Source organism: Gambusia affinis, linkage group LG10, assembly GCF_019740435.1.
Source record: "Gambusia affinis linkage group LG10, SWU_Gaff_1.0, whole genome shotgun sequence".
Classification (NCBI taxonomy): Eukaryota; Metazoa; Chordata; class Actinopteri; order Cyprinodontiformes; family Poeciliidae; genus Gambusia; species Gambusia affinis.
Window position 1 is genome coordinate 10,817,418 of NC_057877.1, and position 144,179 is coordinate 10,961,596.

The window sequence follows — 144,179 nt, forward strand, 5'->3', positions numbered from 1 at the left end:
TGTGGGGAAATGCATCGAGATTGCATGACTTGCGCTTTGTTTATGTATTTTGCTTCAGCAACGGTACAACCCAAATGTCTTCTTGCATGCTGTTGGCTCCGTAATTACAGAAAAGAGCATGAACGTTTTATTCTGTGGAAATAGCTCAACTTGGAAGGTTTCATCATGAACATCCATGTGCTGTAACCGCAGATAAAACAATCCTGCTCCCAAAATATAGATTTATGCAAACTAAATTTGCTGTCCACAAAATGAATTATTCTATTCCTCTTCAGCCTTGTTTTAAAACTATTTTTTCCCTGCAAGAGGCCATAAGGATTTTTTAACAACCTCGTCCCTCCCTCCCTCCTCCTCTTTTCTTTCAGCCAGAGTACAAGCTGCTGCTGTAGCCTGAGAAGTCCCCGCTCCCTTTGTCTTTTGTAGTTCAGCATCTCTCGCCCAAAATACTGTAACTTCTGGGAAACGGGGAGGTCTCAGTTCTCCGCTTGGAGAGAAACCGCAAGCAGAGACCCGTTCTCTAAGTCTTCACGACGATTCCTCCCTCCCTCCCTCTGTCTTTGTCTCTCTTTTTTTCCAAATAGACTATTTGTCATCTCTGAAATAGAGCGTTTTTAAAAATTCAACCTGGAGCCAACCCCCCACCCTGACTCTCCTCTATTCTCACTCTCAATTCCCCAGACTCTGGCCGGCTACGATCAATAGCCTATTGATCAACTCTCTCCATTCCCATTACACACCAGTGCCAAAAGAGCCAACCATTTTCCCTGAAAAGCTGAACTGGAGCATATTTGCAATGGTAGGGTTTCTCTAATTTCAGCAGGTTATAATTAAATGCCTACAGTGTGTAAACGTCTTGCTGCTCTGAGATGCTGAGAGGTAAAGATGTGTTAGAAAGGACCACACTGACCGCAGTTACCTTTTAATTGAAAGGTACTGCACTGAGGTAAAGTAGGGTATAGCTTCCCACTTAAAGTAAAATAGGAAAGGTGAGAGCATTACCACATACGTAGAAAGCAATTCTTTTCCCAGTTGTTTCTACTTCATTTCTCTCCCCCGCCTTCTGTCTCTCTCCTCTCTTGCTCTCCATAGACAATGCTATGGGCAAAATCAATACTGGAAAGGGAAAAAAAAAACACACACACACAGAAGGCATATTTTTAGCCCGTTATTATATGAGCTGTATGAGGAAAACGGTGTTTGTGGGAATGACAGAAATGCCAAGGTTCTGGTTAGACAAAGATAGGGTGGGAGAGAAACAAAAAGAAGCGAGAGGGCTGAGAACGATGGTGGTGCTGGGCTGTGTGAGGGAGGTGGAGGGCGGGGAGGGGTCTAATGGAGATGGATCAAACGAAGGTGGAGATAAGATGGGAGAAAATGGCTGATGTCTCGGCCAGTGATAGAGCTTGAAGTAGCCTGCAGGAGAACAGCTACAGAGAGGATTTTTGTTTTATGAGGATATGTGATCGCTAACATCAAGAGAAAAATCCTCTCAGTTTAATATTTGCTTTTGTTTCCAGTTAAGTGACGCTTTAGTTGGTTTGGCACACCTGAGAACAAGCGCTTTCTCTTCAAATCGCTCAGCAATCACAGTGATGCTCTACCTGCTTTCTGCTTCGCTCCACCTCTGTGCATGTTCATGCTCTCTGCGGATTGCTTCCCCACATCCTCACTCCTGTTGCCAATGGCTTTCTGATGGACTCCTTCTCCCTTACCTTCTTTTCGGGCTCTCTCCGGTATCGCTGTCAGTCAAGCTCTGGGCTCCTGCCATTGGCTGAATGTGGCGCGTGGATCAAAAGGCGGGGAGTCCAATTGGCCGGAGAGCTCACTGGGGGGAAGGAAGGGATTGATTTATCTGTGGTATTAGAAGATCAATTAATCCCTATTGTGTGTGCCAGCACAGATAGCCCGATGTGTCTTATTTGGTACGGCTTGTTTCTGCTCAGCCAAGATAAGAGTGTCTCCCGTCACTTTGCTCTATGAGCTACAAATCAAATCAAATCGAAAAGGGGGTGATGGCACGCACAGGGTTCCTCCCCAGGCTGTGGCTGGCTGATCACAATAAGGGAAGTCCATCAATATGAAAAGTTGTGTGTGCAGAATAAACACAGCTCATTTCAGGGCCAGGACGTCTGCCCCGTTGCCATGACAGTGCATGATGTGAGAATGTAAGCCTTTTAACTAACTCCACTCAGCTGATGAAACCCACTTATGACTGATGACAATGGAGTCAAAGGATACAGACACAAATGTGTGCATAAAGTGGAAGCTGTATGTATGCAGAAGTTGACCAGATTTTGCCCTAAAACTTGGTTTGGGGAACAACTGAAGAGTGACTTCTCCATCACAACTAAACCCTTCTGGAGCAGAGCGGAGGTTTATACTCTGCAGCTTGACCTCACTAGGGCCTCCTGCTCCACCCTGGATCTGACTGTGCTTGGCAAAAGAGGCAAACTGCTGCATTAAAGTGTAGACTAAAACTCACGTAATATAAAAAGCTGACATAAAAAAAAAAAAAAGAAGTTATGGTTGGCTTGATTATATTCTGAGGTTTACTGAGGATACATTTTTTATGCTAAAGAAAAAAAGGTAATCGGTAGAGAGCTGTGGAGCGTTTTCAGTGGCTGAAAGCTGAGAGGCTTCAGTTCACAGCTGTGAGAGCGCTTTGCTTTTTACCACAGGCATGTTGTTCTTGTTCTATTTTTCTTCATAATTGAGTTTGTTTTACCAACATGTAAAAAACTTATAACACCCCATAAAAGCTTGGGTGTTTCTCTAACATATGTGACTGTATAGATAGTCAATATGAATTTCGACATTATTGAAAAGTTCCAGTAGTACAATTAAACAATAAAAACTGAGCAAAAGATTTTTTGTTAATAAAAAAATTTAGCTTCTAGTGAGGAACAAATTAGAACAACACAACACTTATTCACTTGTAATATTGCTAAAATCACACACAGACTGGGTGGAGATGCAGATAAAGTCATCACTCAGAATTTTGACAGATTTGCCCTGTTTAATCCTCAGACATTTAGTTTGATGTTCTGACGGATGAAGCGAGAGTGACTGACATGGTAAAACCTAAAGAGCTGTCTGAAGCCTTCGGAAAGAAGACTGTAGCATCTTATGAGGACTGAAAGAAGTTTGAAACATATCTGAATTCATCTATGTGTGAGAAACAAATGTCCACACTTTTAAGGATATTGAAAATCCCTGCCAACACGCCCAGGTCTGGCTGTTCAAGTTTAAGTTCCTAAAAGCAGACTGCAAAGTTGTTAAAAGATGTCTCCAAAAACCTTAAAGTGTCATCACAGGAGTAATGGCAGACTCCTGTTATCAAAGTGTCTGATGGTACAATCAGGAAAAGACTGCAGAGAGAAGAGAGCTTTAGAGAGACCATAGACAAAGATCAAAACGTTTGGAGTAATGCACTTTGGACAGACGAGTCCAAAACTGAATGATTTAGTACCACAATAGAGGACATGCTTTGGCAAATATAGCATGTCAAGAAAACAACTTCAAATCAGAGATTAAGCATGGAGGTAGATGTGTAAACCAACTTATGCACCTACTACTATACTGCTCTTCTTCTCATTCAATCTGCTTGCAAGCAAAGTGAGAGAAATTGTTGACGAACACAATTAGCTTCCTCTGCTCTGTTAGTTCAACTCTGTGAGAAGAGTTTGTCTCCTGACGATGAGAACATTCAGTTTTCTTCCTTAGGCATGACCTTAACTCCAAGTCGCAAACCTACTGGCGGTTCAGTGTATGAATGTGTGAAAATGTTTTGATGGCTGAAAGAGAGAATTGATCCAGAGATATCATGCATGCTTTCAGGCATGATCTATATCTCATGACCATAGGTGAGGCATGAGAATCAGTAAATTGGTTCTTTATTCACCACAACAATCCGGAGAAATACCCGCATTACTGCAGTTGAAGACTACTTCATAATCAGCTGCAAACTGCTACAGAGCTCGTAATTCGTCAATCGCTTGGGTCATCTTCTTTTCTGTGTACTTTCAAGAGGAGCGGACTTACCACCTGCAGTATCACAACAGGTTAAGAGCTACAAATTTACATCAATTTATGCAGCATATGTCGGTTAACACTTTTCTTTATGTATTTTGCATCTTGTTCTAATGCACCAATTTTACCTGTATATTTATCTTTTATTGTTGTTGTGTTTAATTAAGTTTTTCAAAGTTTAGTTGGATTTGGTGTCTTGTGTAAGTCCTAAAAAAGCTGTCACAGCTCAGATTTCATAAACTTGAAATGATTTGGAAAAGAAAAACACCATTATGATCACATGAAAACATGTTTTATACTATGACGTTATTGAAGTTGCTTTTCAATAAAAACTAACTTGAAAACGTCCGACTTAAGGCCTCAACGATCATCTTTTGTAATTTCTATGGTGACATTTTTAGTTTAAAGACCAAACTCACAGTGAAACAACAAAGCATAGGGTGGGTCTATCAATACAAGAAGAAAACATAAGTTGCAGCTCTGCATGCTGCACTGTATCTATATATGAGGCATATAAGGAACAGTGGGAACCCAGGAGAAATGGAAATAAAATGCTGTCCAGCACATTTCCATGTGGGGAAGGCATTCGTAGCTGGGGGAAAGAAGGGGTCAATGGACCGATACTCACCGATTCAAACTCCAGGACTATGCTGAAAAGAAAAGGGTAAGAGAGACCAGGATAGAAGTGGGTGCTAATTCCTACTTTTCAGTTTAAATAAAGATTGGAGCTGGATAAAAGCCATTAAGGGAGAAATCAGACAGGGCATGCTATGTAGGACAAGAGCTGACTGCAGGGAGGTGAGTGGTGGGATCGATACTCAGTCGATGCGCTCAACACCCAGCTTCACACACACACATAGACACGGAGGGGCATGTGGTATTGCTGGGCATCTGCATGTTTGTGTGTACGCATGTGTGTGCGTGTGTGTGAGAGTGTGTGCAGCAGTGACTAATGGAGAAAGAGAGGAAGCCCGAGGAGAAAGAGCGTTTGCAATATACAATTAACTCTCTTTTGAGTGAGGGAATATTAAACACAGGCTGCTTGTGCAGACTGTAATTTGTGGTGATAAAAGTATTAAAGGAAAGCACTTGGACAAAGATGGAAGGGTGGACAGCTGCAGAGATGGATTTATTTTCAGAGGCACGATACAGTTAACAAAGATAGATGTTTGGAAGGAGCATCTTTAGCCTCAACTGGAGCCTTAATACGACTACAATCACTCTGCATTCTGTCCTCCTCTCCTCTCTTTCTCTTCTCTGTTTCTCCCTCTTTCTTTACCCTCCTCCCCCCTCCTCCATTTCTTTCTCACCCTCTGTAGAATTGATTGACTATGTCTCCTCAATCCATCTCTCTCCCTCTGTCGCTTAGCAACGGGTGCTCTATGGGGTGTGGAGGGTGGAAGTTTCACCAGGGGAGGGGTTGGTTGAAGAGAGGAGTGTCGGGGGCACGCATGGGTAGGTGGACTCAGATTGGGGGGGTGAGAAGCAGGAGTCAGTTGTAGTTCCACAGTTGTGATGCACAGACACTTATAGTTTGCAACAGAGGTTTGTCAACTCCTCTGATGAATGTAAGGAACAAATCGCAAGACGGTAAAAAGATACTAGAAGGAAAAATTCTAGCTCGCAAAGAAAGTGCTGCAGCAGAAGCAAAATAGGGGGGAAAAAAGTCTTTGATGCCTGAGCCAGGATGACTAGTATAGTAGTAGGTCATCACTTGTGTTTTTTTTTTGTTTGTTTTTGTTTGTGTGTGTGCACATCTGAATGTTACTGATGCAGCCAAGCAGTCCATCATCTTCCCTCAAGCTGTGTCACTGTTTCATACAGTGAGCCGTGTCTGTGAAAACCACAAAAGCACAGCAGAGTGAGCGTGCATTTTAAAACGTAGCCCTACAGTACGCCTCCGCTTTACTGTCTCCAAAAAAAGAAGAAAGAAAACACTTCCAGCATGTTTTGGTTTGGAATCATCATATTTGAAACTGTTACCTGGAATTCTTGAGATAACTTCTTTGTCGTGTTTTGTGAGCAACAAAATGGCGAGTTCGATAACCCTGTTAGGTCTGTTGCAAGAGAATTCTTGCAGTGCATGAATGCCTGAAATTAATTTGAAACTTAAAGCGGTCTGATGCACAATCCCCGCATTAACATGCTTGAGGGAATAAGAGCAAAAATGTTGTGCAAAGAGGTATTGTTCTGTTTTTAAGACCTTATCCTTTTGATCTACGCTTAATGTCTGATCCCCTTTGAGGAAGATGTGTCTGCAATGCTTTAAGCCTAATAAATCCAGCGTTAGGAGTACTTAAGAGCCAAGAAAAAAGCTGTGTGGTTTAAAAAGCAGGCAGGCAGTGGAAGGAGAACAATGAGCGATGCTCTTAACTAGCTCGGGAGATAATACACACACATAATCATTTCATAATCTATGCTCATTTTAATCAGCAGCCTGTGAAATACAATAAATGTGTGTATTTCAGGCCTTACAGGCTTTGCAGAGACAGACCTAGAGGGTGTAAAAATAACTATTTACATGTGCGGCATAGATTTAAAAAACCCCCCAAAAAACAGCACACTATCTTGGCTTGTTTGGAATATGGGAGTTATTTTGCCTGCACTATAGCTCTTTTTGAAAATATTCTGTTATTGCACACCACTTAAAGCTTGACTACGTGCTGTCAATCTAATACAGACAGCATTTCTTTGTAAAAGAAATGTAAAAAAAAAAATCATCCAGGGACAATATAGACAACTGAAAGACATATATATATTTTTATTTAATTTTGTTCTATTTTATTCCTCTTTGTTGCTTTTTTACCCTGTCAATACCACATGTCTGCTGTGCCGACTTAGCTGCTTTATAAAAAAATAGTGACAGCAAAGTTCTGCCTTTCTATTCTGAATCTGTCCAGAAACAAGTCAGGAAAGTTTCATCCATTCGTCTGAAGACGAATGGATGAAATGTCTTTGTTTTGTAATGGTTTTATTATCTGATTAATTGAACAGATGTATTGATTAACAGAAGAAATATTGAAGTTGCTGAAATTTAAAATGACATGAAACCACCAAAAGCATAAAGATAACACCTACTCTCTCACACACACTTATAAACACACTTAATCACAGACTAATTATTTTGTCTGTTTGTAGACCTATTAAATATATAGATAAGTAAAAGAGGTTAGTGATATTTAATTGTCTTTGTAATGTTTGTAATTTCAAAACTATACAATTTGTGCACTTGCTTATTTTCTTCATACATTTATATATTTGCTCTTCAAAAGACGTGTCTGCAGAAAAATGTTAGAATTCCGCTGCATAGCAACACTTTAATAGGCTTTATCTGATCCTAATGCACTCCTCTTACAAATCTACATTAAACCAGGCACCGACCGCTTCAGCAGCGCTTCTTCATAGCCTCACAGTGAAGTAAAAAAAAAAAGAAAAAAAAAAAAGGAAAATAAAAAAGCAACCGAAAGTGCCCCCAAAAGACAAAGAAGTTAATCCGGGCATATAACATTTTGTGTAATCCATCTCCGATCAGATCGATGGTGTATTGATCGTGTTTGTGATTAGTAGCTGTATTGATCGCAGTGACATCACATGAGGCGCACCTGAGTGATGGTTCGGTCGCTAACAGCTTGTCACATTCAAAATAAATCCGCAGGGCCTCCGCGACCTTTATGACAAAATATATGTAGACATTTTTCACGGCGTTATTGTTTCCAGTTGCGTTTTCCTATCCGATAAATTACAAGACAGGGACGGACGGGCGGCGATTGTTTGAGCGCATTTGTCTTTTTCCAATTTGGTCAAATGACGGATAATTGAACCCGGATAGGCTTTTGAAGGATAATTCTCACGGGAATTGCTTACGGAATTTACTAAACAAAAGCTCTAACTATCCTAGTTCAATTTTATTTAATCTGGAAACACATTCATATTGCATGCTTTTATTTTAAAAATTCATGTGAATATTTGTTTTAGTTTAAATTTATTATAATTAAAAAAATATGCAAAAGTATTTAATGACTTATAAGGATTATTGATTAGTCTTTGTGGCTGTGAGAGAGGCCTTTCTAGGTTGCACCTGTTGTCCCATTTCTTCATGCACAGAGGCCTGCTGTGTGTACACTGATAAAAACCAATTACTAAAATTGAATTAGCAGAATTACTGTTCAGATTTGTATCGGTTTAACTGTATGGATTATAATCAATATTTCTGAACAGAACATTTTTAAGCTTAAGTCATACTTCAATTGTATTATAACAAAACCTTTCATGATAAAAATCACAACAGCGTTTCAGTGAAACAATAAAATATGTCAGTTGAAAATGACATGAAATAAAAGCAAAGGAAATTTAAAATACACTCTGGCAAAATCAGATCAGATACAATGCTTACCCATTTTCAAAATGCCAACGTGAAGAAATCACTCCTCAGCTGCTTCTGGAACACAAAACAAATACAAGAAAGGACAAAGATTTCTATGGCAACAAAACGCAAATGTTCTGGCGGCCTTAGTTTTTAGCATTGATTTAGGGACAGAGCTCAGAATCCTGGTGGTGCACATACAGGCAGATATGGTGTGTCCCCAGGCAGAAGATTAAAAGTCCAAAACAGGACTTTAACCTGTGTTCTGTATTGCACAGGGAGCCAGAGGAGGGCAATCTGTACATGGACATTGGAGCTAATTCGAGGATCTTGTCAGAAGCTTACTATTGACAATTCTGATGATCCTGAGAAGTTTTACTGAGTGAAATAACAGCTTTGAACCGTGAAAAGAAAGTTTGATAACGCAGATAAATTCCTACCCATTTTTGAAATGTTCAGAGCTATATTTTGCCTAATTATCAAAATCATTTCGCTCATTGAGTTTGTTCTGCCATGTTAAAAGGAAACACAATTTATGCTTATTTTAACATTAGCCTTTTCCCACAGCTAAGATGTTCCACTCACTGGCAATGACTTACAAAGGATTAAGAAAATTAACTTTGACTAGCAAGTTTGACTTAAAATTAGCACTCTCCTTTAAATAGTCAAAGAAATGAAAGCCAGATTTCTATTTGTAACTACTGCAAAAAACATTAGTGAAAAAGTGCTAATTTAAAACTAAATCTTTTCTACTAAGTTGGCATATAAACCGTTTCCCTGACAACCCTATACCTCAGATGTGTCATTCTTTGGCAACAACTCCTACACGCCTGAGGAAATAATCTTGCATGCATGTTTAACTATAGCATCAGTGTTGATCAAACTATCTAAGGTTAACTGCAAACTTAAATTCATGCTCCCTAACAGAAACGTCCTTAACTCTTGTGACAGTTCTTAACTGAATGGCATATTAATTCATAACCAAAGCCTCAGAAGCCCCTGAGGATCAAACCTCAGGGTCCTCAGATACAATTAGTTTTATGCCTGTTTTAATTATCTAAGCAAGATATAACACCCACAATTCTAATCACTATCATATTCATCAAAGAACAGATAACTAATCAATCTAATCAGATTACAGCTACTGCAACAGAAACTGATTCCGACTTCTGATGAGAATATTTGAAATTATATTGAAAACATAGTTCACCCATACTTTTGCTTTTTTATGGATTTTTATTTAGTTTTCCACCAACTAGTGGAAAACTAGATTTTCCACTAACTTTCCATTTAAACTGTCTTTGTTTTGTAAATGATGACATGACGTATTGGTGTCTACTTAAGATCAATTTAGGAAATAAAAATGTAGAACCTGAAATGTGTACTTTCATTTTCATATGAATGTATGTTGAATCAAATAAAAATACAGCAACCGTTACTTGATTTGGCAAGAAAGCACATCATTGCCAGCCCATTTGAGTTGAAACAGCTTGTCGACTCTAAAAAAAAAAAAAAAAAAAAAAACCCACAGTATTTCCAAAGAGCTTAAGCTTCTTCAGTATAACACACTGCGGAGATAAAATTATTATTCTAACAGACCAATAAAGTAAAGCTATTGCTATAAATAAACATAAGTACATGTCATCATCAACTCATTTGAGTTCTTGGTGATATCAGCAACCATTTGGGGTATTTTGCTGCTTTAAGATAGCTCAATATCTTGTTGATAAGCTGTTTTGACACAAACATTTTAGTTGTCATGCCTTTGTAAGTAATTTTTATTAGCAGGTGTTGTATTGCCTTTCAACTGTTTTCACAGATTTCTTATTAATATATGGACTCTGATCAGACAAACAAGCATTGTTGTCCTTTAACATGTTAATTTACTAACTTATCTTGAGTCAGTGTAAATAGTTCAGCTGCTCATTCGCCTGCTGGACAATTAGGGCAGTGTATTTTGATTGTTTACTAGGCAACACTACAGTGGCTAATATATTGCATATATATTTGAAAAGTTGTGTTAAATACATTTTGATTGGTTAAAAGTTTTTTAGACTTGAAAAATTAATTGTGTAATTCAATCATAAAGGGTTTTTCGAGAAAAGTAGCCCTTTGTACTTTGTCAGTATATTATATTATATAGGCTATTTCATGATACAGTCTAATTAAATATATTTGACAACATAGCAGTGGCTGCACCAACACTATTAAATGCTAATCAAAAATGTTTATGTGGGATTGGTTATCAAAATGAAATAGATAATGAGGTCAGCTTTGAACAATTATTTAACATTACACTTACAAACTGTGTTCTTAATTATAATTTAACTAACTTAAATGACTGGCGTTTATCACGCTCCAAAATTAATTTTTATAGTGCATGGGCGTCTATTTCCGAACAAGTTCCTTTTCATTTTTGACCGAAACTCAGAGAGCAGAGGGGTGGAAATGCGCGTCCAATTCTTCCTGCCGATCGATCAGACTGCGGATGGATCGATATGGCACCAGGGCTATTGATCACCACGGTCCTCTATATTGCTGGGGCGCTTTCAAATGCAAATGCACCTAAATAGTAATCTATGGCAACACACTAATTCCTTAACAAACTGCAGCCAAACGCTTTACAAACACAGCGATTCAATGTGCAACTGATTCCTCTCTTCCCCCCCCCCCCTCCTTTCTCTTCCATTCCCTCCATTCAACATGTAAGCCCTTTTATATGTGGCCGCAGAGGCCTGGCTGTGAAACAAACTGTTTAACAGTAGGCTGCCGTTTAAAGATTTAACAGGACAAACACGGTACATTCAAAATGCGGGGTGACATTGATTTGGCCTGTGGGCTATTGAAACTTTGGAGAAAATCTTAGGTAAGTTAAAGGTCTAAGCGAAAATTGAAAATATATATAGTTGCTTATAGTCTGTATGTGGTAAGGAATGTTTTACAATAAAAACAGCGAGTGTAGCTGCAGAAATAGTTCCTGGAGTTCGACTTTATGGCGAGATGTTACACATTAAGTCATACAAAACTCTCCAGCCCCCGCTTACTTAGAGCAAAGCCACGGGCAAACAAGGCAGATGATGCGAGTTTTATCTCCAGGAGGGCCACGCTGTGTAGTGTGTGTGGACTGGGGATGAGAGCAGCAGCTTCCCCCGTCCCGCTGACTTGCTCAGAGGCCTGATCAATGCGACATTACTAAACACTGCTACTTAACTTTTGCCAATAGCCAGATTCAAGTAAATATACTTTAGAATACATTAGGCGTGATGCATCAGCCGCGGAGTCATTCAAGAAGTCATGAAAAGATTAGTCTGTCTCTATCGAGTGATTCCTGGGAAAATAGACAAGCTTAGCGGGGGAGCTCGTCTAACGGAGGACACACTCGCTCAGATACAGTGTGGAGATATTAAATTATTGAACTTTAAGAAAAAAAGTTTTAAAGGAAAAAAAATTGACTCAGGGACTAAATCTACAATCATCGGACATCAAAAACATGTTTCACAGTCCTTTCTTCTACTTAACTTTGAAAATGTCCTTTTTTGGGCCAATTTTGGCCTAAACACAGAGGATTCATCTTGACGACTTTTCAACCACATTTTGACACCACTAACTGACTTTTCATGTTTTTTGGACAGTTTCTGAACTTCTAGGACAATCAGAAAGGACGAATGATATGAACAATGGATGAAAAAATAAGTGCACAACTTGCACTTATGTGTGGGTGTGTGTGTGTGCAGTATTTAGACAAAACACTGCACACACACACACACACACACACACACACACACACACACACACACACACACACACACACACACACACATATATATAGTACCGTAGGTTGTTGTTTATATTACAATTGTTATTATGATTTAGTTGGGAAGACACTTGTTTCTATTTGAAAAATAATTAATTGTCACAAACCTATTCTAAAAATTTCTGCAAGAATTCAAATTAAAATATATAGAGAAATTTCTGCGCAGTAGATATTTTTGGCACAATCGAGCCATCAGAAAACCCTCGAGCAGAGCTATCGGTGCGGCATTGATTACTTGATCGACACTGCTTTGAGAAAAAGCGAAAACAAAATAATAATAATAATAATAATAATAATAATAATAATAATAATAATAATAATAATAATAATAATAATAATAATAATAATAATAATAATAAAAGATTTTTGAATCTTCTTATTTGAAGGGATTAATCTGTTGTTAATTGTCTACGTACTTCCAGAAAAATCTATTATAACTTTTGAGACAGAACCTGGAGTTATAAACAGGGCCGCTAAAGCGCGCACACAGTCTGCTGCGCAATCACTGCAAAGTCGATGCCAAAATGGTGCTCGTTCGCATTTATTAATATGAAATTAATCACCATTCTGTGCAGCATCGCCCCACTCACAACGGCAATATTGACAAAGTTAATATTTTATATTGTATTTGCCATAGGATATATTATTTTGGATCTGAAAGCAGCGCATTGAAATACAAATTAAAACTGAGCTCTAGGCGTATGCATATAAAGTTTAAGGAAATGTGTGTGTGTGTGTGTGTGTGTGTGTGTGTGGGTGCGTGGGGGTGTGTGGGTTCGTGTGTGTGTGTGTGTGTTTGTTTGATGGGGGTGGGGAGATATTTTGCATTTAAATTTAATTTTCGTTTTAATAGATTCGAATCAACAGTGATTGATTTAAAATTGACACGGGATCCTGATCAGTTCCCCGTGCCCTTTTGACCCTGATCGTACAATGTCCCCGTGTGTGTTTGCGTGCGTGTGTGCGTGTGTGTGAGTGTGTGTGACATGATTCCTCAAATAAGACAGAAATTACAAAAAGACGCAGGTGGCGTGGGTGGCGCAGGAAGTGTCCGTGTTTTCGGCGAAAGTCCGAAACTTTCCAGCACGTCGTTTTGGGGATTGTAAGTCCGATGAATTAGGAGGAAAGAGGCGGCAGTGAAAGTTAACATCCATCACCACCACGACCAATACGGTGCTGTGGCCGGCTGGCTGAGCACAGATGACGGATTCGCTGCTGCTCGGGCTTCGGTAATTCATTTTCGATAGCGGTGGTTGCCGGGATCAATACGGGGACATTAACCCAAGCGGACACTGCTGTTCTCCCGATGCCACAACCAGAGAGCCACCTTTTCCCCGGTTGGCAATCTGCGAACACTTTTAGTGTCATCCACAGTGCGAGAGGAGCTGCGTGCCAAGACCAGCGACATCATAATTCATCAGTGAGGTTATGGATGGCCGTGACCTAACAGTGGGTAAACACTGATCAGGATTGTTTTATATAATTTGCAGATGATAAGTGATGCACTTCCTGGATTGTTTGGGTAGTTCTTTTTAACCCAGCTTCACGTCGAAATCCTAATGGGTTCATTTTACATAACACCGGTTTAAATGCCAAAGTGTTTCAAGTTAGCAGAGCAACTGGGACGCATCCGGAAAATATTTCAAAGAAATGGTCTCGTGGGAGCGGACTACTTATAAAGTTGGGGTGTCACACCGACTATATAAGTGGCCATAAAGTAGTTTCAGAAGTTTTATTTTGTTTCATATTTGACGACAGATCTGGCTCAATGCGTCAGCCACCAATTAGATGCTGCTGGAAATCTCACGAAACATTTAATCTCAAATAGTCAAATTTTAGCTATATTTACCAAAAATCAAATACTTTTAAATCTAATTTGAACCTCTTTTTTAAAAAATTCTCTTAAAATATAAAATGTACTGACAGAGGAAAAAAAAGTTCGTAGTTTGACAGTCATCTAAAAGTCAGAATTTAATCCAGCCATTTTAATAATTTATTCTGCTTTTGTCAGTGCCAAGTTTAATAGTTCAGCCATACTCTGCAAATTAATAGAAAGTCTAGCATAAATATGATCTGGGATTTCTTGTTTGCACAGCTATTTGAACTTTGCACCTTCTTCCGGACTTTAATAAGTCTCAATTCAAAAGTGGCTCATCAGGCACACACCTGACAGATTAAGTCATTCGGTGTAAGGAATAAACTTGTTTCCAAGACTAATTTACAGCCACATAATGAAGTTTGTAAGCGTTGTTTTAAATAAATGGGCCCACAAATCTAAATCTGCTCAAAGCCCAGTGGAACCTGGTGCCAACTGTCGAGTGGCAGCACATAGGAGAGAGTGATGTACATTCAAAATGTGCGTGCTATGGACAAAGAGAACTATATGCATGAACAAATAAACAAAGAAGAAATAGACAAAAAAATGCATGACTGTTGTGACTACTTCCTTTTGTAATTTCATATTAAAAACACACATATCTACATATTATGCCTTCACATCTGTCTAGTGTGGCTGTTCCTTCCCAGGTCAGACCTCCACCATACCTCCTAACCGCACATTTGTGGTCCCACTCCCTGGTAACATGTGAATTGGGCTGCACAGTATTAGAAATGACGTGATGGTTGTCGTATTGTTCAATACTGCCACAATCACATCAGTTTGTGTAAATCCAGACTTTTCATATGATGTTTTTACTGTTACCACGCTACTGGCAAAATCTGTTATTGGCATACACAGCATTAATTCCTGACTCATGGATTGTAATAGCCAATAAACATCAGATTCTAGTCTTTTGTAAATTAATATGTTCACAAGCTGACACAGTAATGATTTATTTGATATTTATATTACAACTCCATAAACACAAACAGTTCAAAATTGCACATTTTTGTATCAAGTGTTTGCCGTTTTGTTCATCATCAACATTGTGACTGCACTGTCCTACTCCTCCCCCAATATTTTTGTTTCTTTATTTTGACCTGTTACCTGAACCTGATTCTTTTCTCTTGAAGCTCTGATTTCACACAGTCAGCTTTGCAGTGGCGGTTTTGTTATTTCCGCTTCCCTCTTTTGTGTAGAGCAAATCTGCTCCAACACGCTAAGGCAACCAAACCCACTCTACTGTTGGCCTTGACTGCTAAGAAATGACACACGAACAACTAAATAAATAAATAAATAAATAAATAATAAGTGGTTAGCCTATACCTAAAAATAAGAACTTTAGTAAATTGTGCAACAAAGCCGATGGTTGCATATTATTTTGCTTTTGGTTTAATTGTGGTCTTTTTGGGGCTTTTAAAAATCAAAATAATACTTTCAAATCTTATACGGTTATAGCCTTTAATCCTTTTCTGGGGTCTTTAATGCAAACTTCCGATTTGTTGGATTTGGTGAGAATAAAATAAATCATAGTAATGTTGGTGGTACTACCTTGAATTTAAATAAACTGGAAGCAGAAGCAATATTGAATGGGAAAAAAAACAACAAATAAATAAATCCAACTCTATAGCTAGTTCTCTAAACTCTTTGACCATCTCGATGAAGTTTACACTCTTACTTTCCACTCCAAGACGACCCACACAACCAAATCCAATCCCCTCGATCTTGGACGTGCGAGATGCTGTATTGCACCCATATACCCGGGGCTCCTGCAATAGGCACCGCACCAACCTATATCGACGCAGCTCCTGATCCATACGCACTCTGACACTGATGGATGGCTGAACTGGATTGACATGAGCGAGCGGCGGGTTTCATGCAAGAAGTTTGCAATAAGGGCGTGAGAAGTTTGTTGCGTGCACAGTTTGATTTTGGTGGTCTCAGCCAGTCCCAACACACATGAGATGCAGAAAAGGGGTCAAAGCCTAGAGGCTATGATGAAATAAAGCTCTGTAGATTTTATGCAGTGATTTTCGCCGGAGGAAAGAAAATAACTTGGAAGAGAAAAGTTATGCTCGTGCGCTAAATGGAAAGATGTAGGCTACATTTGCGGAAGAGATCGCTGGGATAAAAGATCAAATATCAGGATCTGAGGTGAAAAGTCGGATTAAGAAACAGCTTGAGCCCATTTTCTCCTCACACTTGTGTCTGGGTGTGAATCGTCAATTAATATTTAACCTTCAACAGAGCAATCACATGCGTTTCTGGCGCCTTTTATCACAGAAAACAAGGAGCGAGACCTTCTTATCCACCTGAGTGTAAATGCTGCATACTCTGCAAAAGATTGCACTTTTGTGTTTTTATCTGACAAGCCTAATGCAATCTTTTCTCGGGAATTTGTGGTTCAGTTTGCAACATGAACAACAAAACGCATGACACTGGGTTGGGGGGCGGGAGAAGACTTGGGGAAAGGAGGGGGTCAGTGACGTCAGATTGGCCCCCAGACGGAGAGCGACGAGAGCGAGGATGCACGGCCCGCGGGGGCGCGCACATGCGCACAGACTCGGTCTCGACTTAACAGGAGCGAGAGGGGCGCGTCGATATACACACAGCCGAGCCGAGCAGAGCAGCGCTTTGGGTATAGTAGAAGGTGCTGAAGAGTAAGAGTAATCCGGGGCAGGCGCAGACACACTCCACACACCGAGCTGAGGCTTTTTGGCGGCGCGGGGTTTTCTTTTTGTGTGTGTGTGTGTGTGTGTGTGTGTCTGTGTGCGTGTGTGGCGATCTTTTAAAACCATGCTGGATTGACCGCAGAGAAAGGAGCTGCAATCAATGGCGTGGCTTTGAAATCGTTGAAAATTTATTGGGAAAGGAGTGTGAGACAGAGCGACAGCGGGGAGAGGGAGAGAGCGGCGAGAGAGAGGGGTGGAAATAAAGATCCTTTCAGCGATGGAGCTTACAATGGAGAACATCGGAAATCTGCACGGCGTGTCTCACTCTCATCAGACAGGCGACTTAATGAACGCCCCGCACGCGCGCCAGTCGTCGGCGTCGCATCGGAACTTGGTGTCACACGGGCGGTCAGCCATGGTGTCCAGCATGGCCTCCATACTGGAGGGAGCCGGGGACTACCGCACGGACCACGCTCTGTCCGGGCCCCTGCACCCGGCCATGACCATGTCCTGCGACTCCGGGATGAGCCTGAGCAGCACCTACACCACGCTGACGCCGCTGCAGCACCTGCCCCCCATATCCACCGTATCGGAGAAATTTCATCACCCTCACCCGCATGCTCACCATCACCCGGCGCACCAGCGACTCGCGGCTGGGAACGTCAGCGGTAGCTTCACCCTGATGAGGGACGACCGCAGTCTCGCCTCTATGAGTAACCTCTACGGCCACTACCCCAAAGACATGTCCGGTATGGGGCAGCCCCTGTCCCCGCTCTCCAATGGTCTCGGGTCCTTGCACGGCTCGCAGCAGACCCTGAGCGCCTACGGTCCTGGAGCTCACCTGTCTAATGACAAGATGCTTTCATCTGGGGGGTTCGAGTCCCACGCAGCAATGCTGTCCCGGGGCGAGGAGCACCTGGCCCGAGGTCTCGGGGGCCACGGGGCCGGGCTCATGACATCCTTGAACGGCATCCATCATCACAGCCATCCGCACTCTCAGGCAAACGGATCCATGTTGTCGGACCGGGACAGGCAGACGGTGGTGGGAGGAGGCCAGGGAGCCGGGTCGGGACAGGTGGAGGAGATAAACACCAAGGAAGTGGCGCAGCGGATAACGGCGGAGCTCAAGCGCTACAGCATTCCGCAGGCCATCTTCGCACAGAGGATCTTGTGTCGGTCCCAGGGAACTCTGTCCGACCTGCTGCGGAACCCTAAACCGTGGAGTAAACTCAAATCCGGCCGGGAGACGTTCAGGAGGATGTGGAAGTGGCTGCAGGAGCCCGAGTTCCAGCGGATGTCAGCGCTCAGGCTTGCAGGTGAGTGAGGAGACAGCTCCCAACCTGAGTGATGTGGAGGGATCAATCTGTAGTCAATGTGGCGAGACTGCCAATAGCTGCTCAAACAGACATTACTTGAAGTTATTAGTCGATCGTATCGAGTAAAACTTCATCATGACAGTTGGGGTGTTAAATGTTGTGGGGGTGTGGGAGGGGGGGGGGGATCTATATTTTGATTGATGCCACAATCCACGACTGTATAAACACACGCTTGGTGATAAACAAAAGAATCGGATCGTGTGCGACCGCAGTCTGCAGACCAGCTTGGTTTGGCGCACATGCAGCACTTTTTCGCAGACTGGGACATATTCTACTCGCCTGTGACTTTTTCCTTCTTTCCTTTCTACACACACATTCAAATAAGTAACCTCTACGGAGAAAAAAGGGTCAAACAATGTCCATTTTAACTTGAGATACAGATTTTTGAATGCTACAAAAAGCTTTGATAAACTAAAATAAACGTGATCAAATAATTTAGCAGCCGTCAAACAAGGGTGCAGTGTGAGGCCTGGGCAGAGCCAGAGGGAGCATGACCTCTTATGGATCGATATTTCAGGTCCAGGCGTCCCCTTTCAGTGTAGTGCACTGATAAAGGATCGATTCGGATCTGAAAGGCAGAGACACAAACAGATGCGTCTTTCTTTGGCCCTGCGCTGTGTCCCCTGTGCATTTTTGGGACATCAACTCTCCAAATTTGATTTAATGGCCTGCGTGGTCACTCTGCAGCCAAATACATACATACATACATACATACATACATACATACATACATACATACATACATACATACATACATACATACATACATACATACATACATACATACATACATACATACATACATACATACATACATACATACATACATACATACATACATACATACATACATACATACATACATACATACATACATACATACATACATAGCTACATACTGTTTCTTTTTTGTGAAGCAATCGTTACTAGCTCAAACTAATGACTCGCCGTTTTGATTTCACTCCTTGATCAGTCGTTTCGATTTTTATTGCGCAAAGATTATCACATTAAGACTGTGATTTGAAACCCACACATCCCCGCCCTCGCTTTAAACCCCCCTTTAACACCTGATTAACGGGACATAAATGAAAAACGAAAAAGCCACGGAGAAGTGAGTGAAAGGTCCCCCCCTTCTCATCGATGTTTGTGTAAAGACCCCTGTTTAGACGAGCTGCGCCTCCAGACGTCAATCAGCGCTTCTCTGCCGTATTTCAGCGAACAGTTCAATTAAGCGGATATAGTGGCATATTTTAGTTCCAGTCAATGCCCTATTGAAAAGCGCTTAATGGCATGTAAATTGTTCCTTTGCGTATTTAGTGGGGGTTCTGGTAAATAAAGATTTAAACACTCCACAATTGTCTCTTTAAGTGCCACTGCTGTTAAAGCTAATTGGGCTGTGGGGTTTTATATCTTCCACTGGCGGCATCAGGATAAAACCTTTGGTTCAGCTGAAGCAACAGAGCTGTGCAAGTGCACACCTACTGCATATTTCAATGTGGTTGGAGTGAGGCCTTCTTAAAGGCGTATGAGCAATATTTTCCCCTGCTTTTGTTTGCGTAAACTATATGGAAGGCCAGACGTGCCACGATCCTGTAGTTAAATAAATAAGTACCCTTTTAGGTGTGGCGTGAATTCAATAAATATTTAAATGTGCATTTGTTTGCTTTACAGGACTTGTGCTGCAATATTCCCAGGTGTGCAACTGGGTATGCTACCTCCACTCTCCCCCAAGATAAAGTAAATGCCTGACTTCAAACTGAAATTATACCTGAACAACATGTTTAAGAAATTAGGAAATTTCAGTACTCCTTTAAATTCTTTTGTAGCAGGTGAGAAATTATGCACTAGCATATTCATTCCTTTGTTTTTGATAAGTAAACACAAAAACTGTACTTGAAAAATACTAAACAGACTAAGTGGTTTATTTTATTGCGCCCCAATTTTATGAGCTGCCAATAGCAACATAACTAAAAAATACTCCTGAAATTGTTGAAAGATTTTATGGCATTTGGTTTTGGTACCCCCCTCTCCAATTCCATCTACCTGCCCCTTGCAAAACTTTCAGGAGATGTCCCTGTGTCTTCTAAGAAGTAAATTAAATAATTTCTGCTGCTTGTCAGCAGTTTGAAACAATTGACTGATTAGCCTGCCCAACAAATCTACTTTTGGTCAATCATTTTAATTAGAAAAATGCTAATCTTGCCCATCGACTGAATGGGTAAGGCTAACAGTTCTAAAAAAGTATATGATCTGCTACAAAAGGAGTCTTTGAAATAATTAATACGGATGTTTTTTTTTTAAAGTAAATTGTAATTTAGCACATATCAAAATGTGACATATATGCCTTTGCTTCCAATTTCAACAAATGTACTATTTAATGGGTTATTTAATATAGTATTTCATTATGGGATATTTTTGTACTGAATTGTGGCACATCTGACTCTCCATACATGCGGCCTTCTCTTTAAGCTTAATGTGATCCGCTGGCCATGCTTGCAATTAATTATCTCCCCTCAAACTTCCCTCCTGCTCTGCTGCTGGTTTTAAGCGTACACCCTATTGTGCATCACCCTGCCACCAAAGCAGATCTCAGGGAAACTCCAGTTGGGCGAAATGACAAATGACTCTTATGCAAATGTCGGGAGCTACTTTTTACTTACTGCATTTAAAATCACAATTATCCTCAGAGCACATGTGGGCTGGGAGTGGGAGTTAGTGGGGGATTGGAAGGGGGAGGCGGGGTCGTGTTGCTGAAAGTGAGGCTGGGCCGTACTCGCTCAGCCACATCAATCAATAAATTCAAATTACTATTCCAAATTCATCACAGTCACACAAATCAATACAGCTGCCCTGCTTAGCTAATGTGAAAATGCCAGTGTCTGCGCACACACACTCAAATGACAATCCACTCCTGAAAGGAAAACAGAACAGAGATATGGGCTCTGTTTGGGGGGCTTATCTCGCGTCCTTCACATTGAATCAGTGAGGGGAGAGACGTGCCTCGCAGTTTTGGAAAACATACCAACCGTGTGACTGTTTCCATAATATTCAGAGCATTGGAGTATAAACAGTTTTAAAAACAGCTTATTTGCAAAGCCGTACGCGTAAGAGTGAGAGACACAGGAAAAGGTAAGGTTTGGGAGGCGTTTAAAGATCGCATTAACGATGAAAACAATTCGTCTTTGCATCTGTGTTGAATTCCACACTCCATCTCAATGTATTTGGTCAGGTCAATACAGCCCTGATCGATAAGGATAGCCAGTGCATCTATCAATTATCCCGCCTCAGCACTCTCACCCATTGGTTTCTCCCCTGGAGCAGAGAGAGGAGGAGGGAGGTGGGAGCTGGAAAAGGTTGTGGGAAATGGGACAGCTGTTTTTTTCTTCTTTTTTTTTAAAGCACACCTTTTTTTCCCCTTTGTTTTAATCAGGTCGTCTCTGAGTGTAGTTCACTTGTTGGGACATCTTGGCAGTTTGTTTACCTCCATCCTGCGTCAGATACACACATCAAACACGACTTGCTGTAATGCCATATCCATCTTTAAGGGCAGCAGATTTCAATATTTGAAGGGAGTATATGTTGTGGCATGTCAAGTTGACTCTTCCTGGGGATAATAGAAAGGGCTGGGTGGGGAAAAAAAGGAGCAGCATAGGTTAATTTCCATCTGAATGGCTGCAGCACGTGCTAGGGTGTGCAGGTCAAGACCCTCTGGACACAGAGGAAAAACCTGGAGGAAAATAAGGGGTGGGGAGGCCTCTATTCATGTTTCAATGGACTACTAGCAGTTTGCACAGGCTTAATCCAGGCACAATTATAATACTTTACTCAGCCCCTCCACCTGCACTCTTTCTTCCCACCACTGTGCGCACGTGTTGCATGCATACAGCAGGTTCATATTTTTGCAATAAATCAAGCAGGTACTATGCTCTCATTTTAGGCAGGTGGTCATAATTTGAGATGATTTCCACCACCATTTTGTTTCTAGCTTTCAAAGGAAACTTTTAAAATGAGACAAACATGTGTCTTAGTGTGAAACTAATAACCAAAAGTGACAAAATACAATAAAGAAATTAAATAAATGCATTATTGCCTTTTGTTTTTGCAGCACAACAATAAGTTATTAGTTGCACATTCAAATTCTGAATTATATCTTAAAGACGTGTAATTTTTTCTCGGTATTTAACAAATTTATGGATCATTTTCTGATTAGCCAATACATTTTCTTCATCAAAGCAGTGCTAACCACACACAGATTTTGATGGGTAAGGCAGCACATCAAATTAATTCATGAAATGCTGCAACAAGCAACAATAAAACAAATACCCAAAAACTTTACATTAAATACATTTTTGAAAGATTTATTTGTGCATTTGTTTCCAATTTGTTTGCAAGTTTAAGTGAATATGCAGCAATTTCTTTTTTTGTTAAATTGTGGCACTTTTGGATCTCCGTATCCTGAGGTGCAGCTGGAGGAGCGTTAAATGCAGCCAGCGCTGTCTGTGGTGCTGAAATGCAAATCACGATGTGCTTCAGCAATCACCAAATTGTTAAATACGTGGTAATATCAGTGCACTTTCTTTTTGATTTTTATTTATGAATCAGTTTCCAGATTTTGATTAATCAGTTACTCTTTTAAGTAATCACTGAGGGGGGAGTATTCAAGTTGACTCGTGGCGCTATTTTGACCTCTCTGCAAACGCTGTTGTGCAATGTAGGTGCTGTCCGTGGTTCTGAAATAATCTTTGCACCTCTGCTGAGGAGAGTTCAAGGTGCTTTGCTGGAGTTTTACCAGTATCTCCTTAATAGTATTCTGGTAGGCCCCATAAACACCATTATTTCATCCAACAGCTTCCACCCATCGATCAATATTACAATCCTCAATCGCGTCAATCACACCACACTGCATCCTGCTTTCCTGTCCAGCACTGAGCCCACCGGGGTTTCCATTTAAATCACGTCTCCAGTCTCTTCTAAGAGCCCGCCTGCAAGGTCGTCTATATTTTGCAGCACTTTCAAAAATATCCCAAATGCAACAGGCTGAAAATATTTGTTGGTCATTTATTTATTTATCTATTTTTAAAAACGCATTAAGTCGAACATGAAGTTAGCAAGTGTTTAATGCAGAATCATCCGACTCTAGATTTTCTTCATAAAGAAAACGGCTTGATGTCGGTCTGTGAAATGATCGATTGGGGGAACTTTAATAATTGATGCATGAGGGGGGGGGGGGGGCATAGGGGCGTAAACAGTGCATCTGTGGTTTCAGAGCCTCCTTGTTCGTTAAGCACACCAACGTGCTGTAAGTACCGAGACACACATGTAACAAGCATCGCCTTTGCAATCCCCTGGTGGGAGAGCAACAGCCATTTTCGTGCAGGTTATACCTCGGGGCTATTTTGGTTTAAATCCCCGGCTCATTCCAGATGAAATGACACTTCATGTCCAGCATCATTAAATCTGCAACCCACCACGGAGAGCCCGGATGGCATATTTCAAATAATTCGCGATGTTTTAGATACAAATTAACCACATACAGAGCCATGTGGAGTGGATCTCCTGCAAATGCGTTTTGTCAACGCATGCCTGCAAAAAATACAGAGAAAATCCCCAGTTCTTATAGCACAACTATGTGCTGCTGCCTGTCGCCTCTTCGTTTCTTCCCTCCTGTATGTATGTATGTATGTATGTGATCGGGATGTAAAGTGCGTATATATGCGCCACATTGTTAAGGCCCTGAATCTGTATCGATTTCCATTCCTCTGCCTCTTCTTCCCATCTCTGGAGCTGCGCCATGATGCGCGCAGCACCCCCCGCCCCCACTTTCCCCCTCCGTCCCCACCGTGCAACACCTTTCCTCCCATTAACAGCTCACCTTTCAAAACAGATTCGCGAATAAAACTCTCACGCAGCTCGCGCACCATCTCTGGCCAGAAACTGTCAAATCTGAGAGGTCTAACGGCTCCCCTCGATTTCTGCGATAGACTGGGATTAGCAGCACGAGACGATTTATGGTTCACACTCGTTTAACTTCTTTTCACTCATCGCACATCCAACACACACCGATCCGTCCTGCACACACACACGCGGACACGTTCCCACACACACATAGACACGCACACATGCTCTGACCACACTTCTTAAATAATAAAAAGTAAATAAAATAATGGAATTTAAATAGAAAACAGAAAAAGCCTGACTGGAGCATAGAGATTGGATATTGTCTTCCATCTCTCGGCCCATTTCCCCTTCAGTGCGCGCGCGCGCACGCACACACACACACACGCGCGCGCGTAGTTCCAATTCACACGAGGATACGTGGTTAGCAATTATAAATCCTGCAGAGGTCTGGACTCTGTACAGTCTCGGATCCCGTCTCTTCTATTTTAGATGATCAATCCCTACGCTGCTCCGTCGCCCCCTCGCCGAAGCGGATCGATAGGAGAGAATGACCTTTAAATCAAATTGCTGGCAGAGTCAACGCAATGCACGCGGCCCAGCATAAAGGGTTAATGGCACCGCGCGCGCACGCGCAAACATACACAAAAGCCTCCCAAAACCTGAGACAGTCAGGAATAAATCAAATTACTTCAACTTGTAGGTGTGTGTTTTGAAGCGGAAACGCTGCGCAAAATAAATAAATAAATGAATAAAAATAAATAAAAGATTTCGGAATGTGGTACAAATCGGCGGTTCTTGCATGGCTGCCGGCCTGAACCAGCCCTTCCCTCTGCGACTCCCCACATCCAACCAGGTGGGTGGAAACCCACTACATTCTCGTCTAAACCCATTTTGCAAAACAAAGCAAACAACTTCTTACAGCTTATAAGTACAGCCAGTTCATATTGTATGGCACTGTATGAGAATCTTGATTGGGTGACAAAAGACACCATAAAACTCCACAGTCCCTCTAATGTGGGCTTTTGTGCATTTATCAGCTCTAGTTTTATAATTCAGTGACACAAACGTGCTCTGTTTGACCCCCTTGGATCAATCACTTCACATTACTTGTTGAAGAAATAGCAATAGGTTCGTTTGGAGGCAAGTTTATACCCCCAACTTACTCATTAGGTCTATTCTTGGTTTTGCACTGATTTCCAATAAAGTTGAGAATGTGTTTAATTAAAGCAAGTCAGAGAACATTTTTGGGAATTATTTGCAGCTACTATATACATGAAGCGAGACTTCACAGGGAAAAGAAATGATTACATTAGCTGCATTAAATTATAATAGTAACACCATATATTATGAAAATCTTCCTTGATGAAACATAATTCATCTGACAGTCTTGTTACATTACAACTGTAGCCACATTTTAAATAAAAAAAATCTAATTTTTAGACAGACAGACAGACAGACAGACAGACAGACAGACAGACAGACAGACAGACAGACAGACAGACAGAGATAGATAGATAGATAGATAGATAGATAGATAGATAGATAGATAGATAGATAGATAGATAGATAGATAGATAGATAGATAGATAGATAGATAGATAGATAGATAGATAGATAGATAGATAGATAGATAGATAGATAGATAGATAGATAGATAGATAGATAGATAGATAGATCTTAATCGAAGATTTAAAGAATCTCATTTCAGTGTTGAAGTCTATTTTAATGTAGTCCAGATAAAACTAGAGGGCTAAATGGGAAACAATGATACATATTAGTGATGAAGCAATTAATCAAACAAGAACTGTGAATTAGCCAATAATCACTTCACCAACTCTGATCAGTGATTTGCAGGTCAAATAAAAACCATATTGACTTCTTTTTCCTTCATGTTTTTTTTTTAAATGCACAATAAAACTCCCAACACTTCAGTCCACAAATGGTGGCAGCTTGTAATTTGATTCACCATTTTTTTTTTTAGTTTATTAAACATAAAACAAGGTTGGGTAAACTTTGGTGTATGAATTGGGGACATTATTGCATTCATTTAATTTTTGGTTGGATTTAAAACTGTTTTCTTATCATTTGAAACAAAAAGGATTGAAATTTGTCATGATTGGAACCAAAAAGAAACTGATTAGCACAGGTCCAATTCAGAAGGCAACCCAAATCTGTACATTCCTATCAACTGGACATGTGAATTACTATCTGAAAACTGATTTCAGATGTTTCCAGAACTGAGCAAATTACTTTTTTTTTGTTTTCTTTGTTTTCTGTGCCTCCAGATCTATATGACCCTGAGGTGTGAGCCTTTCCCCACACCAAAAACCTCCACTGCGTGGCTCTGTGTTTGTGTAACGGTGAAGTGGAAAAAAAAAAAAAGAAAGGAAGAAACTAATCAGACTGTGAGCTTTTGACCCTTGACAATCTGTGGCAGTTTACATAAGAGTCAGTTCAAGTAGCGGTGTCAACCAGCAGACGGTTGTGCAATTAAAATGCTGATCAGTCCACATCAGCAATGTGCTGATTGAGTTTAGTCTGTCATTATGTAACACCGGGGGTACCTCTCTCTCCCAAAAAATTTAATAAAAATAAATAAATAAATAAATAAATAAATAAATAAATAAATAAATAAATAAATAAATAAATAAATAAATAAATAAATAAAAATGAATAAATAAATAAAGTAAATTAAATTATATAAATCATTTGCTTTTCTGCATGGACATCTGTCCTCATCACTGTCAAAGATTACAGTCTCGACCAAAGTCAAAACTCCATCGTTGTTTGTCCGGACAGAAATCAATTGCGATATGAAGTGTCAGAGGTTCCTGCTCGCAAGCCGAGGAAGAACTCAGTTTGTCAACGACGGCTTTTATTTAATTATTTATTTAAAAAAAAAAAACTGGTGAGATGGGAGAGTAACCCTTCGACCCCCACCATCACCACCGCCACGCCATCCCCAAAAATGTGTTAAATCAGCGTATAGCGCCGCTGAAGCTGCACTGATTCCGCACACCCGGAGCTTATCTGAAGCCCTGACAGGTCATCGCTTATTAAAGGGCCGATAATGGCTTGTTTAATGCGCGGAGTAAAGAACACAAGGCAAGGATATTGTCCGTGCAATTACACGGAGAACAGAGGCAGGGATCCATAAGTTTTCTACAAAATAAAAAAGTAATTTAATGTCATGTTGGGTGCAAAAATCGTATTTAATTGAAATAATTGCGTGTGTTCTTTTCGCTCTCTCTTCAAATGCTTTTGCATATTATAATTTAGATTAAAAATCATAAATGAGAAAACAAATACGCATATTCTGTCCTCTACATAGCGTTAAACAAAATATTGAAAGCAAATCTTTTTGTGCTATAAAGTGGTAACTCTCTGACCTTAGAGGCACCAGTTGAAAGGAGGACAATTATATCTGCGGAGAAATATCAAATTAAGCAAAAATGAAGTTTTAATTGAAATCAAAGCCTGAAAACAACAAATTTTCCTCTAAAAATATTAAAGCCTATACAGATGGTTTGTATGGAGACAGTGTAGGTCTGTCTGCAGCTTCGATCGCATCAAAACCACAAAGCACCCTCCCCAACACACACACACACACACACACACACACAAGCGCGCGCGCGCGCGCGCAGACACACACACACATGCGGCTAATCGTACCCACAGATGCAACCCGAAACTCCGGTTGGGCAACCCCACAAAGATCAACAAAGGAGCAAAACGGCTGCGAAATCAATTGATGAATGAATCGATGTGGGCCCATAAAGCATGTGTGTTACATGTTATTACAAATAACAAACTCGCTGCGGGTTATTCAGAGATTAATAATTTTGGCTCCTCTTGTGAAGTGAAAAAAAAAAGAATTGCTAACAATTGTTCTCGGGAAAAATTTGGGAGAAAACAGAAAGAAGTGTGTGTGTGTGTGTGTGTGTGTGTGTGTGTGTGTGTGTGTGCGTGTGGGTGTGTGTGTGCATAACCCAAGCTCTGGTAATTTTTAATGCTGCATATGTTTTTGAGGCAATAATAATTAAATATAATTACCATTACACGTTTTTTGTTTTATTAATTCTTTATAAAATGTGTTTTTTACTTCTTTTAATATTATTATCATTATTATTATTATTATTATTATTATTATTATTATTATTATTATTATTATTATTATTATTATTATTATTATTATTATTATTATTATTATTATCAATAAATAGACTGCTATTTTTATCAGCAAAATTAAGAAAAGTATGAAAAGAGAGAAAAGACATGGAACAAATCTGGTCGTCTATATTAATTAGAAAAAAATTATTTCTAAACTTAAAAAAAAAAAGTTAAAACAGCATCTGCAGTTTATTACAATGCAACGCCAATTCACAAGTCCACATATTTCCACTGGCTTTGTTTTGCACAGCAGAAGCAGCCTGGATATTTACGCAATCAAACCAGCGCAATAATTCTCGGCTCTCATATATATTTCTGTTGACTGTACCTGCACATGGCAGGAGGTGTGGGGATGAATTGAATTTCTAAAATTCCCGCATATTAAAAAAAAAATAATAATAATCTGCTCCCTCATTCCCGAGCGGTGTCATTTGACTGCAAATCAGCGGGAAGATTCTCCTGCGACAAAACAGGAGACTGAAGGAGGAGGCGACACCTCGAACAATCGCTGAAATTTGGAGACGTAACGTCCAAAATACATAATGCAATTTAATTACTACAAACTTCATTACAAAAATGCACGAACGACACAAAAACAAAACAAAAAAATGACCAACGTGGAGCTAATTATAAAAAAGGGAGCAGACTTCAATCTAAACGACCTCTGCATAGCCTGCCATATAATCCCGCGAGACTTTAAAGGTGTTAATGGTTAAAATACACAACGCTCGTCATTTATATAGTTTTTTCTCAGTATTTTAATGAAACAAATATGGAGAAAACCCCCCAAAAAACGTTGTAGTCACCGCAATTGCAATTTTTAAGGATACTGAGAAGCAATTCAATTCTAAGCGTATTTCCATTTACAAAAATTGAGATATGAACACGAGACTAAATTATCAATATTATCGGAAACAAAATAATAATAAAAAAATCCACAAAATAAAATAATAAATAAATAATACCTACAATTGGCAATATAGAAATTCATCTAAATAAAGAAGGAATATAAGTTTTTCACTCCTTCTTTAGAAAATCAAAGCGCCTTGAATATTAGAATTACCACGCATAACTGGTCAAAGCAATTTGACTTCAGATCAATGATGATCATCACAGTTAAGAGTGTAATCCTAACAACGGATCGGCTCATGTGCAAACACACGCAGATATTAAAGTGGCCAAATATATATATATATATATATATATATATATATATATATATATATATATATATATATATATATATATATATATATATATATATATATATATATATATATATATATATATATATATATATATATATATATATATATATATATATATATATATATATATATATATATATATAGGTTAAAATTTCCGTCAGGTTCTCTCAGTCATCAGGTGCTTAAATGGCTGAGTGCATTTAATTATCTAAAGCCTCATAAGAGCATGATCATCACAGGCAGCAGTCTCAACAGAGTATTGAATTTTCCTAACACTTTCTTGAATCACCCCCGCGTTTCTAATAACACACTACAATTTTTACAATTTTTTTTTGGACGCGCTAAATAACACTGTACTGCCCACACTGTACTAAAACGCATCTACTCTGCTTTATTATTAAATATATATATATATATATATATATATATATATATATATATATATATATATATATATATATATATATATATATATATATATATATATATATATATATATATATATATATATATATATATATATATATATATATAAAAGTATGAAAGTGAAGCTAACTTTTTCTCTGAGTTCAGGTTGAAGCGTTATTGAAGTGCTTGGGAAGAAATGCCTCGCAGCTGAGTCGCAGGGAAAGGCAAACAAACAAATTGTCCCGCTTCATCAGTATATTAACACTAATTCTCACCCATTACATTAAGGACTATTGAGCTGGAAGTGATCTGGCCACTGGTGAAAGACACAAACAGGACTTGGCACTGTCCTGCAACCAAATGCCAAACGCAACAACTTTCTGTGGGAGGAGGAGAGAAGATGGCCGTGTGGGAAAAATAGACTGAGCGCTGCTATGAATCTTCAGCAGTCCATGTTAAACAGCGGGGAAGTTAATAAAAAAAGGGGGGTTAAATAGTAAAGCCGCAGTCCTAGAATATAAGAGCTGCAGTGGTGAGAGCACAAACGCGCTGAACTGGAACCAGTAAACACGTTGCTGATAAATTAATTCAATCAGAAACCCTTGTGGATCCCCGCCGCTTCGGGGTTCTGGGACAGGAATTTTAGGACGGAGGTGGAAAAATGAGGGCGAGTTTTGTATGTAAGTGTGCAGGCTATGCTCGTTTCATATGAAAACCACTATAGGCGCAATATTAGGCGGTTTGACTTTCTCATTATGAGCAGGAAGGGCAGCGATGATCAATAGATGATTAATGCTGCAGATGGGCTCACATCTGCAGCCAGCTGTGAATATTTAGCATCACAGCCGGAACAGGTGATGATTATTTACTCCTCCTTTCTGATTCAAGCAGCAAATAAGCCGGATTATTGCACTCCCCCACCCAACGAAAACAAAAATCTGAGCATGTGCTTGTGTTTCACGAAATATTAATTTATTTTGCGCCTCAAATCCTTTCCGAATCTCCCCCACCTCCCCCTTCCTCCCCTCTCTCCGAGGTATAATTAATTGGACGAACTGAATTTCACACACAAATTATTCACGAATATATCGATCGATATTGAACACCCAGGGCCTCTCTCTTAACCTCGCTTGGTTTGTCGCGAGGCGAAGAATATTAATGTCATCAGTGAAAGAAAAAAAGAGGGATAAATCAGTTATTGAAGAATTTCAAATATATATATATATATATATATATATATATATATATATATATATATATATATATATATATATATATATATATATATATATATATATATATATATATATATAATAAATGCAAACTACGATAAATGTGGGGGAAAAACAGGTAAAGAACGGCCTGGACAAACAATAGCTGCTAATCAATCTCCCCTTCTCAAGCGCGTGTAATCCATTCATGCCGAGCTGCTGTATTCACAGATCTATACAGCGAGTTATAGAAATCACAGCCCTCTCCTATCAGCAGGATGTGCACCTCAGAAAACACCAAACCAGGATTTTTGCTCTTGTCCGGGCTGCTTTGTGCATGAGTTTATGTCGGTCTCTCTGCTCGGTGCCTACTGTAGCTCTAAAAGCTGCAATGATCGATTTCCCCCAACCCCCCTCGTCCCCCCTCCCACACTCCCTCCCCTCCATCTTTTCTACGCAGAGCTTGGTTCAGTAATCAGGGCCCCCTTCCTCACCGATCGATCGATATTGATTACTAAATCCAGCGCCTGTAGCAAAGGCAAAGCGCACTATATGGCGCTCCCAGTGCAGCCGGGCCACGACGAGAGCGCCCCCTGTCGAGCCAACCGGCGCCAAGCGGGGCGGTCGATGAAGGGATGAGGGACGTGACTATCCGGTGAAGGAGATAGGACTGTTTACAGCTGATTGTGTGGGGGAGACATTTAAAGACAGTCATTATTCCCGCTGACTTCCTGGAGAAAATAGGTGCATTTATTGTGAGCGTGTTCTTATGCTGGCTTCCTTTTTAAGGCGCCAAAGAAAAATAAATCCCGCAACAATCTAGGGGAAAAAAAGCTCCTTGTCTGTCGTCTGAATGTCTCCCAGACGCTTAAACCTGAAGCAAGCCGATCTACGCATTTGGAAAGAAATCCTATTTGTAACTACAGGTGCATGTGGCTTTAACTTTCTGCTACGGAAGTCTTGAAAGGCAAATGGCGAAAAAAACCCACTCTATGTTCTAAGAGTGACTAAAACGCATTTAATCACCAGATCTCAGAAGTCATAAACAGATTACATATTTTAGTTTTGTTTTGATTCTGCCCCTAAAAGACAAGAAAATACATGTGCAATAGCCACTCTATTTTTAACTCTCTATATTAATAAATAAATCTCCTCCTCTTCAGCCTTGAAAAGCAGACGTGGAAATTTCTGAAAGGTTCCGTTTTTGTTTTTGTAATACCTCTTTTGGCCACAAGAGAATACAATGAACTCCTGGTTGAATCTAGGTAATTTTCTCAAGTTTTAGTGGCATCAGCTTTGTGCAAAGGTGCATTGTCCCCTTTTGTAGCCCGAAGAGTAATTAAACTGAAAAATAAAATCGTCTTTCAAGGAAAGTTTATTTTTTCTCACTTGTCTGGGCTGAGTGAGAAAAAATACCCAAAACATTTTGGATGTTTATCAAATTGACGAGAAGGTCTAAAGGAGTAAAAGTACAATTGAACCGATTAATTGAAATAAGTGAAACAGAAGGATAGTGAGAATAAAATAACATCTGATATTCATTAATAACTACATTTGAGTCATGTTTTGAATGTAACTAAGACCTGCCAAATCTGATAAAAGTGCAGCGTTTTCAGAAAACAATCCCTGTGAAAAACATCTCAAGCAAGCACCATATTACATTTTACTCACAACTGTGCTCTATCAAAACGGAGAGCTGTCAGAGAAGCAGAATTAAATATCAATTTTGGAAATCTCAGTAACACAGCACACATTTTACGAAATGAAATGGAGAGATTCTGAAGTGAATGTATAAGACCTCACGTTTTTCCAATAAAAGTAGCTTACACATGCCAGTTCCTTTCTGGACTTCAAACAGACCCAGCTGGGCCGTGACGTTTGTTCAGGCTCGCCGCCCAGCTGGGAGACAAATCCCCTTCCATTCGAAGTTTGATCCAGACAGACCGGCTTTTCTCTGATGGGTGTCAAGCTGTAACTTCCCCCTGATCTGTACGATCCTACACCAAAATGTGCTAGAAAGAAAAAAATCCTCGCATCTGGTTTGAGTTTGCTCCATCAATATAAGAACAAAAATGGCACAGGAAAGAGAGATCAGGAAAATAGGTGTAATGTTTTTCTCTTTACCAAGTTAAAGTAATATCTTAACTTCAGTTTAAAAAAGCAAATATATATATATATATATATATAAACACTTCTTGGCAGTGCAGCTATAGATTATTGCCATATTGATAGCTAAAGAAAATCTATCACACAAGCTACCCTGTAGTATTTGCTTCCTGGTATTAGTGGTGGTATTGAATTTCGCCTGTGTTTGGATCTAAATGTCAAAGAAAATATGAGTCAAATATGTTAAAATCATACTGGTTAGAAAATAAAACAAAACTAATCCTGCATCATGACTGGAAAGGCCCAAAATGCTTCATTGCCATCACATCACTTTTCTCAATAGTCCCGAGTCAAAGGACTGCCTCAATACAAGTATTGTTAAGTTATATTTCAAATAGTGATGCATTAATTTTTTGCACATTGATAAGATGTGCAGTCAGCCACAATGACTGACATTTCTTGATTTCAACACCTAACATAGCTTCAAGATGCTCCAAAAAGAGAGAGACTGTAATTAATCCCAACCAATATATTCATCATAGTATAAAAATGTCATAATGTTGTGCAGCCCTAAAAATGATACATCAGAAAATATAAAATCCAGCTTTTATCTAAAGAAATGTTGTGAAATTGCTCCAATTGTAAATCCATTTTTTTATCCTGTTTTTTTTTTTTGCTCCTGAAACTTTAATAAATCAAATCACTATATGCGATGATATGTCGAATGTATAGACACAAGCAATGCTTTTGGACTAAGCCAAGTGCGGCACATTAGCACCGGCGTTGATTTGAAATATGAAGATGATAGATGTGAAAGCGTGCAGGTTAGACATCTGTAGTAAACAGATTGGACTGCAATGGCTGATCAATGGGCTCTGTTCCACTGTAATTAGACACACAGAGCCACTGGTTGGCTCCAGCCACTTCAGCATAATCACAGCCACCCTTAACACACACACACACGCACAGCAGAAAAGCATAGGAGAGAAGAAGAAGAAAAAAAAATCCATCACTAAATGCATCCAGACACACGTACCCACAGTGAGAGAGTGCGACATTTACTGAAGGAGGTATGAAAGTATGAGACAATATGGACGGCGGCAGGTGGAGGCCCCGCTGGGATGCCATCTTTCTCTCTCCGATTTGCTCTCTTTTAATTGAGACGGCGGGGAAGCTGAGTGGGACGCGCAGTCCGGTCTTGGAGGATTCGATCCTTGGTCAGCGGGGGAACATGTGGCTGCAGAGGTGGAGCTTTAACCATCCCCACACACACACACACACGCACACGCACACGCATACATACGTCCTCCTACACCATTCCCACCTTTTACTTTCCACCTGTCTGCTGCTTTCCACACGTCTCCTTCAAGTACACCGAGTTACAACACACTTACCCACATACAGCACTCTATTAACTATTAATTTCTGTGTTCGCTACACTCATCCCCTTCACCCCGTCGGACCCCCTCCCAAATGTAGCAGCGCACAGTTTTTCTTTTGAAAATTGCTCTGTGTACGGGAAGGGGGCTCATAGCAGCCAGTGCAAGCACCTCTCAAGTGTTTGTGTTTGGGGAAAGAGAGGAGATGGGGTGAAGGGGGGGTTAGGAGGGTTTATAAATACCCTCTCAGAGCTCTATAGAGTGGGCTCCAGTGGGCTCTGTTTGAAGTAACAGACTGTAGACCTGCTGGGGGGGATCTGACCTCAGTCCCTACAGAACCCCCCCCCCCCTCCAATTCCTACAGCAAGTCGGTCAATATCTTGCTTTCTCCTTCTCATGAACGCCCCTCCTTCCCCTTCTCGACTCTCCTCTTTGGTTCTTACACACACACACACACACAAATACACACACTTTGTCTCACTCGTTCATCTTTTATTTTCTTGTCTCTATTCTTTCCCCGTCTCCTCCGTCTCTCATTTACACACACACACCTACACACCGACACACAAAATGCTTACTTTTGTGCATCAGTCACTCAGTCCCCCATTGCGACTCAAACTGCATTAATATTGAATCAAACAGCAGTGTCTCCAGCTAGCAGGCAACAGTCAGTCCCGCTGCCTTGCCCTCCCCACCCAGTCCTTCCCTCACCGCAGGCTGGCTCCCTGTCTGCACTCCGCAGGATGGAAGGAATATTCCCACTGGGCAGGACGCATGGATTAGCTTTAAATCAACTTTAATATGGCAATAGAGATAGAGCTGTGGCATCGCTGCTGGTGCATGGGCTAGTTTTTATGTGTCTAAGTAGTAGTTAATACAGTCCCTTGCAATAGCATTTATGCCACTTGCACCTTTTCTCGTTGTGTCTCCTGGCAACCAGAGACTTCAACTTGTTCTGAGATTTCATGTGACACACGACCACAAACTTGTACATATTTGCGAAGCATCCGGAAAATATGCCTGTTTTACAAATCAAAATCTGAAAAGTTCATCATGCATTTGCATTTATTCCCCCTTTACTTTGATACAGTCAAATGTCACCTTGAGCCGGTTTGTTCTCAGTATGAATAAAGCTTTAGAAAGAGGAAAATTAGTGAACACCACGAAGATCAACAATAACAGTAGACGGGGTTAGGGATGGAGTTGTGAGGAAGATTAAAGCACATTTATGTTATAAAACAACCATCCTAGCTTAAATCATCTCAGAGAAGGCTATTCTATCCCTTATCTTAATATGAAGTATAGCATGAAGCAAACTTACTTAGGCATTGCTGTCCTCATAAAATGCCAGAATGTATTAGAGAAGTCAAAAAGCCTCTGAAATTTCTGCCCAGGTTTGAAATTCTGGAGACAGCACGACTGTTAAGATATAAATAAATATTGCCTCTATGACAAAGAAACAAAAATAACATCATTGTTAAAAGAAACTCTGAAGAAGTCCCATTCAAAGTTTGTCGCACACCACATAAGTGAAGCAACCTTTTGGCCAGCTTGCAAAACAATAGCTCTTGGGGAAAGCTAATTCTCAACACGAAATATGGTGGTGGCAGCATCATGCTGTGGGGATGCGTCTTTTCAGCAGGGATGGAGGAGTGGAACTGAGCTGATAGGAAAAAGAAAAAAGAAAAGATCTGAGTGTAGGGCAGAGGTTCGTCCTTCAGCAGAATAATGATGCCGAACATGCAGCCACAGCTACAACAGAATGATTTTAATGAAACATATTCATGTGTGAGGATGACCTAGTCAAAGTCAAGATTAAATCAGAGAACACCTAACAGATGACATTCCCACCTGCTCTCCATCTGGTTTGACTGACGTCGAGCTGTTGTGCAAAAAGGAAAACATTTATATCTGTAAAATTTTGTTGTAAGTTATGGTGGTAAAAAAATAAAAAATAAAAAAATCACAGATGCAACTGAACTAAAATTGGCTGGATACAAATGCTCACCACACCTTTCATTTAACTGTCAAAAAAAAATAATAGTAATGCAATTTTTCCTCCACTTTAAAATCACACATGCCTTTGTGTTGGCAATTCCCATGAAATATCAGTAAACACTGTGGTGGAAATATGATAAAATGTGAAAAAAGTGCAATAAAATACATTTGCAAGGCGGTTACTTTCATTCACCTCCACCGATTCTCTTTTTGTTTTGTCGTTGTGAAAACAGTCACTGCTGTGTATTTACCTTGTTCTTTTTCTCTGTTTGTTTCTTTTCTTTCCCTCCTCTACTTTCCCGCTCTCACCGCCATCCCTCCCACCGCTGCCACCCAAACCAAGCCTGCAAGCGCAAAGAACAGGAGCAACACAAGGACCGCAACACAGCGCCCAAGAAGCAGCGTCTAGTCTTCACGGACCTGCAGCGTCGCACGCTCATCGCCATCTTCAAGGAGAACAAACGCCCGTCCAAGGAAATGCAGATCACTATCTCCCAGCAGCTCGGCCTGGAGCTCAGCACCGTCAGCAACTTCTTCATGAACGCACGCCGCCGCTGCGTGGACCGCTGGCACGACGACCACGGGGCCAGCCCCGGGCAGCCGGGTACCTCCACCACCACCTTCTCCAAGGCCTGAGAGGAGAAGGAGGAGGAATAGGAGGCCTTCAAAGAGGGTTGGGGAACCAGGTTGGAGCAGCAGGCGTCACAAGGAGGTGGCTGTGAAACCTGTCTCTGATGACCCCACCTGACCCTGGACTACCTGGGAGAAAAACAAAAACCCCAAAAAAAAAAAAAAAAAAAAAAAAACCCTTCGTGCCATGCAATCATCATTCTTGTCAGTCAAAATCTCAAGCTCTCACCTGGAAGAAGCAGAATCTTAAGAGGTGAGGTGTGAAGTCAGGTTCACTCTGCTCTACTCACACAAGGACAATCATTGATTTAATCTTTTTTTTTTCTTCTTTTGCTTTTGAGAAATTTTTACATCTGACAAAGCAAAGAGACACCAAAGATTTGATCATTTTCTTGGACGGTTTCTACATTTTGCCAGCCTCCTCCTACAACTCGCCTCCTTTGTGTCTGCCTCCTTTTTCACGCCCTCTCTGTGGAAGCAACAAGGGCGAAAGAACGGCAATAAATCTGACGAGACAACAGCACATAGCCTTATTATCAGTGCCCCATCCTGCACATTCACATGCGGTGAGACGGAGAGAAGGCCGTCGTAAAGAAAACAGTGCAGCCTGTGGAAAAAAACAAACAACAAGGCTTTCCAATTCTCTGCCTCCACCTCCACTCTTTTTATCCCCCCCACCCCTGTAGTCTCCTTCATTCCTCAGCCAAAGGTATTCCCTGATGGCCAGCCATTTCAGAGAGCAGCTCAGGCTGATCATACAGCAAACTAATGAATTGAAAAATGAATCGATGCAGACGGAGAAAGTGGCTCCTTGACCCCCAGCCCCCCCCCTTTTCTGCCTCCTGAAGGTGAAACTCAAGACGCTCAGCAGGAGATCCTCACCTCTTCCAGGCCCAGGTTATATTTTTGCACAGATGTCAAAGGGCCTGCAGGGAGAGATGTCATTGTTACTCTGAGCCTGAGCGTATAGAGTCTGAGTTTCCCTGACCAAAAGGAGAGGCCGGCACGATGTCTGGACATGCTCTTTGTTCTGCTGGGAGCTCGAATCAATAACTGGGAACCGAACGATGACAACAACACGCTCGGGCATCCAGCCAAACTACATTACAGCTGCATATTAAAAGAAAAAAAAAAGGAAAAAAAAAAAAAGCAGAGGAGCACACAGAAGACGACACACAAAGGCCTCCAGAGCAGCAGGCAGCAAACCAACAGCACACCACTCCGTCCTAGTCCTGTCTGCACTGGCAGAACAACAGTGCCCCCTGCTGTTGACAGTAGATACCCATACTCAGCAGAGTGAAAAAGAAAAAAAAAGGTTGTGGGGTGGGGGCCTAGGTGGGAGAATACAGACCAGAGGAGAGGGAAGAAAGGGAAGAGCCACTAGATGCTGAGGAGAAGTCACGGCACAACACATTCAGGCCCTCGCAGCTCTTTGAAGGTGGATCAATAGCTAACCATTATCCTATTGTTGTTCCTCATCCAACCAGCACTGGTGGAGCTGGAGGAAGGGGGGGAGGGATGGTTGAGCCGAACACTGGGGAAAAAAGTGCAGGGATTTAGCAAAGGCAGGGAATTACTGTATGTAATTAATAAATGAGGAAAAAAATACTACTACTGAAAAAGGAGGAGAGAGAAGTGCATCAAGGGGGAACAGAAAGGCGAGACAGACTCATTGGAGGTTAAAAATGTGATTCTTTTAGTTTGGAGGTTTTATATTTTGCATTCATTTGATCTGTTTGCAAAAAAAAGAAAGAAAAAAAAAATATCTCTGAAACTGATAATTTAATGTAAACCTTATGGTTATGAATCAGTAGCTAACCCAAAGCAAACCAACGCACTCACAATGACGAAACAGTGCCAATGCTTACTGCCTTAATGTGAGAATACGGTACTGAGGTCAACACACTCTACAGTGCACCTCACTGATGATGAAGGGCAGTGTGTGCCATAGCAACAATCAGCTTTTAACTGAATTGAGATAAACTTTTTTTAGTAAAAACAAATGGGGGGAAAAAAAAGAATCTGATTGTACGGCAAAACCCAAACCTCAAATCATTAAAGCAGGAAACAAAAACAAAAAAACGTCACCAACACAAAACTGGACAAATTTTTCACTCAATCTTTGGTTCTCTACCTCCTTTTTCGTCCCTCTAATCTAATCCCATTGGCCCTCGCCCTTTCTCTCTTCCTCTCTATATTGATGCGGGTATTTAATTAGTACCATAGACACAAAGTTTCTATTTCTTGTTACTATTGTGCTCTGTTGTGCATACGTAAGGCACCTTGTTGATAAATGAAAAAAACAAAAACAAACAAAAAAACAAAAAAGGAAAGACTTTTTGAAAGGAAGAAAATGGGGACACAAGGACTTGGTCTGCTGAAGGATTTATTTTTTTTGCAGACTTAAAGGAGACATTTGCAGGAAGAAGAGGCAAAAAAAAGGAAGCTGCAGAGAAGAAGAAAAGATGGACGCTTTCTCTCTTCTGATGTTTCATGTCAGAACTGTGCTACTCTCTAGACGAACCTCAAGAACACAGGCGGGGACAAAACGTGACCTCCGAACGTCCTGGCTGACTCGGTTCGCTCTGTCGGAGGGGGACGGGTGGGGCGGGTTAATAGTCATCTGTGTGGTCTTAAGATGCAACTGTAGCATTTCCAACAATGTAGTCAGATTAGTGGTGCAGATTAGATAACAAATGGTCACTATAGAGGAGTTGATGGAGGGGGCACTGACTAAACACCACGCTGCTATAAGCAGCGAGTCAACTTCGCCTAAGGAAGATGAGCTAAAATCGACTAGTACAATTCAGTAACCATAGATAGATAGATAGACTCAGCTCTATAGTTATGAGGCTGACAAAATGACATTTGTTTGTAGTGAGAACCAGTGTGGCTACCTCACTAAGCTGAGTGGTTTGTGAAACCGCCACTAATACCAAAGATACTGCATCCTACCAGTCGCAAACTGCCTAGGGGGACACAGCCCAAAAAAAATTTTAATCAACCAAAACCCCTCCCGATGTTTTTGTCCTACAAAAAAAAAACAAAAAAGAAAAAAAAAAAAAACGCCACACACCGACAAGTATTAAAGACGCACATTACATTCGTTTCTAACAGTGCAGTCAGACTGCATCGTGCCACTTAGGAGGAGGTGGTCGCCTTGCAGACAGAGTTGAGTGCCTTTTCCCTTCAACCACGGGTGGGACTGCACTGGTCACACACACTCACACACATAAAACACATGCAGTCACGCAGATGCATGCACGCTCTCTCACAAACATGCACTCACACAGACAATGCACCCATAATTGGATGGACAGAGGCGAGGGGGTGGGGTGGGGAGTGGGGGGGGGGCGCTTGCAAAGAGAGGGACACAGAGTGGGGGCTGTGTCAGCATTTTCTCTCATATTGACTTTCCATCTTGATACACTAGAATACAAGCACTTTATCACGTAGTAAGTCTATAAAACATTTTCTCTACACCGTTTATTTGAAACAAACCTATTTGTTACTCCTCAATCTTTCAGTCTTTGTTGCTGTATTGTTAATCATCTCTCAGCTTGCCAGTCTTTCATAATTTTTCCTCGCTCTTCTGCCCGATTTGCTTACGCTCTTGGCCATTTTTAGCCCTCTCGCATCAGAGATATTTTTGTGTAACAGAGAAAGAGGGGGCCTAAAAAAAAGGCTGCTGGGTTTAAGCACTCGGACCATCTGCCTTTATTTCAAGCGACCAACAGTCCACTGCGTGCAAGCACAGAGGCTGCACTGGAAAAGTGTGGAAGACTCAAAACTCTTTCCTCCCTCCACCTTGTCCGTCCAGACAACACTTCCCCCTGGCTAGTGCCAAGACTCGGTAGGCATGTGTTTGACAATTAATTCTGAAATACCTCAAAAACCTTTCATGTAAACTTTATGTAATTTAAAGCTGAAAATAATAATGCTAATGATAACGATGATTATGAAACTATGATACTTATGATAGTTAGTTTTCGAACTTGTGACTTGAAGCTTTATACTGTTAAAAAATTCCTTTTATCCGTTTGCTTATTTTTCTTGTACGTTCTCTCGGTTTGTTTTTTGCTACGGCATGTACTTACTGTTTTCATAAAAGGAAAAGACATTGTGAATGTTTCTGTGGAGGACTAGCTGAGAAAAAGAAAAGACAAAAGCGAAGGCCAGGATAGAGAGGGAAGAAGCGTGAGAGCCTTACAGTGGCTTGCAAATGTATTTTCACGTTTTGTGACGTTACAAACAACAAACCTTAATGCTTTTTATTTGGTAGAAGTGGACCTTTGTTACAAATAATCTGAAAAGTGTGACATATGAATTCAATACCTCTGAGTGAATATTTTTTATTCTTCAAAAAGGAAGAATAATGTTTGCCCATGATTCTTTGCGAAATAGCACAAGTTCAGTCAGTTTGGATAAAGAATGTCACTGAAAAACTATCACATCTTGGCAAATTTGGCTAGGTGATCATTGTTTGGCCTAAAGTATTCCACTGTAGCTTTTGTTATGCGTTTTAATTTGTTGTTCTGCACCATGCAGTCACAAATCCTTTGCTGTCATGTCCTTTAGGATTTACACCCGTTTTTTTCCCCTTCAACTTTGACCAGCTTTCCAGTTCCTGTTGAAGGAAAACAGAATTTGTTTTCTGCTCTATGTACAATTCTGAGTGTTGGCCAGAAGGTTCAGCTGTCAGCTTGTTTTATAAATGCTTTTTGCCTTCCTACTCAGCTAAGATAGAAGACCACGTCTTGGGAGGTCTGCAGTGGTTCCATACACTTTCCATTTTCTGAATATAGATTGAAAATGTCTTGTTATCTAAACCTGATTCAGCTACATCCAGACCCGTTTGTTGATTGATCTCTAGAAAATTCCTGAGGCCTTCAAAGAATGGCTGGTTTCATACCCAATTTAAAACACACACAGGTGGACTCTATATTTAGGAGACCTAATTGTGTTGCTATTAATTTATTTTAGGGGTGTAAAAGTAAAGGGCGGCTGAATGCATTAGCACACAACACATGTTGTGTTGCAAATTTCACTTCTCAGTTGTTCGGTACATTTTATCAAATAAAATCCAGATTAAATGCATTGAAGTTGAAGTTCAGGAGGTGTGAATACTTTTGCAAGTCACTGTAGTTTCAAGTTCTCTCCCAGACAGTTACATTCAAAGAAATAAAAGAGACATTTGAACTGAATTATAAACCAAAAATTTGATGCTAAACCAAAGGAGGAATTACCTTACATTCATTGTTAGCTTTCTTCTGCCTTTTAGTTGTCTTTTCTCTGAGGAAGAAAGAAATCCAAAAAATAAAAAGGAAAAAAAAGATAAAACCGTTACTTTTAAAGGTTCCTGGGTGTGTTCAGGTGCTCCTGATGTTCTTAGATAATTAAAGACCAGCGCCTCCTGTTGAGAAGAAGGCGCACTTTTTTTTTTTCCTTTTCTTTTCTGCATGGATATTGTATAACTGTATAGAAACCAACAGGAATGACCTGTGATTTTGTGGGGAGAGGAAGAGGATAGGAAGACTTTGGAGTGGGCGGAGACGGGGTGGGGGATATTTTGGTTATCAAAATAAATGCCAGAAAAAAAAAAAAAAAAAAAAAAAGGGTGGGGAAGTATTTGGGTTTTAGGCGTTGGAGGGGTTGTTGTTTTTAGACTTTTCGTCACTGTTGGATTCACTGGTTGTGTGCATGTGTTGTTGCAACCCTTCCCTTCCCCCTTCCTCCCAATGTTTCTTTGATGTATATAAATCCAGACAGTAGGGGGCAGTGTGTGCTGGGGGAGGTCAAACTTGTCTCCTCCCTAATCAATAGCATTCAATCTTCATTCCTCAGCTCGTGGTCCACACTCGGGTCTCGGAATGTGTGTCCTGCTTTTCCAAAGACTGGCTGTTTACTTGGAGTTAATCAGAGGGACACACGCCGATCCGAGCGGCCTTTAATATGCCTGTATGTTTGTCTACATGCTTTTTTCTTCAAACTGTGTATATGTGTTCATTTGTACCTTTGTGGAAGACTGTGGTTTTTCTTTTTCTATTTTACGTTCCATTGCTATGGGTTGCAATATTTGTCATGCAAAAATCTCAAAACATTTCTTGCCGATTGACTGACCAACCAACAGCGGAACCACGTGGCAACCCGGCGTCCGGCCTGGAGCGTTTCTCGCGGTTGCTGTCAAACAGCATGTCGCGTGGGGCGACGTCTCGCGGCTGGACTTGACGGGTTGCCCTGGCGGGGCCGATGTAGAGACACCCCCAGTCACACTGTGCTCTCCCTCTTCTGTTACCTGTTAATCAATCAGAACCAAGTGTCTTTGTGATGGTAGAAGACAATCAGTTTCAAAACAAGAAAAAAGGTAGAGAGAGGGCAGGCCAGTGGGAAAGAGGAAGGGGAGGATAGAAGAGCAAAAATCACGGGAGAAGAGGCTCTCTGGATCGTGGCGAACTGCAGTGTGCGACTGCCAAACGACTGCCCCCTCTTGTCCCGACCCCCCGACTCACTCAGATATAGTCATCTTTCAAACCATTCTTGGCAGAACGCTCACATTTTCACCCTCTCTCGCTCTTTGCTCTGCCTCATCTCCTGCCTCTATGGAGGAGTACAAAAAACAGAGAGCTGCGGTGCAAAGACCATGCTTCCCATCACCCACCGCCCGACTCCCGCTGATCTAATGATGATGTAGCCAGCCGCGAGGAAATAAAAATGGCTCCGGTTGGTGGCTTTTGCACAGAGAACTATGCAAACACCTGACCCTCCCCAATCTTAATCGTTGCTGCTGGGTCAGAGTGTATAACCCTCAAACCCCGGCCACCCCCTACTCTACATTTTAGCACTCACAGTTTGACCCTTCACCTCTGTTCATCCCGCCCGTCTCATGAGCTGAACGAGGGTGAAGCAGCACCAGTCCCTCAGCTAGTTTTAGCCCTGAGCGGCCAGGGATGAAGCGGCACTGCAGCACCCCGTATTTCCACTACTAAAGCCCCAAACTGCCACTGATGCCAAAATGGAGCCCGTGCTGATGTTTGCAAGTTGACCCTCTCCTCCTTCCCTACCCCTTCTCCCTACCACTCATCATGGCTCCACTGTCCCACAATGTTTGACTGTCTTTGTCCCCAGCGCCAAGGAAGGGCCACAATCAATGCAAAGACACTTAACATTGTACCTACTCGAGTTTACAAAGTCGTCTGGAGAGACGGTGGCTTGTACTGCACTTGGACAGACTTACAGATACACAAACAGACATAGGCACATGCTGCAGAGGGTGAATCTGCCCCTTTGAGAGCGTTTTCTTTTTCTTTCATTTTCTGAAACCAAAGATAAAAATCAAAGGTGTGACAATCTGGCTGCCAAACCTGGAAGACAATACTCATCTTTCTGGGCTGCTCTACGGGTCTTGTGATTTACCCGGACATGTGGGACATTCCACATCTTGCACTTAAACGCACACATGTAGACACCCATAGTCTAACACAGACACAAACACACATCCACTCGCGTAGAAAAACGGGGAAGCAACCCACTCGCGTCTGACCAGAAAGCCTCTCTCCCATCCTCCTCCCACTGCAGAAGCCGGAGAGCCTGTGGAGAACTTTTAGTTTCACTCTAGCTGAGACTCTTGAGAAGGTAAAAAACCTGAGTAATAACTGTTACAGAAAAATAAAAAATCTTAAAAGGATAATATGGGTAAATTGCGTGTTTTGAAATAAATTAACAAATAAAACAATTGTAAAACAAAGTGGGGTTATTGATTTCTTGTGTGTGGATTGATTGAAAGACAAGTAAATATGTTTTCTGTAATAGTTTTATTAGTAAAACAGGGCCAAATGAATTATACCAAAATAGCATACTCCCTTTTAAAATACAGAAATTTTGTTGAATATGAAAGACAATATTTCCAATAAAACTTTGGAATTATTACTAACTACTCATGCAGAAACAATTGAATCATGCTAATTATTCTGACTTTAAATTGATCTTTATAACAAACAAACCAGGCAGAGGCGCTACAGCAATGGTTCCCGGTCACTTGGCCTTTTTGCCAATTTCTACTCCGGTTTTCTTTTCTATACACACAATTTAATCCATTCCTATTTCCAAACAAGCCATTTTATCTCTATATTCTTTAATCATAGCCCATCTATTTTTTTGTTGTAGTTAAGTATTATAAATAAATTATAGAGATGAACTAATAAAAATAGAGTGCAGAATTTTATTTATTATTGTATTACTAACTGAAGATGTATTGCATGCTATTCCCATTTAATTTTGGTTCTGACCCACGACCAGGTCAGTTTACTCCGCTAACATATGGCAGATTACAACTTCTAAACAAACCAGAATAGCTGTAAATGATGTCCAGCAACTTTCAGCCATCAGTTGTCGACCCCCAGCAGGTATGAATTGATGCATGGTCAGTAAATGAGGTCTGGTGATTGACAGCTCCATTTTGTTGCAGAAAAGTTCAAATATGAAAAAAAACTTGAAAGATACAAAACGTCACAGGAATGACCAGGACTCTACTCAAAGACTTATTATCCACGGCGCCGCGACGAATCGTTCATGCGTCAGTAGAGTGAATGCAGACTGAACTGATCACTAATCAATTATAAATCACCTGATTGAAAAGTTATCCAGGGTTTCACATCTGTTCACCTGCACAGCCTGCATCAGATCTTCTGTAACAGATACAAAGTTCCCAGTCCCTCTGTGGGGCACCACATTCAACTTCTTATCTCACGTTGGAGCTATTCTGACTCAGAAATAGAATGACTGAAAGCACTTTGGCACACCACCATGCAGAAGCATTGCTTAGACTTGGATCTCAAATATCTCATAGCTTTTTACTTGTAGATGCTTTCTCTTCCTTTGACACCTCTGCTCTCTGGATGCTAGTCGCTGAATTAATGAGGCGTCCAGGTCCGGCACCCTGAGAGATGGCGTACGATGACCGTCGGATAGATGACCCTCTTGCGAACCTTGACCTTAGCTCCACTGGAGGAGGGGATGAGTTGTGTATCTGCACGTATACATAGAAAAACAAGTCAGGGATTTTTATTATTATTTTTTTTTAAACAAGCACCCTCAAAAGCAGACTAGCAACTTTTACTTTCCCCAAATCAGGAAAAGTGTGTGAAATTCAAAAAATAAAACAGGCAAAGGAGGCAGATTTTCTCCCCGTTCACAAAGACAGTAGTATTGTTGTTCGAAATACTTTTTCCTTGAAGTCGAGTTGGAAACATAACGCCAAGGGAAGGAAGAGCCTGAAGGTGAAGGAAGAATACACACTTCTTGCCACAGCTTACAAGATCATTTGAACAGTGGTGAGTAAGCAGCAGGAGCATCAAGAGACCGTGGGTGTTTGTGAGCACAATTTCTCAGGTAAGAAAACGTATCTTACTGAAGTTTTGATGTTTTTCTTTGTATCACCTCAGAACAAAATGTCTGCCGACATCCGTTGCTTTATCAATAAATCAACAACCAGTCTCTCCAGATGTTGTTCCTTCATGATTTCCCACAATAATTAGCGACGGTACAAACTATTTTTTCTTAAAATCTGAGCCAAATTATCCACAGATTGATTTCTAACCACTTTTCCATTTCTAACATGATTATCTTCTAGCGATATTTGTGTTCTCTGATGAATGCCTTTATTTCATGCTTTTTCACACATTTATAAACTTTTAACATGGAAATTACATTGGACAACAAACTACAAGCCCGAACAAAAAATAAAAAATAAAAAAATCTGAATTTGCAAAATGATACATTTCTGTTGACCTTCTATTGAAAGGTCCGCTGTCTATCCTCACAAATGCCCAAAGATGTCCCACCTTGTGTTTGTTTTGCACGCTGAGAATGACACCGAAGGCGTGAGACGTAACTGAGGGCAGAACAGCAGCCCAAGCTGTGAGCAAAGCTGCGAGCCAGACCACTGGATCAATGAAGGCCTGTTCAGACACACCTGGGGGAAAACAAGCACAGCAGTCAAAACTGGCCACTGGAATACCAACAAATCAACCAATTTATCCACAAACATCAAAAATAATTACAGGAAAACATTTTCGTTTGTTAGCTTATTCTTTGCATTGCGTGCGATTTTTCTCTGGATGCACCTTAAGGGTAACACCAGGCATAATTAGAAACTGAATTAGTAATGATCATAATCTGAAAACTGAAAAGTTAATAAATAAAAGATACCAAGGAAGAAATAGTCGACGGGAGAGCTCTGAAAAAGGCGGGTGCTGTGTGTGATTCTGGTACAGATGAAGAACATAACCACCGAGACGCACAGAGCTGCAATGTTGAACTTTGTCCAGTATTTGGTCAGTATCACAATCTGACAAGAAGAAAGAAACAAAGAAGAATGAGTCTAGATTTATGTGTAGGGCAAGAGTGAAAAGTCGCTTCCTGTGAAAAAGAGATGCAACAAATTTTTAAAATTTTATTTTTATTGTGGAATATTCAAATTCGGAAAAAGATAACTTTACATTACTGCAGATATTAACAGACAGATGGGTTTAGTTGTACAGGTATTCAGAGGATGCACAAACAATGAATAAAAGGATAAAATATTTTGTCAGACAAAACCTGCCAAAAAATGTGCAAATGTTGGATCTGTCTGCACTCCATAAATAAATGAACAGCAAGTTATCAATATAGTTTTTTGCTAAAAAAAAATAGACAAAGAGGAGAGGAAGCTCTTCCCTGACTTGTGTGTGATTCTGGTACAGAAGATTAAACTGAATGCTATAGGACTCTATTTAGCAATTGTAACATTTGAAGGGGGGCTGCACAGTGGCGCAGTTGGTAGAGCTGTTGCCTTGCAGCAAGAAGGTCCCGGGTTCGATTCCCGGCCGGGGATCTTTCTGCAGGGAGTTTGCATGTTCTCCCTGTGCATGGTGGGTTCTCTCCGGGTTCTCCGGCTTCCTCCCACAGTCCAAAAACATGACTGTCAGGTTAATTGGTCTCTCTAAATTCTCCCTAGGTGTGAGTGTGTGTGTGCATGATTGTTTGTCTTGTATGTCTTTGTGTTGCCCTGCGACAGACTGGCGACCTGTCCAGGGTGAACCCCGCCTCTCGCCTGGGACACAGCTGGAGATAGGCACCAGCAACCCTCCCGACCCCATTAGGGACAAGGGTGTAAGAAAATGGATGGATGGAACATTTGAAGGGAGCTGGCTATGCAGGTGCACTTTTCAGTTTATTTTACTTTTCAAATAAAGTAAACAATAATTAAACATTTCTATCTGCTTAAAAATTATTCTTTACTTTACGGAAAGGATAGCATTCCAATAAAATAACACGTGGTTGTAACAAAGCAAAGTGTAAGAAAGTCCCTGTTACTTTTGACAAAAAGCGATCCTGACCTCAATTGTAACAGCGAAGGTCGCAGCCATCGAGACAGTGACCGCCATGGTCTGGTAATCATAGGCCGTGTTGTAGAAAACTCCACATGGGATGAAAAAGAGAACAAGTGACATGTAGACAGCATACAGAAGATACATGATCAGCTTTCTAGGGCTGGAGAGCTCCTTCTTCTGTCCACTCTTGTACAGTTCAGGCAATTTCAGGCTGCTCTCTGCACTCACATCCTATTAAACAAAAAATATACAGCACTCGCTGTAATTATTTTCATATTTATCTTATTGTGTGGTTAGTAAAAAAACAATAATCTGAATGACCTGTTCAAAAAAAGCCAGGCACATCACCGGCGTTGCAGTGTAGAAGACAGTGTAGAGAGCGATGAACCATGTCTCGTACAGCGACTGTGGGGAAATTATGGTTGGTCTCTCCATCATGAGGCATAATGTCATATGGCTTTGTGAGTGTGTTCCAAACCTGAGCACTGAAGCCATTAAGGATCCCAAACCAAATGTGCACAAGAGCAAAACCACAGGTCTTAAACAGGAAGTAGCACAGGAAAAGGGAGATGCGGCGATAGGACCAGCGGCCGTGGACCAGCAGCAGTCTTTGCAAAAATCTAAACTGGGACACTGCAAAGTCTGCGTTGTGGACGGCCTGACCTCCCTCCCTGCCAGCCAGCCCCACTCCAAGGTGAGCCGCTGGTGTTGATGGAACGATGTGGAAAACATAGTAAAATGAACACAGCAAAATGAGTGCAGTTCCCACCCAATAACAACTATCTGCTACTGATGATCAAGACTTACTCTTTATCATGTTAACATCATTGGCTCCATCACCAATAGACATGGTGATCGAGGCAGTGTGCTTCCTGACCAACTTCACGATCTCAGCTTTCTGAGCAGGCGTCACTCTGCAGCACAGCACTGACTGACACTGCTCCGCCAGGCTCATGAAGGAGGCCCCCCACTCTGGTCTCTCCTCAAACTCTGCCTGGGGAAAGACACAATCAAGCAGCTCAGAAACTGACTTTGAAATAAAAACTCGGCTAAAGCACTAAAAATGGTTTTTATAGGTATGTTCGATAGTGAAAGCAAAGGTTGGAAAATGTCTCATTTTGTATTCAGGAAAAGTCCCCAATGTTGCAGCCAATAAAAATGCTCTTTGAATATCAAATTCCAGCAGAGCTGCTGCTCAGGCTGGTGGCAATCAGGGGACAAAAAGGTTTTCTGAGTTCATCACAAACATGCAAATGTGTTTTAGATTAGTGTTTTATTAAAGTTTTAACTACAAATAGCGAGAAAGGGACATTTGGCAACTTGCAAATATTAGATTTTTTTCTTCTAAGATGCATGCAAGAGGAAAAAGCTGGAATCAAACCAGCAACCTTCAGATTGCAAAATAACCACTCCTGACCACAAATTTGACCCACTGATTCCACAATGTGCTCGATGTATTTTTTCTTGCCTTTTCTTGACAGTTTTCTATATTCTGTTCCAGATATCACATGTTTTTATCCAATGGTTTTTCTTCAATTACAATAGTTAGATCAAGACCTTAAAATCACTGTTCATTTTGGTTGTGTGTGAAACAAGTGCAAGTTCTGGCAAGTGCAAAATTATACACTTATTTTGGATTTTTAACATTTCCAAATCCCCTTTGAAATAAGTACAAGGTAAACTACGTGTATCGAATTCTGCATGCCTTTAAACCCTGCGTATCTAAAACAATGCCCATTTTCAATAGAGGATCACAGAAAAAAAACAAAAAAAAACATGATCTATGAAAATATTATATGTTTTTTATTTACTGTGTAGGCTGCAGTTTACCAGTTCAGATCCGGTGAGGACCACAGAAGTTTTTGCTCTTGCCATCTCCTTGTGTGTAGCCCACAGCTCTGTCTGCTTGGCTTTGAAGAAGCTGACCTGTGGGTCTGCAGACTGGAGAATCTCCCTGCGTGAGCAAAACAAGCAATGATCAATGGGATATCAAGAAGATGTGCGTGTGAGTGTTCCTGGGCTATTTGCTTTTATTTTATATTTCGTGTATGAACGCAGACCTGAGTTCCTGCCACTCCAGTAATCTGCTTTCAGGGTGCAGTAGCTTGCAAGAGTACCCAATGTTCACTGCAGTTTCTAAAGGCACAAGCAGTGGGAGAAGAAAAAAAAAAAAAAAAAAAAAAAAAAAGCATTATCAACTGTTAGTTCTCCTTTTCTTCATTCTTGCCATGAATTTTCCCAACACCTTTTTTGTCTCCAGTCAGCACCCATACTCTAATCCCAGCTTCTTGAAGAAGAGCGATTGTCTCAGGAACTCCCTCCTGGAGCCGGTCCTCTATTGCCGTCACCCCCAGAAGCTACAACATTGGTTTTGTTTAAGCAATTTTAAATATTATTTACGGTGGATTTCAAAATAATAAAATGAGTTTAAATGCTACAAGACAAAGTTTCTTTCTTGAAAACAATGCAGAAATTGCTTAGAATAATAATAATTAAAAAAAAAGTCAAGCTATCATTGCTGGTCAGATCAATAACATGTTTTCAACTGGAAAGAGACAAAGCAGCACCAGCAGATCTCTCTCCATCTCATCGTACAGCTTCTCCAGCAGGGTGTCACGCTCGCAGGTCGCCATGGCAGCAGACAGGGCCAGAGTCCTACTCCACTGCTCCCACAACGCCTCAGGAACAGATCGAACCGCAACACACAGCGTCCTCAGACAGGCCTCAGCAAACAGCTGACAGAAGATGAGTTAATAAGGTTTTACAACAGGCTGCACTTCAGTTGTGAAGCGACATTTAAGGCAAGAGCCGACGTGACGAAAAAGAAATACAGGCAGGAAAAACAAAATCTGACTTGTCACTAAATACTAATATTTTGTCAGTCTTTACTCTGTACAGAACCTTACCAAAGAGTTTATACCTGTTGAAGTATTCAACATAATGTACTCTTTTTTTACTGGAAACGTATGTGATGAAACATCGAGATCCATGTAATAGTGAAGCAGAAGGAACCTGATTAAGTTTTTTTTAAAAGAATGCTAATACATATTATTTAATCTCAATCTAAAAAGCCATAAGAAATTTAATTTGCAGTTTAGCACAAGTCGTGTATGGGAGACAGCAAACGTGTAGTGAAGGTACTCTGATGATCTAAGCCCATGATTGAACTTAATGGCCTACTTTCAAAATGGTATCTGTGAGGCAGCAAAAGGGGTTTCCTGCATTAAGTGCAGCTCCTACATGGCATGGAGGTAATATTAGCTCAGGGGAGTAATCTCCTTATGCTCAGGTCAAAGGTTTAAACACAACTAGTTATGATGGATTCTTGAGAAGCAAATAGGGACAGGTCGTCTCGTAAACTGCTGCAGGCCAAGCAAAAAGCAGCTGGTTAATGTGGAAGCAGATCTTTGTTGCCTTTTCCACTGTGAAACATGGTAGTGGCAGCATCATGCTGTGAGGAAGCTCTTCTTTAGCAGACTCAGAGACATTTAGATAGATTTCAATACAGAGAAGCTTACATCACATTTCTCATTTAATTTCACATTAATTGCCATTTAACCTCACAACTATAAACTGCTTCATTTGTCTCTTGAAGACTCAGGACAAGAACGGGTCAAGTTAATAACAAAATGAAACTGCTTCACCTCTAATGCCATTTCAGTGCTTTCCTTATGTGGACAGTTCTTCTGAAGTCTCTCCAGTATTACTAGATCTGCTCCTTTACAGTAAAGCTTCAACCCACCCTCTGGGTCACGTACTACAGAAAATAAGATAAAAAAATATGTTTTGTTTAGGTGAAATGAGTATTTTATTAGATTCAAAATCTCTTAAAAAAAAAAAAAATAATAATAATTCTGTTCCTACCTAGGACAGACATCCGCCTCCTTTTGCTGGTAAAGTCCAACAGCGCCAGCAGCTGATACTGGCGAGTGGCACCCAGCTCTGAAACGACAACAAAATCTCTTGTTCTGGAAAGAAAAACCCAGCCAAGCTCCCTGGCAGCCCCAACAAGAGTTTCCTCATCTGGTGATGCAGCCTGGTAAACCAGGGATCCTGGGAAAATATGGCCAACACACAAAGTAAACCCATAAGCATCGGTCTCTGCAGATCTCAAAAAAATCTGGGAATAATTTCATAGTACAGATGACTGGAATTTTTCCACAAAAAAAACCTTTAAAATTCATTATTTAAAGTGTGAGAAGTCAATACATTTATCTATCCATTCATTGTCTAAACCTGCTTATCCTTGTTGGGTGTCAGGGGAACGGACAGTCCATCACAGGACAGCACAGAGACACATGACAAGCCAACACGCACACATAACCTAAGGGCAATTTAACCCTCCTGTTATGTTCTGGGTCAAATTGACCCATTTTGAAGTTTAAAATTTTTTAAAAAACAGTTGGAAGTATTTTTTTTTTGCACAAAACTTTTTCTAATTGTCTTAATAGGTCCACTCAACATATAAATTAAAAAATTACACATTTTACACATTTGCACCACCCCCTGCGTCTAAGTTTTACATAGATACTGTGTGGGTCAATTTGACCCGGCAGTCAAGTTGAAATGCAAAAAAAGATTAAAAAAAAAGTCAAATTCTTTATGTTTCCTTGTAGCTATGAACCATATTTCACGACACACACACAAACACACGCCGCCATACGCATACATGCGCACGCCGACACACGCACAAGGCAACCTTCTCACTATTCTCTTTACTTCACTAGGAAACTGCGAGAAAGCAGGTGTTCATGCAACTTTTGACAGGAATCTTTTCTGTTCCCGTGGACAAACTCCACCCACACCGAGTGACACTCAATAGAAGTGGAGGAAAACATAAATACTCTCTGCATAACTCATTTATCTTGATTTTAATCAGCTTGTCAATTTGACCCTGAACAGTATGTGTGTCAAGTTCAATTAGAAAGACCACCCATTGACAAAAAAGAAAAAAGTGTAACATAATTAAAAAAAAAATGACCAAAGATCAATTTCAAGGAAATTGTCATTTTGTGTTTAAGTTTTTATCAGTGGACATAAAAAAACGGAAATAATTTTTTTTTTTATGTCCAAATGAGTGTGTTGTTGTCAGTGATCATTAATTTCTGAGAAATAATAAAATGTCATTGCACAAATATTGATTGAAATGGTTGCCGTAATATGGGAGTTAATAATCAGATACAACAATGTTTTGGAGGAATTTTTTGGTTTCTGGCACTATTGCATGATTAAACACTCCCCGGGTCAAATTGACCCACGAACATTTTTGCTGTACCCCAGAAACAAACATAACAGGAAGGTTAAACACATCAATTCACCAAAAAGTCCTGTTTTTGGACTGGACGCTGAAGTACCTGGAAGCAAATCCACACATACAAACAGAGAACACGCAAACTCCAATCAAAAAGAGCCCATAAACTTCTTGCTTCAAGCTATCAGTTCTGCATTACACAAGACGTCTCATGACATCTAGGAAGTAACTGAGAAGTGACAGGAAGTAAAGTCATGAATCACTAAAGTCACGTAGTTTCTAAAGAACCCACAGGAAGACAGGTGTTGCTTCAAGTCTGATGACTAACAGTATGGTTGTTTTTTTCCATGTCTACTGGAGAATGAGAGTTGATATATGTGGAAATGAATCAGCACAAGCAAGAAAGCTCACCGTCCTTCCACTCAGCCATGACGGTGTGACACAGGGCCAGCGCAGACAGAAACTGTGTGGTGACTGGACACCGCTGTCCTCTGAGCGTCTCCACTAGTGTGGGAGAGAACATGCGCAGGCCGCCGCTGGAGAACGGGTTCCAGCTCAGATCCATGGGCTGAGAAACAAAATTGGGAAAACGAGCAAGTAAAAGAACTGTGTAGATGTTACAGAATACCTTGTAATCAAGTGGATTAAATCTTACACTGTATAAAAGGACAAATTTGTCATTGACACTGAATAAGATTAAACCTTTTCAGTTCAGATCAACAAGATCATTTCTACTTGACAATTCCAGAATAACGAGAAAGATACATTTCTGTAATTTAAAAAAAAAACAAACTCAAAGTCAGAATTGTACTTACTTTTTCTTAGAGTTTGGTAAAATTGCCTTGAAAAATGCATGACTTGGATCTTTGTTATTTGTATCCTTTCCCAAGCGTCTCACAGTACTTTCCTGGTTCATTCCTCCTGACAAATCTGATGTAACTGCAGGTTTGTAATCCATGTTGCTCAGCCACATCCTTCCAGCCTAAACATTTCAATTTTGCTCTAATCAGAGAGCAGGACACCTCTACAAACTGCAGAGAGAGGGACCTTTGAGAACTCCTCTCTGGATAATCTCTATAGATCAGGAGAGTCAAACTCCACTGTTTCTCCTACTTTCACTTGTGTTTCTGCTTCAACACACCTGAATCAAACAGTTTGATCGCTAGCAGGACTCGTCAGTACTTTGCTGAAAGCTGGGAGATAACTCAGCCATTCGATTTAGGTGTGTTGGACCAGGGAGACATCTAAAAGTTGCGGGACATCAGCCCTCAAGGATTGAAGTTGGACACCTCTGCTTGATCCTCAGTTTAAATATTGGACTTACAAAACCTGAATTTTCTTTACCAGCTCATGCGGAGGCAAATGCAGAGCTTGCTTTTGATTTTTCCCACCCAACCAATGTTTTAGTCAAATGGAGACTGAAACTGTGTCTTAGTGTGTACTGTACCTTTACATCCTCTGCACTGACTGAAGCGTCACCTGTTGGAGTGGAAAACATTTTCTGTTTACCTGACTATTAAACGGCACATTAAAAATCTCATTAACTAAATATGTAATATTCTTTTTTAAATGCTGGTTAAAATGAGAGATAAAAAAAAAAAGAAATTGACAAATGGTCTTGGCCAAGAACTGATAGATAAACACACATACTAGCTTATAAGACCCTAACCAATAACAAGCAATTGGCCATTTAACAGTGACTTTAACCATATATGTACATATATGGTTAAAGTATAACCATATACTTTAACCATCTATATATATATATATATATATATATACACACATATATATATATATATATATATATATATATATATATATATATATATATATATATATATATATATATATATATATATATATATATATATATATATATATATATATATACATATATAGATGGTTAAAGTCTTCCGACCCCATTAGGGACGAAGGGTGTTCAGAAAATGGATGGATGGATGGTTAAAGTCACTGTTAAATGGCTTGAAGATGTTTTTGTTTTTGCATTTAAACATGTTACATCTCTTTACATAAATCTTGTATCTATCCAGAGTTGCTCATTAAAATCTCTAAGGAAACGGATCATTTTAAAACTTCCTTACACAAAATCTGAAACTGTCTACAATTTTTTATTTTAATTTTTTATTTTTTTATTTTTTATCTCACTTGGTGATTACTAACCCAAAACTTGACTGTCTTTGTACATTTCAAAATACAAACCAGTCTAGCAAGAACGTTTTTGAAACATCATTTTGATCTAGACATGTCACAATGCTGAGAGCCCTAAACTGAAATATAAAATAAAATTTTGATTTTGACACATAATACAGAGTAATCTGTAACCTGTGAACCAATACCAGAAAGCTCATCATATTTACCGTAGATGTCTCCAGCGATGCAGCATTGTCTGAGGAGCAGGCGGTTCTGGGTTAATGTTCCAGTTTTGTCACTCAGCAGGTAACCTACTTGGCCGAGCTCCTCACTCAGAGAGGTATTCCTGGCTTCTGCAGGTTTGCCTGTCTGTTGCCAATACATCTCCAAATCCCAGCCAATAAACTTGCTGTGAACTGTGTGTATCAACTCAAACCTGAAGACACACATACAGCGTAAATAAACTCATTAGAGATTGTTTATGTTGGCGCCTTGTGGCTCAGGGATGGAGGAGGCAAATGACATGCAGAAGATATAATTCCAGGTGTGGCTTACGCTTCGTTCTTTTGCCTATAAAGTTTCTAATAAACAGAGACTTCTAAAGCCAAAGAAATCATAAAAAATAGACAGAAGCATGTAAGTCACAGGGGCAAATTTGTTGGCCAAACAACTCTCTGGAAAAGCATTTCGGTTCAAAGCAAATATTTATTTATAAAATCTTTAAGCCTAGATAGAAAAGACAATTAAAATACCTAAAAGAAATAATAGATGTGATTTGTTGGTACCACTAAGGAGATTATTAATCAATTCATCATAGTCATGGTTCAAACCATGAGCTGCCTTCAGATTGTTCTTTCCAATGACCCTAATTCTCTTCCTTAATAGTCTTTGTTTACCCCAGGAAAATATATTAAAAACTACACTGTTCTTATTTCGACTGTATTGACATTTTATCATTATTCTTCTCTATACATTGATGCTTACAAAACTGGCGTTCCACTAAATATTCCAGTGATCCAAGTGTTACTAACGTGATGTAGAGCGCAATGGGCATGGCCGGGCTGAGAAGGATGATGTAACTCCAGTAGACGAGGAATCCATTGTAAGCTGGGTTGCCATCAATCACCAGAGCAGACAGGAACGATTTTTGGGTCATGACCTGATATGAAGACACGCCTGCACCGATGGCAAGGAGCACAGCAGCCAGCAGAACCGACAGGACAATCTAATGAGCCAGAATAAAGACAAACAACATTTATAAGAACTCCACAAGTTGCTTCTCGCTTGTCTTCCCACCTGTCCTTCATGAACTCACCCCGATTACCAGTTTGTTGAAAACTTCCTCCAGTTGAGTTCTTTTTACTCTCAGCTTCCCGCAGTTTCTCAGGATTTTTGTGTCTGCGCCTGGCGTGGAAAAGAAACAAACAAACAAAAAAAAAACAAACGAAACAAAACCACAACCGTCATCTGCTACTTCTACAGCACGATTCAGAAGATCACTCTGCAGTCACAGGGTTAGAGTTCAAGACCTTGCGCCAGCAAGACTCTGCTGATGTACCCTTGAGCAACATGCTGAATCCCCTTAGTCCTCCGGGGACGAGTGACCCCAACGCGAAGGTCGAGTGAAGAGAGAAGTTATCTCACCAGATCAATAAGGTATAGCATTATGCTTTCCAGAGATGTTCTCTCAAACTCAACTAAACTGTTTAAAGACACTGGATTTCATTTGAAAAACTGATACGACCGTTCAAGGCCAGAATACTTGTAACTAATATAACACGACGTTAGATTTCTGATCAGGCCAAACTGAGGGTACACCAATAGGCAGTTTCTGCTTGCTGGTATAATGGCCATGTTTTAAAGAAATGTGACTGATCCCTTTAACTGCAATGGATTGGCGTCAAGCAGCAGCTCTGCCTGGACAAGCAATACCTGATCAATGGTCACTTAGAGGACAGGGGAAGAGTGTAATCTCCCAGACTTTAGAACTTCATATTTTAAAGACAAAGCTGAAAGAGTTAAGCATTTAGTGTCATAATTAGAAGCACATTCTGTTCTATGTAATACTGTTATTCATTGAAGTAAGTATAAAACCACAGTACAAGTTAGTCTGAAAGAAACTGATCAGTTTGACAACAGCTGAAGTCTGTTTCATAAAAAAATTCCCCACCAAGTTTATTTTCCATAAAATTGTCAAATTTCCTGACTTGTAAAAATGTCAGCAGCAATATTAATGAATCTGGGTCTTTAAAGCTGCAGCATGTAAGGTTTAATTTTAAAATGTGTTTTACAGATAATCTGTAAAAAAAGGAGGAGGATCTTAGCACTGTCAGTCACGCTCATGCTCATCCCCTCTCCCTTGCTTTTTGCTAAACTACAACTGGTTCACTACAACATAGCCTGGCACAAATGCTAAGGCTAGTTAGCACAGCTACAGATAATGGCGGATAAACTGTTTTCCTGAAAAGTCTAAGTTGCTTCTCTCTCATTAGCACCTTAAGCACCATTGATTGACAGCACTAAAACAATCCCCCTGGCTTTGATTGGTTGTTTGTGATGAAGGGCAGTGCATTTCTGCAGAAGGCAATAGTAGCTCAGGGAGGAAGAGGGGGAGTTTGATCCTTTCACAGATTAGCTGTCTTATATCATACTGTCACGACATCATGACGGTTTTAACAAATATGGAAAAAAAACACATTTTGGATAAAGTTACATATTGCAGCAAAGTCAAATTGGTGCACCCAGTTCCTCTTTTAAAAATCATCGACGGTGTTTGTGTGACCATCACTTCACATTGAAAAGAAAGGAGAGGCTCAAGTGTGTCTTTAAAGACCCACATTTAATGTGACATTCATTCCAAGGTGAGAGAATGCACACTTTCACCAACACTGTATCTGTTCTTTTAGACTTAATACTGAACTCTACCCGTGTATATCGTCAGGCAGTAGGCAAAGTCTGTGTTGCGTAGTACTGTTCCCCTCAGGAGGATATTTTCGTTTTCCAGGAGGAAGCACTCTCCTTGCCATTGTAGCTGACCTCTGAAAGTGTACAGGCGATTGTTGGGTTCCTCGCAGAGCACAACACCTGTAGAATTAAAACGTTCACTGATTAAATTGCGCTCTTCTTTCAAAAGAGAACAACTTGGACATTTAGTCAGAAGAGAGGACATTTATTTACCATTAAAGGCTCCAAGGGCGTCCTCTGAAGGGTGAGAGGTCAGCTTGTTATGTGTTGCACCCAGCGCCTGCCGGTATTTAAGGTTGGTCTCACTTAAAGAAGAAAAAAAATAGTTATTTAAAAATAAAATTGTGCAGTCTTTTGAACAATGTCGGGGATTTATTTGTTAAATCTGTAAGCTTCAACCTTATGAGCTAAAATAAGGAAGCTGGACTTTTGCATCACTGAAAGTGAAGAGGCTTGTAAGGTGAATAAAATAAATCTCCAAAACCTAAACATTTTCAAACGTCATTAGTGGGAGTGCCAAAATTCATAAGTGCTGTCTATCTATTATTCTTTCACCTGTTTCTCACTTGCAAACATTTATGTTACACTTTTCATTTTTGACAGAGTAGTCTAGATTTATGTGTACCAAGTATCACATGTGCTGCTGTGAAAAGCTGTTATTTTGTTTACTCAAAAAAAACATACTTAAACTGTAAACATTCTAGTATGTAGTTTGAAAAGTTGATGTATAAAGTCAGAACATTTTTCATAGTCACTCAGCAGCGTTAGTAAACAGATTTATTGGTTTTTCTACGTTTTGTTACCCATCAATATCAGCAGTCTCCACATAACACAAGCTATGAGGCTCAGAACTGGAAAGCAGAAGCAGATCAGCCTGGGAGGAAAGATAGAAATGTACATATTTTTTTTTAAGTGTTTGGTAGCAGAAAACTCTGAACATAACTTAAAATGCAGTTGCATAAAATCACCACACTTGCTTGCTTTTTGTTCTATTCTGTCTTCAAAAGCAAATAAAGGTGGTAATATATTTCAGTTATTCTTTATTAATTCATTGACTCACAGGAATGATTTGGTCTCTGCGGATCCTCAACACATCTCCAACACACACATCTTTCCACTGCGCTGTCATGAAACTGTAAGAAAAAAAAATACCGTCTGTATTTAACTGTTTATATATATATATATATATATATATATATATATATATATATATATATATATATATATATATATATATATATTTATATATGACAGTGTCAGCCACAGCCTGCAGCAAAGATACATTTCTGGTTACACACACTCATCCTGTTTGCTCTTTTGGTCACAATTATTGCTCATTATCATTTGCTCGTCAAAAATGAATGTCTTAGATTCTTCCTTAAAGGCCTAAAATTAATTTGATTTTTTTTTTTTTTTTTTTTTTTTGCCTAAGGGGAGTGAAGGTAAAATCTTCACTGCAGGAGAACATGTTTGTCTCTGATTTTCTCGGAAGTTGCTTTGCATTTTTGCTCCTCTTTGATTCATGAAAGAACCATTTAGGGATTCACTCATTTACACTTCATTAGAGATTCATTAGTGGACTGTTTCAACCGCGCGATGCTACACTGACTCCTGCGAGAATAACCCACTGCCTTTCTCCTCACCTCTGGGAGATGAGTACGTCACAGGGTCGGGAGTTAATCTCCGAGTCACAGCGTCGCCTTGCCTGCACCGTGGTGGAGACACAGACACCGGCAGGTGGGAAGATTGGAAAAGAGCATTAGAGCCGAGCCGGACACTGGTGGCAAGTACAGGGGTTTAGAGTGATGGACAAGGAGCAAGTGAGAGGGGATGTGGGTGGCCATGAAAGGCTGAACCGGAGGAAGGAGAAAGGAGAGATGCCATTACGAGGCTCTACAGTGACACCAGCTGGGAGATTTACACCCTCCACTAAATGATTAGTCAATAAAGAGGGGTCAAGCAAGCGTTTCACCCAGAGCTGTTAACGACCGTAACTCAGTGATGCACTTAACTAGAGAATTCTCCATGCAAAACATCATGCCTGCATTTAAAAGAAAAAGCTTTAATGATAGGAAAGAAAATGAATGCCATGAGGATGACTGCTTTTGTCAATGAGGAGAGGACGGGGAGTCAGTGAGGACAATGAAGGAGAGAAAAGGGAGGACACACAAGCTTCAGTATCATGAGGCTAAATGTACAAGTCTGGTCATGACTACTGTAACGTGTTTTTCTCAGCCCCCAGCATTCGTTTCTTTTTTATTTCTTTTTACCAGAAACAATCAGCTTGTATGAGATTGGTCATCTCACCAGGTCACTGGCTAAATCTTTGAATCCTCTCACAGAGAGCACAACCATGAGTGGGATGATGGTGATGTACCAAGGTATGGAGGAGATGGCAGGGACACACTGGACACAGCCGTAGAGCAGAGATTTAAAAAAGTAAAAAAACAAAACAAAATATACGTACAATGCTGTAGTAACTATTAGAACACACAAAACATAAAAAAAGTACAAAGCAAATATTTACACTCCTTATTAGGCAAAACACATTACAGATGCTGCATGTAGAGAATTACAAAAGCATTGACCCCACTTTAGCGTTACCATAATTTGTGATTTTACTAACTCTAACCTCGATGTATTTTGCTTTGATTCCATGGAGGAAAAAAATCAGTCACTTCTAAGTGCAAGTGTAACAATATTTGGTTACCGAATCTCTAAAGAACCCAAAGACCTGTGAAACCTGTGTGTCAGAGAAGGCAACACCAAAACAGAACCTTATAGACATCATGGAAAACATTATGTAAAGTAAAAAATAAAATAAAATACACTGCTCTAATGACTGTTTGGAGAGCTAGAGTTGATTCATAGACTATAAGATTATTTTTCACTATACAATTTAAAATCCATGTATTAAATCACAGCTATGAACTGTTTTATGGTGATCTCACAAAATCTAAAAATAAAATACTATAAAGTTTGTATTTGTAACATGACAAAACATGCACAGCTTGAAGGCGATTAGGCACTTTTGCGAAGAACTCGGTAATACACATATTAACATCTATTCAAGTCTGAAGCCCAGCTTACAGCAGAAGGCTTCATTTAGATTCAAAATGGAGTGAGAGGGGAGAGCAGAGGTTTTCATTTGACCTGCAACACCACCATGAGGAGGAAGTAGATATTAGCAGCTCGCTGGAACTGCTCAAACAGCGTCAGGGGCAGGAAAGTCAGGAGGGAGTACTTGTGGCTGCGCACCACATTGTCCTGGCAACAACAAGGAAGAGCAACATGGGGTTAGACAGCAACAAACTTGGTTCAGAAGACCTGGGACAACATGTCTTGTGGCTTTGTGGACGGTGAGACTTACCGAGTATCGTCCCCAGGTGAAGCACAGGAAAGATTTCCTCTGTTTGTGTTTGTGATAGTGACGGCTGTTTGCCTTCACCTCCCATGTGAGGCCTGGTGGAGGGAGTTTTTTTCAGCTTAGAAACCTTTTTCCAAACAGCCCCTTAAAGCTTGATGTTGATGACCATGTATTATATATCGATAATGCATGCAAATAGTTTTGTATAATCATTTGCATGAAGATATGTTGTCAGAAACTTTTAAAGCCCACGAGCAATAAAGGTCTCAAAGAAACGCAGACTTTTGTTTTCATAAAGGAAAAGCTGATGTGCAAATATATGCTGCAGAAAGATGATCCCTCATAAGTAAACAATTCAAGTACTTTGGATAAACTCACACTGACGTTTCATGGCAAATGCACAATGCTTGAGTTTACTCTGTTCTGATTATATTATAATAAATATAGTAGAAGAAGGAAACAATCAAAGGTTAGTGTAAAATGAACAAAGTTAGGATTCAATATTAAACTACACATACCAGATTTAACGTCTTCTTTGGACATCCTGCTCTGCAGAGTCTGACCTTTACTGTGCTCTGGGTACATAGAAAACTGATTAATGAGATGATCTGAGATGCTTTTGCACTTTTGTGCCTCGTTGCATGTATTTAACAATACTATTACTTATACTCCAGCATATTAAGAAGAAGATTGATGCTACTGATTCCCCTTCCAGCAGTCACTGTAGCGCTCTAAATGACAACTGCCAAATCAAAAACAAAATGTTACTATGGGGAACTAAAGACTAACCTGTGCTTAGTCTTTATTTTGTGTCCTTTGTGCAGGACTTCAGAGAAATGCAGCAGCTTTCTCAATCAAACTGAGCTTGAAAATTGTGAAAGAAGTGTGAGACATGAACAGCTCAGATTCAGGCATTAAAATCTAACCTGCAAACTAGAGATGGGTTAGTCAGCACACAGTTTGTGAATTGTTTACATGCAAAATGTAGAATTACTACCAAAATCCATCTGTTATTCTGTAACTTTGTTGTTTCACAAGACAGATATTATCAAAAAAACCTACAAGAGTGAAAGTTACCTGGACTGTTTGTTAAATTCCTCGTTACTCTCTGGCAGCACGACGACATGACTGAACTGTGATTCACTGCGCTCCAGTGACCACGGAGAGAGATTAACACGATTGTTTTCATAAGAATCCTGAATCTCCATTTGCATAATACAAATCATTTTCTATTCACTTCTCTCAGCATCATGTTCACCGTGCCTTTGTTATGTCCTTCCTCCATGGTGCACACTTCAGGATTACACAATGTACTTTCAATTCACCTGAGGAAAGGAAGACTAAAGGAGGAGGAGCATCATGTCTGTAAACCTTTCAGAGTGCTGTTCAGATGAATTCAACTTTTACAGTTATCACCTACTGAAAGAGACACGTAAAATTGACTGGAACAACTTTCATGTTTGAAGGAATCATATTTTTAAAAGGCACAATGAGTGATTACCAACTGACCTAAATCTCTAAAAAAAATCTTAGAGAGTCTTACCGGCACTGTGATAATGGTGCTTTTGTACAGTACAAGCACTGGGAGGATTGGTTTACAGGTGTGTGGAAGCTGTGAGGCTTTGTGATCAGGCAAACCCTCATTGTAAGTATTTGTTTTCATAGATTGACCTTTGCTTTTACTTTATTTGTATTATTCTCTCCTAGGCTCTCATCAAAATTAGTACAAACTATAAAAATGACATTTAAATATAAACTTTGGTTAATTATAGTTTAGTGCCCAGTTTGTAGACTGTAAGCAGTGTGGTTTCAATGGGAAAGGCTTCTCTTGATCCTTTGTCACTTTATATTTTTCCAAAAAACGCCCCCCAAAAAAACAATACAATTGGGAAAATACAACATTTTAACCTATTTTTTGTGTTGTAGTAGCTCTCAAATATGCAATATTTCACATTTAGCAAGCTGAATTTATTTTATAAAATAAAGCAGGCCTGTCAGATACCGTGGGGGAAATGAGCATTTTGACTTCTTCAAGAATCTAATGCCACCTGGTGGAGGTGAGCAATAACTGCAGCTTCACTATTGAAGGAGAGGTCAAAGAGGGTCAGTATGTAAACAGCGGCAACGCTGAACAAAAAAGTAGTTTGCTGGATTGATGCTCACTAAATGACAGTTAAATGTACTATTTGTGGTTTCATATCTCTTTGTCTCATTTCTTTTCCCTGAGTGAGGTTGCCCCCCACAAAGGCCACACACCAACACCTGAACGTGTGTGCATCTTACGTCTTATATGTGTCTGCACGTGAATGCGCGTGCATATCTAGGGCAATCTTTTCCTATCTATTTTTACAGTTGGGTTGTGCAGCAGAGTGGTTAGGGTAACGTGCTAGTGGTACTGGTGCTCTCAGGCCTACGCAAACAAATGACAGTCGATAGGCCAAATATTTTCACCCCACAGTTTAACCGTTGCCCAACATGGCAGTCGAACCCCACAACCAATGGACAAGGTGCAAATTATACAGTGAGAACTGTGGTGGCAGGTGGGACTGGGAGGGGGACTCTTTGTCTCCAGGATGTCAAGGGCACTGGCTGCAGTAAACTGAAATCTTGTAGTCTTACCAGAAATGTGCCTATTTAAAGTAATACCTGCTGTCTGCATTGGTTACAATAGCTTATCCATTGCAATACTTAGCAGGACATAAATCATTAATCTAGAATGGATGCATTCCTTTACTAAAGCCCTCGTGTCTGAAGCAAAAATAATTCAAAACATCAAGATTTTTAACAAATAAAAATATTGCTTTCATTTATTTGAAGATTTTATTTATTTGCACTACATAAAAATTTAGCGCACCCACCTAACTGACAAACAGAGTTCACTTTGTGCAATTTATTCTCAGCATAAATAGATTAGTTCCTCAGAGGATTGGTAGTGAGCAAACAGCGTCAAGAAGATCAAGGAACACACCGGACTCATCAGGTCCAGCATTTTGGAGAGGTTTAAAGCAGGGCTAGCTTGTAAAACAATATCTTAGGCTTTGAACAACTCACATAGAAAAGTGAAATGGCACATCAGTCTAATCACAGCATGCCAATGGAAAGACGCAGAGGTGGCAGCTTCAAGCTTTGCAGTTGCTTTTTTTCAACAGGGTAAACTGTTCATGATGGAAAGATGGTTAGAGCTAAATACGAAGTAGATTCTGGAAGAAAACCCGTCAGAGGTTTAGGTTTAGAAATAGGTAAAATTTTTAACCTTTGTGCTACTATTACAGCTGTAGCATACAACTACAGCTGCAATAGTATTGCTTAAACCAAAACTTATTAAGGGGCTGTAATGACCCAATAAATAGCTGATTTTCGTGGCAGTACTTCAGATCTGATCCAAGCAGTAACTATTCAACGTATGAGCTTGAGCTATTTTTGTAAATAAGGGGTAAAAATGCTGGCAAAGGAAGGGTGTTCTTTTCTCCACTGCCACTACATGCATGTTCAGTATGAGGGAGTCAGCATAAATAGATTATTGGCAATGAACAAACAGCATCAAGAAGATCAAGGAACACACCGGACTCATCAGGTGCAGCATTGTGGAGAGTTAACAACACCATGCAATAGACTATCCACTGTCTATGTGTGTTTAGCCACTGAATGACTTGATGCAATCAGACGGGTTTCCTTGCATAGATAACTTTTTACCAATCAAATATATAATGAACCAAACGTGAATATAGTGTTTCATAACTAACATCAAATTATAATATAATAGAAATAGACTGCTAAAAATTATTTAATATAAATTGCATATATATACAGTATATATATTGTAAGAGCTTGCAAGGAAAAAAAAGGGTGAGGGGGGTTAAAAAAAAAGACCTTAGCTGCAATTATAAAAATAAAATGTATAACTCAGTGTTAAAGATCTAATCTTATGGCAGCCTTATCTCAACACTGCACTGTGAATGACAATGTATTAACATATTCGAGAAAGATTTTGATTCAAACATATTACTGCTGTCGTTTTATTTATGAAGGGCTTCAAGGCAGTGTTTATTTTGAATTTGACAAATATTAAGGATGTGAAAATTTTTTTTAAAGAGCTGTTTGTCACCATTAAGACATTATGACAGAAAACCAACCCTCATCACAAGCACAACAAGAACAGATCCCCACTTAGCCTCATGTCCAGAAGTCCCCATCAACATGATAAACAAGTTTCTTATGACAAATATCTGAAAAGAAAATGAGTAAGACTCTACTATATGATGTAAAACCAAGGCAAAAACAAAACTCGTGTGCAGGAACCTGCAGCGTTCGTGGGTCAAAGATCTTTATGCTCGATCTTCTTTTAAAATGACAACATCTTTTGCTCTAATTGAATTTGTGAGCATTGAGCAACCACAGTGAAATATTACTGTTTATTATAAATAAACATATTATATTCTAAGTTCATGTTTATAAAAAGCATGAACTAATTAAAATGTTCTGATGTAAGGCATTAATCACTCTGGAAACACACCATCAAATGACTACACTGTCTCTGAAACTCTTAAAATTTGCATATGATTCAACTGCTAATAGTCTGATTCAGAATGATGACGAGTCTCCACACAGACAGTAGATGCATCTGCTGGGCCATTGGTGTGGTTAGGACTGTCTGGAGCTTAACCCGCTCAAGACAACTGAGATGATAATGAGTTTCCATTTAAACTTCCTCCATAACCTGTCACCTCCATCCTCCTGAGAACGCTGTTTCTACTGTGGATCACTTCCCAGGAACCCATTTCTCTTTGTACACTATTTGGAAGAAGGTACAGCACAGACTATACTTCCCACGATGGCTATATTTACCATTTACCAAAGAACTGGTTATATACAGAGTATGGAGTTTGATATTCAAATTCAAATGATGAATTTGAATATCAAAATTCAAATTCAATTTTGAATTGTTCTATAATCTTAAGAAAGGCCAAGAGCACCACCTATGTTACATAAATTTCTATGTAAATATAATTGTACCAATAGATTTCTCTTTTATATTTTTATCCTATTTGTCACAATATAACAACAAACTTTATTTTATCAGGGATCTGGGTTTGTTGTGCCTTTGTGGTGTTTTTTTTCCCCACTGACCTGCATGTTCCGCAGAGGCTGGGCCTTGAGCACTGTGCTCCCACACACTCCTGCTATCCAACAAACCCAATCAGTTGAATATTAAACGCTGGTTTAAAAATTTGAGCAGCTTAAAATGCTAAACCAGCATTTAAGTATCAACTTAATGCAGTGTCTCACTTCTGAACAGTAACAAAGTACTCTGTAAGATATCTTTTGTTGCTTTCGCCCAGAATGTGAGTCTTCTCTTCTGATCTATTCCAGCAATAACACTCTGAACAACTTTGCTTCAGGAGCAGCAGCAAGTAGCAGGTCTGTTTTTTTCCTGGAAACTCCAAACTCTTACTTGGCTGCTCTCTGGTCCTTCACCAGAACCTTCCTTACTTACATGGCTCCAGGATTCAGCTCACCACACCAATCGACACTTCCTGGACTCGGCTCTTTCCTCCCTTAACCTCTGAACTGTAAAGTCGAATCATTAATTTCTATTCCGACAATTCTCTCCAAGCTAGCCGTACTGCTCACCCGTCTTCCTCACAGTGAAACACCAGCCGGAGTTAAACGCCTCGGCCCTAGAGTCACTCTGAAACATTGTGTCCAACTTGTTAAGCTTTTATTGTTGCCTCCTGAGAGTTTCACATGGGTCAGAAGTTTGCCAAAAAATGTACCAACTCATGTTTTTTAGGGAGGTATTTTAGGTGAAGGAACAACAAAAAGTAAAACTTGACAAAATCTTGCAGATTAAGAAATCTGGTCCTTGTACTGCCTTCAGATCGATACGCTATGTCCAGGTGTGGGTCAGCTAGATGGTGAACCTTCATTTCAGTCTAAGCTCCTTTGAAACCTGTAATGTTATGTCATTCCCTTGAGCTCAATCAAGACTCCTATCATCTCTGACCATTTTATTTGTACCTGCTGAGGAAAAAGCAATCCCAAGGTACGCTGCCACCCTAACACTTTACAGAGCAAATGGTATTTTCAGGGTGATTTGCAATTCCATCACTCTTACAACCTTGCATTTAAGCCAGATTAATTTCCACTGATCAATTCACCTTTTCCTGAGGTTTGAGTCCTGCCAGATGATACTCCTTTTGCATTTCTTAAGAGCCAGATTTGTGAAGTACATGCTTAAATTACTTATCTAGTATTTTGTCTTCTGGTATTCATGTTGTTTATTAACTTTTACTGAACACTCACTCTTTCCACATTTTATGCTACAGCCATTTTCCAAATTGCATTTGATTATTAATTCTACGTCTAAATACACCATTATGACGATGAAAAGAAAAAACTACTTTTGAGTGTTTTGTAAATGTATTCAAAATGGACAACCAAGAAATCACATTTATGAAAGTATTCGCAACCTTTACCATGAAGTCCAAAATTGATCTATTTCCACTGATTGTCTGTCAGATGTTTCTATAGCTGAAATTAAGTCTAAATGTAGAAAATTCAGTTGATTGGATTTTATGTGTCAGAGCTCCTGTGTTCCTCTGTGGGGGGAGGAAAAGTTTCCAGAAGGACAACCATCTCTGCAGCAACAGACTAATCGAGCCTGTATGGTATGAAAGCTACTCCTTAATAAAAAACAAATGGCCGCCCTTTTTTTTTTTTCTTCCACTTTACAATCACAAATTACTTTGTTTTGGTTGTTCAAAATATACCTATAAATACGTTAAAGTTGGAGGTTGTACCATGAGAAAAAGCTGAAGAGGGATCAGCACTTTGGAAGGCCCTCTACCTATGGGTTAAGAGATATTTGATTAGTACATTCTCTATATGGGTGTTCTTTTTTCTGCAAATTAATGAGATAACTGCACTGAGTTTCTTTAGGTTGTATTATCTTGGTCTGAACCTAAAAAAGTCTTGGTTTCATATATTGACAACTTGATAAAGCTGAACTATGGTCATGCAGCTGGAGTGGGCAACACTTTTATCAACTTGAAAGTAGGAACAGTCTGGAGTATTAAGTACGAACCCATCGTACAGTAAGTTGGCTTACCAGGCAAAGCGCTAAATTAAAAACTGTTTCCAGCTTATAGCTTTTAAATTGTTAGAGAATTAAACACCCGCTGAGGTCACTGAAGCCAGTCAATGCTGTGAACAGAAACTTTGTTTTGCAAAAGCTGAAGCCACGTCTTATTTACATCAACACGTTTCAAATTCTTAGAACTGACAAATTAGTAAGGATGTCATTTCACACATGCAGACACAATTCAAACTGTTTTAGTTGTATACAGTTATGATTCACAGTTCTGCTGTCACAGTAGCTTAAAGTGAGAAACAAGAGGAGGAGATGTAAAATTTAACTTCCCTTTTCTAATGAAAATAGCTTGTTAAAGATGATGTGACTTTAAGATTACATTTTCCTCTACAGTAACCAGGATGCTGCTTGTCTTAATATACCATAATAGACCATAATTACTTCTTGATTTAAGTCAGCCAATGTGTCATCCGCAAGTAAATTTATTTTATCATTGTTTAATCATAGTAGGTCAATTTTTAGCAAACATTTTGACAGCTTTTCTACATGTTTGTTTGTTCCAGTTTTCCTTCCGAGTATGAAAATGGCTTGGTGACCAAATATTACTAAACACCACAAAAACAGGAAATCTTACTCATTTTTCTAAACGGGAAGATGATTTGACCAGCAAACGCTGTTCTTAGTAGTGACTTCTCAAAAATGGGTCAAGATGGCTCAGATATGTGACAAATACAAACACACCTGATGTTTGTATGCTAAGTACTGTAGCCGCCCTCATCTGACTCATCTGTTGTATGTAGTCTGCGTTGTGTGTAATGGGCAAAATGAACCAGCAGACGAGGACCCTGGGTGTATTGCAGCAGGAGGGCAGGTTTATTCTGTTTAAAACTAGAATATTCTCAGTACAGCAGTTCTTGGACTCTGTCTTTCCCACACACACCCCTCCCCAGCGCAGCTCGGGGCAAACTCATATGGGAATGTATTAAAATCAACCAAAATTCTCTCAGAGGTTCACAAATAATAAAGTAAAATATCAAAACAATTAGAATAAATCCCAAACAAAAATAATCTGCCCATTAGTTACAATTTTTATAGTTCAAATTGAATTAATAACAAAAATAATTTTCCATTATAATATGAAAATATACTAAATACATTAATCTAACATCCAGATAACATTTTGAAGCAACTCACATACCTGTTTAAAACAAGAATATTTCCAGCACAGCAGTTCTTGGGCTCTGGCTTTCCCACACACACCTTTGCCAATCAAAAGAACAAAAATAACCACGTTGGCATGGTAAACTCAATAAATGTCACTAACGTGGGAATTAAATATCCAACACTAAATATAAAACAGCTAAAGAACAATATATAACAACTTGTGAGTTTAGCAAACATACTTTTTAGGACATTTTGAATATTTTGATACACAAACAAAAGACAGCTCTGTACACTAACCTCTCCCCAATGCAGCTTGGCGCGAACTGAGGACAGCGCGAAGACACGCGATATGATGCGGAAACAGGAAACAAGAAAATAAAAGCTTCACCAAAATAAAATACAATTCGAAAACCAAGAAAAACAAATACACATAGATAATGAGGATGGATTTGGGGTGAAATATTAACATTTTTACGCACTTGCTACATCCACCCCTCCTATATTTCACCAAAATCAAAATTGCTGGACTGTCCATATACAGGACGCTAAACAAATGAATTCACTCAAAACCAAGTACAAATGGACTGGGATTTTTGGCTCACAGAGTTTGCCAAATCCCTAAATTAAAAGGCCTTTGAACCATGGATTCAATGAGTCTGTTCACCCTTTTGCTGACCCTGCCCACCCAAGTCCTAACAACTTGGTCAGTATTATCTGGGGGATGACACATGTCCATGTTAGCATCTGAATTTACAGGAAGAGCCTCTGTGTCCATAGAATGAGCTTGACTCACTGTATGTAACTCTTCTTCTGCCACATGACTATCAGCATGTTCACATGAGAGTTCAATCACACTGTGAGGGGTCACAAGACTCTTGTTGGATAAGCCTGGTTCTGACGCCTCTCGATCCAGAGAAACATTGTTATCACAGTTTGTCAATTTACTCATCTCCCATGCATTATCTCTACCTTCCAAACTTCTCTCTTCCAAAGCATCAAAGGATTCAGACAGGCCTTGTGCCTCCTCTGCCCCAACAACAGCGATCTCATCCTGGGGTGTTCCCACGGGTAGAAAGCTGATGGCCAGTATCAGATTCCTGTGCACAAATATGTTGTTTGTTGGAGGACAAACGATTTGTTACCTTGTTTGTCCTCCAACTTGTATGTGTGAGTTTGGCGATTCCTGTCAACAACTGCGTAAACTTTAGCACTCCACTTGTCAGATAACTTTTTCTTCCCTCTCTCACCCTTGTTTGCCAGCAAGACTCTGGCTCCAATGTTCGAATGGGTACCTTTCACTTTTCTGTTGTACCCTTCTTCCTGTTTATCTTGTTCTTCCACAGCATGTGAGCTATCCTACCTGCCTCATTCAAATGCGACATGAGAGTTTTGGCATAGTTCTTATAATCAACAGTCACTGAATCACACAACACTTGTTTGAAGATCACATCTACAGGGAGCCTCGGAAACCGACCAAACATGAGTTGGAATGGAGCAAATCCTGTAGTCCTGTGAACTTTCATTATATGCAAAAGTCAATGTTTGTATTTGCTCTGGTCATTTGTTCTTCTCTCTGAGTGGCAATGATCTGCGCATGCTGCCAAGTGTGCGGTTGAACCTCTCGGTGTCCCCGTTTCCCATGGGATGGTACGCAGTGGTGTGCCAGCTTTGCAACTCAACGCTGCTCACAAGCATCAAGTTTTGGCTTTGTCATGATGTAGGCGAGTAGATTGTTATCAGTCCACACCGTGAATGTCTGACCTCTTAACAAATTACTGAACTTTTCATATATACTCCATTTCAAAGCCAAAAATTCAAGCTTGTGAGCCGGGTATTTCTTTTGAGAGTTACTCAGCGTCTTGCTGGCAAATGTGATGGGGCAAGCCTTCTCTTCTCCAACTGGTACTTGAGACAAGACAGCTCCAAGTCCATCCAATGAAGCATCAATAGACAAAATTAGAGGCTGTGAGAAATTTAGGTGTGCAAGAACAACACAATTCAACTGCTTTTCTTTAAGTCTCAAAAAGGCTGTTTCACATTCCTCTGTCCAGTCAGATGGTCTCAGTTTTCTGTAAGAATCTGCATTTGTTGTTGTTTTGGTTTTGCCCTTCCTCTTCTGTCCAGCAGTTAGAGCAAACAGTGGCTCGGCCACAGATGAACAGCTCGGAATGAAATGTTGGTAATAAAATGCCATACCAAGGAAGGACTTTGTCTTCTTGACTGAAAGCATGCATCTGTCATCCTTGGTCATCTTTGTAATAATTTCAACCTTTCCAGGGTAGACAGACACTCCATAGTCATCTATGATGTGCCCCAGAAATTTCACTGATGATCTCATAAAGTGACATTTCTTGGGGCTCAACTTGAGATTGTGCAGGCGAAGGCGTTGGAACACAACCTCTAACCTCTCCAGAGACTCTTTTTCACTCAAAGCAAAAACAAGGAGATCGTCCAGGTAGCACAACAAACTGCTAAAGTTCATATCTCCAAATATGCTGAGCATCATCCTCATGAAAGAGACAGGGCTGTTACACAGGCCTTGGGGCATTCTATCATATTCGTACAACCCAATTGGAGTTGTGAATGCTGTGTATTTCCTGTCCTCCTCCGCCATAGGAATGTTGTAAAATCCTGATGTCAAATCCATAGTGCTGAAGTAAGTGTTGCCTCCAAGAGTGGCTAAGCAGACGGACTGGTGTGGAAGTGGGTGTGCGTCTTTGAATGTCTTTGCATTTAACCACCTGCAGTTTGTGCATATCCTCAGACTGCCATCCTTCTTCCAGACGAGCACAAGAGGAGAGGCATATTCACTCACAGATTTCTTTATTATCTCCTGATCCTCCATGTCAGATAAAACCTGGCACAGCTTGTGATAATGTTCTGGTGGGATTCGGCGGCATGGAAGATTAAATGGTCTATCATCAACAAGCCGGATGTGATGTACAAAGCCTTCTGCCTTGCCACAATCTAGAGCATGCTTAGAAAAACATCATTATATTTCTCAAGCTGCTCGACCAGCTTTGTTTTCCCTGCATCATCAGTGTGGCATAAGTCAATAGCAAGGTCACCAAGCCCAACCTGTTGCAATCGTAGTTTCAGATCTGCCCGCCCCTCTTTGACGTGTCTCTTCTCTGGAGCAGTGGTTTCAACCTGGCTGATGCCTTGAAAAACCTCAAAATCTTCAACCGCCAGGCAAGGGGAAACATCTGCCAACTTGCTGTTTCTTTTCAGTGTGATGAGCTTGTCTGACAGGTTAGTGACTTTTAAAGGGACCCACCTATCTCCCTATAACAGAGTGACAATGTTACCAATCATGATGTTGCGTGGCATCGACTTAGATGAGGTTGGTTCAGTGATTACAGTGCTCCCTGGAGACATGGGAATGTTTTGTGGCCGGTTACCCCACACTAGATGTTCAGTCCTTGCCAGTAGAGTAACAGAATGTTGCAATTTGACTGTGCCAATCTTCTCTGGGAGTTCTTCACCTCTCCACCGAGAAGTGCTTGCCATCATATCGAGAAACTGCTCACATTCTGGGAGAAGACTAGGACTGGACACTAGACGCCAATAATCATTGGTTATTTTCAGCTGATGCATGAGAAATATTATGACATTTGTGCCAATGATTAAAATGTCCCTTTGGCCTGGCACTAACACAGGGAGAACACATGTCTGGCCATACAGTTTCATTTTCACCTCATGCATGCAGCGGGGTCTGTGTGTCCCTCCACAACCAATGAGAACAATTTCTTGAGAGAGGGGAACAGTGAGTGAGTTCTGATTCAGCATCATTTGTTCCACCTTCTCACTCAGTGTGCAGGCCATGGAACCTGAGTCAAGCATCCCCTGTAGCTGAAATTTGTTATTTAGAGTCACAGGTGTATAAAACTTGTTGTGTGTTTTGAGTTCTTTGACGTCTGGCTGTAGTACTAGCTTTGCTCCAGTCAAGTTGAGGTAAGTGGGTTCACTTTGTGATTGGCCCACACTGCCCTGAGATTGCAGACCCATAACACTCCCTTCCTCACATTCACCCTTAGGATGGTCCATTATGGACTGTCCAACTTGCTGTGCAATGCTTGTAATAAGGTCACTTAATGGTGGGTCAGTACTAACTGAATTGTCTGGGGCCACATCATCATGCACAATACTAGAAGATACATTCTCAACTACAAAAACTGGAGAGCCTGCATCACTAGTGTTTCGAACTGGGGTAAAAGGCAAAGCCTCAATTAATCTCCCTCTCCCCACTGAGGAATATTTATCCTCTGCCTTATTTTTAACATAATCATTTTCATTTTTTTTCAACAGTTCTTTACATAAAAACAAATATATGAAATATTTATTTTTTTGATGCTGGAGCAAAAATAGATGTGTTAATGTGACAAGCAACCTCAGGTGACCAGCTGACGTTGATCCACTCTTCACGAACCACGATGAACTTGTCCGAAGCAGCGTGGATCCGGGTCACGGCACCACTGTAGCCGCCCTCATCTGACCCACCTGTTGTATGTAGTCTGCGTTGTGTGTAATGGGCAAAAGGAACCAGCTGACGAGGACCCTGGGTGTATTACAGCAGGAGGGCAGAATAAATCTGCCCTCCTGCTGAATAAGGAGGAGTTCTTATTCAGCAGGAGGGCAGGTTTATTCTGTTTAAAACAAGAATATTTCCAGCACAGCAGTTCTTGGGCTCTGGCTTTCCCACACACACCTTTACCAATCAGAAGAACAAAAATAACCACGTTGGCATGGTAAACTCAATAAATGTCACTAACGTGGGAATTAAATACCCAATACAATGCTGCACTAAATTTAAAACAGTTAGAGAAGAATATATAACAGCTTGTGAGTTTAGCAAACATACTCTTTAGGACATTTTGAATATTTTAATTCACAAACAAAAGACAGATCTGTACACTAACCTCTCCCCAGCGCAGCTCGGCGCAAACTGAGGAGGGCAGCACAAACACACAGGATATGATGCAGAAACAGAAAACAAGAAAATAAATGCTTCTCCACCATAATAAAATACAATTCGAAAACCATCCATCCATCCATTTTCTCTACACCCTTGTCCCTAATGGGGTCAGGAGGTGCTGGTGCTTATCTCCAGCTACGTTCCGGGCGAGAGGCGGGGTTCACCCTGGACAGGTCGCCAGTCTGTCGCAGGGCAACACAGAAACAGACAAGACACACAACCAGGTACACACACACTCATGCTTTTAGAGAGACCAATTAATCTAACAGTCAAGTTTTTGGACTGTGGGAGGAAGCCGGAGAACCCGGAGAGAACCCATGCATGCACAGGGGGAACATTCAAACTTCAAGCAGAAAGACCTCGGGGTGGGAATCGAACCCAGGACCTTCTTGCTGCAAGGCAACAGTGCTACCAACTGCGCCACAGTGCAAAAACCAAGAAAAACAAATATACATATGTAATGAGGATGGATTTGGGGTGAAATATAAACATTTTTACACACTTGCTGCAGTGGCACAGTTCAGATCTTCAGGGTGCACATAGAGAATCGCTATTTCTTCAATATGGTGTGTGTGAGAAATCTGTGGGAAGCTACACAATACTTCAGTTCCTCAAGGTCTGCATGTATTGCTGCCATTAGCTTGTCATGTGACACCTTTCAAAACTTTCACTGCAGTCGCGAGCAAAGAAGCAACATCCTCCACCTACTCTGAGGCTGAGCTTCCTGTAAAAAGTGGTTAGCAGCTCAGCTGTAAGTTAAGGAAAAAAGAATCATTCCAGCAGATGTCAACCTCAACAATCATTCGAATGACCTTCTTCAATAGGGTCACGGACGAAAGCTGCACTAACATGGCTAACGCAGTCATGTCATGTAGGTTAAGATGAAACAAATGAAAGCAGAGAGCCGTTTGCACAAAGTAGATCATAGGTAAGGTGGGAGTTTTTATATGTGCGGGGTGGTGGTAACATAACATCAAAGTTTACAGGAACAAGGTGATCTGACTAACCGCCACTGATGAGTCACCTGCGGGTAGAGTTTTTTTAAATGAAATTTGTGGGTGAACATCAACAGGTTAGAATTAAGAAATCAGTTTCGAGGCTCTGCTGTAGGTTTGTGACTAAGTGTGGAATCTATCTGAAAATGAGAGGAATATGATTAACTAAGATATTTTGATAACAATAGATTTAGAATGGATGTTTTCCGATCATCAATCTTTCCACAGCTTTGATATACATTGATTATTGTAATTTTTTTCTTTGATGACAACAACAACATCAGATGAAATAAGAACAGCATAAACATTTTTTCCCACAGCCTTCCACTTCCAGCTTTATTGAAAACTCACAGCTGTGTGGGATGTTGCCTTCTCCACTTGGGATTCTTGAATGGGTAGAAGGAAGACAGAAACATCTACTTTGCAGGTTTTCAATGGAAACATTTTGTGACAAAAGCTTTTGAGTGTTCCTCAAAAGCCACTGAGGATGGCTTTTGCTTCTAGTAACATCCACACTGAAGAGGGTTATCTACCTCCTGGCGCTAACATATGTTGCTTTCATATATAAAATTCTAAAAACCAACCAATTCCAGATTTCTTTTCTGCATCTTTTGTTCTAATCATTTCTACTGTAGACTCGGTGAACCTGCTCTATCAAATCCTGAGTCTGACTGGACTGTGCAAAACTTGTGGCAGGAAACAATGCAAGCAAAAACAAAATAAACCACACAAATTAGTTTGTGTTTTAAAAAAAAAAAAACTAAATTCAAAAGTGTTTGGACAATTAGAAAATGTGCAAGACGTTTTTACCTTGGGCGTGCTGTGGTAGGGTAGGGGATGTCGCGACCCACATTTGGAGGCCTTCAGTCCTTGACGCAGCGGTCGCGGGTTCGATTCCTGGACCTGGCCGACGTTTGCTGCATGTCTTTCCCCTTCTCCTTCTCCCTTTCCTGTCAGCCTACTTTTGGATAAGGGACACTAGAGCCCACAAAACACCCTCTGGCGGGGAAAAAAAAAAAAAAAAAGATGTTTTTACCTTTTCTCACTAAAACAACTTTTTATTTTAATTTTCCAGGATTTTCTTTCATTTGTTAGCTTTTTTTTCTTTAAAACATTTAAAGAACAATTGTTTTCCTGGAGCGTAAAGAAGGCGCTGTTAAGTGATTGGTAAGCAAACGTAGGATAAAATTGAACAATCCTTGTAAACAAACAAAAAAATTTTCAAAACATGTTAAGGGAATAATAATGAACAGATAAATGGACTGACTGCTTGACACTTTATGTATGATAACAGGCTGCTTGTTCTTGGACAGATCTAGGTTAACTGATGACATAAGACTTGTCTTAACTGTGACAACTTACCAGAGAAAAACCACTGAAAAAGGTCAGACGATCTTACAAACAAGAGTGATCGAGCTATCGAGATGTGAGTGACTTAATCCCACCGTTTTTGCTCAAGAGAAAAACGCAATTCAGTCTGCATAACATGACAAAACTAAAAATTATTTCTCATTTTTAACCTTATGCCACACATGAGGTGTGGCATAAGTCATGTCATACTCATGACATTTATACTCGATGTCATGAGTATAAATAAATAAAAAATGCCATAAAATGGATGTCTGGAATGGGATATACGCTAATGGTTAAAGATAAATAACTGGATGAAGAGCCATACAACAACTATAGTTCTACCACATTTGGAGTTCAAATATTGGTTAATTGTATGCTAATTTTTCTTATTTCAAATGACTACTGCAGTTGTTTTACTTAATGTAAGCTTGATGTTTTAACTCAACTTCCATTGACTTCCAGTGGATGGGGAAGTCAGCAGCATGCAGAGAATTTGATTTTCATGACGGAGAACACTTGGCATTGTCTTAGACTTTAGATTTTTATTTCCTTCAGAATTAATGCTTAAATACCGAAGCAGTAAATCCAATAAAGGTTTAGTTTGGAGAGGGATCTTCCGCAGCAGAATCATGAAAAAGTCTCGCCATATGCAGACCAGGTTCTCATGCTTTTGTGAAGGAGAGAGCCTTTAAGTTCCCATTCTGTGTTTCTGGGCATTTGTTTACCCTGACTTTTGAGGGGCCCACAACAGCACGTCAACATGTTTGATCTTTTCAGCATAGCAGGACCAAAGGGGAACCACAAACGGTTTGGATGGTTTTAATGGCAGGAAATTAGTCAAAACAGAAGGAATGGTGAAAGGCAATAATTAAAAAAAAACATGTGGTCTACCTTTGAGCAAAGTGTTGAATCTGAGTAGAATGCTGGACTGCTTCAGCAAAACGTCACATTAGATTCAAAGAGGTCAACTTTAAAGGAGCTGGAGAAGTTCTTCATTGAAGAACAGGATCATTCTTATTCCAAGTTTTTTAGATACTGATTGGCTCAGAAATTCTAACTGCGTCAAATTACTCCATCCTGGAGTAATTGTACCATATTAGTAGCATTACATGCAATTGCAAACTTTAACATTCCAATGTAAAATAAGGAGCGTTGATTAAACCAGGATATGTATTGCCAAAGATTCCTCAGTTATTTTAAAGACTTTTGATGTACAAGTGTCTCTATGCTGACACCGAGCTATTGTACATTAATCTGTAGGAAATAACTGGTGATATATTCACTGTATTCTTTATATATATATATATATATATATATATATATATATATATATATATATATATATATATATATATATATATATATATATATATATATATATATATATATATATATATATATATATATATATATATATATATATATATATATATATATATATGGCTCGTGATCAGTAAATCCAGATGAAGAAATCAAGTGCAACATGCAGTCAGGATGTGGGTGTTGCATGCAGACCCACCACCACAAAAGTTTCTGAGCTTTTTTTTTCACATTGTCAATTAAACATCCTGAAATAGATCAGCTCAGTACTGAGTAACACAACAAAGTACTCCTGAATAATTGTTAAAGTGAACCTTTTTATTCTGTGTTCACTCTAGAATTACATACAGAACAGGGGTAAATTTCCATTGCTCAGTGTTGGCCTTGCTGTAATGTCGTCAAGCACTCAATGCTCTTGTTCTGTAATTTTCCACGTCTATGAGGGAACAAACTCATCACATGTAAAATTCATCAAGTCTGCTATGGGCCTGTGTCTTTAAAAATGTGAGGGATATCTTTTCTGAGCAAAAACGAAAAGAAATCAAACTGTTGGAACCAGGCTGTATGTGGCCTGTGTGGTCACAGTGAGTCAAACTGAAAAATCTGCTGGAGTTTTCTATAAACACCTGATACAACACACCAGCCAACCATCCCCAACACCCCATGCAACCTCCCCCCATGATCTGGACAGCCCCCGAGCTCGTAACACCACAAGATTCAGTGTAAACTGCACAAGACGGAGCTGGGACAATGCATTGTGGTTTTCAATTTCAGTGGCATTGTTTACTGCAGTGATGCCACTTGGAGGGGAAAGGGTGTTTTTATGCCAAAGGTGATGGAGGACCTCAGTTTAAATATTTTTTACAGCAGTCAAAATTGTTAAAACATGTAAAAAAAATAAAAAATAAAAAATACACAACCATGTCCTTTAGCTTATTTTGGCAAAGTGGAACTTTACACAAGAAATTATGAGAAGTTATGAGGGATGCAAGTGATGAAGTTATGGATCCTGTACCAGAAGATGAAAGCACCTTGAAACCAATGGGCCGAGAATCACCTCGTGGGCATCTTGTGGTAATGCAGACAGTACAGAACCGGAACATACTGCTGCAAAGCTAACTATCACTGCCAGTGTGCATATAGTTTAGTGATGAACTCCTACACTACCGAAAACACGATACTTAACACGATACAACTGCTTTACATATTGACATGGAACCATGGAAAGTTGCATGGAAAAGCATCCACTTGACACCCACAGTCTACAATACATTTGGTTTGGAGCTAAGAAACACAAAGCAAAATCTAACTGTGAAGTCTAAGAAAAGAAGGATGGGAGGTTTTCAAAAATGTCTAAACATAAACGCAAAAATTGTAGCATGCACTTACATTCGGCCCACTATGAGAGAAGATATTAGAATAACTTTTCACTGCCTTTATAACTGCAAGTCATTCTTGGCATTACTTTTCATTAAACATACTAAACAGTGATCCATGAGCCACCCAAAGCTTGGGATTTTGTTTTATTACCTAACCCTGTTTTATCCTTCACAACAGTATCTGTCTTTGTCACTGTTTTATAAAAACTCCTTGAGGAAAAATACTAAAAAAGCAGAGTATGTCTTTTGTTTCTTGTATAAAATATGCTCTATTTTATGTTGATCTATTTACTAAAGAACTTTACAAGTTGTTGTTGAATAGTGCCAAGATGTCAATCTGTTCAAACCCAACAATTTTGCAAAGGTCAGCCATTAACCTCTAGAACCCGACGGACCCACCGGTGGGTCCAGCTGCCATGTGACCTCGGCTCGCTTAGGTTAAGAATGGCTGCCTGCTTACATGCCTTAGATCACATGTGTCAAACACAAGGCCCAGGGGGCCAAATCTGGCCCACTGTAGATTTTCATGTGGCCCATCTAGACTCCAAATTGCATCAATAAATCCTTTTTGTTTTTCACAAATCTGCAAAATTCACACAAAATCAGCAAATCTCCACATTTTCTCTAACTTGACTGCAAATTGGTCAAAAACATGGAGTTTAAGTGACTGCTGCCTCAGTCTTACTTGATGTTAACTTATAGTCTGTGATTGATACGGCCAGAAATAAAAAGTCACATTTAACATCATATCATAAAAATTCCTTACAGACATTTCTAAATTGGCACCACAAAATCTATGAGTTTGATTGCAAAACCCCCCACTAAAACAATCACAAAATCCTGGAGGAACCGCTATTAATTAATATTTTAACAGTCTAATTGGTTTTATCAATATATGCTGGCACAACCAGCCCTTTAGGAACATTCACATTTTTGATATTGCCCAAAATGAAAATTAGTTTTATTTGTTACTTATTTGTTTTATTTGTTTAGCATTGCACCCCGGCTGTAGACGATGTAATGCATCGTTCCTTGTTATGCATTCCATAACAAGGAATGCAGCATATTGTTTTATGTTTTCACATAAATCAGTCAAAAATGTGCACCAATCAGAGAAGCTACTGCTTGTCTTAGTTTAATTCAAAGTGAAATTATACGGACTTATCCATCTGTCATTGCAACATAGCACCAATATTTTGATTTTTTTTTTTTTTCTAGATTTTTGTTTCATGTATATAGGATGTATAGATACTGGGACTTTTCTTTTTATTTGCTTTGAAATAATCGCATAGTATTGCATTCTGTTTTCTGAACTCCATCCATCGTCTATACTTATCCTTGCAGGGGAGCTGGGCGCTGAATTCAATCTAAAATAAAATGTAAAAAATAAAAAACCTTAAGTTTCAGTATACCAACAATCAAGAATGACTATAAAGTGCATGAGAACATTAACGATTTTCTTCAAGTGAACTATAACGTGCATTAACCACATTGTTTCATACATTTTAACACACAGAGTAAATGCAAAAAAAAAAAAGAAGAAGAAAGAAACAACGAAAAAAAAAAAACATCGGTGGCCAACAACTTCACAAGAACAATAACTAGGACAACGATCCATCCAGACTCATTTCAACATCACTTGTTGCTTTAATCGTGGCCACAGCGTAACAGTAAACCTCCTTGATCGGCTCCCACAGCAAAGTACGCAGACAGGCAGCGTGGTGACACGACGTGATTGGCTGGCCTTTCACATGGAGGCTGAATTGCGCAGCAGCAGCAGCGGAGTGTTTCGCAGCTGCGCTCGAGTCTGAAGAGTGACAGGCGCAACTCTCTCCGGAGCCTTCACGCAGCACCCATAAACATTTTTATTTTTTTTTTTAAAGTGAAGTTTCTTATCAAAGTTGACTACTGTGTATGACGGCGTGCGCGCGCGCGCGCGTGTGTGTGTGTGTGCGTGTGTGTGTTTGTGTTTGTGTGCGAAAGTTTTGCAGACTCCTTGAAACTCGATCGGTCCAAATCATCCTCCAGGTGCCATCCTCTGGTTCAGGTCAGTGTCTCTGAAAATCGTCAGATATTCAGTTTCTTAGACTCTTAATACAGCTAACCAAGCTTGATTTTGTCTGGATGCTTAAATACGACCAATATATTGTTTTAGGTATCGTTTCAAAAATATATATAGGGCTATTTGTTGTCTTTTGTTGAAAATGGTCAAGTTCACTGGGATTGTTCACGGTCCTAGTTGAAAATAAATATCTCAAGCTGGACAGTATGAGGGTCTTATAGAACACCCAGATGTAAATATATATATTATGATTTTTTAAAAAAAAATGATTATGTGTGTTTGCGGGGTTTTTTTGTTGTTTTTTTGTTTTGTTTTGTTGTTTAAATTTGAATTCTAGAGGAAAGGTTTGGAAATGCTTATTATAATCTATGAACCATTTATTCCTCTATTAGAACGTGCAGTTGTTTACAATCTATGGGAATAACTATTTTCCTTCAACTCCATCAGCACCATGTCAACCACGAAGAGCCCTGAGTCGGCTGACTCCTATCAGCCATCCTCCTCCTCCTCCTCCTCCTCGTCCTCCTCCACCTCTTCCTCCTCGGTGGAGAGAAGCCGATTCCTGGAGTCCGGTCCGGACCCGGGGCTGGTCCCCGTGGCGCGGCCCTCGCTGCTGGCACGACGCCTGGTGCGTTTACGAGCATGTCGAAGTCACCTGAGTCCCGTCAGACGCCGCAAGAGGGAGATGATCCCCGCCGATAAGAAAGATGCCACCTACTGGGATAAGAGGCGCAAGAACAACGAGGCGGCCAAGCGGTCCCGGGAGAAGCGGAGGATCAATGACCTGCTGATGGAGGGCCAGCTGCTGGCCCTGAGTGACGAGAACGCCCAGCTGCGGGCTCAGGTCCTCAACCTGCAGTACCACACTAACCTGAGATTGGAACAAGGCAAAGCTGCCCCTTCCTGTGCAGCATCCTCTACATCCGTGCTGGCTTCCACTTTGTCTATATCTCCGCACACTCCTGCTTTTCTACAGGCGGGACACTGGCGCAATGGTGGCAGCAGCTCAGCTGCTGCTTCTGGTCTGAGGCAACAAGAAACAGTAGTGCACCCCGTAGAGGGCAATATTTCTTGTTTTAGTCCCGTTTTTAATCCACTAAGTCATCATTACTTTGTCACACAAGGCCTCGTGCCTCTTCCAGGCGCCAGAGTCCTCTCCCATGGAGGAGCTGCGGGGGTCTGCAGGCCAGCAGAGAGGGACGTCGATGCCCAGCGACAGGTCTCCTCCAGCAGCAACGACATCTCCATTTCTACCGACGCTCCTCCCCAGCCACTCTCCGCCTTGGCATCGCTTCTGCCCCCTTTCGACCCTCTCCACCATGCCCCCGCTGTCCCATATCCGCCCCAGAACTGGGTAGTACCCCATCTCAATCACCCGGCGATGTGGCGCTCCTCATACCTGCAGAGACCCAGCGTCTACCCCGGCCGGCCCGCTCACATACACGGGAGACACGGCGTGGAGGAACACCTCCAGAAGGGATTCATGAGCCGACTCAACACGGAGCAATGAGAAACACTCAGGATGCTGCAGTAAGAGTGGACACCTGCAGCTCAACTTGACAAAAAACTGATTTAAAAGTGACAAAGACAATTGGCACGAATATTTCCCGGTTTCCGGTGCACAAGTTCCTGTACGGGATACTGTACTTGGTGGACATTTAAAGATTTAGTGTGTGCATGTTCAGATAAAACACATTAGCTCTGATTTTCTGAGGTTTCACCAATTTATGTCACCCGTTTCGCTCCTGTTCTGGTGCTAATCAATTTTACGCAACTGATTTATAACATTAATTAAAAATAAATATGATGTATTCTGATCTTTTTTGGTTGAATTAAAAAACAAATTCTCGCTTCCTTTGCTTGTAGAGGGGGTTATTTGATTTATTGACATTTCATTTCATTTTATTTACCCCTTTATCAGTGGTGAGAAAAAAAAAACAAAAATTTCGCTATATTGCGCCAGCGAAACAGGATGTTTGTTGGTGTTCCCCTTCATCCCCACTGCGTGTTTTCCCCCGCACGATTTGATTCACTGGAAAACCAAACCCTCAACCGTTCAGCCCAGCAATTTAACGACAAAATCTTCCACCCCTGGGTTATAACTTTCCTCATGTAAGCAGGGAAACGCAATCAAGCCATCAAAAACTGAGATATTTTAGTAACTAGTGAGAGAAAAAAAGTGACAACAATGAAAAAACAAAGACAAAATTAAAACAAAAATGAAAAGAAAAAAATTAAGTAACGTCATTTCTCCCCAATTTTAGCATGAACATGTTGAATTTTAATATGAACATCAGTCCAATTTGAAATAAACTCTCCACCCTCTAGATTAAGTTTGGATTTTGTGTTTGGATCACTGTCGTGTGGCATTGGTAAGAAGTGGTTTACTCAAGTGTTCGTACAAGTAATCTTAATTTATACCAAAAATGAGGTTGTCTACTTGAGGTTTACTTTCATAAATTATATTTTATTTACTTAAGAATACTTGGCTACTGAAAAGCATGGAAATAAGTCTAAGACTTACCTTGTACTTTAATACTAAAGTTTATATTTGTACTATTGGCAACTTTTTAATCATTTCATCCACAAATTACTGATACTTAAAATGTCTTGATCCATGATGTAATAACGTTCAGCTTGGCAGAATGTGTTTTCCACCACAAAGTTTTGAAGCGTCCCGTTATAAACTTACATGTTTAAGGTCACGTGCTGGAGATGAAAGGTTTACAGTAAACAGTATGTGTAATAATTCAATTATCTTAACATATCTAAAAAATGCACAGAAACAGGGAAACATTAGACTTGACTTAATTGATTGAGTCCTGGTCCCTCAGAACTCTTATGTTTCAACAAGAACACATTTTGTTTTAATCGTGTCCAAATGCAAATCATTGGGAAACACAAGTATACATCTCGTACACAAGATGGATGTACTTGCATGATTAAATTGGTAAACTTAAAAACAAATCTTATAGCAGTAAACTTAAAGTATAATTTTTTTTATACACTTAAAAATGTCTCAATTTAGTGGGAAGAATTATTAAATTAGTAGATTTTTTTAGTACACTTCATCCTTGCTATACTTATACTGAAGCATACTCAATAAAATGAACTTAAATTACTTTTTGCTAACATACTTTTTCGTTGTTATTTTGGAAAAATTAATCTATTTTCTGCATCAAAACATTGCATTAGTTTCTAAATTAAATATGACAAGAAAAGGAAGGTCCAAAACCAATTTATTGCCATTAATCATCGATCACTTTCAGCGGAATGCAACTTTGGTATGAAATAGCGACGCAAGTTCCAGCAGAGGGCGCTACAACACAAATAGTGACAAACTAGTCGTCCTGTTTTATTATTACTTTTTATGGAAGCGATGCATTGCTACTGATTAAACCACTTGAGTTTTCAGTACCATGGTTTTTACATTTCTAAACCAAACAACTTTGAATAATCTGAGTCAAATTCCCAAACTTGTTGAAGCAGCTTGTTCCATTTGAAATTATAAAAATATTATCTTATAAATGTAATTTTCTCAGATATCATCTATGTACAAGCCATAAAGTTTCAAACCTCTACCTATAAGTTTAAAAAGAATTGAAACTTAAAAACATGTTTTATGAAAGTATTTATATTTTTAGCTACTCTAATACGTCATTTAGATTCACTATCATGTTATTATGGTTATGCTTTGGTTTGAGTTATTTCCTAATTATTTTCACTGTGCACAGTTTACATGAAAGAGAAAAAGAGAACAGATTTTACAGATTGTTGTTCTTCCAAATCTACACGTTTCATTTCATCCTAAATCTTAAATCTGAAACAACCAAACCAATGAACCCTCTCCAAGTCAAATGATTGTTTACATTATAGGCAAGTTGAATTTCATGTGAAACCTGCAATACTATCTGTACATAGATGTAAGGTGAGAATGAGCACTGCAGGGTCAAAGTGTTAAACCTCTAACTTTAGCAGCAAGTTTTCCTCTTGTCACAACTGAGCCTCTAAAGTAAGCAAAATGTGCTGCCAAAAGCAGAAGCAAACTTGCAAACATGTTCTGTCATCTTTGAGATCTTCGCTGATAACTCCCTACGACTTCTGTATTTTCTGTGAATCTGAGGCGAACAAGATATTTAAAACTACTGTAAAAAGCGTAGCTTACGTTTTTTTCTCCTCCCCATTGTGCTTCAGTAAGTCAGTCCCGTGGTTTGTTCCCCATACTGTCTCTTCTACTGCTGCATCTGACACGACTCTAAAGGTTTTTATTTTAAAAGAAAGACGAATCAGGCCAGAATCTGAAGTGTGAAGTCGTCTGACAGAGTTTCTAAATTAACATGAACGCAGCTGCAGTTCACAGAGCGATGAGACAATCTGCTTATCTGAAGATAATATTGTAATATTGAACTCATGCAGTTTTATCTTACAATACATGAAATGCATCTGAAAATCAGCAGCAGTGTTGCAGAGGGACGACCCCCTGTGCTGGCAAGCCACTAATACCACAACACGGTTATGATCAAGGGGGGAGTCAGTCGCTTTTCAATTGACAACAGAGGTGGACAGTCAGACTTAAATACAGGAAAACAACACCAAGGCAGAGAGAAAAAGGTGAGAAGCAAGCTGCTGCGATATCCCCTCAGGTTCTCATGAGCATTTTCACCTGATACAGCCTCACAGCAGAGTTAGGGGTCTAACTTACACTTTTATGCTTAGTGACACCACGAGTTTGCTACGGGTTCACCAGCAGCTTGCGTTCACTGGAGTTTGGAGACTGAAGGTAAGGCCACTGTTCTGCTCATGTAAGGCATAGATTTGGGGAAGGAAATGGTTAAAGTGTTAGTGACTAAATATCAGGCGTTTTTATGTGTTTGTGAACATTAAATTGTGATGATTGCATCTCACTATATTGACACAAGGTAAGAAAACCCAAGTCAGCTCAGCAAATTGAAAATTCTTATTTTCATGTTCAGTCAAAAGTGGTTTTAAGTGGGTTAAGTTACTCATAACATTGGATTTTAAAAATAAGATCTATTTGCTTATGATTACATATTACATAAAAGTGACTATTCATTATTCAAGTGCTTTCAAGAAAGGAAGTGTAAAAAAAAGATTACGCATAAGCGAAGTGCTTGTTTATAAGTAAATAAAACAATAATACAGAGACGTTTTTTTAGTTCTGAATTATTTAACCTGTTTTTTTCTTTTTTTAACTAACTTTCTCGAAAGTGCATTGAAGAATTTAATAATTAAAAAAAAAAATTTTAACGGTACACAGTGGATCTTTATGGTGCATTCAGTGACAATCGTTTGAATTTGAACAAAACATAATCTCAGACTGCAAAATTTCTTTTACATTGTTTCATATGGTGATAAAAAGTAAAAGCAATCTCAATGCAGTAATTTAATTTACTATGCAGTAGTGTGTAGATAAATGATTTATTAAGGAGTTAACAAATAACTGTTGACAGTGTATTAATTACTGCATCAGTGTAGTTGATAGTGCATTTATTTCTTGATTGATTAACTCGCTGCTGTATGTAGAGCAGTCAATTTAAAAAAAAGTGACACTGTTTGAGGTATATTAAACAAGTACGGATTCCTGATCACCAAATTGAAATAGTCTGCGCGACGTTTTCAAATGCACTTCCTTATGAAGTCTAAATGTTCAACTCTGAAGTGCAGTAAAGATGAAGAGAAAGAGGTGAAAATCAGTGGCTTAGTCAAGATGGCATTTACAGTAATGCAATAAGAAGGAAGCTGCAACATTCACATGCTGTTAAAATATTTTTGTGCTTGAGTGGCACATCCGTTATGTAAGACCCTACAGAAAGGCTCGTCTCTATGTGACGGAATTATAGATAAAAAAAAAAAAAAGTTTTCAAATGGGAAATCTCAACACCTACAGTTTGTCAGTGATTCATAAAGTACTTTTACTGATATCCACATGTGTGGTCTTAATTTTCTACATATTTTGTGACAATAAAGCTGAATTTAGCTAATACTAATCTACTCTCTGTCTTCCTGATTGGTAAACATAAATATTTTGTGTTCAACCTCTTAAGTGTTCTTTATTTTGTAATGTTTCAGAATGATTTTGAATTTTACTTAGCTTTTTTCAGTGTATGAAAAATACATGTCAAAGTAAAAACAAGCTTTTGTGTTTATTTACTGATAAAAATATGGAATGCATTCAAAAGTGAACTTTGCACCTGCTTCACAACTCGCAGTAAAGTCTTTTCTGAAACAATCCAAAAGTTACCTCATGCTTTCTTTTCACGTCATGTCACTATAATCAAGCATGCCTCATAAATAATCTGCTTGACTACATGTAGCTTTGCTCTATCTAGACATGGCATAGTAAGTGTTTGATTGGTTTCAGAGTTTACATCTAGCATCAAAGTAGACAAGTTGCACTTTTTAAATATGAAATAGTTTGTATGACCTGTGGCCTTTTGGATTATTTGTATGGATTCCTGAGTATAGGCAGGTGTGCGTGTGTGTGTGTGTGGAGTAGGTATTTGTGCTAATTTGTTAAATTAAATTAAATTAAATCAGTTTGATTTAATTTATTTATTTTAAACTGGTTTTTAAAAACAAGAAAACAAGCAATCAGTAGCACAGGGAAAACATGTGCATACGTAACCAAGAATAACATAATTTGTTTACCACTATTTTTCCATTTGAAAAGGACCGGGAAGTAATGAACAATTATTTAATATCACCCCTTATCTCAATTTAATGAAATATATTACCTACCGACTCAATATTTATCAAAAAATTAGTAATCAAAACCATGTAATAATATGATTGTGCTTGTTCAATATACTGTGCTAAAGAGTCAACAAATATATCAATAAATAAAGTTTAGAAAAGCAGAGAGGAAGAAAATAATGATTATAGTGTTAGTAAGATAACAATAATAAGCTACCAATAATGGTAACAGTAATGCAAAAGAAAGTAAGGAAAAAAGTCATACTTGTATTAATTTCCTTCTTCCCCGCACAATGCGAACAATATAGCTTTGTATTTATTTTTAGACTGGTTGATGATTGGACATTGTTTTAGTTCCATATTCAGTACACTCCATTGTTTGACCCCAGCTCCAGTCATACAAAATCTTTTCATTGTTGTTTGGACGCTACATATTTTGAAATTCAATGTTTCCCTTAAGTTGTACCCACAGTCCCTGTCATAAAATGCTTTCTGAAAATAAAGATTAGAAGAGCAGTAACTGTAAGAGAGCCTAAACCCACCCAGCAGGAAATAGCTGTCCACAGCTGCCTGAAATAAAAAAGACCAAGGAGGGGGAGAGCACTGTGCCATCAGGGTTGTGCACAGTCAATTTCAACTTTCTTCACAACTTTAAAACTGAGCACTATGTCTGAATGTTAAAAAAAGTTTTTTGAAAGTTACATTTAACTTCTTAGCACCTGAGATATCAGAGATTGTTAATTTTTCCCCTGTCTCTGGAATTGTCCCTGCTGCATTTAAGATGGTCACGTCTGAAGAACAGCGCTGTTGATCCGCATGTTACCGGAAACTACGGGACCAAATCAAACTTAGACTTTTTAAGAGAAACAGCAGTTTGTAGTGAGAGATATATATTAACTATTTATATGCAGTGTTGCTGGGCATGGGTTTGAATATTTAATTTTATTTTATGTAGATTACTCAGGTTTGTTTTATCCGTTTGCCGTCATCAGGGGAGGCTGGCTTGTGTGGTCTGATGAAACGGAGCCCATTCCCCGTGGATCAGTGAAAGGCCTCATGTTTAAATGTCTTTAAAAATAGACTCAAAACTCTTCTTGTACTTTAAGCCAGTGTTAATAAACTGACTTGACTTGAATCTTCATAATTAAAGTCAAAAGTTTTATGTTTGCAGTATTTGATGCTTCTGCTTAAATAAGCGAGCCTTCCTGCCATTGTTACATAATATTTATCCCACAGCATGATGATACCCTCTCTGTGTTTCACCACAGTCATAATCACAATACTCTTCATCTGGTTTGTTTTGCACAAGCTGTACGTGTTGCTAAAAAATCGATCAAACTTTATTAAATGAATTCTTTCTCTTTGCATGGTATGTCATTCGGTTTAATTTTTCCAAATTTTGTGTCTTGCGATTTTTGAGCAGAAATTAGTTTAGCGACTAAGTCATCATTTCATCATCATTTAATAGTGATTGTGGGTTTGTGTAAGGTTGTTTGTGTCTGCTTATGAACTTTGAGTGTGTAGGCGCATGTCTGAAACTTTTCATGGTTAATACCAAGGTAGCTGCAGTATTTTAGGACTCAGAAAGCAAATTAAGAATGTGCAGTTAGCATATTAGATTATTAGTTTGTAAAATAGATTTTAAAAGCAATTAGTCATCCTGTAATAATAACAGCAAACTCTGATTGGTTTAAGAGCTGTAAAAAAAAAAATAATTAAAATGTTACTATATAGACAGCTGTTTGTTCTACGTGTACGATAACTCTGAAGGTAAAATAAGTGGGATTAAGCTTTTACACACAAAAAAAGAACTGGTTTATTGGAATATTTTGTGTAAACTAAAAAACAGGCCTGAAAAATTAAACTAAAAAACAAAGATTACATACAAGTTTCCTCAAGGCTCTGTCATCAGGACCCTTTTACCTTATTTCATAGACCGTATATTGAATCTGTTACATTTTCTCTCCTCTGTTGATTTGGAGATCTTATTAGGTCAAAAAATGCACTTAGCAGAGAAATCATACACATAATGAGATCTTAGGAGATGAACAACGCACATTTACAGAAGTGCTTAATAGATCATCAGGAAAATCTTGCCGACAGCTTTCACCCTTTACATGCTGAGTTCCAGTTTTTGCCTCTGGCTCAGACGTCTCTGCATGAAAAGCAACATATACAAGCACTCCTTTGTTCCTGTGGCAGTTTTTCTTTTTAATGCAGGACAAGTTAGATAGAGGACGTATACCTGACTGCTGGTTGATTTCTGTTTCATATATCATTGATGTTTTTGTAGCAACTGTCAGTCGACAATGATATACATTGCTCCACTCTTCCCATTATGTACTGATTTATATTTGATGTCTTTTTGGTATGGTTGATTGTTTTTTACTTGTTAACTTTTTAAACTTTATCTCTTTTTATATTCACATACTTGCTGCAACTTTAATTGTCCACTCAGGACTAGAATAACTCTTTGGTTTGAAAACTTTACAAACCAAGGAAATAATCCATAGATGTAACTTTTGTGGATAAATGCCTTTAGCCGTTGTCAGCAATCGTCAGAAAACAAAGGGAACAAACGACTCCGGTTGAGATGGGTGGATTAATTCCCACAAGTGGAAATGTATTCACTTGAATTTTACCGATGACGGTTTAAAACAAACACAAACAGGGTGTAATTAGGCGAAGAGTCGTTTCAAACAGAAGGACTAATGCTTTTCTATGAGAGGTTATTTTAGCAAGGACTGGCAGCTCGTAGAGCAACACAACAACAGATGGCAGATTGCATGAAAACGGATAGACACCAAAAGAAGAAGTTTGAAAGTTCCTTACTAAAAAGCAGGCTGGCTATAATTAGTCAATAAGAAACAGGTGCAGCAGGGGTGGTGAGCAGGCTCGACCTCAAGAGAGATTTCACTCAGGAACCCTTTTTTTATATTCTCTTCATCTGTGTCTCCCTGAGTGATTATTGTTCTCGCTTTTCCTGTTGCTGCTTTTTAAATATACAACAGTCAGTGCCCCACAGCAGTGTATATGCAGGTGTGCAGTATCTCTCACATAGGGTATGCAGTGTTGCTGGGCATAGGTTTGAATATTTTTAACCCGATGTGTTTTCTCGCCACCACACACAGGGTGCTTGACTGGGCCTCTTTTAAACTCTGGCTTTGATGCCTCTGCCACTGCGTTACACTTGCATGCAAATTCACAAGAAGAAGCTGAACAAAATTGCCAAGAAAACAAAACTAAAATAATTTGAATAAAGACGTAGTTTGAAAATAAACACTATCTTTCCATTTTGAAGTAGCACTTTGCTATACTTTGTTCCCAGAAAGCACTTATGTGTGACATCCTGAGTGACAGCTTCCATCATGAGGTGTCATATTTAGCTGCAAGCATACAATGACACTATGGTGTTAGATTGAAATGACTTTATAAGTATAAAGGTGTGAGCAAAACACATAGGCTAAAAGATACATCTGTAACGCTGTTGAATGGAGAAATTTGTTTGTGATCGCATGCAGAGGAGTGTGAACGCTGTGGTTTTAACTTGTCTACTCATCTTGCAAGGCTTCCCTTGTAGCCACACATGAATTTATGTTAATGACCAAGAATTTGCCAGAAATTGGAAATATTTTCTTCTTAAGGTCAACCTGAAACCTTTAAAATCCCATTAGTAAGCAGAAAGCAGGCTACAAAGCCTTGGGAAAGACCATGGAAATACAGAGAGATCAAGTAAGAATCAAAAAAATGTGCAGGCTTACCTAAGATATTATCTGAACTGGGTCTGCTCCTATGGTCAATTTATATTTATATGGTTCATATAAATATAAGCAATCACACCACTTCATATGCAGTTTTTTGGATTCCTCAAAAACTTTGTGGCTACTGAAAACTTTGTCTGAAACTGGATTGTATGTATCTTGTTTGGCAATCCTGCTTTGTGTCCATGATTCATAAATTTGAGCAAACGAAGATTTCATTCAGGACTCCTAAAAGCTCTGTTGTCGGGCCCCTTTTGTTCACCAGTTGATGTTGTGGAGTAATAAACATCTCTTGCAATATATTGATCCCATATAACTTTTCATAATTGTCTCACCACGTGATGCAACCTTTGCATCTCGCAAATGTTTTGTTTCAGGTTTGACGACTTGGCTTCAACAATCCTAAAATGCATAATTACTTTTTCTAGAATAACTCCAGCCATACTGTCGGTCGCTAGTGATGCAGCCCGAATTATGATAAACCTTTGACACTTGGAAAGTAGAAGTAAGGAAAGAAGTAGTTTCTGTTTCCTGTCACATTTTTTCAAGTGGTCCAGACAGGTAGGAGGTGAGAATGGGTCAAGGTAGCAGAAGAGGTTGATTTTGAGTGACAGAGCTTAGGTACAGCGACTGCACCTCCGAAGTGGTGGTAGGTCTTAGGAGCTGAAAAAACTTCAGCTCTGTTCTACTTTAAGAATAAGAATGCACCGTTTTGAAGCTTTTTATAGACTGAGACTCTGTGGAATTAATTGAATTAGAAGATAAACTGCAGTACACTTCTAATTTCATTGTGAGTTTATTTTTCTCAACCTATTAAGGTTTTGTCTATAAAAATCTGAATTTTTTTTCTTTACCAATGTCTGTTATAACATTACGAGTCACAGTGGTAGTTTTTAATATGGACATGGTGGCGCACCACTAACTGATCTTTTTGTTTTCTATTGTTTATGTGTGTGACTAGTCAGTAAGTGACAGACATTTGTGTTGTGCACGCTGTGGGAAAATATTGCTGCATATGCTGAAGTTTGAATCTGATTCATAATCTTGATTTCAGCAAAGCTGAAGAGCTTTTTCACATAATCACATCTGTAGTGTATCATGCTGTGGTTCTAAATCTAAGATATTTTGACAACTCCAACTTCAGGTAGATAATTCTGTACCTAAACGCAACGAGGTCATTCTCACACTTTGTTGCACACTTTGTTGCACATAGATTATTGTTCAAGCAGCTGGTTGCTTGCATGAGCATGTGCACTAAAGTGTGCAAAGTTAAAATGTAAAAGGGGACTGAAGGTATTTTATAATCTCTTATCAATTTCTTATCAAAACTTATTGGGAATTTTTTGTAAAATTCTTCCTAAGCACAGTTTCTTAAATGTTGATAATCTCATGATAATCGCATGATGAACAAAATACTGAATGATTTGGCCCTGCTGTCATTGTGTGAACACATGTGCGTTTCACTGAGTAGAGAATTATCACAGCTTCCAGCAGATTATAGTAGAAAACAATATTATCACACAGTGATAATATCGTTATCACATTGGTCAGATAGTTCTGTCTGCCATGGGTGGCCAGTGTTGAAATATGCCTGTCGGTTATTAATGCCAGGGAAAGTAATACCATATTCCCTTCTATATAAAATCAAATTTAGTGATATAGCACATTTAAGAACAACAAACAATAATAACCCCAACTTAACACAAAATACAAAATCAGTATAAGACAGATAAAAGAAAAACTAAAATAAAAGAAGCTCAACAAATTCTTCGCTCACTTTATTAAAAGCCAGTGAATACAAATGTGATACTTACCACAAAAGTATTGTCATATTCAGCCATATTAGTATTTCAAATTTGAGGTATATATCTTTATTTGCCATATTATGTGTTTATCACTCTATAAGTATATCTAGCTTTTAAAAAGTATTTTTTCTGACACAAGCCCATCATCGATCAGACAAATTGTTTTCAGTTCCTATTTTGTCTGATAAGTTAAAAAGTAAAGTTACGGTTTTCTGCAGAAAAGACTTTGTCAGGGGATTGGGTGTGATTTGTGGGAAGAGGGCCGATCTAGGGGCTTACCCAGAGAACAAACTGACTAGACAGCTTACTTTGACATTTCTATCATGTAGTTCTCTAGGATTCTTTGAGACAAAACTGTTCATCTCTGCAAGTAATTATTTCTTTTTTTTCTTTTATTTTAGGTCGTTTCTTTGTGTTTCTTTTACCTTAAGCATGGAGTCCCTTTCCTTTCCTTCCAAAAGAGGTGAAGACAGCACTGTTTTTCATGTAGAAAGTGATCTGGTGCGCAAAGGACCTCGACGCAAGAGGGAATTCATACCCGAGGAAAAGAAGGATGCCCTCTATTGGGAGAAGCGTCGCAAGAACAATGAGGCAGCCAAACGGTCACGGGAGAAGAGGAAGTTAAATGATTATGCACTGGAGTCTCATTTCATGGCTCTGAAAGAAGAAAACACCAGGCTTAGCGCTGAATTGATGGCCATCAAGCTACATTTTGGCCTGTCTCAGTCCACAGCATACACAGGTCGCCAAAGCAACCAGCTGCAGCACCATTCCCACAGCAGCATCCAACCCAGCACCTATAACCAATCCCTGCAAGGGAATCCCTACTGGAGCACCAGAGACTCTTCCTCTGTGGCCAATCACCAGTCTTCTTGCCCATTTTTAATCCCTGCATATGCCCTTCACACAATGAGGGGCTATTCTTATTTAAACGGATCTGGCACAAGTGGATCTGGTGTCCTAGCACCTCTTGTTCTTCCTCGAAATCTGCTGCCACCCTACTCTGCCTGTCCTGGGGCTCCTCTCCCGAAAACCTATCCCACCAGAGCCACTTCTGACGAAGAGGAGGAGCAGCAAGTACCAGGGGTTCTGTACCGATCCGTCCCACATCACAAAACGAGCACAAGGAAAGACAAAAGTTCTCCACTAAGACAATACATCTCCGACTGACAAGAACCAAGGGAGTATTTCACTTCTGTTGCACCTACTTGTCACCTGGTTTATTTAGAATTTCTGTCATTTGAAATGTTGCTAAAAAAACGGCCCAATTTCTCTAAGCTGATACCTCAACATTATTTAAAAGCAAACAGAACAGCAGCGTCTCATTCAACATATCCAGCAGTGTGTGATCCAATATGTTCTCCTGTCTCACAATATTCAAGAAAAAGTCAATTCACACTACATGATGCCTCCCAAAAGTGTGTAAATGTTAAGATATGCTCATCATGCATTTTTAACTACTTCAGCTTTGCAGTCTGTACGTGCTTTAGATTTAAAAATGTCTTTATAAATAGTTGTGGTTCGAGACAAAACATAACTGCACATCACAGCATAAAATAAGCTGTGAACCATCTAAAGGAACTATCAGCTGGCCAAATTTATCCACGTAGCTTTGGCGTTAGCTTATCTATGTGGTGTTAGCTTACCTGTCTAAAGGTTGATCAAAACTGACGACAGCGGTTGTCTTGGTTATAAACAGTAAAATGTGACGATTGACAATTTTGGTTTTCTTGTGTGGGCACATTTAGTCTTCTTTTTTAACCCCTTTACCACAGTGTGTTTGAATGTCTAAGTATTAACATACAAACATTAATGATCTTGAGCTGTAAAGATTTAAATAAATGATGTTTAAAACTATGAGGTACATGCTCTCGTCGTTTGTTAACTGTCCAAATTCTGCTGAATTTATTTACGAACACAAATTCATTTCAATAAATATCACCTGATGTAATTTATTTTAATGATTCTATTAATAAAGTGCAGCTAATATATAAGGTAGTTTTGTGATACATTTCAAAGGTTTATTCTGTTAGTTTTCATGAACACGACTTACAGCTGACAAAAAAAAAATAATAATTTTCTTGGAAAAATAGACTTTTACATCATACCGATTGTGAAATGTGGTTTAATACATAAGGATTACAATGTGGTATAATAGTCATAGCAAAAAATATCTTTGATTAATAAATAATCAGTTCCCATGGCGACGCAGATATGTGTTTGAGTGTTACAGATGTGCCTTCAAACAATAAAAAGTCTTCTTATGATTTCCTATCCCTACAATATTAGATTTTCAATGCAGAGCGTCAGATTCACTGATAAATGTGAATTATTAATAAAACATGAGCAAACGTAAATAAGTTACAACAAAGGCAAAGTGATACAATGTGGAACTTGGTTCAATGCTCTTAAACAACAGACTTTATCACTTTGTGAAAGAAAATTTATGTTACAAATGGAAAAACAATATTGATAGTAACATCAATCAATCAAGAAAATATCACATTAAGTGCATCACCCAAACACGCCTATGCTTAATATTTAAACTCTCCCAGTGACACAAACAAACGTTAAGAATGAAACTGTTGATATAATTTACTATATTGTGTAGAGCCAGATTTTTACGCATCTACTCTGAATCATTGCTATCATAGAGCAGCAGTGGGGCTGGTAAAACAGCATCTAGTCACAGATGCTTAAATATTCAATTGACAATAAAAAAATATATATTAGATTTGATTAGAGGTGAGAGTTCTGTAATGTGTTTTGCATTTATTAAAGTATTTCTTAAATATTTCACACATAATATTTTCTGTTTCAGCGATATTCTGTTCTTTAACTGCTGCCACGTATTTCATTTAGGGTGAAACAGCCAATCAGAACCAGGCTCTTAGCACTGCCAACCACCCTCGTGTATGCACTACTCACACCCTCCCATTATCTCTCTCTGTGCTAAAGCACAGAGCCTGCCCTGAATGCCCAGCCCAGTTAGCATGCCGGAAAACAGCTTTCCTGTAATGATAAGTTGTTTCTCCACCACTTGCACATTGAGCAGGGTATGTATAAGCATGATTGACAGTGCGAAGCCTTTCCCCACAGTTCTGGTTGGGTGGTTTTGACTGGAGGTGGTGGAATTTCTGAGCAGAACCATAGGGAGGATGCAGAGAAACTCGATTTTATCACAGATTATCTCTGTCATGTTATACTGTCATAACACAAGTGACAGATTTAAGAAATTGATTGTGTTTCTATAAAAGTTTCCTACTGTAGTTTTAAGAAAGAGATAGGAAAAAACAACTTGATGACATTTTTGCATTTTACAGCACATAAATGGGTCCAATTTAAATCTAATAAAGACATCCCACAACTTAGTGGCTTGTAAATTATATTTAACAATCAAAACTATTACAGCTAATGATGCATTGAATTTATGACCACATTTTAAAACAGATTTACACTACAAAGCACTTTCCTAAAGTAGGCTCGTGTCCTCCAGTTGGCTCAGAGTCTTTGTTTATAATTGAGTCAGCAGGACGGACTGCTTGCCTGGCCAGTAACAACGTTACAATCAGCAGTGTCAGGGTAAGAGCCAACAACCTGCTGCTTTCTGAGCTGCTGACGACTTAAGCATTCAGCCAAGACAAAGGATAGCTAGTGGAGAGGGCCATCGCTCCTTCTGCTGATTTAATGTTTTGGTCTTTGGTAGTTTAGACGACCAGCATTAACACTCAGGTAAGACACTTCTAAAGTTGTCTCTGCTTAAGCAGTGGCTTAACAGAGCCTTGTGTTTGAGGTATTAAAGTACTTAGTGCATCTACACTCCAGAAGTTGTGGTTCTCCCCTAAACTCTTGGATTTTGTTTCACAATCCTCTTCATGGGGTTATTCTCTCTCCTGCCTGTGCACCTATTTTCTGCCTTCCACTCAACTTTCTATTGGCATGCTTGGAAATATAACTAGCTACATAACTCTTAATCAAGCAGTATCTTCCAAAACAGTCAATTTAACTTAACCTTCTTCTGCTTTTCAAATAGCATAATTAATTCAGTTTAGCCATAATATTTAATTCAGTTTAGCCATAATAATTAATTCAGTTTAGCCATAATAATTAATTCAGTTTAGCCATACCCCACAACTTCTTGATCAGCCAAAAATGAGGTGGCACAAATGAACTCCAACACAACTTGCTAGATTTGAAAGCAAATACTTAATAAATGCACACAATGTCAAATAATGTTACCCCAAAATTTGTCTAAATGTTGCCGTCTGCAAACAACCGTTGACTAATTCAGTCACATTTACTGTAACTGGTAGAGGTGGACTCTTACTTTTATATTCACCCTATTTCTAATAACAGCAAGTAATGAAACAGGTTTCAACTGTATTAGTCACAGCACAAAATGAAACAACTCATGATTATAGTTTCATGTGTTTTGATGGTGTTATAATGTGAAAGATTAGACGTTTACTCATGTGTTAGAATAGTTCATTCAAAGTACAGTCATAGTAAACGAACACCTTAAACACACTGTGTTCAACATGGCAGTGGCACATGATGTGGGAAAACGTTTGTCCAGCAGCCATGAGAGTTGGTCAGATTTGAATTGGATAGATTGGAGGCCACAAACGATTTGATCAGGTTAACGAGCTTCAATGTTTATATCAAATCATGCATCTCTTTCTGTTGTTGTTTTGACTTCCAGGATTAAAACAGTTTAAAAGGGATAGAGGTTTAAAATATTACAACAGTAAAAAAAACAACAAAACAAAACAAAAAAAAACAGAAATTATAAGAAACGACATGGGTCGATGTCAAAGTATAGAAAATAAATATTGGCAACGTAGATCCAAACGCTATGTTGTATTGGTTGTCTTTACCCAGAATGCCTTGCATTGTAGTTCACATTCTGCTTTTGGAGCAGTCTCCAATCCACTTGGTATTCACATAATGCATTCGAACAGAGTTTACTGCAACCAAACCAAGACCTACGTTTTTAGGCAGAACAGAGTTTGATTGCAAATTCACGCCTCTTCAAGCAAAACATACTTTCTTTTCAAACGTACTACAGTCTGATAAAAGTTAACAAAACAGGGCTGGTGTGAATGCACCCTTTAAAGCATTGAGTTCTGTTATTTTCTTGCATTCAGATGGAAATGAGTTTCATAATGTTTTTTTTATAAAAACAGTAGATTGACCAAGATTTGAAAACAGACGTTCACTATGCTCTTTGTACATGACTGAGCTTCAGCTAGACTTGCAGCTGTATTTGTAGTAGTGGTGATTCTACAGAGTATTAGCTGAATCCAGATGGATGCCACACCTTTCAGATTTTCATTTGAAAAAAATATATATATATATATATAAACCAGTGTCATTTTCCCGCCGCCCCATAATTTCTTTTTGCCACACCTTTAAATGTGAATACTTTCAAAGGACAGTGTGCACGAATGAAGATCATTTTCACCTTTTAACCATTTTAACTAGGCGTGGTGAGAAAATGAAACCAAACCACCTGTCAGATAAGGTGACAAATAAGAGAGAAAAATTACATGAGACTTGAGTCATACTGACACCACTACCTTTTAATCAAAATGAAACTAAGGCAAACCTGAGCAATTGTGCCATGGGGTTTTAATTGATGCAATGCAGGACTTGAAAATGTCAACAAGAATTGAAACTAATGCATGAGGATATACTTAAAATAATAATTATTTTTGCAGGTCTTGTAATATTCAACAGTTCAATTGAATTTGTGTGCCTAAATAACATATCTGAACTTAATCCGACTAAGCGCAAGCAGACAAAATGAACCTCGCACATTCTCTGTAGATTTTTTTCTTTTTCTTCAGCAACTGCTAACCACAACAAACCCATTTAGGCCACCGCATTTCAACACCATGGTAACACAATTTGTGTAATAACTCTGCACACACACAAACATACACTCATATACGTGTGCACGCACCACGTTATATCATCTTTTTCACCCAATCAATGTTCCCAGCATTGCACCAAAAATAGCTCCGGTGAAGCAGATGTTCAGCATCTCTGTGTTAAAGTGCAATCTGACATCATATCCTCTTACAACCAAATGACAGAGGCACTCAAGAATAAGGCTGCTGCACATTTTGCCACTCTTACCCGTGTATTGTGATTAGTCCACTCATATTCAGCGGACTAATTTGATCAGTGATGTAATGTCACACGAATGCCAGTAAAGGCAGCCTGGCTGGTGACACATCTTCCCATTGCTGTGCAGACTGAGATGTTAGTGCATAAGGCGTTAATTCCTCTTCAAAGACCCCCATCTCTGCAAGTAGGCTGCAGCTAACACATACAAACGTAGGAGGGAGTTTTACATGCACCGAAGTTACTTATTAAAAGCAATTTGCTGCCTCAAAGATGTCAAATAAAAACAGAATGAACATTTTCTGTCTTGAACAAGATTGATTTCCTCTCCATGAAAGCACAAAATCTCCAATATGCAGTTGAATAGTTCACATGCTGGTTTTAGTACTACAAACAACAGCATTTTGAGGGTTTAGATGCTTAGACTTTCATGCATGGATACACATTTATTTTCTTTTTTCTTTTATACTACGACTGTTGTTCTTGGGAAATAAATGAAGACTCAACTCATGCATTGACCCTGTCTGTAAAAAAGGTGAATTGTAAGAGGGATTTCTGAGTCACCTGATGATAATTTTTCTTTCTCTTGTGATGAGTGCAGCAATCGATAAGTCACAATCTTTGCCGATGCATCTGCTGGTGTAAATCATAACAACAGAACTTGACTGGGATAACAAATGCTCCCACTTATGTGCAGGTAATGCACCATATGTAAAAACATAGAAATAGAGCCCTTTAATTTCTTTTCTCCTCTGTGTGAAATACTAATGTGAACATTTCATTACTTGTATTAAAAAGTCAGATGATATTTGTCACATCAAAGGTGCAAAAGCCCTTTACACACTCTCCTCTGAGGTGAGGACATATCACTCAATGAGTCATTCTTTGCCGTATTTGTGGACATAAGTGTGGGGAGTGTGAGAGCAATAAACACCAACAGAGTAGCCAAAGTGTCAGTGCCCCGACCCCCACAGCGCAGGCGTTTGAAGTCTGTTACACACTTGTTTTTTCCCCTCTTCAGTTGGAACTACGTGTGCCTTGAAGGGGGTAGGGTCACCTCAGGCTCAACTCAAAGTCTTTTTAGTAGGTTACGTGTCTTTATTTGGAGTGAAATAGCATCCATGTGTATTTAAAAAGATGTGATAAGCATTTTTGTCTGGGCCGTTTTCTGTTTTTGCATATGCAAAGGTAAAAAAAGAGTCTTCATTGAGCAGAGGCCAATTTTGTCATGGTTGCTGATAGGCAAGGATCTGAGAAATGAAGCCGAGACGTAAATTCAAGCTGGGAGACGCTATCCAGTTTATCGCCATCATCCAATTACCACGCCCCCGCCGCAGCACACTAGCGCCGGAACGCCGCTCCGCTCCAGCCACTCACCGTGAAAGGGTTCCTTCAAAAGGGCAAGCTACCTCGGGTCCAGCCGCTCTTCAGCCGCGCTTCGATCCGCCTCCTCCCCATCTCCACCTTCATCCCGGGGGACCCCTTCCAGGCTCCCTCCGCGCTCCTTCACCTCCCGGCTCCGCTCCACCACCAGTATCCGGACCCGGGGACTACCCTGAGCTACCCTGAACTACCCTGAGCTTCGCCCGAGTCGACCACCTTGCCCCCCGTGATCCTCAGCTCACGAGCGCCAAAGAAATTCAAACCAAATAAAATCTTTCTGATGCTTTTCTCCAGATTGAAATCAGCAATATAGGCAGAAAGGATACATGATTTTTTTTTTCAACCACATATTTCATATTATTAAAATATTTAGTATGTGGGCTGGAAGCTTTAGACATCCATCACGTTCTGCATTAAAACAGAAACCTGATAAAACTTGCTAAAATATTTATAGTGATATCTTTATTAACCGATGAGGAGATGAGGGGAAAAAAATTGCTTGTGTGGAACTACCTCAGTCTTAATCATTACCATAATATGTTTGGGCCTTTCTGACTGCATTTTCCCCCAGGTTATGATGGTTATATAAGACACAACTTCACTGACTTTCAAAAATAAGAACTGGGTGAAAACAAAATAATTTGTTGTGGACTTTCATATGCCACAAAGGTTCTAAACTATAACTACTGTCAAGTATAGAAAAACAACATCCTTGTAACATTGTGTGGGTTTTTAATATTATTATTAATAATATCAAAGTAATCCAAGTTATTTAGGCCTTATGCTTATGGACTCGCTCCAGTGTGAGAGAGTGACCATAAAAGCATGGACACTCTTATATAGAGTGGATTTTAGCATTGATAAAGATGAAGTAATGTCAGGCTTGTGGAAAGGTTGTGACCTTATCTCTGATTTATTCCACAAAATCAGCCAATGAAAATTCATAATACCAATTCTGCTAGGAGTGGTGGAATACCCATACAAAAAGCATGAGGTGAAAGTGTAATTTTTTAGGGATAATTTACCAAATATTAGTTGTGCACATATACTACACAATTTAGTAAGTATGTTAAGAAAAACACAATTACTTTAAACAGGTGTACCTAATTCTGGTATTCGAAAATTATTTAATCTGGGTCCTTCGAACCAGTTTGGGTCATTTAATAAACGCCCCAAGTTTATTACCCATTGAGGTGCATGCTATGTGTAAATAGCTCACCAGATTTGTGATCTCAAAAATCCTGCAGGTTCTTCTGTCATAGCATAGTACAAGCTGAGGTAATCAACTGCGATTCTGAAGTTGGCCTTTCAGGTTTTTGCCAGAAATGCATTTTTACATCAACTATTTTTAAAAGCTGTTTCATTTGTCCTCCTCCTGCTCAAATAGGACCTCGGAAGAGATCTTGAAATCAAAATTGAAAGTTTTGTTGATGAAATTACACCTTTGTGTATTTTTTTCTGGTTTATTTTCTATTTAGCTTAAGCAGATTGTAGATGTAACATGTAATAACAACAAGTAATGGTTTGCATCTAGAGCTAGTTATAAACAATTTAGTGGCATCAATAGTAATATACACTTCATGGATTTACTTATTTTTGCACTTTCTGTACTGCTGGCTGATTGCTGTTTAATTCGTCAATACAAATTGTTAAAACCAAGACATGCAGTCTGGACATGCTTTCACTTTTAGCTGTTCAGATCAACACGGTAGACTCTTGAATTAGAAAAGACATTAATGAAAAATTAATGAAGAAAATAAAATATGTCTACATTATTTGTCAACACACAATATATTAAACTCCCATAGTAGTTTAATAAATTCATTTCCATGTTTGCTTCAAACAGTTTTGAAGAATAGCTACAAGTAATATTTTTCTTTCACAGTTTTGAAAGTGTTTTTATGATGTAAAATGTGTTTTTGCATAACATTTTTTTGAAGGTCCACCTATTAATTTGTGCACATTTATTTATTGAGGGAGAACCATACAACAGCAGTTTTAGTTAACATAATATGCCATTTTTCTTTTAACATTTCTTGAGGTTGGAGCATACAGAGAAAGTGACCTTTCATCATTCCTCCAGAGTCCTCGCTCCTCTCTTATGGCTTGGGTCAGAATCTGTAAAAATGCCAAGTAAGGACACATTTTTAGCTGACTGGTAATCTGTCTGATTTTTTAGAAAATGTTCTGGTATTTGTAAAAATTCACAATTCAATCTACCCCAACAAGATTCATATAGGACCTTTGGATGAAAATTGTCACAGTAAACTCAGTAACCCTTATGCCCCTCATATTCAGAGATAAAGAAAAAAAAATGTGACAGGACAATACCAGGCATACTTGAAAACAGTTACTGCTTCAAAAATTGTGCTTTTTCAGGTCAACAGTGCCTGTTGCATTGCTGCCAGATGCTTTAGCTGAATTTATTAAAAGGGCAATAAATCTACTGATACTGCACTAATATATTTAAAATCTTTTCTCATATCATGGATACAATTATTATCAGTTTCAAACTTCAAAATTAATTTAAAGGCAAGCTTTTTTGAGCCAGTGAACATTATTTTTCCTTAGATTCTGGTCAGTCATCATGTAAGTTCCATTCTTTTGTTCTTGAGAAGATGGAGTAAAGTCCTCAGGTTGCTGAAGGAAAAGCCATTACCTGTTTGGTGTCAAAAGAGGGCAGCAGAGCCCTGTTTGACATTTGAAGAGTGAACAATACTGTACCCTTAAATTCTGAGTTATTTGCTCAGATTTTTATGTAATGTACTTACCTCTCCCTATATGCATTTTCTTCCCTCCCATACCTTATACATCTGATGCACAAAAGTCAGCATGCAAGTGTATAATGTCCCACAGTCTTGCTGCCTTCTAAATATATCTAAAGTTTTTTCTCACCTCAGTCTCCTAATGACCGCTGTGCAAGGTGTCTAATACATTAGCATTTTCCCTGCATGTCTCTATCGAGGTTCTTCACCCTCTGCTCAGTGAAAACTCCCCACCTCGACACTCAAATCCAAAAATAGGCAACTGAACTGAAACCTGCTGCACAGTGAATGTCCTTTATGATTGAAGACAGCGAGCAGCCACATTTACATGACGAACATGATACAGTTAGAGTTGTATTTACAGCTGCACTGAAGTTCACCGTTTACCGAATGATACTTTAGCAGTTTAATAACAGTAGAGCAGTGAAGTCAGATTAATCACTCAACAGTACTATAAACAGTCACATTAATTTCAATATCAGCAATACAAAATATATATCACATCATATTCTGTCTATACAATTTTGGTGATCAAAGAACACCGACATTTCTGTTTGTTTTAGAAATACAAATTGTTAAAGTATGAACCAAAGTCTGTACATGCATTCGCTTTCAAAGTTTTCTGTTTTAGACCAAGAGGGTAAAACTCTTGTACAGATTTACCAAAAATAATAATGAAAAATGTAACTAGAAAATGTGTCTTCGTGATTTGTCATCGTTTCTTACACGTGTTCACTTGGGTCCTTAAAAAAGTGTGTTGACTCTGATGTTCACTGTGAACAGATGTTACAGGTAGAAATAGCTTTTCTCTTCTGCACAGGTTTTACAGTAGCTCACATGTTTCTTGGCAACCCTGGCAAAGAATAAATAACCTTAAAATGATCTTTCCTTCCAGCAGTTAATTCTCACACAGAAAAATTTGAAAAAAAATTAATAATCTGAGAACACTAAATTAGCGGGGAAGGAAAAATCTTAAATAAGGAAATCATTGTTTTTAACAAAATCTTTGGTGCTACCAAAATTGTACTCCTTCTTTTACTAATTTACTACTACTAGGTATTCATATTTTACGAGTATAGGGCAGCACCTATCCATGTATAAAATTTCACAAGGTCAGAGCACACAGAGAGAAATCACTGAAGAAGGTAGATTTTATGGTAAAGCATTTCTGGGTTGATTCAGCCACATGGTTTGGATCAGTATGTTGTTAAAGATTTTTATTTAAAATGTTATGGTATTTCAAAGAGTTCATGAAGCCATGCTCTCTTTGGTGCTTTTCCACCACTTATTGCCTATTTAACGGGTAACCTGCCTGAAGTGTTTTTATGACGAAAAAGTTTGATCTTAGGCTCATATTAACAAAGCCCTTGATCCTGTTAAAGTCCCAGTAGAGTTCAACAAATGCTATAATTTTTTTTGGTGATGGCAGGCTAAAAGTTTTGCTAATATAACTCACAATCATCTAAGGTATGTTATAGAGAGTTGGTGAGATGCCCCTCTTTGCTGCAGATCTCTAACAGGGAGATTATTAATTTAAATTAAGGCTCCTCCTCATGGTTAAATAAACATGAGTCCTTGTCCGTACAGGATATCAGTGAGTAAAAAATGGGCCTCCTTTGTTAAATTTACACAATAGGAAAAGAGAACGTTATATATTAATAATTTGTAGATGATACACACAATTTCTTACCTAAAAATGTATACATTTTATTAATTTGAATAAAGGTATTTTGCTTCCCAATGCAAAAAAAAAAAAATAATTATCAGCAAAAACATTGGATTTTTCCTCAGATCTCTGTGTGTAAGGTCATGCTTCTGCAACTAAAGATCAATTAATTTTTAGGCATTTTATAATCTGTTAACCTTGGTGCCAAAAAATGTGGCCAGTGTAGTGCATGGTGCTTTGTGGTCAAATTGGCAGTGATGTAGAAACTGGTACTAAGTTAATCAATTTTCAGAAATCCATTAGTAAAATCACAATCAGCATAAGCGAAGGCGTTTTAACTGTATTGAGCTCCTATTATACACCAAATATCTAGAATTATCTAAATATATATATATTGGCAAGTCCTTGGCAATTACTGAGCACCACCATCTAATTATGTTTTCATCAGGTTGGAGTGCTTGAGTCAGTTCAAAAGGAGCAGAGATGTGGTCCTTCAAAGGTGAGGATGATGGTTTCTTTCAGGAAAGAGGTGTGTTGGCATGAACTTCATAAAGGTTAAAGACGTGTGGGACGGTGGGGTCTTTTAACAGTCTATTCAAAGTTTAAAGACTTCTTTCTCTGGAATTAAACTTATATACACAATTATTTGAACAAAGCAAAGAGCAGTAGAAATGTATCAAAGCATCATACAGTAGTTTGACATTTTGCATGCATACACAAGTTTCTTTCTGAACAAAACCTCGTCCTAATAAAATGTCCTGTGGATTACTGGTTTTAATGTTTCACACAAATTTAATTTGTTCTGTTAATTTGGGTCTTAGTTTGTTACTGAAGCAGTGGAAAACACCAGGGGTTCTGCAGAATCAAATCATTTTCATGTTGAACTTTCGTGCCCCCCCCTGTCCTCCGCTGGTTGCTGGTCCATCCACTTTTCTGAAAGAATACTCAACCGAGAAGTTGTTCTTGTGCTGTCCTCTACCCCGACTCCACACAAATAGCAGGATGAAGCAGAATAAGACCACTCCCAGAAACATGATACAGCCCATAGCTGTAGATATTAGAATGGTCTTGAGGTCAAGGGTGAACTTCAAGAACACCCTGGTGTCATTCAGATTTGTGTCGTTCAGGTCCCCGGCATAATAGGTGCGGTTGGCCATTAGTGCTGCATCCAGTGGTAGCCCACTGACTGTGAGTGTAGCAAAGTAGGTGTCATTTCCGCCAGCATTGCTAGCAATGCAGATGTAGGTTCCACTATCAGTTACCTGGGCGTAGCGTATTTCTAGAGTGCCCTCCGGTAACACAGTCAGTCGCCCACTGCTCTTTGTGGTTATGCGTCGACGCTGAGGAGAAATCCAGAATATCACGGGCGTCGGCTCGCCTTCTGCTCTGCAGATAAACGACACTACTTGCCCTTCGCGGGCTGACATTTGCTGCAGTTTTCTGTTGCGAATTTTAGGTTTCTGGCAAGTAAAGTGGTCAAAAAGAGCTGAGTCGGTGAAAGCACTAAGAGCCCGGCCTTGGACTTCAACAGGGGTCATACACACAGGGGAGGCACCATCAAAATTAAGGGTCTTCCTACGCTGAAGGATCCAGAGGAGGCGGCAGTCACAGGCAAGAGGGTTTCTATCCAAGCGCAGCGTCTCAAGAGTGTTGACAGACTGAAAAGCTCCCTCTTCCAAGGTCACTAAGCTGTTGGTTGAAAGATTAAGAAGGCGGATTTGCCTCAGACCACCTAGTGCATAAGGCTGAACTACTGCCAGGTTAGTGTTCACCAGATGCAGCTCCTTCAGTCTGATGAGATCCCGCAGACCCCAGGACTCTAACACAGTGATTGGATTATGTGAGAGGTTGAGGCTAGTGAGGTGAGCCAAACTACGAAGGGCAGAGGTGGGCACAGAGGTGATGTTGGTGTGAGTAATGGATAGCCAAGACAAATTAAGGCCTTGAAGGCTATGAGGGGAGATATATTCCAAAAAGGGCCAATGATCAATCTCCAGACCTCTAAGGTTTCCAAGTTTTCGAAAGTTCTGGTCGTCTAAGGAGGAGATGCTAAGATACCTGAGTCGCAGAGTCACCAGGTTGTGCAGATAGGATAACGATTGGCTGGACACTGACGTCAAGTTGCATCTCTCAATTGTCAGCTCCTTGAGTCCTACTAATCCCATAAAAGCCTTGTTAGAAATGTAAACCAGATCATTGTCACCAACCTCCAGGTTCTTAAGACTTTTTAGGTCTTGGAAAGTGAAGTCCAAAAGAATTACAATCTTATTTCCACTCAAATCTAAGGAGGTGAGGTTGGAGAGACGCGAGAAAGCTCCCATGGGAACCAGTTTTAGCTGGTTACCCCTCAGTGAAAGTGACTGCAAGTTCTGAAGACTTGAAAACGCATTTGGCTCCAGAACGCTGATCATGTTATCACTGAGTTCCAGCTTCTCCAGGCGTGTATATGGAAGCAGATCATCCTGTTCTATCCAGCGAAGTTTATTCCCACTTAGGTCCAAAACTTTGGTGTCAGGCGGGATTCCCTCCGGCAAGGAGGACAGACGTTTACCAAAACAGGACACAGTCTTCAGCTTCACAATGCAGTCACAACGCTGGGGACATCCTTGACTTTGGGTGGAGGACACTGTGATCATAAGCAGCAAGAAGAGGAAAGGCAGCAGCCAACACACACCCAGGCCAACCCCCATGGCCCTTCTTTCTGCTTGATCCTCTGACTCCTTTGTGAGTTTCAATCACTGGGTCTGCCACCTGAGCAAAAGGATAGAGGGAAAAGATGGAAAACAGGTAGGAAAGAGGGAAAGAAGAAGAGGAAGAGACAAAAATAAAGATGGTGAGATCAAATTCATTTAACTTAATTCCCCTTAAGCAATCAAACGTGAATAGGGCATAAGTTATGTATTTTAAACTCAAATATACCTGAAACAGAGGTAAAATTAAAGATAGAGTACAATAAACCCCAAAGGTTTTTTCTATAGGTGTTCTTGCTTTACAATGGTTACCTGTGTTCTGTTGAAAGCTGCAAGGATTTTAAACTAGAGACGACTCTTAATACCTCTAGATGGAGTTTCATCTCAGCTATGAGTTAGTTATACATGTGAATTACAACAGGTAATGCATCTTTCTATGTTTCCCTCTGGCTCTTGAATTGTATATTGAGAAAGGGAATTTCTGGATCTCTTTAATTCATAAAGCCTTGTGTGAAATATTACATAATAAACTAAGGCAACTGTTGGCTTTCAAACAGCAAACAGAGCAGCAAATGGACTCATCATATCAATATACAGAAGGGAAACCTATGAATTTATTGCTCTGCAGAAGAAAACATTGGGCTACAAAGTGGAAACACATGGAGGAAAGTGTCCATGAACAACAACACAACACACAAACATTCAATCCAGCCCATCATCTGCATGAGTCTCTGAGGACAAAAGGCTTATCATAAGACAAGCTTGCTAAGCATGGCCCACCAATGGGTTTCCTATCAGACACACAAATGTGTGAGGTTCTCCTACCCAACGCCTCAGTCTATTGATGGATGTCAACAGCAAAGTAGTAATCTCCCCATAAACCCAGCATGAAATGCCAACTAAAAGCATGGACTGTTACTCCTGGATGCACATTATAATAGGCAAACAGCCTGGTGAATCTGACAGTATCTCACAAGCCTCACAGACACGTTTGTTCTTAATTCACAGAAAATTAAAAGGCCAAGTAATACATCACAAAAGAATGTTTCAAGCTTTTCTTTTCTTTTCCCACTTACTATTACCGAGAGATTCCCATTAGAAACATCTATAACCCTTTGTAATTAAGGGCTTTGTTGTAAATATCATTCTTAGACCTTTAAAATTAGTTTCCTTAGGGGTTTATAAAAAAAAATTAAGCAGTCCACTTTTAAGTACTAAACCTTTAAGCAGAAACTGGAGTCACTTTACTATGTACACCTAGTTAATTATTCAATCACATGGTAGCAACCTCAAAGCATTTAGACTTCTACACAAAGTAAAAATGACTATCTGAAGTTCAGGCTGAGCATCAAAAATAAATAAAGGAGATTTAAGTGACTTCAAATATGGGATGCATATTTGTGTCATAGAAGCATGTTTAGATATTTCAGACGCAGGTGATCTGCTGGGATTTTCAGGCACAACCATCTCTGTTGAATCTTGAGGGCAACAATAGAAAACTTCACCAGGTGTCACTGTTGACAGATCAGAAAAAGAAACTGAGGTCGGAGTTCACACAGGCTCACCAAAGTTTGACAAGCTGGAAAACTGTTGCTGCTGAATCTCAATTTTAGCTGCAATTTTCACTTGTTGAATCTTTGTCATTAAGAATTAGGAAGTTCAGATGGGGTCCAACCTGGTACTACCAAAGAGTGACAGTGATGGTGCAAAACAAACAAACAAAAAACACTATTATATATACTACATTCTCTCTTATTTTGCACAAATATTTACCAGTGTTTTCTAAGATTCTGAAGATGTTGTGAAAATGCCTTTAAATTCTTGATACATGTTTACTGCTTTGCAAAGGATTGAATAATGCATTTCATAATGTTGTAACTTGGAACTCACCATAACCAAAGGATCCTATTTTCAGCTAATAGATGTTTACTATATTTTACAGATTCCAAAAAATTAAAACCTAAAAATATGTGAAGTGGTCAAAGCAGATTGTTCTAAAATGAGAAGTGCACTGTGGGAAGAAAACAGATCCATGTGTAATATACAAAAAAATCTTTGACCTTTTACAACATATTCGCCACTCACACACAAACGTTTATATTTTTATCCATTATAAGACTTTGTACTGATTTCCATTCATAGTAGTAACCATGTTTAGGCATAACCAATACTTTTTCCCTAACTAACAACTGCTAGTCAATTCCTAAACCTAACCTTAATGAAAACTTAATTAACACCTAAACACTGTATTAGGACTGGGCTTTGGTTCCCAACAGACCCATTGGTCTTCAGACGGTTAGTAAATATGCCAGAGTAGGATAGCTAAACAACTATACATACACAAACATTATGTCTTCCTATCTTCTTCATTCATTTATATAGCCTATTCTAACCAAAATCCCAAAAACACATTAATTTAATGGCTGTGAAGTGACGAAATTATGAAAAACTCAAGAGAACCTGCAAGTCCCTTCACACTCAGAAACATATGGCCTACATGATAAGATCAAACCGGCATTTGTTTGCATAAAAGTGTCACTTGTGACAGTTGTAGACAGTTGTAAATGCATTACCTTCTCGGCATCCGTTCCCAATGCACAGCTCAATATTTTAACTGCTACTGTTTGTAACTTCAAGGTAATGACAGAGGGATATGCGACTGGAGGAAAGGGATTCAGCTTTCATCTCGGCTGTACTGATGTAAGATACTGAATTGTAATAAAAGCTAACGGAACCTGTGGCTTAATGTAAACCACAGAAGTTCCTAAGTAAAACAAAAGATAATTTAGTAAAGAAGAATAACTATGACGGCTGTAGTGCGTGTTGATTGATGATAAAGTTGATAAAGTACAACCTACAACACTAAAAATGATTTACTTGGCATGAGATTAATGTGTGCAAAAACCCATCCAACAAGATGTGTGACTGCCAAAACCTCCATGCCAATCAAGAAGGTTTCTTCTCTGAAAAGCCAGACGTTGGATAAGGAAAAATAGGTGTTTAAAACTGTCGCATTTCCACATGTTCCATTTCCTTCCATCCCGCCTTCGTCACAATTCAAACACACCTCTTCTTAATCTTCTGTTTTTCATAACAGTCTGTGATGCAGCTGTCCAGCGTCCCTCTGCAGGGTTTCTGCGTCTGTCTGCTGACCTCTCCTGAATGTCGGGATCATCACTCATCCTCTGCACAGATGATGTTCATTTGCGCCAGGCTCCTATGTTGCCTGGTAATGGAGGTATTCAAGACTTTTCCTTTATTTCTCACTTCTGCATCTAATTTCCTGCCCGCCACTGCATCTCTGCCTGGTAGGCTTTGTGGCAACATTAACATCCTGTTCCTTTTTGCATGACGCAAAAATGTCACAATCAGACAGATGGTGACTGTCAGTCACTGAGAGAGAGAAAAAGCAAACATGAAGGGATTTTCGGTGCAATCAAGATGCACATCCAGTGAAATCTAGTGGAAAGTTAGCTTTTACCTTTTTCTATTGCCAGGCAACAACTACTAATCTTGCCCATGTTCTGTAAACAGCTTTAGTGCCTGATAGAGGTGGGCAATACTGGGAGTTTTGGTGTCTGTTCGATACCGAATAAAAGCAGGGCCAGTATCGTCGATACCAATACCGATACTTCTTCATATTTAAGCATATTTATTGTATGTAACAACAAAATACTTCAGAGGGCTGGCAAACCACGATACAGAAGAATTAACACACCACAATAAGTACAGTAAACAGTTTCAAATTTATTCTGTTTTTCAAGTTGAACAATACAACAAAATAATGCAAAGAATGAAGAATTTCTTCGCTCCAGTGCACTGGAGAAAATTAGTGCACAATGAAAATTAAATAGCATAAATAAAGAAAGAATATGTTCTCCCCTGCTTGGCTGGTGCCACATGACGGTGCAACAACAGACAATAGAGGGTGGAGGTGCACTGCTCCGTACGGCGTGACAGCTCAGCGCTGCTCTTACAGATCGAGAGCAGAACGTTGATGAATCCGGGTGTGCAGCAGTCAGTGAGTGCAGGAGAGAGAAAGAGCTTGAGTATCGATCTTTTTACATGAGCATCTTTCAACATCAATACCAGCATTGGTATCGATATTATCAATATAAAGATCAATTTGCCCACCTCTAGTGACTGAAGTGATCAGTGCTGAAGATGCTTCAAAGTTAGAAAGATGATTGAACACTTGGATTTTTTCTGATTTACTTTACGTTCTACCATTTCTTCCTGAACAAAAATTTAAATATTTAATGATGAAAATGTTTTAATTACTCTAGGTTCTTCACGCTGTGCTTCTCAATAATCAGACTTTCTGACAATGTATTGAATCAGTCTTCATCTATAGAGCTCCAAATATCTTGAAAAAGTTTTATTTCTGCCACTTACTTTTAATCTATTTCATAGTGCACTGCCTACAAAAAAGAATCAGAAGCAAGTGGATGACAAAAGAAACATAAGATAAACTTTATTTTTTTAAAGATAAAAAAATCATCATTGACATCATTATTGGTGAGTGAGTTGAGAACATCACAATCCCAACATTAATTTAATATTTATGTCTTAAGAGTTTTTGAGAAAAAATATTGTTTCTTTCTTTCATAGAAAACCTGTTGGCTTTATTGTAAAATAAACCAGATTTAACTGCAGCATAAATTGAATCCCAATAAGTTAATTAATTCAATTGCTGAATTTTTAGATATTAACATTTTAATTCAACGCTATGTTTATGGTAAAAAAAATTTTCTTATTTTCTAAAGTGTAAAAAAGAAAAATGGAAAATACTATTTTAATAAAACAAAATGGCTTCAGAAAAAGTATAGTAAAATTAGACGATGGATGACAGAATCTACAAATTGTGTTTTTCGTAACAACTTGGTCTCAGCAAAAGTTCTTTATACATTTATATGGAAAATCAAAGGATAAGTGCGACAAATTGAGCGTGATGTGTGACTTGTAAACCCTTTAAATGTGGACAATGGTTTGCTAAAGATTGCCTACTTGCAGGTCAAGGTGTTGGAGTTTCTCTGCGTGTGTTGCAGACAACCCGACTTCAGTGCATTCAAAGTAGAAGACAGACTGCAAGTGAAAATCAAAGATAATGTCCTCCTCCTGTCCTGCCCTGACTTGCAGTGCTTGAGACTGTGGATTACACTTGTCAGGTTGTTGTCAAGCTGTACAAATCTAATTCTATCTGAAGCATTGAAATACTTACAAAAGACACGTTTCTTCTGTCCAACTGAGCCACAATAGGACTATGGCTGAAATATTTATTTACCAAAATAAAGCATGAAAACACTTCATTTATACCTGACATTTAAAAGCATGAATGTCGCAAGGGCTATTAAAATTCAAGTGAATGTCTCAAATGCATATTAGCCTTTTTTCTAAATGTTAATGAGCATGAATAAACCGCCGCCTCCTAAAAGTCACATTATAATATTTAGTACACATCTGTTTGCATCGCATCAGCAGAGGACAGTTTATGTTCTGGAGCTGACAAAAACAACTGGGAATGTGATGCTGTTAAAATTTCATTAAAAAAGCTTTTGTAATGAAAATGTTGATGCCTTTTACTTTCATGATCTGTCACACAACACATGAATGCACAACATATTGGAGATATGATGCAAACACATAGCTCGTTGTTGTTTCATGTTTGATTTGTGAAGTCTTATTTTAAACAGAATTATGGGCCAATTTTTCTGCTTATGAGAACAAATCAAGTACCTAATATTTTTTTAAATAAATTATTTTGTTTTGGTGACCACCTTATTATATTGTATGTGTCTGCAGGGGTGTCTAAAATACCCAACATGTATATTTTATTTATCTTTATCACAGTATATAAAATTATTTTTAAAAAAGAGAAATCTTACACCAGCATATGCCAACTTCATGTTATAGCTTTACAAAGCCATTAGCATGTTTTCAGTTCAACACGGTTCATAGGTCAAAGGTTGTTAGCACAGTTCCCTTGCACCAAGAAGCTCTGGATTGGAGTCTTGACCAGGGACTTTATTCATCGACTTTGCATTTTGTACCTGTGGATGCTTGGATTTTCTCTAGATGCTCCACTCTCACTAAACTGCACTTTGTTTCGATCATCTGAATGCATGATTGTTTGTCTTCTGCGACATTGTTGCAGATTGATGGTCTGTGCAGGGTCTACCCCAGCTCTTTCCCAATGACTGCAGAAGATAGGCACCGACTCTCCCTTGATCCTGAGTAGATAATGGATGGACAGACAGATGGATGGATTTCCATGGACCACAGAGGAACAGAGTATTACCCCTACACCACTTGTTTCTGTGCACTGCTCCACAGATGGTCACAATGAAACAGAAACAGATAAAAACTCAAATTAAAAAAGCACCACTCATCAATGTTATAAAAGCAGCTTTGTTTTGTAAATTTTGTAAGTTATTTGGGGAAATAGCAAGACTAACTAACAAGCTAATTTTAGCTTGGCTGACTTGTTTTACTGTATAAAGATCAAAACTGCACAGTGATCTAATGTTTTGTGCAGAAGGAATACCACTTGTAGCTACTTATTTGATTCAACTTGTTTTTCCTATAAATTTGGCCCAGACGATGTGATATGTGTACCATACCATGTCATACTTTTTTGCAGCAATAGCATGTTTATCTTTCTTGTTTTGAATAATTCAACCAGATTGTTATTTACTTCATCTGCTGTTTCCAGATTGAATTCATTTACGATGTTTATCCTACATAATTAAAGGTATCTTTAAAAATTTAATACCTGTTTGAACATGTAAAGTGGTAAACAACCCTGATTTTGACTGCCGCTCTCGCTCTCTGCAGCGACAGCAAACGTGGGTCCTTTTTCAATCTCTTAAGCGCAGATGGTTAAGTAGGTGATTCGCAACTGTTGTGCTCTTTGACTGCAGCCCAATTACCATCCAAACGCCGCAGATTTTTAGCAAGAGAAGGAGGTGGAGCAGGGGGGCTAAAAAAGCTTAATGCAGGTTAGATTTAACTAGAAGAGCCAGATTTAGACTGTGGAGTGGGCTGCAACAGCAGGAGGCTCCGACACGTGTTCTGCTACTTTACTCTTACAAAAACCCCTGCATCACTTGTTTCACTGACTAGACAGCAAAATTAGCTCATGGGCATCATCTCAACACTGTCTGATATGTGAATTTAAAATAGCTGTCACCCAGACAACCTGATGCTCATGAGACATATAATGTTAATGATGTAAAAGAAAAAAAAAAAAAAAACACAATCAAAAAAGTTTCTATTAAAATAAGTCTCCATAAACACAGCATTTAAAACACTCTGTGGTGGTAAATGTAGATATACAGTCAAGTTAAAGAAAAATAAATACACTAGGGACAAATAATGGCACAAGTGCTTGTTGGCTATTACCGGAAAGAAACCATTGTGAAAATAGTTCAAAATAAATACATCCGTGATCCATCCATGTCTAAATCTACAGTACAACATGAAGTGAATATACCAGAGAGACAATCATGCTGCAGGTGTTGAAAACAACTGACAAATGAGCAGCTAGTGTGTTGTAGAGTGTGTAGGTGTTGCCAGAAAAATCACACAGGCTGAAGTGCAACATCCAAAGAGGCTCCTCAAATGGCTGCACTCACTCATTTCTACCCTGCCCACTCATTACACTTTACATAAACCAGATTCTGTTTGTGCTACAGCTTCCATGTCTCTATGTGGGCATGTGTGTTGTGTGTGTGTGTGTGTGTGTGTGTGTGTGTGTGTGTGTGTGCGTGTGTGTGCGTGTGTGTGCGCTCCACTGAAGCGTCCCTCAGTGAGAAAAAACATTAGTCATTTACACTGAGGGAAGCCATTGTCAGTGTCCACAGGGAAACCTCGAAGCTCCAGGCGGCTCAAACACACACATACACAGGGAACATTACAAACACTCAAAATCACATTGTATGAAAGAAAGAGCCCAGGGCTAAAAGTGACTGGGATGCTTGTTCCCTTTAATGTCCCTTCCACCTTGCAGTGTAGTGATGGATCGTTGTTTCTGGCAGGGTCATGCCACCCACCACAGGCAAGGACAGCCAGTCGCTGAGTGAGGAAGGAGAAGCCGTGGGTGATAGCCATCTATGTTTTATGCAGATGTGAATAAATGTGTTGCTTGGTGGCAAAGAGGAATTAGTATTTAGATCAGGGAATGTGTATGCATCGTGCCTTGTAAATGCAATCATGCCCCTTTGACTTCCCCACATTTTGTCATGTCACAACCACAAACTTTAGCTTATCTTGCTGGGATTTTCTGTGAAACACCCACAGAACACAATGAACCTTTGTCAGTCAAAGCAAAATAATTTAACAGATACAAAAATTGGCATACTGTATGCATCTTTTCAGACACATATTAGAATATATAGCTGGTCATAGCATATCCTGTTGTTTGAACATCTCTTGAAGCGCTGTTCAACTCCTATGATAAATTGAGTAAGGGAAACATTAATCAGAGAAGCACAAAAACCACTCACTGTATCTGTCAAGAGGTTCTAAAGCGTTCCTCCTATCTGACCTTGTAGAAAAGCAGCACAACAATGTATTTTGTTGAAAGAAACGTATAAGAAACCCTGCTTAGTTACCCACAAGCCATAATGCGAACACAGAAAACACAGTGAAGAGGCTGTTATGTTCAGATAAGAACAAAATTTGATGTTTAAAACTGTCTACAAAACTAATTCTGTTCCTGAACACACTGTCCCTACTGCGAAACATGGTAGAGGCAGCCCAATGCTGTGGAGATCCTGTTTTTTTTGTATGAACAGGGATACCACTTAAAATAGATTAGAGGATGGTAGAGCTAAATAAAGGGCAGTTCTAAAATACTACTAATAAAAAAGAAACATTAAGGAAATACAAAACTGGAGATGAGGTTTGTCTTCCAGCAGGATATGAAGCTAAACATAAACGCAGATCTGCAATAGGAACCACAGATCAAACCATGTTTATGTGCCAGCACGAGGCCAGGCATAAATCTAAATATGAATCTGTGTCAAAATTTGAAAATTGCTGTTTGCAGATGTTCTCCATCCAATGTGATTAAGGTAAAACTATAAGCAAATAATGTGGAAGTCTTAATGTACAAAGTTGATCAATGTAACCCAAGAGGCTTACAACTGTATCTGCACCATTTTTAAAAACAAAAAATTATATCACAATTTTGCCCTTTTTTCCATTATTTATCACATAAAAACCCATTAAATTTTGGATGACTTGCATTATATGAAAACAGTCCAATCATTTCTTAGATTCCCAACAGATATATCGGAAACTTTCAGAATAACTCATGATGACTGATATAAAACAGCGGCTGGGTTTGGATGTTCATTACAATAAGTTATAAAAAGGCAGCAGGGGAGATTCCTGAACTGCAGTTTTGTTCTTTGGAAAGCATAAACAGTGAAACCAAAGGGCATGTAGAGGTGATTAAGAATGTGCCTTGCCATGTGTAGTGAATCTTTAATGAGAGTAAACTGTTTCAGGGCTCATGGGAGAAAGGCTTCAATGAACAGAAGCTAAATAATTGACGACGTTTTGCTACATGGTCATGACCCACTGGCATGCTGGGCTGACCTCACCTGGAGCAGTAATTGCCAAAAAAAAAAAAAAAAGAAAGACAGAGCAACAAAAACAATGCATTCCACCTACAACATCATACTCAACTCAGCTGCAAACTTTATCTCTTATCTTGTTATTACGACTGATGAAGGTTTTCAGTCAGCTTATTATTCGGAAGCTGGAGATTAATGTTGACAATTCCGAACAGTGTGCAGAGGTATAATTAAAATTTATGTCCAACGATAAAATTTTAATTAGATACCGAGTTGTTTTTTCAACAAAATGTGGATGTTTTCAGGCATATCCCGTGGCTCATGTGCAATATATTTAAAAAGTCACATAGGGAGCGTCTGCAGATTTACAGCCTTATTTTTGGCATTAGTCTGACATTGGAAAAGGCTACTCCTTAAGAAAGATTTACACGTCAAAAAATACAATAAAAAGCAGTTACTTAAACAATTCATGACTGGACGACCTTTCAAAAACATCAGCAGAAACAAATACACAGGAAAACAGAAAAGGACTGCTTTGCAGATAAATACTATACAAATGTTACACACACATATTGCCCTGGTGAAAATATAAATAGTCACACTTGCCTCATTTATAAGGTTTTGGATTTCTGGACATTATAAAAATATCATCTGATCGATACCAAGATTTAAAAAGAGACCAGTGCAACATCAAAATGAACAGCGGCGCATTACTCAAAGCATGTATTGATTTAACAACTCAGAAAAAACAAAAAATAGTTGGTATTTCCAATGGAAATATAGTGTTAGTAGAACCCAAGTGCTCACTATTGTTAATTTAAAATTAACAACCCAGATAGACAAAATTTAACATTTTGTCTTCAGTTCTGCGGCAAAGAGGAAACTATTGATGCGCATTGATCTGACAAAGGGTTCAAAAAGTTTGCAATATTCAGGCTGTATTAGTAAGAAATAACTAATACTAATGTTCTCTATATACACCACAGGCTTTTTACAAGTACATGCTACTAAAGAAAAATGTAAATAAAAAAAAAAGGTCTGCAAAATAACATGAGAAATGTACACTCAACAAAAATATAAACACAACACTTTTGTTTTTTTGCTCCCATTTTTTATGAGATGGACTCAAAGATCTAAAATTTATTCCTAATAAACAATATTACCATTTCTTTCAAATGTTGTCCACAAATCTGTCTAAATGTTTGATAGTGAGCACTTCTGCTTTGCTGAGATAGTCCATCCCACCTCACAGGTGGGCCACATCAAGATGCTGATCTGACATCATGATTAGTGCACAGGTGTACCTTATACTGCCCACAATAAAAGGCCACTCTGAAATGTGCATTTTTATTTTTATTTTGTTTTATTGGGGGTTTGGGGACTCAGAATCAGTCAGTAGCTGGTGTGACCACCATTTGCCTCATGCAGTGCAACACTACTTCTTCGCATAGAGTGCAAAACAGTGCAAAATGGTTATTGACAGGCAGAATTAATATGCATGAAAATTGAAATATATCCTAAAAAATAATGATTCTAGGCAAACCTTGGGATGGCAATTCCACAATTCTATGATGACAAACGTAACTCAACATACTGGTGCAGCGCTAATAATGCGAATAAAAACACAAATATTCAAACTTTGAGGAAATCCTCTTCATGAGACTGTTATACAGCAAGAGAGTGTCTTCAGCCAGAGGCTTCTTCAGCTCCACTGCAGCACAGACCACTACAGGACAGCACTCCTGTCCACAGAAATCAGAATCTACAACTCTTGGAAAAGAATAAAACTGAGTCTGTGGGTTTTCTGATCTCATTTACACATTTCACTAAGTGGTAAATTATACATTTTTCCAAGTAAAAGTGGGCGTAATTTCTTTAACAATGTAGTCTGAAAATGACTGACTATAAATCTCCTTTATTAAATAGTCAAAGTTTATATAATTGACTGGCGTTCTTTATCAAGTTTATTATAACGCCTGTATTTATGGAGATTCAATTTGTGAAATTCAAGTACAGGCAAGCAGGAGGACCTGTTGTTCATTTTGAAGCTCAATTTTCTGACAAGGTGATTTTTGTTTTTATATATTAGCACTGAGGCATGTTCACAGCTAAAGGTAAAATAATAAAAAAAAAAGCTTCATACAAAAACACTCCCACGCAATCTGAGCCCTCCGAGCGCAGTCAGTTTGAGTTAATACAAAGAGATCTGCGGCTCCAAAGAACATCGAGTCTGATGCCACACTCTGAGGGGCCACAGGCCGTCACCGTAATGGAGGGTGAGGCGTCCTCCTACAAACACGTCCACACACTCTTTTGAGGCCTATTGAACAATCAACAGCGTTAGTGCTCCGACACACAACCTTGCACACTTTCATTAGTAATGTTCTGTAACAGTGATTCATTACCGTGCTCCATTAGTTTCGGCTGATTATACGGGTGGCAGACTTATTTATCTTTTGCTTGTTTATTTCAAGGCTTCATCCGAGTTGAAAGCTCATGCTGAATGGACTAATGATGACTGAAACTCCAGATAGTAATCGCTGATGGTGCCGGTTGTTTTACCATAAGCATCGTATTTTTCAAATTCATTTTGTGAGGATAATCCAAAATTCATCTTTTGCATTGAAATTATTGCTAAAAGACTGGAAAATGTTTAATTTTCTCCACCCTGATGAGGCTTGTACAAATTCTAGGACAGAGTTAGCAGACAATTGGTTTGACTTTAGCTTAAAGAGGGGGAAATGACTGCTTCCCTCCCAACACAAAGCCACATGACCAATCAAGACATAACATGGCAGGCAATTAGCTGAAGAAATGCTGGTTGAAAAGCTGCAGAAGAACAGTTACAGTCTGTGTCCAGCAATGGGCTAATTGGCCCTCTGGCTCTGGTCTCATATTTGTTGGACTGACATAAAAAATTTCTGACCCAACAAGCAAGAAAAATAAGCACATTTCCTAACGTGTCAAACTCTTCCTTCATTTTAAGTGCCGCTTTTCAATTTCTCAAAAAAAAAAAAAGCCAGTGTCATTCCTTTAATTGGAAGCCATGTCCTTTTGGAAATAAAAAAAGAAGGAAAAAATGAAACTGGCTGGTCCCCTGCAACCCTGGAACAAGATAGATGTCACTGAAGAACCACCACCACTGTCAGCGACCCGTCTGTGTTTTCAGCCAACTCACCATGAGGACTGATTGCCCACTAATGGCAGCTGTCCCAGTAAATGTCCAGCCGCTCACTCCGAGACCCCATACCCTGCGTTTGTCATTCACTCAGCAGTTTTCCACCTCAAATCTCCCTTTCAGGCTACACACACAACTTTAGCAGGGATGAAAGTGACATCCTACAAGGAAACTGAGAATGTAATTGGGGGCACTGGGAGAGCGGGCAACTGTTCACGCTTAGCGAAACAAAAACAAAAAAAGCTTCAAATCATCCAGAGCTGTTTGATTAAAAGAAATTAGAAACCTTGACTTTTTTTTCCTCATGCAGGGAAAGTAGTAAACCAGTTTGAATGAGCTCCATGTCCATGGGAATACTGATCAAATAAAAAATTGAGTAGATGTTTCCAGCCATTACTCTATGGCTCTGTCTTCAGAGCAAATGGCTGACAGCCATCTTTGCTGCTTTGATTGCTCAGTATGCATGGCACCTGCTCAACATATCACTGTACAACACTCTCTTCCATTCCTACTCTGCTGGTCTAATAGAAAGCTGGGACCAATATAAGTAATAACTCAATTACTGGTTTCCCACTTTATCAGTGAGCTCAGACGAAGCGGGCTGGTTGTTATTTGTGCACCGACAATTCATTATCTGGCTTTATTACTTACAGAGAAATATACAAACATTGGCTTATTTGAGCAATTATCCCACAAAGAAGTAAGTGAAGTGTGATAAATCATTCTGAAGACATCATGTGAAATTACTTCTTTGTAAATTGTGTTTTTATGCATAAAAATTTGTTTAATTTGTTTTAGGAGTGGAAGCCCTAAACTGGGAATAACATCGTAACCCACCAGAATGCATTAAGACTCCAAGTTGAAAAGACCTGTGGGATTTTCCGCTCTTCTTCGAAACTGGAGCTTCAAACTGTTAGCATTACCAGACGGAAGAACTAAAAAACCTGCTGACAAATACCTGCTGTACAGAACAAGCTTGCCACTGCATGCTAATATAATACATTCTGGACCTGCAAGTTTTTCTACATTTTATCTGCCTGGCTTGAGATGGAAAATATATTCCAAACTTATTATGACTGCACCATCAACATCTCAATGAACTGTTTGGGCTGCCATAAATATGACAAACCTGAATAATCGCCAGGCTGCCAAAATCTCCATGCTAGTAATTTATATTCGACTGCAACTAAGTTTTTTAATTGCCAAAAACAGGAAATGTGGCTAGGTGTAGTATTTGTTTTAATGTGTTACTGAGGTGAAAACAATGGTTTTTCATAGTTTATTTTGTAGTAGCTGCAGACTGCAGTGTATCTGTACACAGCCTTCATCTATTCACTAACATTCCAGCTTATCACATGCTTTCCTAGCGCTTTGCAATCCAACCTAAAAGCTTGTTGGATAAAAAAAAATTGAAGCTTTCTGGGAACCTGTGACTCTCCTGGTCTGAGCTTTACCTTCTCATGTTGTTCTTTTCTTGTAAATTAGTAGAATAAATTAACAGTGATCCTTAACTTGAACTAATTTCTCCTTTACTTTGATTACTCAATGTACACCATGGTCATATATGATCATCAGAAAGCTGGGACAAAAAGAGCTCTAAACTCAATTTCTTGTTTCCCACTTTATCACTAACTCAGATAAAGCAGCCTGTCATAATTTTTGAAGTCACAATCCATTGCTTCCAGAAACAAATTGACAAAAAAAAAGACATTTAGCAAGTTAAGTTTCAAAATCGTCCCATTGATCCAATATAGGAACTTTTTTTTTTTTCAGCTTGAATGGGAAGGTGTTAGTAGCGAGAGTCAACAGTGGCCCTCAATTTTAAGTAAATTCTTCCCTCAGTTCACAACTAGAGTTGTTTATAATTACAGTAATATATCCAATGCTGGAAGTGAGTGTGACCTGTATCTCTGAGGTCATGTATTTCCTCTCTGAATGACTTGTCTTCCTTGTCACCAGCCATCACTTCAAATCCTGGCTCTTTTCCTTACCAACAGGCTCGGCTTTTTTGTCACTCTAGCATTGCCTGCCATCACCATGGAGGAGACACGGGAAGGAAGCATATAAGGCAAGACAAGGCATCGTTGCCACTAATTTTACTCCGGATCATTTCACGCTACGGCAGGCAAACACAAATGATTTACTGTAAGGGTTTCAGTTTACAGGCATCTATACTGACACACTAACAGCAATCGGCACATGAATTTAATCCCTTTACAGCAAAAACGTGAGTTGTTGAAGAGAAGATACAGATTTGCACAACACTGTAAAATATCAAATCTATTTTGTATTTAGAGAAAAAATAATTTCTTCTTAATTTTCTTTTATATTTGGTAGATCATGTGGAAGCACGAATTTGCTTGACCCTGACTAATCCTCCTTGAAGCCCGCAGGCTTTCCATGTCTTTATTAGGGATCCTGTCTTTTCTACTTCTCTTTCACCGCCTGCTGTAAGCTCATCAAGTGGTCCAATTACAGACAGTTAGCATGAGTCAAGAAGACGGGTCTCATATACATCGCAGCTGCCCTTTTATTCAAGATACAAAGTAAGAAATCTGCTATGTTTAGCAGGGGATTAAATTAATGTTGCAGACAGAGTGCGCATGGAGGCCTCATTTCCTAAACCTTTTTACATGACTGTCCAGGTTAGAGTTTCAGGTGGAAATCTAAATCCGTCATGGAGGTCCCTTGAGAAAGATGTCTGACTAGCGGTGCAAGTCGGGAGAAAGCGAGGCAGTGTGCAAATTGAAAGTAATCTTCAGGCCTGGCCTGCGGATCCTGTAAATTCACATCTATTCATAATTCATCACTCAACAGCCAGGAGGGGGAGAACATTCTGTGTAATAAGGCAAGAAGAGACATCTTTAAAAAGGGACAGAGGAAATCAGGCAGAATCAGCCGCAACGCCACTGAGGGTCTGAGGTGAGAATGGAGCTTGTTATAAGTTGGGACAGACTTTTATGGACACGGCAGCTTTAAGTCTGAGGAGTTCACATTGTTTCACATTGAACTATTGGACACCAAGAAAGAGGATTAGCTGGCTCAGCTATGGTCAGTCGAGTTTGAACTTCCAACAGCCCAGTCAGATAACTTTTAAATTGTACCATGTGTTGGGAAATTTGTTGTTTGTTTATTTAATCTTGGGATGGTTGAGGACCAATGGCGGAGGGTTCTGTGGGTGTGGAAATCTCTGGATTGTCACACTGAACAGTGTGGAAGTTGCTAAAGAGTGTTGTAGAGTCTTTGGCAAAGAAGAAGGAGCCATCCGTGGAAACAACATTGAGAAGAGGACATGCCAATGAACATTATGCAATTTAGAGAATCCTAAATGCAACCAGACAAGATAGCTTCATTGTGTGGAAAGTCCCTGTAATTGTTGTTCCTTCCTACCTATTTTGTACACATTTCTATGAGAATTGTTTGTAAATCTGCACTGTGGGCTCTGCTCTAGGGTTGGTGGAATAATTTCTGAACATCATCCAACAGACTTAAAACTAGTGAGACTTAGTTTGACAAGATTCAGTATGCACCTTGTAAAATATTGGAGTACAAATGTCTGAGGATGGTGATTCTTGTTTGTACCTTACACCAAAAATACTATAGCTTTAACCAAAGAAAAGAGATTTTATAAATGTCAGTCAGATATGGGGAATGGACAGATGAAGGACAGACGGACAGACAGATGGATGGATGAATAGATAGATGGACAGACAGATGGATGGAACTGACCTGATTCTTCCACAAATGAGTTGCAAACAACAGCCTCTGGCTCGGAGAATTTTGAATTCGTGGGGTTTGGATTTTAACCAAATGTAGCCAGGACTAAAACATTGGAAGTGTAGTTGAATGCATCTGATAAAAAGAAACAAAGGATCTGAAGAACCAAATGAAAGGAAATCAATGCCAGTTTACATTTAAAATAAGGTTTACCTATTGTACCACTCTGCGCTGCAATCAAACAGCTCTTTCTAAAGTTAAATTGTTTTTTTAATGCCACTAAATCTCCCTTGAGAACATAAGATTTATAACACTGGTGCCTCTCACAATGGTTATTTCTTTTACTGGCTTGGTGTTCTCATAAATCAGGTCAGCTCAATAAGGTGGTAATACACCAGTAACAACTGGGTTCTGCAACGTATGTTTTCTTAAAATCTCATATTTTTAAGAGAATATTCGAATTTTGTTTTTGGTAAGTCCTAAAAAAATGTCACCTTCACCACTAAATGAAGTTTCCCCAAAAGATACTAAACAAGTCTTTCTGCTGCTTTGTGGGGGTTGATATAAAAGAAGCTTTGTCAGGCTCAGAGGGTGTTCAAAGATGTGTTACAAATCTCTTTATTTTGTTTTCTCAAACTTTGAGAGACCTTTTTCATATTCTTGAGGCTCATTTGATCCCTTCCTGTAGTGAAAACACGAGTTAAATCCACTTTGTCACTTTCATAACTTTAAATCCAGCTTGAAAAACAGTTTTTACCGCACTCCAATAAAATATCATGTCTTTTCAGAGCTACATTTGTGACAAACTGCAAAAGAAATTAATGTATTCACCATATCCAAAATGAAACCCACTGCCTCACAGTAACTGGAGCAGAAAAGCCAGCTCACACTTTGGACCTTTTTTTTCTGCAGAAGCCCCTCAGCAGCTTGAAGATGACATTGTTAGATGACGGCAACAGCAATTCAAGATGATTGACACTGACAGACCGACAGACCTGTGTTATTCTGGGTTGCTTGACAAAAACAGACAAAAAAGTGACTCTTTAAAGTAAAATGTACTTTATGGAAACGGGAAAAGAGTTACACACCAAAACCATATTCATTATTCTTCACCAGGTACATAAAGGACAGACTGTGCGGCGTCACCTTGAGCACTCAGTGAAACGCCCTAATGCAGAGGCACGCACAGCTTGTCTACTGACACCGCCTACTGTATACTGGGGAGGTGACTGTGGCTGTCAAGGACCTTGGCCAGTCATGCAAAAGCTGGTCACCTAAAGCTGGTCACCCTGGCTCTTTCTCCCTAGAGTCAAGGAGGAAACCGTAGACTGGAAGAAACATGGCAAAACAAATCCCAAACCACATCTACTATTACATGAAAAGGTTTACAAAGTCATATGAGCACTAATGCTGGAGTGTTGTTCTACACTTTACAACATTGCTGAAGTGTTATTTCCTGTTATTATCCAGTACTTCTTCACAATGAAAACAACATACATTTTACTACAACCCTTTGAATACCCAATTACATAAAATATGGAATTTGTACATGGAGTATTTTCTCTATTTATGGCCAATGAGGACCTGTATTGACATGTAGGTGGAAATAATAGGTCTAGGACTATCACAGTATTACTTATTTTACTTTTAGTCACTGATTAATAATATTTAGGAAGTAGAGCTGGATCAGACGATTTTACATCTTTCACCACTTATTTGTAATGGTAAAATTTGGTTTCCAAATAGTGATTTAGCAACAGCAACAAGTGTCAAACAACATGTTTTTCAACACGAGTTCTCTTCTTTGGTAGCTACTATTAATTGGCATATCTGGGACATTAACTGGTGAGCCAGACATTTAATTTTAATGCGTATCAGACTGAAATCAGTTACATCAAATGACATCAGGCATGAAATGCAAATGATTAATCAAGTCTGTGAAGAAACAAATTTACATCTTTAAAACAGAATAAGTGCAATATTCCGTTTTTAGAATTTGCACTGTTTCTTTTTGTAATTTCTAATTGACATCTTTCGCTTAATCCTGGCAGTGACGACAAAGTGTTGTCTGTGACTCTCCTTGAAGTTTTTGTTTTTTTGTTTTTGTTATTCATGCTACTCTAAATTAATATGAACTAAACTAGCAAAGCCACTGATATTTAATATTTAAAGCATTAAAACTACTCTAAATTACACCTGTTAGGAAACACATAAAATGTAAAGCCTCAAACATAAACAACGGGTCGGGTTATTTTGGCGTTATTTTGAAGCCAAGGTAGTTTCTGCTTGTGTTTGAGCTGAGTGAAATAAGAAAACACTGTTTCCCAACTTGGAGACAACAGTCATTGTGACTTCTTGCTTGCTTCTTAAAGTTAAGGGCTAAACTAGCCTTAAGAAAACTAAGCTAACAAAATTCAATGAAAATATTTAGGTCACATTTTCAAGTTCAAAACCTGTATGAGGAACTCTCACACACACACACACACACACACACACTTTTGCGGGGACTTTCCATCGACTTCCATTCATTTCTACAGCCTAAACCTTACCCTTATCCTAACCCTATCCACTACATACCTAACCCTAACCTTTGCCTAACCAAAACTCAATTCACACCTTAGTCCTAAATTTGACCCAAAAACAGGGTTTCCTCTTGTGGGGACCAGTGAGTCCCCACAACGTAGGAAAATGTTCTCCACAAGGTATTACGAACAAATACACACACACACACATGCACACACACAAAGAATCGAATGAAGAAAGTTAATTTGCTGTTCTAAAAATGTTTCAGATGTTTTTTGGTCACTCTCATAACATTATTCCCCTCTACTTCAACCTCTATTACAATTACATGCATAATTCATCAATTCTGCATAGTTGACGATGACTTTTCCTTAAGAAGATGGCAACACTAAGGAAGATTGACCAAATATCCCTTTTAAATCCACAGAGGATTATTAAAGTAGTATTGAAATTGTGTCCTAAAATGTTGAATCCAATAAAATATCAATTTCTGTAGGAAAGAGACAGACCATCATAGAAACCCAGCTTGCAGTAAACATGCAGATGCAGTATAATACCTCCTGAGTTCTTGTAAGCACTCGCTGCAACATGTGCTGCTTTGTCAGACCCTTGGAGCGTATCTTTGGAAAGGCTAATTGCATTCTGTGTCATCAGGCTAAAATAACTAAAGTGTAATAAGGCATTATGGAGCAGAAATGTGAAACATGAAGCAGGCTGTTTCCCCAGCTTTTTGCCCTGCAACCAAAAGCTGGAAGGAATTTTTGACCTCTTCCTCATCCTCAATTTTCTGCTCCCACGAATGACTCTGAACTGCATTGTTTCCACTAAGAGAGAAGAAATCAGTGATGATGTCTTGTTCTTTTATGCCGTGTCACTTCCTGTTCAAAGTCCCACTAGTTCCCAGGAGGAGAGACTCATCATCACAGATAAAATCAGCAAATAGCATTTAAAACGAGTCCTGTTTTTGAAAGACTAATTTATAAGCTTCAAGAAACATTGAGGGGAATCATTAGAACAATCAAATGGTAAAACCAGCAAGAGCAGAAAAACTGTATCTTCCTATCTAGAACAACCAATTAAACCTTGGTAAAGTTAGAAAGTTTGAGAAGTTCTAATGAGTTCTTCCATTTTTATATTCTATCTATTTTCTGTCACTTTGTGCCAAACAAAAAGTTAATTCTCCAGTTTTCTTCCCCAGAATTTTTATCTGACAAATGATTCTCAGAAAAAAAAAAACTCACATATGGGAATATGTTGCTCCCAGCTTTTATTTTTTTATATTTCAACAGTACGGTAGATGCACCATATGTCAGGGTCAGTGTTGGCATAGTTACTTTGAAAAAGTAACTTTAATCGGACTACTGATTACTCCTTGAAAAAGTAACTTAGTTATATTACTGACTACTTGATTTGCAAAGTAACTAAGTTACATTAAAAGTAACTTTTTAGTTACTTTCAGCAGCTGCTAACAACAACGCCCCGCCTCCTGTGAAAATCACATTGAGCTTTGCCAATACTTAATTGTAAGTTATTTTATAATGGTAACATCAACAATGTGTCTCCACTGATAAGGTTGAACTGAAGAGGAGATTGTACAAAAAAATAAAAAACGTGAGTAATTTGTGTGGTCCACTGTTGTCTGGAAAACTCTAAGAAGGATTTTAAAGCCCCCCTCTAAATCCCCCCAGCCTCCAGGTTCTGTGTTACGGCCCTGCGTTTGGTCTCAAAGCTCAGCGCCCAGATCTCCTCCTGCAGCTCCACAACTCAGATGGCTGCACAGATTTGTGACACTTATCGTAATATTAATAATTATAATGGCGTTAAGTTTCCATTATAATTATTGGCAACTACGGACACGTTTATTCGTGGCTGTTTTCACGTTTATTCCGCTGTTCATATTGGTCTCGTTGTTTGCCGTTTTCTGGAGCGCAACGCGAAGCTCGACGTCATTCAGAGGTAATACTTTAACTTGACATTAACAAAGACACAGCGGGACGGATCATCGGGGAAATGATGGACAGGGAGAGACTGAGTAAAACTACCTTAATGACGAACAAATTCTGGGATTTATTATGAATCTCTGCTTATTTCCAAGCCCAAATGAACAACTTCACGTTCAAAAACGAGCCCAAAAAGGCGCAACCCGCCGCTCATTAAATTTGCAAGCGACTTAAAAAAAAATGAAGCCCAAAGCCGCTTGTAATAATCGGACTTGGCGACAGAAACTGAAAATAGTTCCAGTTTTTCCACCAACAAAATCTTCCTCCATTGTTTACATTTCTGTCGCATAGAGACGTCGGTCACTCGACATGACGAGTAGAGGAAATACGATTATGGTAAATAACAAAAGAAGATAGTAACGCACAGTGATTTTGATAAGTAACTGTAGTCTGACTACTCGATTTGAAATAGCAACGCGTTAGATTACTCGTTACTGAAAAAAGTGGTCCGACGTCAGTAACGCGTTACAAATTAACGCGTTACTGACTTCACTGGTCAGGGTTGCCAAGATTCTCATGGTTTATCTACCCTTATGGTTTTATTGTATCATAATATTTGAAAAAATAAAAATAAAACAAAAATGTATGACATAACTTATTTAATAGAGAGAATTTTAAAGTGCGATTGTGGAGAGAAGGCTGTCTGGTTTGGAAACATTTACGTAGATGAACGTTTTAGAGTATTCAGGTCACTACCTTCACTGGAGTGGTTCACACCTGAATAGTTGTAAACCTGTGACTACATCCTGTGGTAGATCAGTCGCGTAAAATTGATGGGATGACCTTAAACCCCGGCTGCACAGTGGCGCAGTTGGTAAAGCTGTTGCCTTGCAGCTAGAAGGTCCTGGGTTCGATTCCCGGCCCAGGGTCTTTCTGCATTGAATTCTCCCTAGGTGTGTGTGTGAATGGTTGTGTGTCCTGTATGTCTCTGTGTTGCCCTGCGACAGACTGGCGACCTGTCCAGGGTGAACCCCGCCTCTCGCCCGGAACGTAGCTGGAGAGGAACCAGCAACCCTCCTGACCTCATTAGGGACAAGGGTGGACAGAAAATGGATGGATGGACCTTAAACCCCCATTCGGTGTTGGGACCGTTCATTTGATCTCATTCACATGTAGATCATCAAAGGAGGACCAGAAAGAGGTTAGTGGTTTTGGACTGGAAAATGAGTGAATTGACCCAACCAGGTTAGAGGTCAATATTTGCCTGAAAAAAGAGGAATTTTGGTACCTCAGTGTCTTGTTTACAAGGAATGGCAGGATGGAGGACAATGTGGAAAAATGTACTAAGTCCTCATTTATCATAAAGTTGAAATCCATCACGTTGGTCAGTTTGTGTTCAGATCCAAAGAAGATTTGGATCATGACTGCGAGAACAAGATCCAGGGTAGAAGCGGCTGAAATGAGGGTGGCAAGCCTTACAGACAAGAGTAAGGAGCCTCTCTGATGCTCATCTGCATGGAAAGAAGTCAGATCAGGTGGTTTATGACCAGGATGCTTGATGAGCATCTCCCTTCACAAGAATAACATTTAATTCCACATTTATGAGGGAAAGGCTTCATGTTCCAACATTATTTCTCAGACATTGAGGTGTGACAAAAACAAAGCAAGGTTGCGAAAAAAAAAATAATAAATCTCTTATAATCTGATAAAAAAAAAAAAAGAAAAACGAAAAATAGGGCATGTCTGACATCAGAGCCTTGTGTGTCAAGTTGAAAATAGCAATATCCACAAGTGTCCCTGACTAGTAATTATCCCTGTCTGACACAAATCCAGTCAGGATAGTGGCTGAGCAAGGATTACTGCATAATGACATGGTGATGAAATGTACTGGGCAATCCAGCTATGTCAACGTTCCAGTCTGTTGTCCATATTTCAGCTGAGCCTGTTTGACTGGCCTAGTTCAGTGTCCCACCCTCTAATCCTGCATGTGCCTCTGGGAGCATGCCTTTGGGAAATGCTCCACTGCCCGGTCCACTTTCAGTCTCTTCTCCGCTTGGCTTTAATCTCTCTGCAGTCAAGACGGCGCAGCGAATGCAATGACAGCGGCTCTTTGAAAAAAAAAAAAGTAAAAAATCCAAACCAGCCGAATGCAATAACAACACTAAAGTTAAATCAGCTTAAAATATCTTTATTTGTTAATAACTCACCAAAGTCTAATTTAGCCAAATGCATGCTGAGTCTAACAATGTGAGAGCTGCGTGGTTTGGGAGTCTGCTGTAATTATCCGACAGTGTTAATTACAGGAAGATTTCGGAGGCAATTATAGGATCTCATGCAACAGCGCTGGCAGTGGAGCGGCCGCTCCAACAGCACAGAGTCCCCGGATGAGTCTCACAGCAACTAACTGTTGATTAATCTTCAAACACCACATTCGCAATAATGTTTTCACAAAATCTGTGGAGAAAATCTTTCATTTGGCAATTCCCAAACTTATTCATTCTGCCTTTCATTCCCCATTTGTGCTGCTTGCATAGTAACAGGATGTTTTGTCTGGGAAGCAAGATGCAGCTTATGGCTTTGAGCCGAAGCAGAGAAAAGTAGAAGAATCCATATCTGTGCCAGGTCTTCCGAGGGATTCGTTAATGCAACAACAACAAGCCTCGTGTTGGAAGAAGGCAAGAAACCAAGCGTTTGAAGACTGGAAGAGGGTACAGGAAAGAGAGGAAAAGATGAAAGTGCTGACCATGTTAATGAAATACAGAGGAATCAACAAAATGAAGAAAAATAAGACGGGACAAGAACAAGAGTGCTTTTATTCAGCAGAAGAATGGAAAATTTAATTACAAATAGCTGTTAAAGATAGATGAAGACAAAGCAAAAGATGTGAAATGAATTTGGGAAGCTGGCAAGTGATTATTCAACTGAGCCGGTGAAGAAAGCAAAGCTTTAGAAAAAGATTTGTCAAAAGTTAGGCGCTAGAAAGGAAAATGGACTGTAACCATGAGAGTTATCTGGGATGGGCTGAGATGGTTGACAGCAACACTTTTATCTCTCAGGCGTAAAGAGGGTTTCTATCATCGAGAGCGCTGCAGCAGCTGCAACAACCCAGACTAATATGAGAGCCTAAAAGAGCACACGCATGTTCACAGCAAAACAGCAAACATGCTTGAATAAAATCTGAGAAACGTAAAACCTTAGCTTCAGCAGGAAAATTAAAGTGTCTTGGAAAACGTATTCATGCCCCTATAAACTGAAGATGTACATATTTTATTGTGAATTTCTGACATGCCAAAGTATAAGGAAGATCATTATGTTACATTAAATAAATATATAAATTTTTGCCATTCTTACAGCTCCAAGTCAGCCCGCGTGTGCCACAACCAGCTTTGCAAATCCATAAACTAAATTGGAGAGCATCTGGGAACAACAATTTTTAACTCTTTCCAAAATTTTTATTTGGATTTAGGGCTGGATTTTGACAGTAGCACAAAGATATGTCTTAATATGAACTATTTTACGCTTCAATTTTATCTTTGTCTCTGTTTGCCGTGGCTGTTGTGCTGGAAGGTAAATCTCTGCACCATTCCCAAGTGATTTGCGGGATCTAATAAGTTTACTTTTAGGAATGCTCTTCAATTAGCTCCAATCTATTTTAAGAAGCAACGTTCCTCGAGGTACAGCGTGGTATTGACAGCACCATATTTTATCCTGGGGTGGATGAAACAAAACACCTTATTCAACATCCAAACAAAACCCTTTATATTTGTTCTTCAAAAATAACTCTTCTTGGCTTTCTTCTATAAAAGTCTAGATTTTGTGAAGTACCGAATAAATAAGTTGCACTTCTCAATAATTTACATTGAACTTTGTGATTGTACTGAGTGAAAATAAAGGTCAAAGTGTTTTACAGAGGACTACAAAGGTGGCAAATGACTCAAGCTGTCAACAGCAGTTAATATAGTTCTGCGATAGAGAACAAGGGAAGGTAGAAGAAGGAGGAGCGGGAGCAGAGAGAGGAGGAGAGAGACTCAGCTGCTCCACCTGAAGGCCTCTTAAGGGAGGAGACCGACGAACAGCCACCAAAAAGAAGAGGGGTCGGTCTGTGTTTCCCTTGCTGTTGATGGAGCCATCTTGAATCCTCAGAGTGGGAAAATAGAAATAAAAAAATAACAAAAACAGGCCTCAGCCTGAAGGAAGAAATGTCCAAAGAGCAGAGAAGATGAGCAATCAGTGCTCTCATATAGGGGATCACCAAGCCACAGCATCACAAAAATACTCCCCAAGGCGAATTACAACACTGCGTTGTTGTTTTGTTCCTGTCTCATTAAGAGGCCTTTTTTAAGTCTCTGGTTTCAGCAACCAAGTAACTGGGCCATGTCTGTGTATTAAACATAAATATGTCCTGACATCGCATAGAAGCTTGGCATTGGATTCAGTGGGATGAAACGGCATGCGGGATAGAGAAAGACTGCGCCACACCAAAAGTAAAACCAAAAAAGAAAAAAGAAAGAACCCTCACCCATGCAAGCAGAACCGCAGAATCTGACATACAAATTATTTACAGGCTCTTTTCACAATGTTTACTCTGACATGTGCACGTCGCCCCTTGTTGCTCACAGAGCTGAGAAATCTCCTTAAAGTGGTTCTGATGAGGCGTTTCACGGCGAGAGCAAAAACCCAAATCCAAACGAAAGGATGACGAGCACATTGTTTGAAACAGAGCTGCTATGCGTGTTTATTTAAAAGTCTAAGGGACAGAGAGAAAGGGAAGCAGGCGGGGTTGTCTTAAGAGATGAGGTGAGCTGACAGTGTGCCGTGATACAGGCGGATTGATCCAAGAGTGTCTGATCAATGTTTTTTTTTTTTTTTTTTCTAAGACAGCAGAAAAGAAATAATAAAAGATGAAAAAAAAATCATCCCGCAGTGGTGACAAGCAGCTTCATGGAATGCCATCTTCCCGAGACTCTTCTGGCTCTCATTATATATTCATAACCTTCCCCTGATGTCCAGAAGCAGCTCGTCCTCTTCACCTCAAAGTGTGCAAACAGCACAGACAAAGAAGGTGCACCTGTCAAACTAAGAATACGTAGCAGGAGGAGGATTAAATGATTGTGTACACATGTGCATATGCGGAGGGACACGGGGCGATATTTATAGCCTCACACATCTAAAGGTGATCTATTCTGACAAATGTAACCTCATACTTCTCGGAAGTAGCGAGCAATCCTCCTCCACGGGTAAAAATGGAGCCAGCGCGGCACACTGAGTGCTGCGTGCTGTTCTGTGAGGAGCCTCTCCATAGCGTTGGTCCAAACAGCAGAGGGAAGGAAGTCACTACAGCTGTGAGTCAGTTCAAAGCGAAGAGTATTTCTGATCAAACAGTTCTGACAGGCAAACCAAATCCGTATGCTCCCAAAGAGCAAGACGGCAAGACATGATGGAAAAAAGGAAGGAGAGGGAGGAAGAAGTCTGTTATGAGCAATCTCATCACTCCCATCTGTCATGGTTACCCATGGACACATACAGCTGCAGATTAAACAGATCAAATCAGGCAGAAACAGAAGCATGGAGAGTTGTTTCTGCAAGCTTTGACGCATTCTCAATTGACAAGAGGGGGAAAAATAGTGCTGCATTTCTTCAGAGCACCCAGAACAAAATTAATTCTTCATCAGCTTCGCATACTACTTAGACATTCTGCACCGATTTAGAGAAGAAATACTTTGACACTTATTGGGATGGACACTGATGATTGAGAGATCAGCAACTTCTCATACTACTTACGTCCAATTTTAATAGACACATGGATGTAGAAATTATCATCAAAGGGAACCCATGAATGTGTAATTCACTGTAATTCAAACCACTAAACCTCTGTGAGTGTTCAAGTAAATGTTGAAATTTCTGCGCTACCTTTGACCAGCATTGCCTCTCTTCCTCCCAATAGTGTCATCCCTCTCCTTATCCCAAGCCACTGCAATCAGAAAACTGTATATGAGAGAGCCATGCATTTATTGTGCAAGTCTCTCTCTGTTACACATAACTAGTCTTTGTTTAACTCGTGAAGGTTGAACTACACCACAGGAGCATAGCTGCTAAAACTACATCAGTAATACCACTCAAACTCTAGAAGTCTCTCCAGTTTCCTCACATGTCATTTGGCCCAAAAAAGACTCGACCAGTTAATGGTAGACTTGAGGTGAATAAAAGAGCCAGTAAAGCTGCAGTATACAACTTTTGTTTAAAAAATGTTTTTCACATATTCGTTTGAACTTTGCTGCTTACTGACACAATAATTACGCATTATTATATACAGAGTTTTCAATTTGTTTTCTCCAATGGATCCAAAAATAGGATCCAACTTTTCTTCAGCTTAATCACCTACTTCAGAAAGAAAACCCAAACAAGAATAAAAAGACAAGATGGATGAGTGAACTGAAGCCAAGATAAAAAGGAAAGAGCAGCTCAAGTTCATCTGCTTGTTCCACTGATCTCCACTCTGAGAAAGTGATGAGATCAACTGATTACCTGATTCATGTTCAGTGAATAAAAGTGTACTTTAGTTTATTGTGTTAACCGGTACAACCTGTGTCTACAGAGCCTGCTGAAAGGAGAACTGAAGGTTGTGAATTAATGCGGGAACTCAAAGACAAGCGGGGCTTTAATCTTAAATCTGGAGACAAGCAGACTACTTGAGTAAAAAAACAAATCTTGAAGTACGACAGAAAGTCAAAAACAATGTTGTGGAAAGCTTAAGTTACAAAAAGGAGAACAAGAAAGACTCAACAGAGAGCAAAAGGAAGTGAGGTGTATTTTTACAGAGGGTAGCTAATTACTGACATAAAGCAGCTAACATGATTAGCAAGTCAGGATCAGTGAAGCAAACTAGGGAGCAGACCAAGGGACAGGAGCAACATCATTTCAACACTAACAAACATACAACAATAAAATCATGGAGAAACAGAGCAAGAAAACATCCAAAAATAATACCAAGAAACAACAGAGGCAGGAAATAGGGAAGGGAGCTTTAGAAAACCAAAAGAAACATAGATTGAAGAGCAAGACTTGGTCTAAATGCCTCATCAGCTCAGGAATAAATGGCCGACTGAGTGGTTCAGAGTCCAGAAGAGTCGAAGAGCCATTAGATGTTGTCAGCGACAGGAACCGTTTGAAGAGTGATTAATTAATGGTGTACTTAATACCCTCTGATGGTGGTAATTGTGTTTGACCCCAACAAAAAGATTATCAGGTGGTTCAAGACAGCAAAGACAAAATAATATTATTAAACCAGATAAAAACAGGATTTAAGATTTCTTGGTTTGGGAGAAAGGAAAATTTGTGAGCTTGTGCTTTGCTGATCAGTTCTTAGAAGCAGCCTTACAGCATGAAACCCCATGTAACACACTGTCATATGTGTTAATCTTATCTTGCTCATAGTTGCATAATTGAAGAGAGCTGATTACAAAGCTATCTGATGGCAGGGCGAGCTGTATGAAAGGAGCGTGTAACCCGAGTCAGCACGCGGGGACACAGCTGGCTCGACACGGTGAAGTTAGTCACGACTTTGTGGCTCAGCTCCTGCAAAATGTGCTTCATAGCAGATGAAGGGACTGATCTGTATGAACAGATATTGTCTCTGGAATCTGTCACTTGATCTTCACAAAGCAAAGAAAGCGTGAATAAGCTATTTTCCACATTTTCTCCACTGAGGGACTTACAATGATCAATAGCAAAACGTCAGTGTGGATGCTGGATCAATGGGGGATGAAGGAAAAAAGATGCATTTACATTTATTTTCTAAAAGCTTTCAGCTACTTTTGATCCAGGTTTTTTTATTATTATTATTATTATTTGGAGAAACTGAACAAGGCTTGCAATGATCTGAAAAATATTCATTTATGAAGTTGAAAAAAAGCTTCAAATGTCTCCAGCACATTTTTCTTCAGTTAAAATTGCTAGCTTGAGAAAATAATTAAATTGTTTATGTAGTAGTAACAATGTTAAATAAAAACTTTTTATCATAATGGCCATATGTGTATTCCCTTAATGCATAACTGTAAAATTAAAATAATGACAAAAACAGGATTATAAAAAAAAAACATGAATTTTCAATACAGGATTTCAGCGTACAGGGCTCCCAGAATAACTGTTATTGTAGGCTTAGTTTCAGATCAACTTGTTTGCGTCATTAAACAATATACAGGACAAGGAACTAAGGACAGATCAGAATATCGAAGCATTTTCATCCAATCTTACTGCCTGTTTCCTACGAAATATGGGAATAAGAGCAGATGAGGATCCTCTACAGAACTTTAACAGGTACAAATCTCTTCATATTCCTTCCTGAAATTATCCTTTTCATCGTTTTGTTTTTCATTTATATTTTGTTGTAATCGACTCAATTATGTGACAAGTCTGCATGGATCACATACATATATCACATACTCTATAAAGCGCATAAAAGAAGTAGAGGACTTATTTTGTGACATATGCAGAAGTGAAATTAGGTGCTGCATTGGCTACAAGGACGTGTAGCGGGGATCACGTTTCACATGGAGCCGTAGCGAAGCTAATTGGTTTGAGCAGACCCAGCTGCCATGATTGGCAATCATTCTTAGTAATTGGGGGAAAGTGATGCAAACTCTGTTCAGCTGGTCATGGGAGGGTAAATAGTTTGTGCTTTACAATGAAATCTTCGCATGAAATGCTTTCATATGTTTTCCATTGCTATGTTATCTGGAAACGTGTCTATTGTTCTCACATATAACTTAGGAAGTTTGTTGCAGATGTACAGTATACCTAAATAGCCGACCGAAGAGTAAATGAGAGTAAAAACATTAATAGTTGTACTTTAAATTTGCCAATCGTATGAAACCCAAAACAAGAAAATCTGTTGTAAGTATTGCTTTCCCCCTGTTAAATCCCAATTTACGAGAAAAGAAGCAAAAAGTTGTGAAAAAGCGACATTAGTTTAATTGGTTTTGAAGGTGAGTTTGGCGAATTATGCTGTGAGGTCTGGGTACATTTTAATTTGGAGAAGCCAATAAGGCTCACAGTGATGTGGAATATCATGTGTAGTGTTAAACATCCATGTTAATTTAACTGAACAAAAATGTATTTTATTGATATGCACTTGTTATACATAGAAAACCACTGAATTATTCTTTAAGCAGCAGCCTCAAATGTTACCATCCTAAAACGCGCCTTGGCAGGAACCCCAGGCTTCCTTTTCCTCAGGAGTCTGAAGGTGGCTGATCTGTATTGAAGGATATTGTTTTATAGCGGTCCATTTTCCATACTTTACGCTGCCAGCAGCAGTAAGAATACATAAAAATAAATGAGGCGGAGAGCTTGACAAGAGTATAAACTCCCAGATACCCAGCTCTTTATCTCATGGTCCAACTCAATCTTTGAGGCACACAGCACTCTCAGTTTCAAGCATCAACACAGACGTAAATTTACAAACTTTTAGCGACCTTACACTCACAAAGCTGTGCTGTCTAGTGCTCCTTCATCTGTAATTCAAGCTGGTGCAAAGCTAAAGGTTTCACAGGTTATTTTGCCATCATATCCTGGGAAGCTGAGAGCCAGCAAACTGCAAACGCTGATCTCTGAACTCCTCTTGAGTGCTCCTGCACCTGCACTCAGCTTGCTCTGCTTCCCGTTTTTTTATTTTTTTTAAAACTTATGTAACACTACGACTATCTCATCACACGTCCTTTCATCCAGAGACCTGAAAAACATGAAATATGCAACATCCAAAGAGCAGAAAAAAAATATAGAAACAGTTTTCTCACTCCAGCACTTCCTCTGCCTGAGCTCTGCTGCTCTTTAGCCAATGCAGCAGTCACAGAGACCAGTCATGGTAAAATGAGCTTGTTTTGCTCGTTGACGTATTAAAAGGTTGACAGACACTTTTAGAGCGTGCAGAGGTTCAACACACCAACTTTTATTCAATTAAGAGGTAAGTGAAGTGGTGAGTTTTGCAAACTATTTCTACAGAGTGATTTTGGTGGACTATAAATGAAAAAAGATGATTTATTTTACAATTTTCATCTAGGGAATCAGGATTCTTCGCAATCCTTTATTTGGAAGCTCTTTCAAACTTTTTTTTCTCAAACATATTCTATCGATTTCTGTCCTGTCTAGTTATTGTCACGGGGCATAATGGCTTTCTGTGCAAAGAGTAACTACAAGAATAGAGAACAAAACAAAAAAGTGTCTGGTTTTCAAAAAGGTGCATCAGAACAGTATCTGATGAAGATTACCTAAAGTCTGTATAAAGAAAAATAAAGACCAAAGACCTAATAAAAGCATTCAGATGATCATTTGATGTATACCATGTTTCCTGCTAACAGCTCTTCAGCACCTTGCTGCAAAAAAAAAAAAAAAAACTGCTTTAGATTGTTCTTTTAGCGTGTGAAAAAGTTGTGTCTTTGTGACAGGTTTTTTGTTTATAAGCTACACGACTTCTTACCAGGATTGTAAAAGTTGTGGCTTCAATCCCAATCAAGTTTCCCATCCGTCAATTTCTACGGTTTAAACTGAGATGCCAGGAAGTGAGTCTGAGTGACTAAAGTTTTCTTATCGCTGCAATGAGCACAGAGAAACCCAGAGCTGGCCCTCCCCAACGTGTTGCTGCACACTGCCAGTCAGCTGGCTGAAAGTTGGCTTCCACATGTTTTGGTTGCTTACAAGAAAAATTTTGGTTTGGGAAAAACGCAGGTAGTAGTTATGATTTGGAAACTAATGGAGTGGCCCCTAGCACACTAACAGCATTTTGTACTTACAAATTGGATTAAAAGTTGGTTCTTTGACAAGTTGACTATTTTATCTAGTTCTTGTCCATTAATTTAGTTCAGGATACTTTTATACACAGCTTATTAGAGTTATTAGAAAAACCATGTGGAAATTGGTCAGGTACCAGACTGAAAATAAGCAACAAAATGAAATGAAAGAAAAGCTCTGAAATATCATATTAGACAGCCTGGAGAAATATAGATTCAGATTATTTTAAATTAATACAAAAAGTTTGACTTCATGAAAGCGAAACAGAAAGAAATGATTTAAGACTTCGGTGTAGTGCAGAAAGCTCATATAAATTTAGGTCACAAGCATCTGTGGACGGTTTCATTGCTTGCGTCTGTCCCATGCTGCTCTGTGATTTTGCTTTGATCAAATTCTGTTTCAGCTGTTACAATAAAAACTAGTTTCTTGTATCTCAATTAACGTCACATGAATAACTAGCACTGCAGTGTGCTGAGAAACTAATAAGGAAGCGTAGCAATAAAGTGCTGCATTCTGCAATTTATCTGTGGATTTAGCTTATTTTTCACCGGAGAGACAGCTTAACAGAAACTTGCAAGGAAATTCCTACATTTGGCCTCAATTAGGCCCAAACACACATGGGTCCAATCTGACAAAATGTCACTTAGAGATGTGCTTTAAGCATTTCTCACTAAGGTCACTAATTAAAAGCCAGTCTAAAGGTAGGGTTGGCCACGTGGGGACGATAAAGTTTCCATTCTTAAGGAAGGAAAGTGAAGCAACTACAGTATCTGTAATGAGAATGCTGATTGTTATTGACTAAATTAAAACATTTACACAAGCATGCTGTAAAGACTGTAGTGCAGAAAAATTTTAAATCAAAATTATCATTTGACAAAAATGAGTAACTTCATCGAATCATTTTCAATATTTGATCCATCCATCCATCCATCCATTTTCTTTACACCCTTCTTCCCTAAATGGGGTCGGGAGGGTTGCTGGTGCCTATCTCCAGCAGCGTCCCGGGCGAGAGGCGGGGTTCACCCTGGACAGGTCGCCAGTCTGTCGCAGGGCAACACAAAGACATACAAGACAAACAACCACGCACACACACACTCACACCTAGGGAGAATTTAGAGAAACCAATTAACCTGACAGTCATGTTTTTGGACTGTGGGAGGAAGCCGGAGAACCCTGAGAGAACCCACCATGCACTGGGAGAACATGCAAACTCCATGCAGAAAGATCCCCGGCCGGGAATCGAACCCAGGACCTTCTTGCTGCAAGGCAACAGCTCTACCAACTGCGCCACTGTGCAGCCCTCAATATTTGATCCAAAGTGCTAATTTAAAAGTAGTTTCTGACCAGTAATCAGTAAAATGAAATATTGTCATAGCAGTATCAGTATCTGTGGGGATACGTTTTCTCAGTGCTGAAAGGAAAACTGGTTAAAGAATGTTAAATGCTGCTTAAAGGGCTTGCATCGGGTGGATAATCGTCTTCCAGCAGGACAATGATCACAAACACTCAGCAAAATCTACAAACAAAAATTTCAAACCAAAACATAACTGTGTGCTAAAATGGTCCATACAAAGTTCAGACTTTATTCCAACCGAGAATCTGTGTCAAATCCTGAAAGATACTATTCACCCAACCTGACTGAAGTTATCTAAGAAGAATAAAAGCTTCAGTTTTTTTATGTGCAAAGCTGACAGAAGTATACCAAGCAAAGCTTTAAAATGTACCTGCAGCAAAATATGGTATTAGATCATTTATTGACTCAGCAGCAACAAACAAAACACAGAGCACACAGTTTCCAAATGATTATTTGTGGAAAATATTTAAAGCCGTATATCTTGTACTTCCAGCTCACATTTGTTTCTTTTTTTTTTTGTCTCTAACGTAGAATCCCAAACAAAAAAACTAATTAAAGTTTGTGTGTGTAGGTGTGTGCGTGCGTGTGTGTGTGTGTGTGTGTGTGTGTGTAAAAAATGTGGAAATGTCCCACACTATGATTAGCTAAATTTCATGACAATGTGAAGTGGAGTAGAAAGGTGCACACATGTTATAATTGGTCTGATAAAAGTGCTTGGCGACTCTAAGGTCAGCCAACCACATTTCTCAGAGCAAATATCAAATAAAGCAATCATCTTTGGAAAAAAAGAAAAAAAAACATGTAAGGTCCAGATGCTCTCTAAGCTCTGCATTTAGGTTGCAGCCCCATCTATAATAGCATTACACCAGTGAGTGGGAGGACAGCCAGCACACACACGGGGCCACCATTGTTCCAGTTGGACTTCTTAACAGCGACAGATGACATGCCAGCCTGCCTGCAGGTATTCAAGCCCTCCCTCACTACTCCACCACTGCATCCCTCATTCCTCGTCCTCTGCGCTATTCTTCCCCTGGAGAGCAGCGGTGCTCCCGTCCGTCCCGCTGACAGAGGCTGCATCTCTGCTTTACTGCCTTCATAAATACTGTGAAATTGAAAACAATAAGGTTGTCTGGGTATTGGCAGTGTTAAGCTCCGGTAATGTCACTACTGAGCACAGATGACAGCTTTATGCACATCAGAAAGGCTCGAAGTGGGAAGGTAAGAGTGGGCGTCGTAATGGACAGAACTAACAGGCCCAATTCAACAATGCTCTCTGAAGGGACACACAGACCTGTCGGTGCACATTTCATTACTGACGCATAAATCTGTCAAAGAAGGAGCCTAAGTGGCACCTCGGGTACCATTAAAGCTTCTGCATAATTGCTTTCCCTTCAGTCCATTTTTTTACCCCTTTTTGATGTCGGATCATAACTGCTCTTGACAAGTAGGTATAGGAATCCCTGAGCTGAGCCAAGTGCTACGGGAAACGCATCCAGAGATATGGAAAATCCTGAGAATTGGAAAAGACATATATTTTGATTTCTAAACAGGATAAAATTAGAGATTACATATTGTTTTGGGGACAAAAATGAGTTATATCTTAA

The 144,179-nt window shown here is 39.3% G+C and overlaps 5 protein-coding genes across 17 annotated transcripts in view; 3 read left to right on the forward strand and 2 right to left on the reverse strand.

Annotated features, from left to right (window-relative positions):
- Positions 1-16,664: 16,664 nt before the first annotated feature.
- onecut3a (one cut homeobox 3a) lies at positions 16,665-40,453 on the forward strand. Of its 2 annotated transcripts, none has more exons than XM_044130198.1 (2): positions 16,665-18,073; positions 36,855-40,453. In XM_044130198.1, exons 1-2 carry the CDS (start codon positions 17,035-17,037, stop codon positions 37,145-37,147), a joined length of 1,332 nt encoding a protein of 443 aa, XP_043986133.1. In that variant the 5' UTR covers positions 16,665-17,034; the 3' UTR covers positions 37,148-40,453. The 2 variants fall into 2 exon arrangements, with proteins under 2 accessions (XP_043986133.1, XP_043986134.1); XM_044130199.1 differs by having other exon boundaries at positions 16,721-18,073; positions 36,841-37,311.
- Positions 40,454-44,938: 4,485 nt separating this feature from the next.
- Positions 44,939-70,596, reverse strand: atp8b3 (ATPase phospholipid transporting 8B3). Of its 11 annotated transcripts, XM_044130203.1 has the most exons (29): positions 67,878-67,918; positions 67,699-67,814; positions 62,765-63,110; positions 62,250-62,341; positions 62,033-62,146; positions 61,187-61,285; positions 60,523-60,584; positions 59,940-60,012; positions 59,683-59,753; positions 59,093-59,184; positions 58,841-58,999; positions 57,231-57,319; positions 56,947-57,140; positions 56,143-56,351; positions 55,209-55,240; positions 54,173-54,329; positions 52,375-52,563; positions 52,155-52,267; positions 51,078-51,245; positions 50,756-50,867; positions 50,571-50,646; positions 50,341-50,464; positions 49,318-49,504; positions 48,989-49,212; positions 48,832-48,915; positions 48,517-48,741; positions 47,348-47,486; positions 46,981-47,111; positions 44,939-46,166 (listed from the first exon to the last, which is right to left on the reverse strand). In XM_044130203.1, exons 3-29 carry the CDS (start codon positions 62,829-62,831, stop codon positions 45,981-45,983), a joined length of 3,468 nt encoding a protein of 1,155 aa, XP_043986138.1. In that variant the 5' UTR covers positions 62,832-63,110; positions 67,699-67,814; positions 67,878-67,918; the 3' UTR covers positions 44,939-45,980. The 11 variants fall into 11 exon arrangements, with proteins under 11 accessions (XP_043986138.1, XP_043986145.1, XP_043986139.1 ...); XM_044130210.1 differs by lacking the exons at positions 67,699-67,814; positions 67,878-67,918 and adding an exon at positions 70,535-70,596 and having other exon boundaries at positions 62,765-62,821; XM_044130204.1 differs by lacking the exons at positions 67,699-67,814; positions 67,878-67,918 and adding an exon at positions 70,535-70,596 and having other exon boundaries at positions 62,765-63,105.
- An 11,689-nt stretch (positions 70,597-82,285) lies between these two features.
- Positions 82,286-84,419, forward strand: si:dkey-172o19.2. The gene is made up of 2 exons (XM_044130213.1): positions 82,286-82,569; positions 83,032-84,419. Exon 2 carries the CDS (start codon positions 83,036-83,038, stop codon positions 84,092-84,094), a length of 1,059 nt encoding a protein of 352 aa, XP_043986148.1. The 5' UTR covers positions 82,286-82,569; positions 83,032-83,035; the 3' UTR covers positions 84,095-84,419.
- A 2,586-nt stretch (positions 84,420-87,005) lies between these two features.
- On the forward strand, positions 87,006-96,621 carry nfil3-4 (nuclear factor, interleukin 3 regulated, member 4). Of its 2 annotated transcripts, XM_044130214.1 has the most exons (3): positions 87,006-87,195; positions 87,301-87,364; positions 95,266-96,621. In XM_044130214.1, exon 3 carries the CDS (start codon positions 95,297-95,299, stop codon positions 96,032-96,034), a length of 738 nt encoding a protein of 245 aa, XP_043986149.1. In that variant the 5' UTR covers positions 87,006-87,195; positions 87,301-87,364; positions 95,266-95,296; the 3' UTR covers positions 96,035-96,621. The 2 variants fall into 2 exon arrangements, with proteins under 2 accessions (XP_043986149.1, XP_043986150.1); XM_044130215.1 differs by having other exon boundaries at positions 87,006-87,364.
- Positions 96,622-104,329: 7,708 nt separating this feature from the next.
- Positions 104,330-144,179, reverse strand: part of lingo3a (leucine rich repeat and Ig domain containing 3a) — a 43,686-nt gene continuing 3,836 nt past the window's right edge. The window contains exon 2 of the mRNA XM_044130216.1: positions 104,330-109,558. Within this exon, the coding sequence (XP_043986151.1) occupies positions 107,671-109,497 (1,827 nt within the window). The 5' untranslated portion in view covers positions 109,498-109,558 and the 3' untranslated portion in view covers positions 104,330-107,670. The remainder of the gene's footprint in view (positions 109,559-144,179) is intronic.

Excerpts from the sequence above, each read along its gene's own strand:
- nfil3-4 (XM_044130215.1), top strand. The coding sequence starts at position 95,297 with ATGGAGTCCCTTTCCTTTCCTTCCAAAAGAGGTGAAGACAGCACTGTT.
- si:dkey-172o19.2 (XM_044130213.1), top strand. The coding sequence starts at position 83,036 with ATGTCAACCACGAAGAGCCCTGAGTCGGCTGACTCCTATCAGCCATCC.
- onecut3a (XM_044130198.1), top strand. The coding sequence starts at position 17,035 with ATGGAGCTTACAATGGAGAACATCGGAAATCTGCACGGCGTGTCTCAC. Across the intron at positions 18,074-36,854 it reads GTCAGCGCTCAGGCTTGCAG|CCTGCAAGCGCAAAGAACAG; the intron begins GTGAGTGAGGAG and ends ACCCAAACCAAG.
- atp8b3 (XM_044130201.1), bottom strand. The coding sequence starts at position 70,123 with ATGAGTCAGATGAGGGCGGCTACAGTACTTAGCATACAAACATCAG. Across the intron at positions 59,754-59,939 it reads GCAGAGACCAAATCATTCCT|GCTGATCTGCTTCTGCTTTC; the intron begins GTGAGTCAATGA and ends CTTTCCTCCCAG. Across the intron at positions 59,000-59,092 it reads CGCCCTTGGAGCCTTTAATG|GTGTTGTGCTCTGCGAGGAA; the intron begins GTAAATAAATGT and ends TTAATTCTACAG.